This window comes from Coturnix japonica, chromosome 23 (genome assembly GCF_054131305.1).
Source record: "Coturnix japonica strain WE chromosome 23, WE-NBRP24, whole genome shotgun sequence".
Lineage (NCBI taxonomy): Eukaryota > Metazoa > Chordata > Aves > Galliformes > Phasianidae > Coturnix > Coturnix japonica.
The window spans coordinates 4037810-4179607 of NC_140685.1; the positions used below are offsets into that span (position 1 = coordinate 4037810).

Consider the following 141798-nt stretch of genomic DNA (forward strand, 5'->3'; position numbering starts at 1 on the left):
GGATAAAACAAAAGTTCATTTAATTTTCTACACTTAGGATTTCAGCTTCATTAAAATTCTTCTGAAGATTCGTCTTCATGATGGATCTTTAACATGGAGTCTTCCTTCAAAGAAAATAATTCCCGCAGCAGGAAACAAATGAACACACTCCAGAGAGATCTCTGCAGTTCTATCCCCAGGTGAATGTACCCTCATGGGTACATAATGCAGGTAGCTGTATTTCTTTCCAACTTTTACCTTATCCCAAGGGGACTGCATTTTAACCTCACTGTGCAATGGAAGCATGCTGCTTCTGCGTGCTCCCCCAGGATCAGAATATGAGTGCTCTCCTTTGAGTAACAAACAGGATCTTGAGCCAGTTTTAAGCTGTTAGTGCTCAGCACTTGTTTCTACATGCATAACTTTAATTGAGATACTATAGTGCCTGATAATTATTTTTTCAGAGGCTGCAAAGCACCTGAGCTCTTGCTTAGAGCTCAAGGATGCTTGCCTTCCTCTGAAAGGCAGTTGTGTGTGCTCCTAGCTGCCATAGAACTTGAACTCTGATTTGGGTGAGAAAACAGATGGCATCAAATTTACTGAGCAACGTGATGATACTTCTACTCTTAGAATAGAACTGCTTAAGTAGGAAGGGATCTTTAAAGGTGATCAAGTCCAAAATCCTGCAATGAACAGGGGGGTAATGAAGTTACTGTGTTTTCAAAGGTCTCTTGCTTTGAGGATTGCCCTGGGAAATGCAGGCAGGCTCACTTTGCAGACTGCTCTGAGGAGCTCTCAGGTTATTTTGTTAGCGCTTAGCAAAACTGTTCTTGCTCTGTCTGCTTCTGTTGGATTCTGCTGTGACTGTGTCCTCCTGGTTTTGCGTTATTCTCATTTATCAAAAGAAAAAAACATAAACATGAGCTACTTGAGTGCTTTTAACACTCAGTAGATAATGTGGGTTGAGTTTTTTTATGTGAAGAAAGCAGAAGATTATTAGAGCAATGTTTATTTTCAAACCACAGGCAAAAGATAGTGGCTTTGTAGGCTGAACTACACAACTTGCAGACAAGGGCCGGATGCCAGAGCCTGAGTGGCTGCCATTAAATCTCCCATCACAATGTTCCTATTCTACCTGTGTATTTGGAAGATGGTGTCATGAATACCTGCATGTATGCAGTGAGGTTTTGTCCTCGTTCTTTCAGCCAGGCTGCTTTGGGAGTCTTCAGAAGTAGCAGGGTGCATGCTCCCCATCCCTAGGAGCTGGATTTTGCTCATGGAACAGCACAGCACCCCCTGCCTGGGCAGCAGTCCCTTTCCAAAGCATTGTTGGATGAGCTGGAAGCTCCCCAGTAACACTGGCATGTGTGGAAGGAAGTGAAAACAATACAGCAGCTTCCAATGGCTTTATTCCTATTAGCTTGTTCATGAAAGGACTTCATGCTTTATGCTGAGATTGGATGAGACTGTTGTTAATTAAACAATTAGCTGCTTAAAATGTATTTATTAAGGCTTAACAGGCAGGCTGCAGATATGCATCAGTTACAGAGCCACAGTATCTGCAATAAATGTTTTTCACCCCATAATCAACTATGGCTTAATTAGGCAATGCTGGGATAATAAATAGAGTGGGTAAGACTTGCCTTTATAATTGAGATTTAATCAGCCAACTCTTGTATGTTCTTTGAGTAATTGATTATTCTACACATTTATCAAGGATTAAAAACGCAGTGGTAGATATGCAAATCCCCTTGCATTAAACACATCTGAAATGCTAGAATAGCATTTAATGCTTATTAGCATTCAATCTAAATGACATACACATTGGCGATCTCACTTCTGGTAGACTGTTTTATTGCTGTTTATAAATACTTCTTTTTTATCTACCCAAGCTGAACTGCTTGGGTTTGTTGCTTTGTAAGTAGTTGTAGGAGATAGGCAGGGGGTAAACCAGATAGCTCACTCATTCAACCCTGTGTACACTTGGGGGGCCTCTATCTGAGTAAGATTTCTCTTACTCAAGGCATTCCAGTAGACAGGGTTAAATAAGCATGGCATCAGAATGAGAACATGCAATTGTGGGTAGTGATGACAGCTCATTTCTGAAGTGAGAAGTATGCCAGACTAATATTCCAGTTTAAAGTGAAAGCAAAACTTAAAGCAAAAAACACACCCAGGGCTGCACCTTGGTAAATATGCTTTTGCAGCTCATGCAGCTTGCACAGTGTCACAGGCAGTGCTGGAAGAGAAGTGTAGAGGTGGCACAAGCAGGAAACACACTGAGCTAATAGGTTTCTGTAAGAGTTTAGTTGTGTATAGCTGAGCATTGGGAACAACTTGTATCAGTATTTCACTTCTATGCCCTGATAAATGTCAGAAATACATGATGGAAGAAAGCAGGAGCCAAGGCTAAAGGTCTCTCAGTGCACGGCCAATATGCAAGGTTAATTTCTGTGCTATCAGATGTGTCTGTAGAATCAGTGCTGCTCAGTTTTTATGACTCACTGCAGGGCAGGTCCTCTGCATCTGCTCTCTAAGCTCCTCATCCATATCCTGAAAGCCACTTTTCCAAATTACAAGCGCAGCAAGCCAAATGGCTACTGTGCAATTTTACAACATAGGCTGCTTGCTTGATTTCCCACTTTGTGAAGCATTCCTTGCTAATTTCAGCTTGGACACAAGAGGGTGATATTCCTTTAAGAATTTGTTTGCTGTAAGGTGCACACTCTTCTTGGTGAATGCATTCGAGAGAGAAAGCAGCCTAATTCATTTGTATTTGCAAGTGGTGGCTAGCCTTGCACTTGTTTGACATTTGTGATCTGTAGCAGAGCTGTGCTGCAGCACTGGGGGGTGCTCCAGAACTGGGTGGGCACTAGAACTTGCTGGCTGAGTGAATGTGCTTATAATGCTGCAAAAACCACTGAATTTGATTGCAGCTTTTTCCAGGTATTCCTCATGACCTTACTGAGAGGCCCTACTGAGGACTCCTTCCTTTGAGTATTTTCAGAGGTGTGGGCTGTAGTGATATATGTCTGTGGATTGTAGCCATTCTCACCTTGTGCATTGCAAATGAGATACATGCGAGTCTGGGTGCTCACAGCTGACTGCTTCTTGCATTTTGAGGCAGCACAGTGCGAAATAAACTGTTTCTGCCTCAGGCAGGAATTATGGTTTCTGATTGCAAATGGAGCAGTGTTGAGAGAAAGGTTGTCTGTAGGATGAGAGCATCCTGTTCGTGCACATCCAGTCTCACTTGCAGCCTGCTGGTTTAGGGATGTGAGTCTGGGGCTGGGGGTGGTGATGGCTCTGCTGCTCAACTCCAACCTGCTTGTAATCTGAACTTGGAGAGAGTACTTATACATGGTTTCAGAGCTGAACCTAAATCCCATCTGCTGCCATGAAGCATGTAGGAAGCAAATGACAAACACTGTTGCCACCCACCCCACTCTTGCTGGCCTGATCTCAAGGCTTGATACACATCTCTGTGCTGTGTGTCACTGCAGGTAATCCCTCGAGACTGTTTTGCTTCAGTCCAGCAGGTCTACCTCTGTGCTTCTATTGGAGAAGCTGCTTGACCTAGGAGCAAAAAACATAAAAGGAACTCCGAGAGTAACTGTGATACGTTCAATTACAGCTGGGTTCTGGTCCCTATGTATATGAACAGATGGAAGAGATGGGATTCCTCTGGTTGTGCCCTGTTCAGGGGTATAGAGAAGGACTGCCAGGAGTCACCACTGCATCCCTGTATGAACAAGGCTAATGTTAACTCTCACCCAGCTACAACAGCACAGGCAGATATAGATTTAGGATTGTCTCTTGGTTGCTCTTTGCTTCCTCCATCCCGCAGTGGTGTCTGGGACCAGCGGTGCCTCCTCTGACAGCAGCATTGTGATGAGCTGAATCTCTGAAGCTACAAACTGCTGGATGCCTCTCTGGATATGTAATCCCTGCACTTGGAACCCATGTGAGCCTGTGCAAAGCAAATTACTGCAGACTAAATATATGTTCAGGATGTGTTGAAAGTTGGCAGCGTAGCTGCCTGGGGTAGCCAGGGGAGGAGGAGGGAAATGGTCAGCTTTCTCTTTCTGTTGCAGTGGATGATGCTCGGAGTCCTTTAAAAGACTTTAACATGGCTTTGGAAAGGAAGAGCTGGAGGAGATTCAGCCATAAAAAGCTGGATGGAGGCTGAAGGGTGCAACGTGCCTGGGAATTGTGAGACAGGATCAGCAGCCAGCTTTGATCAGAGAAGATGAATTTGAGAGCAGATTCTTTCATAGCAACTCAGAACAGGGATTTGGCACCTCCTGATGAATTGGGGGAGACGGACTTCTGCTATGACCCATTCCACGATCACAGTTCACTTGTGATCCTTTGTATGAGTTACGCTGTGTGTTGGCAGCAGTTCGTGTCCTTAAAAGAACACAACCAAAATAAAGATCAGTTGCCTTGCCTTTTTTTACTGTAACTAATTGCTAATGTTGTTACAGTGGAAAGAATACTTTAAAACTGAGTTGGACCTTTGTATTTGAATTGACTGACTTTTGTGTTTCACCTGGCTTGCTCAGAAATTAGAATTGACTTTGCTTGCTTTTTCTGTTCAGAATCACTTTCTGGCCATTTGCCCAGAGCAGAAGAGCCCCAGGCTCTTCAATACTGAATGCAGACTGGAAGTGGGGCCAAACTATTCTCTAAAATGTTCTGCTTTGAATAAGGAGATGGCTGTAATTGATTGAAGTTTTCTTTTACTCTTCCACAAACTGGAAAATCTAACCCAAATTCACTGGAGAATCGTGGATTTTTGTCTGTAGGCAGTTCTGTTCGTAGTGAGTCATGATTAAAAAGTTAAGAATTCTTGTTAGTATTTTGGAAACAAATGCCCATCTGATTGTTTTGGTTCTGCAGTGTTGTATATGTGCTTGCCATGTTGGTTCTCAAGGTTGAAGTGGCTTTTTCAGCTGAGCATCCTGCCCACGCACAGCATGTTAGAATCAGAATCATTACAGTTGGGAGAGACTTCTATAGATTACCAAGTCCAACCCCACCATGCCCACTAAAATGTCCATCAGAGACACATCTCCGTATTTCTCCATCACCTCCCTGGGCAGCCTGTGCCAATGCCTCAGCACTGTGTCAGAGAAGAAATTTCTCCCAGTGTTCAACCTGAAAAGCATTTCTTTGATGGATCGTGCTGTCTTTATTCTTTTAAATGAAGAGAGAATGCTTTGGCTCAGAGCTCATTCATTAAAGAAAGAAGTCTGATCATGTTTGTCCTCACCCTGTAGGTAGAGAGGATATGTCAACAGACCTTATTCAGAGGTAACGTGCAGCTTCTAGAGTGCTGCACAGGTTACATACTATGTTCCATGTAAAGAAGATATCTTTGCTCAACTCTGAGATGCACTTTTTGTCTGTGCTTGCTGGGTGTCCTGGAAAGAAGGCAAAGAGAATCACTCCCACCCACTCAAAGCCATACTATCCATAGGCATCACATCTCTGCTCTTAAACCCTCTATAGACAGTAGGCAGTAAATCATGCTTTGCTGTGAGCAGTGAGAACATGGAAGTAGCTGTATGTGCTCAACAGACAAACCATGGGGATAGTCTTAAAATACATTGGGTCAGATAGTATAAATCTTGCTGTGTCACTAGAGCTGTTCAGGCTTCATCACCTGAGCCTTGAGTTCTGTGTCCACCTGCAAAGTTCCCCAAGGTGACCCTGCTCTGGCTCTACTGCCAGCTGACTGAGACATGTGTTGCAGGAGACTGTGCTGTCTCAATCTACGCATGTGTGTGCTGGGTTCTGAGGGCACTGTCACATCTGTGCTGCCAGCTCCTCTGCATGCCCTTGCAGAGATGCAGCCCTGGGGCACAGAGGATGCTGTGTGCTGATCCGTGGGGTGGATTTGTGCTGTATTGCAGGCACGTGGCTCAGTGTGCTGGCAGCCTGCAGTAGGTTGGGTCAAGTGTGCTGTGGGTGGTGGTAAGAGCAGAGATTGCAATGCTCCTTATGTTACAGCTTTCATTAGGCTATCAGCCAATTTATCTGTAGCTGAATTTATCTGCCTGCTGGGACGTATTGAGCAACTAGTTATAAATGATAGGCTTTGCTGATGTTGGCATTTCTCGTGTTGAAATCTTATGCTAGTGCTATTTTGCTCATGTTGATGCATGTTCACGTACGTGGTTTGGTCTTCCTCATATACATGTTTAACTTCTGAGGGAGGGACACCTCCTGTGTAAATACACACTGTTTCAAATGAATGGTGTTTTTACAGGTTTATTTCCCTTTCATAAGCGAACAGGACCATGCTTGCAGCCATAAATAATTTTAGGCCTTACTTTATTTGCAGTCTCACTGTGTAGGATAGAAATAGTAAGCTGGTATCATAGAGCATCTCCCCAGATGGCTAAGGGAGCATCAGGAAACTTTCAAAACCTTAAAAAACAAACAAACCACCATAATGGTCTTATAAGAACAGAGCAAAAAATGCTAAACAACAAGAATCTCCTTGCTCTTTGTGATGTACTAACTTAGATGTACCTTAATGCAGTTCCAGCTTCAGCCAGTAGTTTGGGGTCTATAACAGCTTACTAATGTTTTGATTCATCTGATAGTGATGGATCAAATCAGGAAATATAGAGATGGGAGTAAGGGCACTGAGATCCCAGACCGTGTCCCCCTAGGTTTTGTTCCTGAGGGCAAGTGGTGATGAGTGTTCTCTGTTTTGTTTCTTCGCTGATTGAACTCCAAAATCAAACCAAAGAATGCAGGAGAAAAGGGTTAAAGCAATAGGAGATGGTCTTTGAGCTGCCATGTGGCAAGGTAATGAAGTATGAATTATTAAAATGATTTCAATTATAACTGGCAGCTGCACATAGTGCTTTCTTCCTCTATTTAATAAGACAGGTTTGCAAGTGCTCGTGGCTTCTTGGAGTAGGAATACCCTTCCAGAAAAGCTGAGTGTATGTGTGGTGTAATTTGTCACAGGGCAAGCTGCTTTTGTGGTTAGATAAGTAGAAGTGTCAACGAAATGGGCATGGTTCAGCAGCAAGACGAATTTGTTGCTTGAAAACCTAAAGGAATGGATTGCTATCATTCTGCTGAAAGGCCACAGGTATTAGTAACCCCTAAATCAGCATGGTGAGGCTCTGGTCATACATTATTAATCATAAAAAAAGTTTTGGCATTAATAGAAGTATTTTCATTTTATGGTTGGGTTGTTATATTTTATATATATTTTCTGCTTGTGCATAGCTTGCTCAGCTCCGGATGCATTGAATTCAGGTTAGTAGGCAATAATTGGGCTGATTTATGCTCAGCCCCTGTGAGGACAGGCACCACGCTGCTGGCTGCCTTTTTCACCATGGAAGCACCTTTAGAAACGGGTGTAATAACAGCAATAGCTCCATCTGGCGATCTCTAAAAGCTTTGCACTGAAGCCTGTGTCGTAGATCAGAGTGAACAGTCTCAGGTCTGGTGCTTTGGGAAGGATCTTAGTGGCCGCCACAGGTCAGGTTGCAAGGTTTGTGGCAGCTGGATGAAGAGATGATAAAACCAGAGTTTGCTGAACGTTTCAGAATGATTCATCGAACAGATCTGAAATTGTGTTTGGTACTCATGGATTGCAGGTTGGGAGGCAAGGAAGAACTGAATCCATGTGGGGCTCAGATCAGTGAGTAGGTACTGAAATCCTGAAGCTGCACCTCAGTTCCTCCCACTACTTCTCTCCAGTTGCTCTGTTCTGAGAGGGGGATGCTGAAGTTTGTTGCCACATGAATGCCTCTCTTGTTATCTTGTTACTTTCTACACTCTATCTTAATGGAGAAAGAAAAGTGAAAGCAAGAAAGTAACATTTCTAAGTTTGACTTTGATAAGTGAGGATCAGGGAGTTAGAATCATAGGATGATTTGAGTTGGAAGAGACTCTTAAAAGCCATTTGATCCAGTTCCCTGCAATGAACACATACAGCTTAATCAGGTGCTCAGATCCCTGGCCAGCCTGACCTTGTGTGTCTCCAGGGACAGGGCATTATTAGCTCATTACAGAGACCCCAGAGTCCAGTAGTGGCTGTGTTAGTGCATTTCCCTCTGGGGGACCTTCTGATCTGTAGAACTGCCTGGAGAGGGCAAGATTATAATGAAAACCTGAGTGAAACTGAATCCTTTGAGTAGGAAAATGATAGTAAGAGACAGTGCTGTGCCCACTGCCAAGGCTGGGAGCAGTGTGGGGCTGCAGCCAGGCTGAGCTGGCTGGGCACACCATGAATGAGAGCCCTCTGTGGGGCTGGCTGGTACCATTGTTCACAGTCACAGCAGGCAACCTCCAGCCTGCTCCGCTCGGAAGTATGAGTTATTAAAATGTAACAACAGCAGGAAGGCTTTTGCACTAGCACTTATACAGTATTCCTTTTATAGTTCCTGCTCTTTCCCCCTCCTTGGAGCAGAGCTGTTTTCCTTAGCCCCTGGGTGAGATGTGGGTTTGCTGATGCCACGACCCTGCTGGCAGGTGACCATTTATTTCTGCTGCCTGGATGGAAATGGAGGCTCAGAGCCCCATGGGGTTCCTGGATGACAACCGACTTTTTCCAACCCGATTCAGCACAGCCTTGCTCAGAGCTGATGGAGGCGCAGGGGGAGAGGAGAGGAGGGAGCAGCATTCCTTGCTGCTACATTCACGTAGTTCCTGGCAGCAGCCAGCTCCGAGCTCCTCCTGAAACTGCTCCAGACTCTGAAATCATCTCTATTAGGAAACCATTCATGCTGTAGCTGGATGGAGCCCTAGGTGACTCTTTAAAGCCCAAAACCCACTGAAATGCTAGCGGTGTTCAGGAGTCTCTGCTGCTGCCTGGCTGCAGGGTCGGGATTTGGGGTCAGGGCTGCAGTGAGAGCAGAGCCCTCTGTTGAGAACAGGTAGTGGTTTCCCTGCACTTCTTACTGGTTAGTACAGAACTGGAAGCAAACTTCAGCTCTGTTTTCTTTGTTACCTTTAATGTTGTGCATATTCTCTTTGTCACTAATGTTTCCATACAGCTTTGAAAGATAGGAATTACCTGCAAATTATAAGCTTCAATGCTACAAAAATGGAAATAAAATAAAAAGCTGGTTTGTAAAGGATTGGATATTTTCCAAAAATGTAGAAGATGAAAATAGATACTTAGTCTCCAAGGGGATCTCCTGCACCAGGATTGGGACTGCCAGTTGTGGGGCTTGGAGGACCTGGTGCATGATGAGCCTCATAGCCCCAGCATGTGCTCTCTCCTTCTCAAATCTGTTTCTGAGTCCCATTGAGGAGGATACTTTATCCCAGTCATGCTGTTACCTGCTGAGCAGCAGAAGTCTTGTTGCACTGCTAAATTACCTCTCAGCTTGTCTCTCACAGTGATGATTCACTTTGATTGATCAGCGCAGAGCCAGGCATGCAGGCAGCCCTGGCTGCTCCAGCACAGGCACCACTGTGCTTTGGGTGAAGCTGATTTTCACCCTTAAAGACACTGAACATGTCTTTTTATAGCTCCTCTGCCTTTTAGATTTGTTCCTGCCACTGTGAATGGGGAAAATCCCTTAGGCCCTTCTGGAGCTTTCCATGGGTTGTTGTACCCTACTAGTTTAGAAATCTTGAACTGAGCATGAGCTTAAGGCTTGTTCATGTATGACTGGAAATGAGCAAACTGGTTTTGAGAGGTTGGTCTGTCCACTGCCTGAAGTCTTGTGTGGGTATTTGAGTCACTGATTGCAAAACCAAAGTTGTCCTTTGGAGTACTGAACTGAAAGACATAGATGGAAGATAAAGAGCAATGGGAAAGAAAGCAATGTTAATGTAAGGACAGAAAGCAACAGGGAAATAGTCCTTAGCAAACATGGAAGAGAAGATGTAAGTGATAGATAATGTTGGGTGACTGTATCACAGATAATCCTGCACTGGTTTCCAGGAATACTGGCAGTAATATGTGACGTAGTAGTCCAGGACTATAACCATAGGTCTGGGCTAAGCAAACTACCTTCTTTAGCCCTTTTCTGCCTCTGCTTTCCCACCTGTGAAGTTGGATAACAGTAATTTCCTCCCAGAAGAGCCGACAACGCCAGCTAGGAGTTGCAGCCTGTTATGGCATCAAGGAAACGGTGGCTATTATTAATCACTCTTTATATTTTTTCAACATTCTGCATAAATAATATTTGTTTGTTTTGGTTTTTAAAACTTGGAATCGATGCCTGGAGCAAATTAGAGTTGGAAGCTGAGAGGTACGAGGAAAGACATCCAAAATGCTCAGCTTGCTCCGTATGGGACAGAACTGCTGAGGCTGCATCACTTGCAGCTCTTGAGCTCGGTGCCAGCATACAGAATTCCCTCCTTACAGCTTTTCCATGTTGTTTGCCAAGTATCCCACTCTTCAGTCTGTTATAAATCTTCCCTAATTCTGTAATTGCTTTGGTAGCGATTATAGGCAGGCTCTTGTTGATCCTTCTGTGGTTTTCCTTTATCCACATTTTCTGTGGGCTTTTTGTTTTTGTCGATTCTCTTTTCCAGTTCCTTTTCTCCCCTTTTCCAGTTCTAGCAGGCCCCATGGCTCTGGTTAAGTGCTTCCCTCCAAGTGGCAGGCAGGGACCATCTGCCTCCCCAGAGCAGGGGAAGGGGCACCTTTGCAAACATGGAAAACAAATGTGTAAGTTCATGTGTTGAAGAACATGTTGTGAATCATACTGGGGGCTGCATTTGGGGATGGATTTATAAATGATGGCAAGCAGACAATTAAGCACAGCTTTAAGCATGATTGTACTGCTCTCTAAATACCTGTGGGTGTCTCTAAGCAAAAGCAGTTATGATAACAGCAAAATGATTGTGCCTGTTTGCTTAGCACATGCTCAGGTTGTTTGCTGCTTGGAGGACAGGTTACAGTAGGTGCTGTGTGGTCCGCCTCCCCTGCAGCAGATTGGCTCCATGCTTTGTGCCTCCTTGCAGCACAGCAGGAACAGGCAGCCCAACTGTTCAGAGCTCAGCGCTGCCTCCACTCCACTTCTTCTCCCTCCCCAAGGACATATGCTCATTTTGTGAAGTGCACTTGTGCAAACAGAGCTGATAACTCAACCTGACCCAATGCAGGCACTGGGCTGAGCCCCTGCCCTTGGGCAGAGCCCATGCTTTGGCAAAAACCAGTGGTGTTCTCACTCGGTGACAAGTGAGATCCAGATCTCCTGTGGGCACAGCTGATACAAAGCTTAGTGCCTGCTTCATTCCTATAGTTTCACTAGAACACAGACCATAAAAGCCACAAAACTGGGTTGTACGTTTGTGACAAATGGATTAAGCTCTGAGGGGTTTGAAAGTTTGACTTTGACCTGTTTTTGTTTTTCAGACTTCCAGCTTGTTCCAGAAGTGCTAAGCTGGCATTTCTGAAAGCAGCAGAGGGATTGCAAAGATTCTTAGGGGGGATATTCCTGTAGGTCAGCTTGCTGAATGCTTTTAGGAGCTTTATTTTCAGAGGTGGCTGCTGTTCAGAATGCAAAACTCTTATGACCTCTCACTCAGGCTACAAGAAGCTTTTCTTCTACCTTATGGGCTTTGACTTCTGCCCCTTTTTGTCTGTTAATGGGCCCTTCAGCTTTAATGTGAGCTTGGAGTGTTCCCTTCCCTACCCATGGGAGGGGCTGTTCTATGAAATAACCATCTGATGTACCTTGCGGTTGAGCAGATGTTATCTTAGTCAAGGCAGAATTTCATTACTAAGTAATTGGATGTTCTTCCTGGTTCCTCATAATTAAGGCAGGAGAAAAGAACAAAAACCTGCTGATTTGATATGAGTAATTGCATCATTAAGTTATTTGCTTCCTCACCATAACCATCAGCCCAAAGAAGAGAGCAGCGTGCCCACCAAACCATATGTGACTGTTCTGTGACACTGGGGCTTTGTGCTGTGTTGTCAGATGGAGTCACAGGCAGAGGAGTTGGGAAACACCTTGCTAAGATATTTACCTCTCAGCCCTGTGTATTTAAGACTGCAGGGAGAGTCTGGCTGTATCCTAATGGAGTGAATCAGTCCCTAGGAACAGCAGAGAGCTAATGTGAGAGGCTTTAGATAGCACACTTGCCTTGCTTCCTGTGTCTGAGCGCTGTGAATTGATGTTTAGGAGCTGAGCATCTGTGTCCTCTTACTGTGGTGCAGGCAGAAAGGAAGCTGCAATAAATCCAGGTCAAAGTGGCTCAGAACTGGAATATGGCAATATCTGAGCTGTGCTCCCTGGCAATAGCTCATGTCCTTTCTGTTCTTTACATTTATTCTCTCTAGGCTGGGTTTGCACACGTTTGTACACATATGGACTAGTTGGTGAACATTACCTTGTACCATGGGACAGGTAGATGGGCTTTGTTTGCTTCTTCATTTACATGGGTCCAGACAAAATGTTAGATGTAATTTTAAATGAGAGATTCTCCATCCTTGTGGATCTGAGCTCCTCTCAGGCACATCTTGCTGCCCTATCGCCATTAGTCATCACCCCAAATGTACTTCATAACTCTTTTCCTTAATTTCCTCTTTGCAAGCCTGAAAACCAGGCTTCTGAATAGAGCAGGCACAGGATTTGTGTGTGCCAGGACTCAGAGGCTCTGTGGATGTGAACTGTGTTGGATTACCCCCAGGTGTGGGAAGGACAGGCATAGCAGTTCCAGGTCACTGCCCATCACTCTGCGAGACATTCCAAGTGCTGTGCTCTGCAAAACCTGTATTTTCCAGGAACACTATCAGAAACTTTGCTTATGGAGCTGATTTCTATCACCTCCTCAAAGATCAGGGGAGGTTGAAAGAGACCAACTCAAAGTTCGGAACTGACAGGCCTCGTTTTCCTCCAGTTGCAATGCTAAATAATAATAAATCAGCCCTGAGCTGTAACTTCTGCCTAGATAACCTGGATGCTGTGCTGCTGCCTCCCTGTGCTGGGGAGGATGGGATGCTGGCAGAGAGCAGGGTGGAAAACTTTGCATTCTCTCTCCTAGTCATACAGACAGAAAAGAGCAATTGGGCAGGAGAACGTTGCTGGGAGGATCATATATAAAACAAACAGAGCTGGAGGAGATGTGGGTGGTTTATAGCCCCAGCACCTGAGTTTCCACCTCTAAATCACTCAGATACTGTTCCCCAAAGAGAGGCCTCAGCTCTGCTCTGTGCTCACCGCAGGTCTCCGCAGCATAAATTCTGCCTTCTCATTGCTGATCACCTGGGGAGCTCTGCTCAGCTATAGCAGTACCTTTTGCCTACCAGCAATGCCTGGGAGCCCCAGGGCAGCACTGAGCAACACTCAGCCTCCCCATGCCCTGGGAAAACTCAGCTTTCCTCCTCTTTTGCAAGATGGGAAACTCGATTGAATGATGAATCAGTTGAAGAGGCAGTTGCACAGCTCAGCATACCCTTATGTCCAACTTCATTCTAGTCCAAAGGATTCTATTTTCTTTTCCCCCAGGTGCCCACTCTTTCCTCCTTTCTGAGCTCCTGGTTGCACTATGAATTGCTTGGTGCTGCTGTCTCCCCTGGTCTCTCCCTCTCTCTGACCCTTTGCTGAGCTCCTGGCTTGCTGCCCCAGAGCTGGCGGTGCTCGGCTCTCACTCCTCTGCTCACTGCATGGTGTTTAGCTTGGGAGATTGCATATCTCAGTGCAGGACCCCCACATGCTGGGGAACGTGCTTGCCTGGAGGATGCTACTGGGGGAGAGACAGCACATTCTGCTCACAGAAAATGCCTTTCATGCCTGCTGTGAAGCTACAACATGTGTGCTGCAGGCAAAGCCATGAGATGTATCAGCTGGGGAGGGTGTCACAGCTGGGGTAGGCTCAGCAGCTGCAGCTTCAGTGCATTTGGGTAGTGCATGTGCATGAAGCAGGGCATTGCTAGGCAGAAATGAATGAGGCTGCTGCAGCCTCTGACAACAAGAACTGTGACTGTGTGGGAGTGCCACAGTGGGATGTGTGGTGCAGAGGGGGTTCCTACAGAGGCTGGGGAAGGACATAGGTACAAGTTGACATGGACACCAGCTCAGAGTGGGGCTGTCCTGCAGGGCTGGTGCAGGAGGCTCAGTGGTGCCTGTCTGTGCTGTAGCTGGGCTGAGCCAGCAGCCTGAATCTGTTGCTTTCAGGAACAATGAATTCCCTCACTAATCTTACGAAATAGAAGAAAAGCTACAAATGCCTTACCTATTTGAGGCCTGTGGGTTCTGTGTTGCATTAAACATTAACCTGCCTTTTTGAGCTGAAGTACTGATTCTCTCGGTAGTTCTGAGGCCCAGGCAGCCAAAGAAAAGGATCCTTTGTTGGGTGATATTTCAGGAGAAATCCTTCCAGCCATTTTCTGTCTCATCGTGTTTGTTTGGCCCCGCAGCAGAAGGGCTGGCTGCACAATTTGTGGTTTGTGTTTGTGCAGCCGGGCTGATCAGATGGCTGTGCCTGCATTGCAGCTCTGATAGCGCCGCTCAGCAGTAGGCACACGTGTGTGATCATGCACTGAGTTGCATGTGTGTGCACACATAATTGTACACTTAATCAGGCACACATCCAAGAACAGAGCAACAGGATGAGTGCTGGGAGTGGGTTCTGCCCCTGGCTCTGCCTTTGCTTGGTGTGTGAGGCAGGGCAAGCCATTGTGCATTGTTTCTCCTCCATGGATTGTGACTAACAATTTCAAAAGTACTTGTGAAAAGAATCATGTATTGTTACCATGGGTTTGGATATACGTTTACTTAAGCAACAAAGCTTTGGTTCTAAAAGTTTTCTTGATGACAGGGCATTTTCTTAAGATCTCCTTGCTGGAGACCATAGTGTTGCAGTGATAAAACAGAGTTGCTGCTGTGAAGCCAGCACTGATTGCCCCAGTGATCTCAGCTTGTGCTCAGATATTGTTTGAAATAACCAAGAGACCTTCAGATAATAATTATTTATTTATTTATTTGTACTGTCGAAGCAATGATCTACAGCTGAGAATGGCAGCAAATACAGATGGGGTCATACCCTCACAGTCCTGCTCACCTGCTCTGCTCCTGTAGGATGCCAGCATTAGGGCTGAGGCGTTGGGTGGTTTTTCTCCTACTGCAGAGAAGTCCAAAAGCCAAAAAGCAGGCAGAAATCCCTTTGTGCTGAAGTCCTGCCTGAGTCTAGTGATGTTTCTCATGTGGATGGGACCTGTGCTCTGAACCTTTCTGTGGGTGAGTCATCCAGCAGGCAATGGAAATCTCAGTAGCGATTGCTCACCCCATCTTTCTGCACTTCAGTGTGCTTTTAGTCACTGCAGGTCTTTACTTTCTCTTGCTGCCTGAGCTCATAATGCCCTCAGCTTTATTGCATTCATGTAACTAATTGTCTGAGGGGGATTTCACAGGGGAGTGACCTGGCACATTCCTGCTCTGCTGACAGAGCTGCATGCTGAGTCCCCTCCCCAATAACAGCCTGGTGTCAGGGGTATGCCATATCCCTTGGGAACTGCTTATTCCATATGGGGCTCCCACGTATCTCTCCCCAAGGCATGAGCTTGCATGAGAGTTTCTCTCAGCTTGCAGCCTTGAATGGACCCTTTACAGCTAGACAGAAAGAGGAAAGAGATGTTTACACTGCCGGGTGCTGCTGGGCCAATAATGCACTTTGAACTAGAATCAGCCGGGCTGCAGAGCAGCACTGATCAGAGCTGTTTTGGCAGTGAAGGGCCGAGTCAAAGCCGTGGGGTGTGCCGGGCTGGAGGCACGAAATTCCCTTTCCTTCCATTGCCACACTAACTGACAGAAGCGGCTTTTCCAGCGCTAGAGGTTGGCAGCAGTAACCCACAGCTCCCATTTGTTTTCCAAGGTGATCAAGTACGGCCACCAGGGAGGCTGTGCCCTGCTCTACCCCCATACATGCCAGGAGAGTTGGAACAGCCCAGAACTGTGTGCAAGATTAGGAAAGGTGTGTACTAATTAATGGGAGCACCGCGCTGCCCCTCCGCTGCAACTACACGTGTGGATGTGGCACTGTGTGTGTCCTCTCCCTGTCTGTGCCCACATCGACACAAGGACAGAGCTGTGACCACACTACGTTCCTATGAGCAGCCCGGAGGTACAGCATGAGGAAATCGACGTACTCAGGTGAGCTGCAGCCCTCTCCTCTCGGCTCTCTCCTTTTATGTCTGGACTGGGATAAGAAAAAGGTTTCAAAACAGAAGTACAGAGGGAGAGAAGCACTTCTCCCTCTGAGTGGTTCTGTAGTGGAGAATGGAACAAGTTTTCTGTGTGTAAACAGAACCTGCTGACCGATGGAAAGGTCTTTAACAAGTAGAACAAATCTAGGGTGGCAGTTTGTGGCAGCCTTGGTGGCATGCAGCTTGTTTGGAGGACATCTTTGCCTACACAGGGCAGGCTCGGTGCTGATCTGCAGCTTGGAATTAAAACAGGATGGTGGCACTGCTTGTGACTCCAACTGCCTTCAGGGCAAACCCCCACATAGGAGAGTCGGGGCTCCAAATACAGCGCAGTTCTCTCTTCTCCAGCTTTGCAGCCTCCTTTTGCAGGGTGAAGGCTCTGAGCCTTTGGCTTCTGCAGGCTCAGTCAGTCTTCTTCCTCCCTGGCTGCTCGTGAGCAGGTAACCACAGCCAACAGCTTTTCTCTGAGCATCCTCTGAAACTTTGCTGGCAGACTGAGAGATGGGTGCTGTGTGACGATGTGAATCCATGCCCTGTGACAGATCCATTACCCCATGTGCTTTGGTGCCCACCAGTGGCTCCTCCAGGTGCAGGATATGGCTGTGCTGCTCAGCTTCAGCTTCTTGCCCATGGCTTCTCTGTAGGTCTGCTTCTGCCCTGGCTTCACTCTGGTGGCTTTGGGGACACAGTCCATGATGGCCTCTGTCCTGAGCCATCTGTCTGGGCAGCTTCTATGCTGAGAGCCCCTGCGGTCATGCAGCAGCCAGTAGGACTCAGCAGGTTCTGTTGGTTTTCTGTGCTCAGAGAATCCCCCTGTGATGCCACCTGGTTGCTGCTAAATGGATCAGGGACATTTCTCTTGTGTGTGTTTCTCTTACTAGAGTCACTGAATGGTCTGCCAGGGAGATTTTGTTAGGGTGCGTATGCCAGGAACAACAGAAGACTTTACAACATGTTGTTAACATTGTATGTATGTAACAGTATTCATTGATTACAGTTGGTATTAATTAAATACAGTTGGCACCTACATCCTTAAGTGCATATAGTGGCTAAGAGGACCTGGAGGGGGGCAACCGAGGGATGTAAGGACCTGAAATTAGGGTTCCCTGCAGAGGAGGCTGCATGATCCTGAAGCATTCTGTTTGCTTTGGGCTGACTGCTGGGGTGAAACTGTGGCCCTGTGAAGCCTCTGATATGAGTGATGCATCTCTGGGCAGTGTTTGCCTCCATGTCAGTACAGTGTTGTAAAAATTAAGATCAATCAACATCTGACCAGTGCTGTTAATTCAAAAGGGACTGCAGTTATATTTTGGAAACTCTGTTTGTGTGGGGTTTTGATTGGTGGCACGTAGCAGCCGCTTATGGAAAAAAGAAGGGAAGAATTGCATCACTGCACTGTGGTCACCACTAACCTTTGGAAAAAGCACACACAGCCCTTGTGAGTGTTGTGAAGGCTCTGCCTTCAGTAGTGGTGAACTGGGCTCTCACCTCTCTTGACTCACAGGGAAGGAAGGCGCTGGGTGAGTCACTTACCATGCTGGGAAGGCTTTGGAGGGCAGCCAGCAACGTGCTGGCCAGAGCCAGCCCTGAGTGTCCCGTCCACCTGATGGGTTCATACATGGGGGATCAGCAGTGCTGACTTCCTTCAGGAAATTTCATTGGAATCCAAGCTACTTTTTTTTCTAAGAGATGAGCATAAAGTGCTGCTGAGCCTCTGGGCTTTCTACTGAAAGAGAAATCTTGGAGATGACAGACAAGTAACTAGTAGTCAGTTAAAGGCTGCACTGCTGACAGCCCTTGACAGGCTAGAAATACATTGCTTTGCTTTTCACCAAAGCTGGGATAATTAGCTGCTTTTAAATTGTTTTTGAGGTTAGGGAGCACTTCTCTCACGTCTTCCATGTGTTACAGTTTAATATAGAATCATAGAATGGTTTGTATCGGATGGGCCCCTTAAAGGCTATCTGGTCCAACCTCCCTTCAGTGAGCAGGGACACCCACATCTTAAGCAGAGGAGCTCAAAGCCCCATCCAGCCTGACCTTGGGTGTCTGCAGGGATGGGGTATCCACCACCTGTCTGGGCAAAGTAAGATGGACCCGGTCCATCTGGAAGGCTTCAGTTCTCAGGGCTGAAGCTCCAGCTCTGCCCTCTGTTAGCACATCATTCTGTTACCAGGTTGTTCCTCACTCCAGGAGGCAAGTTTTCCCTTTTCTGAAGACCTTCAGAGGAAATCGCTACCAATCTGCTACCACTTTTCAGTACATGCCACATAGGCATGGCTGGGCTGCAGCTTGCCTGCAGATGCTTTGCCTCTTACCAGTAAAGGGAGGTTCAGACCTTTGTGCCATAGCTGCAGGCATTGCAGCTCAGCCCAGCAGTGCTGTTTTCCTGGAACTTCCTGGCAGGAGGAGGGCAAAAAGGAGATTTTACACAGCAAGTTAAAACTGAGAAATAACCACTGTTGAGGCCAGCTCTTAAATGTTTTCTTCTGGAATGTCTGTTAATTCAGATCCTTAAGGAGAGTTTCTTCAGAGATATTTTTGTTGTCTTGAAATACCATTTTAAAAGGGTTGCTGGATTCTCGTTTTCCATTTCTTAAGCTCTATAGCAATGCCAGGGAAGAAACAGTCAGGATTCATGACAAAGGATTTCTTTACAGTTGTTTTCATGGATGGTACAAATTGTTTTGGCCAAGGATTGCTTGCAGTTTCAGGTCTGTAAGTTGTTGGCACACAATGAAATAGGGATTACACTAGTTAGGGCACCTCCAGAACCATCACGTGTGGTTGTGTCTCACCTCAGCTATAGAATCCTCAAATAATGCTAAGGCACATATAGGGAAATGACTCCTCATTATGAGCTAAGGTTATAGGGAGGAAACTCAAAGAGTATCAGAATGGTGACCTGATCATTAGGGTTAGGATCTTTTCCAGGCTGATACCCATTGAGAGAGACCCAGTGTAATTCTGTCACTGGTTTTTAACCCTGCTGTCATAAAAGCTGTGAGGTGTGGCAGTTGATGACACAGTGTTTGCAGAGCCCCATTGTTCTCCCTCGAGCCGGACCCTCTGTCCCCTGAGCTACCTGGTACTCTGTCTGGATGACCCACTGTGGGAGGGTCAGTAAAACAGCGAGAGGAAAAAGATAAAGTTTGGATCCAACAAAAGCATTCGTTTAATTAAAATTGTCATTTTTAACAGAAATATGAAATATTTTGTTTTGAGGTATGGAAAAACAGAGGAAAAAAAAGCCATTTCCTTGAGCTTAACTACAGCTAGTTCCTGATCCTCCAAACCTGCATTGCTGGGCCAAGAAGCTATCACTAAAATAAATGACTGTCTCAAGGATTCCCAGTCAGCCACAGGAACTGGATCCTCAGGCTGCGCCCATTCAAACTTAATGTTCTAAACCTGAATTCAGTGCAAGTATTGCCTCTACCAGTCCAGGCGCTCTCCCTAAGGTTCTGCTTTACTTGGTTTTGTGAGGGCATTGTGATACCTTGTGTTATTGAAGTGACAGGAAGGAAAATAAGGGTTACAGAATGAACTTGTTTATTGATAACCCAAGAATAGCAGGAGACTGGTGCACAAAGGGCTTTGTACCCTATTTCAGGATGCAAGTTGGCTTGCTCAGCTACATAGATTAGACGCCATAAATGTGACCCATATGAAAGCTAGTTGATATCCAATGGCCACAGCCTCCCATCCTTGTATAAATCCCCAAACAAAAGAGAAAACAGGCACGATCCAGTTTCTGTATGGCAAACACTTGCTTATTGTTTCAGGATCTGCATCACCAATTACTCCATGCTCACACTTTCCAACCAGTAAACAACAGCCCTGGTCCCAGTCGTGTTTATACATTCTGCCTGCTGGATTTATCCCCCAGGATCCTTCACTTATATTTTTGCCATTCAATCCATCACACTGTACCAATGGCTGCACTGTCCCTGCTGAATTGTCTTGCTGCTTGGCAGTAGTGTCTCTGATAGCTTATGATGACTGGTGTAATACTGTTAGGAAGAAGGTTCTCCAGTGGCAGTTCCATGCTGTGGGGGGTGGCAGTATGGGCAGGATTTGTTGGGTTGGGTGCTCTGCCACTGCCAGATCTGGCTGGCATGTGTGGGCAGTAATGGAGTGTTGCTTCAGGTAGCAAAACATCCTCGTGCCTGATAGGAAATCTTATGGCCAACTGGAGTAAGCAAGGCCAAGATGTGCAGTGCAGAGTGAGGAAACCTTGTGCTCCCCAACTCCCCATTCACTTCAAGCACAACTTGGACATTATCTCCTGCTGGCCCTGTGGTCTCATCTCTGTCTGTACCACCTCTTTACCTACAAGCAGCTGTGTGCTGAGAGCAGTGCTGCGGTGGGAGGGAGGTAGTGCTGCTCTGTTGAATCAGCGTATTCCCACACTGGCTTTGCAATGAGCTCAAAACACTCTTTAAATATGTTATGTTATGTTATAGAGAGGGAATCAGTGCTGCATGGGGCATCTGGATCCTGCACAAACCCAAAAGGGATTTCAATGCAATGTTCATGATCACATATGTGAGATAACTTCTCCCAGAGCTCAGTGAGGTTCCAGACATGCAGAGATGCTTCTAGAGCAGAGGACAGCACTGGTGTGTGATGGCACCAGGAGGAGGGGAAGGTAAGTTTGTCCAGTGGTGGGAAAGCAGCTGAAGGCCAAGCAGAAGGGGCTCACTGGGAAGTTACTGTTCACCCTTTAACACTGATCATTGAGTTTCCTCTGTTTCCTTCAAGCACTGCACTGCCTTCAGGGTTTGGGCCTGGGTCGAAGTTGAGCTGTGGGGCTGTTGCAAGCTGGAACCAGTAGCAAAAGGTTTTTCTTATTGTGTTTTTTCCTTGTCCATGTCAGATGAGTATTATTTACAGGAAACAGTTCGTGCAGCTTGGAGATTTGTTTAGAGAAGGAGTGTAGAGGGAGGAGTCAAAAGCATAATGGAAATTAAAAAGGTCACAGTAATGCTGCAGAAAGTCCATAATTTCCTGGTGTGGGAGTACTGTTATTCTGGAGACTGGGGACAAAGCAGAACAGATTTGTTCCTCTGGTTCCCAGCAGGAACAAGGCTGATCTCAATGGGTGCTGGAGGCTGCTGTCTCCTCAGTGTGCCCAGAGCCACGTCCCTTTGCAGGCTGCAGCAGTGATGCCAAAGAATGCTGAGTGCAAGTAGGAGCCCTGTCCTCCTGAGCAGCCCCTGGGTGCAAGTTTGTTTTTGATGTTATCAAGGGAAATGGGGATTGCCTATGGCTTTATATAATGCACAGAATAAACAAAGGAAATGAGTACAAGGTGCCCTCAGCCATTACTGTTGAATGACTCAGTGGCTGAGCTGCAATGTCTGGACACGTATAGATAGAGAAGAATAACAGATCTCGGGGGGTTACAAGTTAGGACAAGGGACCTGCGTGTGTTATATAGACCATGGGAGGTTGTGGAGATTTATTCAGGTGGGTTTAAGGCTGTTGAAAACTGTGAGCTAGCACGGCTGCAGGTTTGCATGTAGGGGAGGCGCAGATGTGGGTGTGCAGAGCATGTGTGAGCCTGCAGAGTGAGTGCCCTACACTAGCACAGTGTGCAGCGGTGCTGTCCCTAGGCTGCCATGCTCTGGGGCTTTGCTTTCTGATGCTCCGTTTCAGTTTTCCTTCTGGCATGAGTTGCCTTTTAAATTAAAAGTAATATTTTTTTATTATTTTCAACTCAAGTGAGGATGACTTATTACTCATTGCCCTCATAGAAGTTCACTTGCGGCTTGGAAACATGACAGTCCTGAATGGGCATCATCCTCCCTGCCCTCTGCTTTGCTTTGGGGAATCTCTGTCCTCACTGATCATCAGTGCTCTGACAATAAAAGAGTCACGTGTGGTGCCTCGCTTTTATGTAAGCTCAATTGCTGGGAAATCCTTAAAAATCAGACCTCTCTGTGCTCTTACAGCTCTGACTGCCACATGAAGAGGTTTAATCTTTGGTGTCCTGCCTCCATGTGTTTAAGAGAGCAACTTTTATCAGACTGGGTGTAAAACTGTCATGTAAGGTTGAATTGTGCCCAAGCAGCACCAAGCCTGCTGCATTCTGCCCTTGCATTTCTAACACCTATCTTTTGTGTTTCTTCCAGTTGATAGCTTACAACTCTCAGAACTGCTGACTATTGACTGTATAGTTCAGGCTCACGCAGCCCAGAGGGCTGACATTACTGGAGCTAATTGTCCCAATGAGCTAATTGTCATTCAGCTACGTGTGCATCTGTAAACAATTCCTCAGATTGCTGCATTGACAAGTGAGATGCTTTGGTTGGCAGGTCCCACATCTGAGCAGGGGAAGGTTGCTGGTGTGGTGCGGTTGTAGGGGGATGTCATGGCTTGGGTGGTCTTCCCCTTCCTGCTTGGCAGCTGCAGCACGAGGCTGTGATTTATTTCCTGGAGTGGATTTTTGTCAGATAAAGCCCTGAACGGTGATGTGAAATAAACTGACAGCTGAATTTTTTTTAGCTCGTGTGGTGAGGGATGAGCTCAGCCATTCTGTGTTCAGTGCATCTGCAAAAGCTCCAGCCCTCACCATGGGCTCCAGCACGTGCCAGCTGCTGTCCTGGATAGTGGCATCAACCAGTCAGGCTTTGATATATGCAATGCTTTTGGGGATAAGTAATGCTTTGGGGGCAGTGTGGGTAGGCGAGGAGAGAGGAGGATGGCAGAACTGTGTTTTTTTGTCTGGTTTTGTTACATTTATAAGGATAATCATAGGAAAGCAAAAGCCCTGTGCTTTCTTTGTGGTGGAAAAGCAATGGTAAAAAGTTGTTTCATAATCTGTCTGGAGCCTGGATTAATGCTCAGATCTCACTGGGTCTTTTATGCCCTTTGGGTCGTGATTATAAACACAGGAGTGCCGTGGCCTACGGCAAAGTACAGGTGCTTATTATAACAGGCAAATGTATTAGACTCTTTTACAAAGTGCTCCCATACCCTGGTAGAAAGTTTGTGGGCTGCTCTTGGCATGGTTTGTAGCACAGCTATAGCGGCTCTGTGTGCTGGGAGGAGCTGGAAGGTTGATCTGAGATATAGCCACAGCCTCAAGAGGAAAACCCAACCTTAGTCCTGGCTGAAAGTGAAGTGTCCTCATTCCCTGTCCCGTGTAAGTGCTTGTGTGAAGCCCCTATGTCTGTTGTTTCTGCAGTGGAGATAGAGGAGATGGGGTCAAGAAATGAACCATAGGTTCTGGGGGCTTCTTGGCCAAACCTGGTCAGCTCTGGGGCAGGAAAAGGAGAAAGCATAAAATTCTGTAAGGATGCAGGAAAAACCATCAACAGCAAAGGCAAACAGTGTCTTCAGAGAGGCATGCTGGAATGAATGTGAATAGCCATAAGTTGTACTGTATTGTACTGAGTGGATGCAGGAAGAGCTCTTGGATATACTCTGGATTTACACCTGGACTCAATGACCTTAGTGGTCTTTTCCAAACTAAATGATTCTGTGATTTAAGATAAGAGCTATTCATGTAGTATCTGAATCGTTTTTCTGTTTTGTTACAAGTGTCACAGATCTGCTGGTGAGGTAGTTGGAGTTCTCTGGAGCAGGAAGGTGTTCATTGATTTCTGCTCTTTGAACGCACTTCATTGCGGGGTTAAACAACTGCCCAGGAATTCACCTTTCCCACACGATGCAGAAGAGCAATGAGCAGTTTGTAGGGCTGTCCTCAGAGCTTCCCTTGTGTGCTCAGAGCACACGTAGAGGACGTAGGGCTTTTAATGCTTGTCAGCCAGATCGCAGCCCCTCTGCATGCTAGCCCTGGTCAGTTGGGAATGCTTGCCTATAGTCCCTGTGCTAAGTGATGGTGAAGGCTCTGGAAGCATCATCTGATGGGAGCAATCCAGTGTGTTGGGATTAAGCTGAATTCTAATATTGTCTAACGTAGCGGCATTTCATCCCAGCGTGGGATCTTCTTCATCCTTTATAGCACTGTATTTCACATTTCAGATGGTGAATGAATGTTGTATCCCTCGGTCAAAACACAGCTGGGAGATCAAACTTTAGATTAAAAACTGCCTTGGCAGAGTCCCATGGAGCATCCTGGAAGCATCCAAGCCCGGATGCCTATAGATTATGGGCAAAATAAGACAACCAAACAAAGCCCTATGTTCTGGAAGCTCTGCTTTTCAAATCATGTAATAATAATCTTTGTAAGATTAAACACTGGTTCAGCTGGTTTTCTGTTTGTTTTTAATTCCACTTCTTATGGAATAAGCTGCTGGTGGCAGATGCCCATTGCCCTGGAGGTTACAGATGGAAACTTGGGGTCTGATTGGTGACACTGCCCCCCAGGCAGGGATGGGGCTGCCCTGGCAGAGGCTGCACTCACTGGGGGGCTTGAGCACTGTGGCTGAGCATTGCGTTTTCCCTGCACTCCCCAGGCTGGGGGAGGCACCTCGCAGATTCTGTGTAAGAAATACTATTTTACCTGCTCTGTTGCTAAGAAAAATGAGCTGCAAAGAAATAAGTTGTTTCATTCAGTTTGTGGGGCATAATCAGATCTCCTGCTTCTTCTCTAATGACTGTGCAGAGAACCCAAGCTGAGCTTATCACTGTAAATGTAAGCTTTCAGTCTTTCTTATATCAATTTAAAGCTAGAAAAGAGCTAATATCCCATATTACAGAGGACCAAGGCCAGGAAAATTCAAGGTGCAATTAAGTTTTGCTTTAGTTCAAACAGGTATCTAAAAGCAGGTCTGTGCCAGGGGCTGTCAGATAAACCACCCCATCTTCCACAGCATCTTGGGACGGAGGTGAATCACTCACTGCAGTGCATCATTCTCCCTATGGGGGATGTCTGGGGCTCTTGAATGTGTTATGTCTAAGTGCTCAGCAGGTGCTGCCTGAGGCTGAGATCCTAGCCTTGAAACCTCTGCTCGTCATGCTAATCCTAGCAGACATCCTTTCTGCATAGACAATCCCCAGCCCAAAGCACGTGGCTACAAACCATGTGGGAGATGACAGCTTTGTGTCACCTGGGGCTGGGTGCTGGGGCTGATCCTGCAGACCTGGCTGTGATGGAGCTGTTTAGGGAACAGCTGTGTCACATTAAGGATAAGCACCATTACAGAGCCAGGGCCTCAAAAATGGTCAATATGTTTAGTCTGTACCAATGAACATTATTCTCTGGCTCTGAAACTCTTCACAAAGAGGTGCTTTTGTGGAGAGGGATGCCAGCAGGAAACAGGCTGAGACAACACAGAAATATTTTCCACCCATGATCTCAGCCCCTGGAGATAAGGGTGGAATTCCAACCCCCAAGCGTCCTCCCTTGGCCCCATGTTGGTCCTTCAGCCATGGCTGGTATGGAGGTCCCACCTGGCAGTGAGCTGGGGCAGCTCTGGGTAGGATGGATGGGGCTGTACCACACAGCTCCTGCAGAGAGGGCCTCCTGGAGTCATCTCCACAGATGTCAGGCAAGGGAGAGGAAAATGAAGTATATTTTCCTGTTCCTAAAGGTAGAGGGGGATCAGACTGGATCATTTGGTTCCTTCAGTTTAACCTGTATCTCCTCTCCAACCCTACTCAGTATCTCAAAATGCCTGAAAACCATCCAGCCTGATCCATGGCAGGTTACACAGCATGTGTTGTGACTCATGGTGCAAGTCCGCATGCCTCACCATGCCTGGAAGCCTCCCTTGTGCTGCTGGGGGGCCTGGCAAGTCCCCAAATCATGATGCTATGGGGTGTGCTTGGTCTGGGGTGTTCCATAATTGCAGATGAGCCCAGAGAGAACCCACTGTGACCCAGAGTCCATCTCCATCCTGGATGTACACGTATATCTGTGTTACACGGGTAGCAGCAGTTGCATTTTTGGTGAGGGATTTCATAGTAGAGGCTGAAAATCTGTATCTCTGCGGTGAGCGACTCACGGAAGGAATTTTGGTTTCTGCCCCAACCTCTGCTGCCTGGCTCTGATGAACCGAGCTGGCCCTGCACAATGCTGCCTTTCAGCAAGACCCACAGAATGGGCTTTGTGCCTCTTTGTGTGAGCCCTCTTGTAAGAGAGAAACACTTCCTTGGAGGCTGCAGGCAGTGCTTCATGTCTTGAAATGGCTTCCACCTGTGCCAGGAGTGATTTCACAGCCTCTCACCAGGGCTGAGCCATGTTGAGGTGTCAGGTGCTCTACCTTTCCCTATAGAATCCTTCTCCTTGCTGGCAGCTGCAGGAACCCACACAGCCCTGAGCTGCTTGAGAGCTGACTTAAGGCTGCTCTGTCCTTCCATAAGTTCCTCTGACGTGGAAGAGGGCGCTGTAAATGCAGCATCAGTGTTTTAGGATGCACTCAGGTTAGAGATGGAGTCTCACTACAGTTTGTAAAGGAACTTTTGCAAACTCCAGTGTAAGCTGATCCACGATATTAGGCACTCCAGTACTTCCTAAAAATGGGCTGAGGTTCTCTTCTAGTCCAATTTCCCCACTGTAGGCACTATTAAATATAATTGTAAGATACAAGGGGAAAACATTTGAAGAATGTTACTAGCTTATGAGATAGGATTGCCTTGGCTACTTCTGGATGGATTTTATAGGGGAAAAAAAACCTCAATTATATGGACGTAGGGCTCCATGGTAGTCTCAAATTGTAATTTCCCTCCTTCCCAGACATTTAAGGACAGTGGACATTATTTCTGCAGGCTATAGATAGCTGTACCGTCAAGTATGACTCAAGCACTAAAATGTAAAACCATTATATAATGTATCCTTCCTGCTCCTGTGAGCAGAGGAATGTGTTTGACACCTCGTTATCCAGGCAGAGAGGAGGATATGTGGAGGAGGAAAGTTACGTGCAGCAAGTCATGGTCCAGGGGTCCCTGGCTCCTTGTGGTGCTGGTGCTTCCAGGGGCAACTCCTTGTAAAGGGGAAGGATGTCAGTGTACAGCGGGGTTGCTGGTAAGGATCATATAAATGCTTGATGTTCCAAGCTACAATCTGTGCTTAAACTTCTCACCCAGAGCTGCCTTGTAAGCTGGTTTCTTTTGTCAGGATGTTATAGAGGCTGCCCCTCATCTCCTCCATCTGTGATCCAGCAGATGTTGGTTAAGGTTGGGCAATGCACAGCTCTGCTGTGGGTGTCCCACTGGCCCAGCAGCCCGGTGGGTCACCTCTGCCCTATGTTGGCAGCAGCACTTTGGTGAGCTGCCACCTCTTTGTTCTTGCCTTTTCTCCTTTATGCGCTCCCATCACTCTCTGGGAAAAATCAACATTTGCCTTTCAGAGCCTGGCAAACAGAAGGGGTCTGTATTGCATCCTGATGGCAGCCCTAGGCTTGCAGGGCTGTGATGATGAAGCCAGGGATGCTCTTTGAAGGAGCACCCTGTGAGGCAGAACCTTCTGATTTCTGAATGTCTGAAATAAGAGGAGGAAAGCAGCATGCACACTGAAAAGTAAAATCTACGTTTTGCTGAGATTGTGAAGAAGTGGCAAGAAAGGGATTGAAAAATCTAAGTAAGGATGATTTCCTTTTCCCCTCCCTTTGAAATAACATACCGCTGCTTGGTGTGATAAAGCTGTGCAGAGTGTCAGAGCACAGCAGAGAGCCAGATGCTGGGTTGGGAAGCTTGCACCAGGAGTCCTGCGTGGTCAGAGCCTGTGGGAGCAGGGAGGAGAGCAGCGGGGCGTCTGGGGAGTATTTGTTCCATATGGAAATACCACATTGCAGTTTTAAAATTCCTTTCCCCTCTTTTAAATCTGACAGTGGTTTTCTCCAGCTAATCCATGGCTATTGCCAGATGAACCTGGGAAGATTTGGTGCACGCGTGGGTCTGAATGCTGTAAATGCTTGGGGTTTTTTTTGGAACACAAAGGGAAAGGGCTGAGCAGAGATCATTTTGTTTTATCCTCTGTTTGCACAGTACTTTGCGTGCCATGCCCTATCCCTAGACCATTCAGGCACTTGGGTACTCCTGTGCTATTAATGCTAATCATTAACTAACACATTTCTAACTTGCAGAAGCTGTGGTGGCAGCTGTAGGAGTTTGATTATTTCCTTCTTTGAGCAAAGCCACAGCTTGAATGAGTTGTGGTGCCTTCCCCCTTTCCTGTCTCTGCAGGGATGCTACAGGTTCTACAGAAATGAGTGGGATCAGATCCAAGCAGCTCTTGTGATGGCTTTGCAAGCCCTGAGCCAGCCTTACAAAACCCACTCATTTAGCAAAAAGACCATGAGGACACTGTGGTGCTTCTTAGGTCCTGCTGCTCCGCTCTGTTGGGTTTCAGAAGCTTAATGCTGTTTGCATGTGAGGATAGTGGTGAAGACAGGTTAAATTTAGAGGAACATCTCTTTGGAAATCTGGTTAACCTCAACAGTGAACTGGAAGTGATTTTAGACTTGTCAGTGGATCCAAGGTTCCTTCCCAGTCAGCGTGGCTTCTCAAGAATGCTTTTCTGTTCCTTCCTTCTTCTACAGAAAAGAACTGCATAAACAAGCGAAATGGACAGCACTCATAACAGACCCATTCTTGCCTGTCCCTTCCAATGTGCTGGTTCTTGCATTATAAATATGCATTTGTGCAAATCATCTGATATGTCAGTGTGGTGACGTGGCGTCCTTTCCGCTGCCCTGTTGGATTACTGGAATACTCCAGCCAGAAGGACCACAGATGATGACTAACATGCTTTTTTCATAAGAAAAAAAAAAACTGCTTGTGCTAATTTTTCTGTGCTTTCATGGTTGTCCAGCGTATCTCTCAATGACTATCAGCTGTTTAGGAATTTGTGGGTAACAAAGAACAGGCCATCACACACAGCGGTGAAATGATATTTCTATCAACTGAGTGCTCAGAGATGAGACTGCTCACCTCAGAACAGAGACCCGTAGACCCTGTGCTGTTGGAAGGATTTTAATCACAAAGCAGCTTGGCTTGTTCCAGAGTTTCAGTCTTGACATACAGGCTGAATATCTCTGAAAAGCCAACTCTTGGTTGAAGCAAGGTCAGCTGGGCAGGATTCAAGATGGAAAGATATGCTGTGGGTTTTGTGGGTCAGTCAAGGTGATTTTAAGCTCTTCTTTTCCAGCCTTGATCTTTATGGATGTGTTAATTGAAAGCCTGGGAACTACTATGGTTAGAGCTAAAAACTTGAATCCATGCCTGAGTTTGATCAAAGGCTGATGTGCTACCATCCATTGCGTGCAGGACCTTCCCCCCTGACCCTTGTTGAGCTCTGGGCTTTGGGAAATCATTCTGACTTGGGAAAAACTGTGGCTTAATTGCTGCTGCCTCTTATTGTTAGAGAAAGATTTTGGAGCATTTTTTAGTGTTAGAATGTATTTGGCTTCTGCTGGGGGTATAACATGGTAGGAATAGCCGCATCTTGCTAATGTCAATTTTCCTGTGGTTTCCTTGAGGATTATCTGTAATCCTTGGGCAAGATTCTGTCTGTGAACTCACCACCCTGCTTGTGTTAATGATGCTGTACCAATTAGCACTGCTGGCTAACCTAGCCCAGCTCTGTCCGAATGGGCCATTTAGCAATGCTCAGCCTTGGTGCACCCAGGTACTTATAGCTGTGCTGAGAAGGGTCTGATCCCCTTCCTGTGGGTAACCTTCACCCCTGGGTGCAGCTGCGCTCCAAACCTGAGGAGTTCAAATTGCTGCTGAAAACATTTGATTCAGAACGAGTCCATACACAGGGGATGAAACCTTTGTCTAGCTGTGCTCCACTTCTTTGGAAAGAAACTCCATTACACAGGAACTAGCAAAGTGTCTTTTATTCTTTGCTGTGTGTTTCTGATTAGTTTTGGACATAAGCATGAATTTCTTTCTTTTCTTTTTTTACACACTTCTTTTGAGATTAATGTTGCAAGTGGATTTCAAGTTAATGGAACTGAGGCTGTAATTGTGTGGTTCACTGGAGCTGGGCTTGAAGCAACAGAGACATTTGGTATCTGCTAACAGATGCCCTTCCCTCGTGGTTCCCAGCTCCTCTCTGTCACCTGCTGCTCCAGTAACTCCAGGCTGTGTGCACTGACTGCAATGCAGACGTTGGGCTGTGATGTCCAATGTTGGGCTGTAAGGTCCAGCATTGGACTGTGATGTCCAGCACTAGACCACAGTGTTTTGCATTGAGCTGTGATGTGCAACACAGGGCTGTGATGTCCAACATCAGCACTATTCAACCCAGTGTGCCTACATTGCTGCTGTGCACCAGATGTGCCTGATGGTCCCAGCCTGCAGGTCTGGGGGAGATTAGTCCTTGATGATCAATGTGAAAACCTACTTCTTCAGCCTCTAAGCCAAGGTGAGGCTGAACTCTGAGAAAGTTATGGTGCTGTGCTGCTGTCACACATCTGCTGGGCTGAATGAACAGTTCTTGGATGGATCTGTTTTAACTGTTGGACTCTTTCAGTTTGAAGTCATTCCACTGAAAGCATTCCAAATTTCAACCAAATACAGCACATTTCATTATGTTTCTTAGTCCAGTGCACTACATTAAATGTATAGGATGGCCTGAGGGCACTTGAACTGCGTTAAGAGGCGAGGTTCATAGACACTGTGTCTGGGGTGGAAAGCATTTTCATCTCATAGCCCCATGGCCCCAAAGTGGGGCTCAGCCTGCTGCTCCCACACTATAAATAGAGATAACCCTGGAATGCTGTTGGTGTGCTGATGCTCCAGTCCTGCCCACATCACTGGCTTCCTGGCAGCCTGTTCAGAGCAGCATATTTTTAGCAATTGCTTTCTCGTTTTTTGACAGAACTTCTGTCTTGCTAGCCTGCCAGCATTCCATGTTGCTTATTATTGGCTTTCCAGGGCTGTCTGGATGCTCTCTTGGTGGAGGGGCCATGAGGCATCGTGGTCTGGGGCTGCATGGTGTTGCTTCCTCCTTCCAGATCTGTTGTTGAGGTGTTGGACAGGCTGAATGAATTGCTGCTTTGCTCCCCTTCCATTGGAAGGAGATTATTATGTGTTATTATCTATTATTAATACTGTGTGACGCAAAGGTTGGAGCAACAGCTGTCGGAAAAACTTCCTTCTAATCCCATCTCCAATACAGATCAGTTCATCTTGCTCACCTTTTTGCTTATGTATTTAAAAAGACTGCAGATAGTACTGACAGGGCATTGACAAGCCTACCAGCAGTGTTTGCCCAGAGGTTCTGCTCAGCCATGCATGGGTGCTGCAGTGGTGCCTCACGGACGGTCCAAACCATGTGTGTGTTTTTCCACTGCTGAAGGGAATGAAACCCATTTCCTATGTGCGATCCTGTCCAAGCTTGTAAGCTCCTTGCTCCGCTTCCATCCTGCTTTGCCGCAGACTGGATAAAACCTTTGAACATGAAAGGATGTATTTAACCAGCTCAGCATGGTTGTGTATCTGCCTTCCTCAGTGTGTCACCAGTCAGGGATGGTTTTCTCTGGGTTCTGAGCAGTTTCTAAAGGCAGATTTCAGTGCAGCATCTTGCGTGTGCACGTATGGGGCAGAGATGCTGCCTCTCTGTGCACAGGAATTGTGCCTTTTCATTCTTTGCCAGAGCAGAAATGGGCATTTGAGGGTGGAGTGATTAAGAAAAAATACGACACTGGTTAAAAGCTTTAATGCTGATTATAGATCATGAGCCCTTGTCCTTGTGTCAGTAATGGGCAGTGTGGGCTGAGTGATGTGCAGAGCAGCACAGCACCCAGGGCTGCCCCGTGCCACCGTAGCTCCCCAGGAGCAGTCCTGCGGTTCAGCTGTGTGGCTTCATAGACACAGAGGCTTTTTATGTTAAAAGAGGGAAGGCAGGGAGAAAATACACACACATATGCATACACACAAGCAGAAGTTTCTGAGCGTGAGGCATTTTTTCCATGTTGAGTTGCCAGGCAGTGCTTTTCCCTTCCTTCCCTCCATCCCAGGCCCACTGCTATGGATGTTTTCCTGCCTTTTATACTTTTATACTTTCTTTCCCTCTTTTGTGTATGACGCAAACTCCTGCAGCTGGCAAGGTGTATGTGATTGAGGCGATGTTACATACTGCAACAGGGGGGTATGTCGCAGCTTATTTTGATGCTATTTTAATCCTTCTTGTCCAACATGTTGGTGAGAAGATACTTGTTTTAAAGTCTATCACTTGCAATTAAATGACACCATCACAGGGAGACTTTTAGCCATTTGCAAAGTGGAAATTCCTATTAAAAACATTGGTTTGACTTGGCAGAATTAGGGCTGAGCTAGGAGTCCACATGGCTACTGCATTCTGGAGGCCACCAGCTCACATCGCTGTGCTGAGATGATGGAAGGAGCCTGGAGCTCCTTCTCCTCCTGCAGAACCCCCAGAGGGAAATGTCTGTATGGGTAAATTACAGTTTTTGGGGTCATTCCAGAACACAGCATCCCACATTGAGGGCTCAGTGCATGTATTTCTTTCCTTCCCACTTCTGTTGTGCTTAAGAAAGAGAAACTGATGCACATGTTGTGTTCACATGCGTCCCTTGGCTCATGCAAACCTTCTTCTTGCTTTAGGGATCACCCGGACCTCCAGTGGGAGACTGCGCAGGCTCAGTGACCAGACCAGCCCCAGTGAGTTGCATGGCTCTTTCTTATTGAAACTTCCTCATCCAATAAAAAACAAAACCAACCAACAACAAATGCAATCAACCAACCACTTAACAACAAACCGGTTGGGAGAATGGAAGGAGTAACCCCTGGAAAATGCAGCTCCTGCCTCCTATTCAGTGAAGGCTGCTGATAAATGCTGTGTTCTCCATGCTGTAGAGGCAGAGCAGCATTTATATAAAAGAGTACAGTATATATAAAATAACCATGAAAAAGAGAGAGCAGTGTAAAATAAAAGATTAATTACTTACTGAATAATGGATCCAGAGAGAATAATTAGAAAAGCCCATCTCAGTTCCAGGGGTCTGACAGCAGGTAACAGAAAGCAGGAATGGCCCGAGGTTGAAATATAGCTTTAGTAATTAGCGTCTCATTCTTACTCTCTTTAGCTATTATTTTTTATTGGATGAGGAGATTTATGGATTATATGTGCTTATGACTAAATTTACGCTCCTAATTGCAGCGTAATGTTTCTGAAGCTGTTTCTGATTCAGAAGGAAGCAGGTGGGAGGGGTTCCTTCTGGAAGGTGTTTGCAGCCTCTGGGAATGCAGCAGAGCAGCTGCTGTGATTGGGAGCACCTGAGTCCATCAGCTCTGCAGTTTGTGTGCCTGTTGGGCTGCACAGAGTGCATAGAATCACTAAAGTTGGGAAAGACCTTTCAGCTCACCAACTGCAGCCATCAGCCCACCCCATCATGCCCACTGACCACATCCCTCAGTGCCACTTCTCTGTGGTTCTTGGACACCTCCAGTGATGGTGATTCCACCACACCTCTGGGCAGTGTGTGCTGATGCTTCACCACTCTTTTCAGGAAGAAACTGTTCCCAATATCCAACCTGAGGTATAGCCTCCCCTCTGGCATCACCCCATCATTTTCCCTGGGGTGCTGCTGCTCACCTCTGCTTGAAGAAAACCCTGCTTGCCTGCTCCATGCCCAGCACTGCCCATGTTGAGGTTGGGGCTTCCATCCGCTCCCATTCCCTCAGTCTCTGTCACTAGCAGTTGCTCCCTGTGGGTTCTGTTTGCTATTTCAATTCATCTTCTCAGCCCTCATATCCTGTCTCAGCTCCCAGATGGATTTATCCAAACAGTTGTTGTCAGCTTTTCCCTTTGTGCTGGGGGGAGGAGAAAGCCACCCTCAGAAGCTTTCCTGGAGCACTGACCTCAACATTCTGCTGTATCGGGGCATGAGCACATGTGGGATGGGGATTAGTCACAAGCATCTGGTTTAGGGTGCACTTAAGGGCTTTGGAAGCTATGACACTGTCTGGCTGGCCTTCATCTGAAGTAGGGACAGGCCCAGAGGTATTGCAGGTATGGTACAGACCTGGGGACAGGGAGCATGGCACACTGTGATGTGGTCCTTGCAGCTCTGGAGCCTCACAGTTGCAGAGCACTGAGATTGATGTATCAGTGGATGTAATTGCGGTCTGACTAGTATTATGGCCACAAACTGACATTGGATAGCTGGAAATATGCATTGTGTAATAAATCACGTGGAGTCAGTATTGGTCTGGGTGCTGATGGCAGCAGGAGCAGGGAGCTGAGCTGCAGAGCAGTGACAAAAACTACCTCAAAACATGGCCACTGGTGCAGAGCTGTGAGTTTGAACTGAACTGCATGTTTATCTTCTGCGTGTGCAACAACAAAACTGCATTTGTAGCCCTCGCGTCGCATATTTTCCTATCCATATGTCCAAGGACAGAAAGGGGAATTGGTACAGCTCCAAGGGTAACTCAAGTGTGGAGAATCTAAATTGGAAGACACAGCACAACTTATTCAATCTTGTTTTCTTTAGGCTCTAATTATATACTTTTCCTCTTTTTTTGGTGAGAGATCTTTTAATTTATTTTATTTTAAGTTAAAATCAAATGAGCAACTCTGTGCTCCATTTTACATTGCAGTAAATATTTATGACTCTGTATAACTGCAACTCAATTTCCCCTTGTTTCGGATCCAGATTTTCCCCTCTGCACATCTGGCCCTGTACCCAGAAGCTTTTATTCCTATGCAAGATAAATTGGGACTGGGATGACTGAGCAGTGGCTGTAAATGAAGCATCACAGAAGGGGGTTGTTTTGGGCTCTTTGCCACCCTAAACAAAGAAAGGGATGACATGCATTTCCATAGCCACTGGCTCTTGGGATTCAGATAGCTGCACTGTCATCCACAGACCATGCATATCCCTGGGTCACACAGTGACATTGGGACCCCAAATCTGGCATTGGCTTCTTTTTGGGAACCATATTCCATGACTCTTCTTGGTTTTTCTTGTTATTTTGAAGGCAGTTGTGTGGCTTGGCATCCAGCTCAGGGAGCAGCAAGTCTGAGAGTTTAGAGCTTCAGATTTTGTTTCGTGAAGGACTTCTGTGTAGTCCTGGGTAAGCCACTGTGGTGGGGACACATCTGGGCTTCTTGGTGGTCAGTGGAGAGCTGGTGGCTATCAGAGTGTCTGAGAGAGCCTATTTTAGAATAGGAAACAGGCTTCTTGAAGGAACCAGTGTCCCCATGGGACTACAGGGAACTATAGTTTCCTTGGGGTGGTCTGGCTGTAGGGCTCCAGCTCCCTATGGGGAGCAGTGCTGTCCTGGGGTGCAGCCTTCAGCCAGAACTGGGCTGGGAAAGTGATGGGGTTTGGCACTGTCACCCCGCAATTGAGACATGAGAGTCTGCTGATGAGGCTGAGTTTTGTGAGTGGTTCGGAGGCTCTGTTCAATGTGCAATTGGAAACAGACAGAGAGAGGGAATTGGGAAGCCCTTTATAAAGGGCTCTGTCAGAGTGTAGTGTTGGCCTCTAAAATGTCGCCGTCATCTGATTTTTGGTAGCTTAGGGTAATATTTCTGCAAGGGTAAGAACTGTGTGTTGGGGAAGTTACTCCCACTTCATTTTCCTATAGCTGTACGTGATGGGTTTGAAAGAGAGAAATATTTGCTGACATTTGCCATCCGGAGCAGAGCTGTGTTCCAAAGTAGTAGAGAACAGCCCTGGAGCAGCTGGAGTGGAAGGTATCAGCATCAGGTTCCTCCCAGCTGCCAGCTGAGCTCTGGACTTTGATTCTCTTCCAAGCTGCAATTTGGGTTTTGCTATGAGGAAAGAACTCCCCATTGTAGATGCAATTATAGGAAGGTCAGAAGAAATGTATATTTATTGATTTAACTGAACCACCACATCCCTTCTGTGCAGGTAGATGTAGGAGGGAGTAGGATGCCATCCCATTGCGCTGCTCTTGCACCACTGCTATTTCAGGTCAGGTGCTTTGTTTGTGAAAAACCCCAAAGGGAGAGGAGGGGGACAGGTGCCTCTGCTTTCCTGTTTCAGCCTTTGTCTTGCTGCTGGGCTGTATGGAGCAGGGCAGGGGCAGGCTGCCAGGGCAGCTGCAGCCGTGCTCCCATCCCAGGCAGGCGGTGCAGCCTCATCCTGCAGTGTCAGCAGCTGGCTGGGAATCAACCGCAGCTTGTCTCGGGGCTTTTTGGAAGCATAATTTAGAGAGGCATAAAGCTCAAGGCCAGCTATCTGGGTTGCATTATAAAGGGGGCACTCATTGATGTCATGAAACCCATCATCAAAGCAGTTGGTTTAATGTTGTTTAAATACTTCTGTTGGGACTCCCTCCAGGCCTTATAGTCATATCAGGCTGCTTGGATTTTGGGTCATCTTGAGCCCCTTGTCCACCCTTTAAGTGGTGCCAAGCTCCAGCGCAGCTCTCACTTCAGGGCTGTGTAATTAAACAGGCACTTGCTGAAGGGCTCTGTGGCTGATGACACACTCATCTTCTTATGAAAAATGCTTTGGCAGTGCCAGAAAAGAGCCATGCTTCCTTCATTATCAGCCAGCCAGGGGCAGTGTCTCTGTGTGACTCCTTATCAGAGCTGTTGAACAGATACTTCTTATTTCTTCTCATTTTGCCTTCCCCTGCTTAAGCCTGGTGATTTCCCTTTGACATGAATTGACATTCCCATTTCACAGAGGGAGGCAGAGCAGCAGAGATGCTGTAGGCAGCACTGTTTGCATTGCCCACGACACTGGCAATCCTTCTGGGGCACTGAAATGGGAAGCTGTGTGTCCTGGTGGGGGGCTGTGGGCACAAGATTCAATTGGGCATCCCAAATTTGTGAACCCTGATGAAGTCAGATGTTGCAGTGAGGATCTCAAATGCTTGTAATGAGTTTAAGGTAAATATGGCAATAGGTTGTGCCATTTCCATCTCTTTGTTTAGTCCCTTGGCCTGAGGATGATCTCTCTGTGCTCATTGTTCGAGAGAGCAGCTTTAGAAGGTGAACCAAAATAGTGGCAATAAAAGAATTACCAAAAGCCAGGGGCTCCCTAGCCAGGCGTGCTTGATTACAGTTATGTAAGCTAATTCAGAGTGCTATAAAAACCATTAGGTCTCCTGAGTTGTTTTTCCCCAGGGAAATACTGCCAGAACTGGCATATCCCTCCTGCAGCTCAGGCGTGAGCACAGCACAGCCCTCTGTGTACAGCCATGGTTCCCCATCCCTGGAGGTGCCCAAGACCAGGTTGGATGGGGCCCTGGGCAACCTGATCTGGTGCTTGATCTAGTGGCTGGCAGTCCTGCCCATGGCAGGGGGTTGGAACTACATGGTCTTAGAGGTCTCTTTCAGTCTGAGCTATTCTGTGATACTATGGTGCCTGAGCAGGTTGAACTGAGAGCTTCTGCACTAGGCTTCATCCAGACCTTCAGCTTATCCCAGCCTTGCTGAATCCTGCTGTGGTTTCCTATTGGCATTGTCTGGGTAAGGAGCTATGAGATAGGATTTGGTGGCTTGTGGTAGCAATAGTAATAGGAGGACAGTTGGACTAGATGATCTTTAGGTCCTTTCCAACCTTATGATTCTATGACCAAGCTGTGAGTGCAGTCTGCTGCTGCGAGCTGGGGGAACACACCTCTCTGTGCTGTGATATTTTCAACACAGACTGCGCCTTTCACCTTGGTAGGTCTGCAGAAGGGTTAACCCAGGACTTGTGTCTGCAGCCTGGTTGTGTTGGATGTGTCCCTACATGAGGTCATACACATTTCTTCAGGCGGTCTCTGTTCCTCTTTGTTCCCTGCCCCACACAGGGCACACCAGCTGTGCAGCTCTCCATGCCAGCGAGTGTCCCCATGCGCACACACTGCTCGTTTCCTCAGGCTCCTGGTGACAAGCCTGGTGACACGTGTCCTCTCCATCCTCATCCTGAGCAAGCAGCAAAGGGTGAAGCCAGGTCAACGTGGAGAATCCCTCCTGCAGCAGCGCAGCTCCATGAAGCTGTGTCTGCAGGAAAGCCAAACCCAAGGCATCAAGAAGTTAAAGTGTGAAAGTGCCTCTGGGCTCAGGTGCTTGGTTTGCTGCACAGACACACGTCCTGTGCTTGCATAATGCAGACACATGGAGCTGCCTGGGGTGGTCCTGTGGGGATGCCACGTGCTCCAAGTGGAGATGTGCATTAGTTAGAATGCAGGAGGGAGCGCAGCTGAGAGTTAAGGTATAGTGATGCCTTAATTACTGGAACTGAAGGAGGACTGGTGTGCCTCGGCCTGGTTGGAGTGTGCAAACTCCTGCAGTGCTGGCTACTTACGTTGCTGTGTGTGGTCACGTTTCTCTCCATCGGATATGTGCGTCTCCTCGTGGTGTTTTTCTTCCTCATCTTTTTTGTTGCTGAAACGTCAATTTGCAAATTGCCCTTGGGCGTGTTGGCAGAGCTCATGGCTGCTCCACTTTCCCTCTTCCCCTCCATCGCGGTGTCCCTCATCACGTGGGCAGAGGCGAATTCCCCCAGCCCTGGCTACACCACAGGCGTGTCGTGAGCCTCCTCAGCCGCACATCCGGCGGTGTCTGGCATTTCCCAAAACCTCTAATTGTGCCTTGGGCAGAGAGCACCAATTTGCTCCTTGCTATATTTATCCCATTATGTGCAGGACAGGAGCACAGCTCTTCTCTGGGTCGCAGCAACCTCCTCTATCCATACAAGCTTGGAGATGAAAGTATGGAGCACAGAGACCTGGTCAGCAGGTCAGGAAGGTGATCTGCACCTCTGCTCTGTGCTGAGAGACCTCACCTGGAGCACTGCGTCCACATGTAGAGTCCTCAGCACAGAATAGACTTGGATCTGTTAAAATGCATCCAGAGGAGGGCTCCAAAATGTTCCCAGGGATGGACTGGCTGAGGGCTGGGGCTGTGCAGCCTGGAGAAGGAAGGGCTCTGGGGAGAGATGAGAGTGGCCTTCAGTATCTCAGGGAGGGCTGTAAGAGAGAATGGGACAGAGCCTTTAGCAGGATCTGTGTGACAGGACAAGGGAAAATGACTGCAAACTAAAAGAGAGCAGATTTAGACTGGATGTAAGGATGAGGCTTTTATGCCATGGGCAATGAGGAAGTAGCACAGTTTGCCCAGAGAGGTGGTGGTGCCCCATCCCTGCTGACAGCCAAGGTCAAGGGATGGGCTGTGAGCACTGATGGAGCTGTGGGTGTCCCTGCTCATTGCAGGGGTTGGGACCAGATGGTCTTGAGGGGTCCCTTCCAACTCCAACCATTCTGTGCTTCTATGAAGCATTCGGTGCTCTCTGGGGCTGGGCCAATGGCAGCAAGCAATTCAAGCAGGTCAGCATCTGTTGAGGATCCTGGAAGAGTTAACGTGCATCAGGAGGGAGAGAGCAGCCCTCCTGCCTCGCCTCGCCTTTCACTCTGCACTGCCAGCTGCTATTAATACTTCAGCACATGAGTGTTAAAGCACAAGCAGAGAGCCCAGGGAGGATATGCTCGGGATTTCCGGCAGTTTGAAGCTTTCAGGCAGAGAGATTGAGAGCCAGCACAGAGGAGAGCTGGAGCAAGGCTCTTCTTAAAGATACACTCCTCCCTAGTATGCACAGGATGGGGCAAGATGTGTTATACTGTTTGAGCTCAGACTTGTGTTTCCTCATCTCTAAATGAAATCTGAGTGGTGAGGAACCTATCGCACCTTGTTTCCCTGCCCCTCTAGGCCCTGCAGCTCTCTGGCACCACTGTCAGTGCACTTTGAGACTCTGCTCCCTGCACTGACTTGCAGCACTAGGCCTTCCCAGCTCACTCAGCAGGAGGGCTGGGTTATATGCTGCTGCCAGAGCCTGCAGTTCCTGCCAGTCCCAAGTGCTATGCTGCGGAGTGGCATGGCTGCACCTTTAAAGGGAATCTGCAAAATTCGCTTGAGGATGGGAGCATCCACCCTGAGGTTTTATGAGATGAAAGCTGAGGTTCATTAATCATCATCAGAATTCACTTCACTGGGTGTCTCGTGCCAGTCTCCGCTCCTGATCACATGGTTCTCAATGGGTTAAAATCCCTTGGCTGAAGCATGTGTGCTGCCCATCCCTTCTTCCTTTCCATTCACCTTCTTCCTTTCTTGGTTCTTCCTGAGTTTTTCCCTTCCTCTGCAGCGTCAGCCTGCTTATGGCATAAGGCACACAGCCATGAAGGCTGTGGATGGTGGTGAATGCAGAGGTCTGGGTTTTGTGCTGTACTGGGTCAGCAGCTCCCTTGGGCTCCTGCTTTGTGTTGGGCACCTTCACAGTCTTGGGCAGGAAGTGTGGTTTTGGGCTCTGCATGGGAAAGTTTTGCTCATTGTCCCCTCTTTAGTGCCTTAGGCACTGGTAGGAGGAACATGCAAAGCATTAATAGGGAAAGAGCAGGAATTTGGGAAGGAATCTAAGCCTTCCTGCCTAGCAAATAACTCAAGCTCTGACCGCTGGGGATTAGAACTTTCCTAAGACATGGAGCATCCCAGAGGTTCCTCCACTTCAGCTTTTTCTATCTGTAGGGTTGCTGCTGGCTTGACTGTACTGCTTCCCAGATGCCATTCAGTATGTGCTTTGTTCCTCCCTCTGTTGACAACGATGCTCCATCAGCTGCTCCATAGGAAAACACGCGTGATTGCTGTTTTCTCACATTGCCACTGGAAAGCAGTACAAAATAGGTGCAGACTTTGAGCTCCAATGTCCCAGCAAGGGACTGAGGGCTGCAGCTGGCTTTTCTGCTGGCTCTGGGACAGAGGCTGTGCCCTTGCATCTGGCTGAGTGACTCAGGCTGCAGGATGTCAATAGGCACTTGTGGTGGGTGGCACGGGGGGTGGCTGTGGGCAGTCAGCTCCACTGCTCAGTGCTCCCCATCTGCCACAGCAGCTCTGTGTTGCACTTAGGGGGACATCTGCTGCATCCCTGCATTTGGGGGGCACAGAGGAACAGCGGTGACCCCCAGGGTTAGTTGGGGGGGGCATCCCCACTGTGTGCCCAAAGGTTGGAGACAGGGAGCACAGGCAGCCCTGTGTTGCAGCCATAGACCTGCTGCCTGCCCTGGCCGATATCCAAGTGGAAGTTTCCGCAAGGCCGGCCCATCGCATCCCTCCGTCGAGGCTGAGCAGAGGGAACTGCCAAGGCAGAGCAGGGAATCCTCGCCAGGAGCAGGCGTGAAGCTCTCCGGCGGCTGCAGGGGAGGGTCAACATGTGCAGAGAGCAGCAGCCCGTGGTGCTGTGCCGGGAGTGAAGTCAGCCTTCATCAGCCGAATAGTTTATGCATGAATCGAAACTTCAGACCTGGCAGGGTGGAGGGAACGCGCAGGAGCTTTGCTCTTCGCAAACGCTCTCGCCAAGGAAGGAGGAGGGGATAGAGGAAATAGCAGCAAAATCAGGCTGGGGAAGCGGGGAGAGGTTGGAGACGCTGGATGAGTTGTTGGCGCTGTTATTGCGAGGAGCCAAGTTCCCTAAGCATCTCCTGGTGGATATTAACAGAGCTGCGGTGAGCGGAGTGCTCCCCCCGACACTCACGAGCTGTGGCTTTAAGACTGTTTCACAGAGGACTTGGGATTTCCATTCTTCCTGTGCCTGGTGGAGTATTTCGGGGAGTTCCAGGATTTTGGGGTCATGCACCCCCTTTTTCCTCCTTCCTCCTCCTTTCTCTTCCTCCCTTCCTCTTTCTTTTCATTTCAAAGAGACAAAGCTACTTCAGTTTGGAGCACAAACATATGATCAGCACATGGAAATGTGGTAATTTGGATGCATTCATGATTGCAACAGATTGAAGAAATTAGACCAGACAAAGAGCTTTTTTTGGAGGAGGAGGAGGCAAGGCAAGGAGGGAGGGAGAGTGGGTGAAAGAAGGGGACGCCACCGAAAAAAGGGACGGCCGTGACACGCGGATGCTAAATATATCCTGTAGTAATGGAGAGGGACCGGATTTCAGGTAGGCAATCGATCTTTAATACCTTCTATTCTGCCTCTGCCCTTCCTACCTTTCCAGCAGCTTCTGCACTTTAGGAGGAGCAGCAGCCCCGCTCCGGAGCACGTTCAGCATATTCCATTATTTATTTATTTTTTGCAACATTTCCTTTTTGCCTTTTCCCCCTACCCACCCCCCCCTTTTTTTCCCTTCCCTCCTGAGCCCTCCAGACAGAAGGTGGTTCCAGCAGAAACCAGGGGGGGAGCGAGTGGGGGAAAAAAGAAACTGCTCTCTGAGTCTGGATCTCATTTGAGTTTCTCTCTTCCACCTCCCCCCCACCCCCCTCCTCTGTTCCCATGTGCCGCGCGGCGCGGGGGGATGAATGCTGAGCCTGTTAGCTCCGAGCTGCCAGTCGGGAAGAGGGAGGAAAAGCGCCGAGCTCTTGGCATGGAGACGCATTTCTGCCCTGAAGGTTGGCTCCTGAGTGCGTGTGTGTGGCTGTGTGCTGTGGTTGAGCTCTCTGCCTGCCCTGTGCTGCCGCCTGCCCGGCTGGGATGGATGTGGCCCCAGCTGCTGCCAGGCATCCTGCTGCTGCTGATGCTGCTGCTCACCTGGTGGAGCCTGGGGCGCTGGGGAGGGCATGGATGGAGGGAATTGAAAGAGGAGTGAGTCACTCCTGTGCAAATCCTGGTGCATGTCTGAGCGCTTCCAAAATGCGCTCCTGGGTGCATCGGTGTCTCAGCAAACTGCTTCTGCAGCGTGTCCAGGGTGGCCACGACTGTAACCTTTTGCTCCTTGCACAGGGAGATGGGGCAGGGTGCACTGCGAGGCTCCGTGCATGGAACCATGGAGGGAAGGTGAGGGGCAGGGATTGGAGCTGGGAGCCCCAGCGGGATGTCACTGTGGGTGTCCGTGCTCCTTGCACAGCTGGCGGGCACCAGCCTGCTGCTGGGCGTTCCCAACCAGTTGCCGGGCATCACTGCTAAAGGGAAACCATAGGGATGAGAGGAAACGCTCATCCAGGGCGGAGTGAAACTGTGGCCAGAGAAAGCTGCTGCCACGGCCAACCCCCAGGCAGAGCTGCAGGGCCCAATTCTCGGTATATGTGGAGGGTCTCAGGGAAGGCACTTGCCTGTGGGAGCACCCACTGCTCCTCACCACTTCTGCATAGTGTGGGTGATGCATCCTTGTCCCTCATCTCTCTTGTTCACGCTTTCTCCTCTGGTTTGAGACCACCTCAAAGCATTCCTGAGAGCTGCTCCTGGGGCAGAGGCAGTGCTGCAGGCTGGGAAGCCCTCTGCTGCTGTGTGCAGGGATGTGGGGATTGGGGGGCAGCAGGGTGAGTTTGGTCCCACTGCAGTTTGACCTCACACACCTCCTGCTGTGGTCTCCCTGCAGCCCTGGTTCCCCTATGGGGGCTTTACAGAAAGACTGATTGCTGGGGTGGTGGTGTGATCTGGGGTCCTTTGTTACAGAGGTGCAGTGAAGGTGGGTCTCTCTCACCCTTCAGCTGCTTCACACAGTATGAGCCCTCGTGTCCAGGCTGCCTGTCGCTGCTCCCAGGAGTGCAGCAGCAGAGGGTAGGAAGATCTAAGGTGAGCATGTCTGTGCAGTGATGCTTATGCTCATCCTTGAGGTCACGAGTGATGTTTGCAAATTGCCTACATCCAAGCATATACATATTTCTCTGTCCCTTGCTGGAAACAGGTTTTTTGTAAGTGCTGCAGGTGTGGCACCAGCAGGGCTGTGGGCAGGTATAGGGGCAGGCGTAGCTGAGCGTGACCAGCCCTTACACTAAGGCACTGTGCCCATAGGGCTTGGCACGGGATGGGCACATGGCTGCTGTGCCCTGCAGGATGGGAGAGCTGTGCCAGCTGTCTCAGCACCGTTCCTGATGTGTGGCTCAGCATGAAATACGGGATAGGGGGATGGGGAAAGTAGGGCTGTTCCTGTCTGTCCTGATCTGGAGGGGCTGAGGGAGACGTGTGGAGGAAGATCCTCAGCATGGCAGCAGCAGAGGGGCTGCAGAGAATGTGAATCCCATTCATGGGGGCATAGGAAATAACTTTAATGAGGTTCTTTGTGCAAAATGTGTACTGTCACTGGGGAGAAGAGGAACAGGCTACAGCTTGCCCCATTCAGAAGGTGCTCCTCGCACCCCATGGCCGGGGTGGAACTGCCCCCAGTGCAGCAGCACTCTGACCTCAGTGATTAAACCGAAACATGACTCAGATGAAAGCAGATTTGTGCAGTGCTGGGGGCTGCATTCGTCACTGCTTTGGCTCTGAACATGCTTTTAATTAGTATTCTGCTGTGGGTGGGAAGAGCTGACTCTTGAGCTGACTGTATTGCTGCCGGATGGGGTGAGGGCACCTCGGGGCGGGTGGGAATTGGGCTTTTCTCCTCTTTGAGGGCTGTTTTCCCACAGCTGCTGGAGTTCAGCACGTCCCATGGGGTCTCCTCTGTACAAAGACAGCTCAGGCTTTCCTGGAGAGGAGCAGTGTCCCTGGTCCAGCATCCCATGCTGACAACGAGCTCTCGGGGTGAAGGCACTGAGTGCAGGGGGTGATGTTGGAGCTGCTCCATGGCAGTGAGGTTTCCTTGTCCCTGTAGCAAGGCAGTAGGCTCTGGTGGTACCTTTGAGTTGCACATATAGGAAACATATCTCATATAACCTCATCTTTCCTTTCAAACTCATTAACCCCCCTCACGTACATTTCCACAAGCTAATACTGCTTAAAAAGACAAAAATGAGTTTCCAGCATCCTGCTCCCATGGTTTGGGACTGGACAGCTGTGCTCGGAGGCTGCAGTCCCGCTCACATCTGATCCTGCTCTCTGCCTTTCCAGATGGCTCTGGTGGCAGCGGGGTGCTGCTCGGCTGGGGGCAGCTTTCCCCAGCAGATGGCTGTTTTCATTAGCCCACAACTTTCTACAAAGCCTTAATTGTTAGTGCCATGGGGCTCTTTTCTTCTTCATAAAAGAAAAGGAAGAGTCTGGTTGCTGTGTTGATATAGGGATGGGTGCATAGGAAAGGAAGTGCCACGTCCTAGGTAAATTATTAATGCTGCCCTTACAATAGCCCATGGAAGTGACTAGTAGTGATTGCAACACCTGATTGCAATGATGTGCTAGGCAGGGCCTGAAGCAGGCTGGGAGAGCTGTGCATGCTGTGAGAAATCTGCTCAAATCCTGAACAGGTGGAGTGTTATAAATCCTACTGATGATCATTTTGATTAAGCAAAGTACCACCTGTGGATACATATGTATGCTTGACACGTGTGTGTGTGTGTATACGGTGTAACACTGTGCATATGTTGCTGCACACATAGTTGGTCAGAGCAGCATGGCAGAAAGCAGCTCTCAGACCAAATGCAGGAGAGGACAGAGCACCTCCAGTGGTCCTCAGAGCAGTGTAGGATGTTCCACGTGCCTGGGCAGAAGGAAAGGAGAGGTCCAATACAATGGTCATTAGAAGAGAATGTGCTATTTTAGCTTCTATCAAAGTGAGTCTTTACAAAGCAGGAAGCAGGACAGCAGGGTTGGTGTTGCTTCTGCTCACTTCAGCTACCTTTTCTGCTTCAAGATTTTTGGTGCTGCTCCTATTCCTGCATAGCACCAATGCGTGTAGTTTGCTGCATGTGCTGTGGGATGTTGTCCCCAGCTGCTATGTGTTCCTAAAACCACCTGCAGCATTGTCACTGCTGTGTTTGCAGCATGCTCTGTGCTGCTCCCAGCTTGTTCCTGGCTGCCTGCTCCCTCCTGGCCGGTGCGTGCATTCCCGCTGTTGTCTGAGGCACGTCAAGGTATGAAACATTATCCATTTCCTGATGTCTGCTTTACATTTGCTGGAATCACTGCTCATCCCTATTAAATATAAGCCCGCTGTGGCACACCTCCCTCCTGGCTGTGCAGTAACAAGGTACACACTGCTGAGTGTGCCTGACCCTGTGCAAGAGCTGCCCTACCCCGTGCTCCCCAGGATGGCTCACAGCCTCCAGCAGCACGATTCCCATGCTGCCAGGCTGAGGGAGGATGGTTCTCATGCAAGTCAGGGCTCTTCCAAGGTCCAGCATACCACAATGCTGAGTAGAAGCAAGTACGTAGTTAGGGAAGTATGTCTGGGTCAACACATGTCTTCTGTTGCCTTAATGAGCTCAGAAGCACAATATCTTTGTCCTGTTGGCTTCTCCGCGTGGTGCTTGAGTGGTGTAACTAATGCATATAGTTGCTTGTTAGGGAGCAGTGATGCCTCATGCTGTGAGCACTGCAGCCCCATTATAGGGCTGGTTTGAGACCTGAGAAAACTCAGGTCAAGATTTCATAGGGCTGGATTTTAGAGCTTCATGGAATATCTTGAGTTGGAAGGAACCCACAGGAGTCATGGAGTCCAACTTGCTCTGCCCCAGATTTTCTGTGTATCCATTGGAAAACACACTTGTGCTCCCACTGCCTTGGGATTTTGGGGAAGGATCTTTGGGTGTCTGCCTTGTGGCTGGTGGTGAATGGAAACAGCTTTGCAGGTAAAGAAAATGAATTAGTTTTACAAGCAATAATCATGCAGTAAGCCTGAAAGAGGATTTTATTTTATTTTTTGCTAAGCCTGATCCATGTCCATGTGAAGCTGGTGCTACATGAACAGCTCTGTGTCAATTTTGTGACTCCATCACTGCCAGATACCTCATAAACGAAAGCAGAAGTGCTTGGAGTGAATTCTGGGATCCAGGGAAGCGGATGCTTGGAGAGATAAGAGTGGTTCCTGGGATGTGAGATTGGTGGGATTTCCTTTCTGTAAGTGCAGGGCATGCTTTTTGTTAGTTTCTTTTTCTGCCCAGGGTTACACGTTGTGGGTTCTGAGTTGTGATGCTGGTGCAGTGGCTGGCATGAGCAAGATGTTGGGGCCAGGCAGTGCTGAGCTGGGAGTGCTCTGTGAGAATGGCTCCGTTCCTGGTGTTGCTACAGCACTGCTGAAGAGAGCCTGGATCTGGTTGGAGTACTGACCTGGAGACAAGGTTCTGATGCTCTGTACTGAGATGAAGGAAATTGCTGAGGGTTGCACATATCTCCTGCTTCCCAGTGCAGAGACCTATTTACTTGATTACATTTTCCTTAGAGAAGAGGCCATTTAACCTCCTGTCAGGGAGCTGCAGGAAGGGATGAGGTTTCCCCTGTGCCTCCTCTTCTTCAGACTAAGCCCATCTCATTCCCTCAGCCTCTGCCCATAGGAAATATGCTCCAGACCCTTCACAGTTCCATTGCCACTCTCTGGACGTGCTCCAGGGCTCATCCCAGAGCCTCCAGCCCCAGCTCCCCCCTTGGCACAGCCCCTTCAATCCAAGGGCACTGTCCCGGTCCCCACGGCGCCGGGACACGCTCTTAGGGTGGCAGCCGTCCGCTGTGCCCTGCTCGGGGCCGTTAGGTGGCGGTGTGGGCTGCTCTGCGGTGGCCGTGGACCGGCGGGACCCAGAGTGGGTCAGGATTAAAGCTGAAGCAGAAGGGAGTGATGTTGTGGCGGCATAGAGCTGGGTTTGGGGTCCTGCTCGTCTGCTAAATGTCTTCGTGTCCTTGTGTAAATCTTTTAACGCATGGGCTTCAGCTTCCCGTGTGGAATGTGAGGTAGACCAGCACTTCACCATCCTCTGCTAAACGGCTCTGAGGGCTTCACAGCTCTTAGCTGGGAATTTGAGGTGCTGGCACGCCCCTATGGGGGGCAAGGATGGGGCTCCTCATGGAGTGGGGACAATGGCTGGGGCTGGTCTGAGCTGTGGGGCTCAGCAATAGCGGTGTGTTGGGCTGCAGTCATGAATCCTTCCTACTGGGCTCATCTTTTCATCCATGCTGGGAAGCATGGGCCAAAGAACAAGGATATGGAATTTATTCCTGTTGGACTTGAAGTTCTTCTGGTGGGCAAAGAAGGAGCAGGTAGAGTGCCTGAATTTCTTACCCTTAGTCTCCTTCCCCTGACCCTACAGAATCATGGCTTTGCTTTCTTGCTGCCCTTTTCCTCATGCCTTCTCTTGCCTCCGTGAGGTCAAAGGGAAATTGAGTGAGCAAAGCTTGCAGAAATATTCACCAGGTGGTCTTGTGTTTTGTGGTGTATGGGGTAGGGGCAAAGCAGAGAACCTTAGATTAGATGAACTGCTGGGCACTGATGCAGGAGGGATTCAGTATATAAAATATCTAACATTTCTTTACCATTTTGTGCAATTCAAGGAGAGAACTGCTCACAGCCAAATTTGGCTGCCTAAAAGGGCCTTGTTGCCACCCATATTGGCAGCTGCTTTTCAGGGAATGGCCCTCCTGGAAACTGTCAGGGTTGGGGAGCAGATAGATGGTTGTGTTTGGGGTATTTTGTTTTCCAGAAAACTTTACAAATCCCCCATGGGTGGAGAGAGAAAGTGAACTGTGGAAATTAATTGTGTGTCTCGTGCTCTGAAATGAAACACACCCTGGGGAAGGCAATATCCTTCACGGGAGGAACAGCAGTGTTGGCCACAGACCAGGAAACCCTTCCCTCCACACTGCCCCATACACAGGGGATGAGCACTGCAGCAGTGCCTGGATCCCTGCAGAAGGGCTGTACTGGAGTCCAGCTTATGTCCCTTTGCCCCTGGGGACACCCATGGCCTTTTATCCCATAGTCAGTTCCCAAACTGGGTAAGACTTCTGGGTAACTTCTGGTGTCCTGTGCTCACTTCTGTTGCTGCTTCCTTGCCTAGGAGCTATGTGTAGATCTATGGCAGCTGCTGTGGATGCACCATTGTCAACCACACCAACACTACATAGGGCTATGTCCATACCATTAAGACTGTATTTTGGGAAAAGGGAAACTTCTCTGCCTGCGGGGTCTGGGGGCAGCTCAGAAATGAGGCCCTTTGCCTGCAGTTGGAGAAGAAACCTAATCTTGCCTGGCACACAGATGAGGAGCTGAGCATGCTCAGGTGTGGAGGAAGGAGACAACTAAGAGTGGACAGTGTGGGGAGAGTTTGGTCATGGAGGCTGAAGGGATGGGAGCAGCTTCAGGCTACTCTGAGCTGGGGGATGGAAAGATGGAGTACGTTTATTGGGAAAACCAGATGTGAGAGGCAGGACGAGCATCGGAGTGCTTTGCAGCAGTAGGAGTGGGGCTCTCGATGAACTCTCCCTTTTTTGGCTTGGTGCCCTCCTCCCACTCCTCTCGTTTCCTCCCAGCAGAGCTCAGACCCCGATCCATTGCTGGAAGAGCTCTGCTCTCCAGCTCCACAAGGAGCCCCCTGCAGGGGGGAGTTTTGCTCTGCCTTTAGGGTGATGCAGATACTCAGGGAGTGTGAGCAGTGTGCAGACAGCGGCACTAAGTAACCACCCAAGCACAGCAACTCACCACTTTTCCTCCTGGGGTTCCCTCATGCAAGGCTGCAGCTCTCTGGACAGCCACTGGTGCTCTGTTCCTCGTTGGAACCGCTCTGTGCCCTGATAGAATCAAGCATTGTGCAATGCCAGTAATGGGAAATCCGGTTCTGTGTCAGAAGTCCCATTCAAAGGCACCTTGGCTGTGCTCAGGACATTCTGGCTGATGGATTTTCCCATGAAATAAGAAGTGCTGGCTGTTGACGTACGAATGTATCCAAAGTGAAAGCTTTTACCATCGCATTTTACAGCTTCTGGCTTAAAGCCCTTAGGGCACAGTGGTGTAAAACCAGGGATAGCTTCAGAGGGCAGAAGCTGTCTGAACTGGAGGAATTCACATTGTGTGATGAGTTGAACTTCAAAGCTCTGCTCCTCCAAACTAGTGTATTTTAAACAACTACCAGTTTAGCATCTCCCTGCCGAGATGCAAAGAAATAGAAATAAACGCACTGCTGGCTGAGGCTGTGGTGAATGTGTGGGTAGGAGAGCTTTCATGCAAGCCTGTATATCACTTCAGCCACCTAAAACACCCCCATCACAGCCCTCTTTTTCATTTTGTATGGACCAAAGGCACCATGCTCAGGCTTTTCCTCTCCTTGGAAGTGTAGGAGTGGTGTTTATCTCTATGCTGGCAGGCAGAGAAGGATGCCCCACCTCTGGGAGCTCCCAGGGCTGGGTGGAGCGGGGAAGCAGGACGTGGGCTTCGAGGATCTGCGTTCTGTGGGCTTGCCTCAAAACCAGGGCACTCTGAGACATGGAATGTGTTTCCAGGGGCCCTGGGGAAGGAGGGTGACAATAAATCTGGGTCATAAATAATGGCCCCTTGCCCTTCTAGGGATGTTTGACACACTGTGCTTTTCTGACAACAAATAGAGCAATGGGCTGTAATCCTCAGGGGCTCTTTTTGGCTCTCAAGCTGAGAAAGCTCTGGCTCCAAGCAGGCTTGGCTGCGAGGAACTCCCAGATCTGGGTGTGAAGATCGGAAGGGAAAGGCAACACAGCACAGATAATACATCTAGGGCTGTTTTGATTACCAGGCTTAGAGATTTTGTTGTCCACAACACTAAACTGTGACCCTTGGCTCTGTCAGGCTGCTGGGCGATGCCTGACTGTCCCAGTGACCCGGCAGTGAGAGGCACCCAAGTGGAGTGCAGACCAAGCACACCCTGTGTGCATAACAGGTCTGACTGCTGTGGCAGGAAACTCATCCTCAGGTGCTAGTGTGGGCTGGGGGAGCCCTGGTGATGGGAAGAAGATAGGCAGTCCCATCTGGCTTTCAATGTGGCTGAAAGATAGTTATAGTCTTGTAAACTATGAGACATGCAAAAAGGTCCCCAGCTTTGGGAGCTGTGCAGGAAGCTGAGCCAGCAAGGACACCTTTACTGTGTCTCGTTTGGGACAGTTCTGGCTACAAGAAGCCCTATTCAGCCCATTACTCATCCTTCTTACACACAGAGCAATGAGTCCTTCCCAACAGACCCTGGCCGTGCCTCTCCTTAGGGCTTGTGCCCAGTCCCGCTTGCTGTCTCCTTACAAGATGAGCTTTTTATTTCGCTTTATTCCTTGCCAGCCTTCCTTGAGTTTTGCCAGCTCTTCTCCTTATTAGCTAAAGGCTGCTAGACATAGAAGGAAAGCACTGCCTGTAACGTCCCTTTAAATGCCTAATTCAGGAAAATAGAGAGAATTGTTTGCTAGCACTGCGAGGGGTGTGCTGGGGGAGATGGGATGGGGATGGGATGGGGATGGGGACGGCTTGTCTTCACATTCTTAAGAACACAGATACTCGGCATTTCTGGCGTGCGAGAACGGGGCTGGACTATTGCCTTCTTTAGCTGCTGGAAGCCATCCAGGCTGCCAGTTCCTGCAAGCTCATCCTGTGGTTTAGTGGATAATACTGATCCTTGTTCGACTCCCACGCTTTTGTGCCTTGCAAGCGGGTAGGGGAGGCTTTGCAGGGCTTGTACAGATCCCAGCTGTGGAAAGCAGCATGAACACTCATTATGCTTTGGAGTACTTGCTCCATGGTTTTAATAAAACGTTAATTGTTACTCAGGGATGGCCATGAGAACCATGGCAGGTTGTGGCTGACCGGTGTGTCTGCAGGATGGAGGGTGGTGGTTGCAACTGAGCAGCAGTGGCTGTTTCTATGAACTTAGCAAAGCATCTTCCTAAGAGTGTTTAAAGGAGTTCATCTTCTGCTGACATCTCTGCTAGGATGGTGTTGGTGTCAGGACATGGTGCAGGGAGCAGTTGTGCAGTGGGGTTTCTGTGGGCAAGAGGTGATGGTGGCTTTGGTGCTGGGATGTCCCGTGGGCTCTCTGCCCAAATTGGCTTCAGGGTGCAGCTGCATCCTCCAAATCAAGTGCAGAAATAGGACTTAAAGTCAGATGGGGCTCCTAAAGCTGCAAACACCAAAGCTTTTGGTCACATCTGACCTGGGATGCTGTCACAACCTCAGGCTAAATTAGTATCCTCATCATGTCCAGGTGTGGACAAGTTGGAGGCTTCTGCAAAGCACAGGCAGCGCATAACAGAGCAGGATTTGCAAGCGAGTTGTACGTTTCTGCTTGTGATCCAACTAATCAGGGAATATGTAGCAGATATATGAGGTGAGCGGATTGAGGTGTGAATGTGGCTGGCAGCGGACACCGATCATGGATTAAACATGTGCATGGCAAGAAAGAGGCTTTCTTGGAGCAGACAGAGAGGGCTGTTGTTGCTGTGCAGCCATATTCATCACCAGCCCCAATGCTGACATCGTTATCAACGTGTTTATATGAAGCTTGGCTGCAAAATAGCTCATCGTCCTCAAGATTTTCCAAGTGAGTCTGTAGCTTTACTAAATGTTTCTTTTGCTGCTCTGCCAGAAGCTCTCCTGAGGCGGTGAAGGAGGAATCCTGTGTGGCCAGACCCATCTCTGGCCCAGAGCTCTGATTTCTGTGTGTCTTAACTCTGCCTGCAGACTGGTGGTGACCAGCTGGGCACTTTTTTGTCCCAATAGTCATAGAACCATAGATTGGTTGGAGTTGGAAGGAACCCCTAAGGGTCATCTGGTCACACCCCCTGCACTGAGCAGGGACACCCACAGCTCCATCAGTGCTCACAGCCCATCCCCTGACCTTGGCTGTCTGCAGGGATGGGGCACCACTGCTTCTCTGGGCAACCTGTGCCACTGCCTGTGGTGTAAAAACTTCTTCCTTACATCCAGTGTAAATCTGCCCTTTTTTTAGCTGGAAACCATTTCCCCTTGTCCTGTCACAAGACTCTGCTAAAGAGTGTGTCCCCCTTCTCTCTTCTTGCTGCCCTTGAGGTAATGGGAGGCCACTCATCTCTCCCAGCTCTTCTCCAGACTGAACAGCCCCATCAGTCTCAGCCTGTCCTTGTAGGAGAGCTGTTCCATCCCTTGAAGTGTTTTCAGAAGGTCTGCAGAAGCAAAGTGAAGCTCTGGCCGTTTTTCCCCTTGTTTTAGTATATAAGTTATCTGAATTGGTCTGCCCCATTATTACATGTCTTGGAATAACAGCATCCTTTCAGCTTACAGACAGAGGTGATGTGGTATGCAGGTATCCCAGGATCTCATTGTCTGATTCATTTCTGGGTGTGATAGCAGCAGCCACAATTCACGGGAAGAGGCATTTGGACCCACTCCCTTTTCCCTGCTGGTGTCAGGGGTGTGAGCAGAGTTTGGACAGTGTGCTGGTGGAGATAACACAGCCCTGTAGTGTCACTGCACTGGAGCCTGCCCAGCCCTGGGCAGGACTGGACCTTGCAGCGGATGGACAGAGCCTTTTCCTGTCCAGAGTTCACATTGTGACAACACCTCATGGAGCCAAATGGGAGCTGACACCCGCAGCCATCCCATCCTGCCCAGGTGCGTGTCCAAATGGCAATGTACTGCTGGAGAGCCTCCAGCCTGCCCCAGCCCTGGGCCCCCAGCTCAGAACCTTCCCATCCCTCTGCTGGGGGTTTGGCTGTGAGGAGCTGCTCCCCCTCTCACACTGTTCCCCTCCCTGCTCCAGGCTGGCTGTGTGCCACCTCACTGAGCTGGTGCTCAGCCCCCAGGCCCCTTTCCATCTAGGGCAAACACTGAGAGGCAGAAGGCTGCTTTTGGCCTGCCCTGCAGCAGATCTCTGTGCTGTTTTTGGATCCTTCCTCATGGAGGCTGAAATCCCCCATTTCTCCCACCTGTGTGTGCTAGTTGCCATGGGGAATACAGTGCTGGGGCTGGCATCATTGAGGAAGCACTAAGTGTCCTGCCCTGGCCACAGCTCCATGCTGACTGTCTCTGTGTCCCCCAGCAGAAGGGAGGGCAATTAGATTTAAAGCAAAGACAGACTCTGCCCACACTCATGGTCTTGCTGCAGGCAGCTGGTCCAGCTTTGGGTACTCTGGGATGAGTGAGCCCTCTTTCCCATTTGCACTCCCCTAGCCCAGGAGTTTGCTATGAGCTGATCTTACCTAATTTTGTGTGTGCCCACGGCTGAACTGTCTGCACTGAGCAATTCTTGCAGTGGTGGTGATGGAGGTCCCCCAGCCACCCATTAGCATCAACTGCAGGGTTGACACAGGATGGGCATCAGCAACAATTCTCATCCCAGTGGAGGGGAGGGAGGAGGTTTTACAGTGGTTTTGCAGGGGTCCTTGTGCCCCACCTCCATCACTCCTGGCTGGAAGAACAAGAGTGGTCAGTGCATTGTGATTGTGGATCACTGTATCTCCACTACAGCTCTGGGGCTGCTGGTGCTGTGTGCTCCCAGGGGGATCAGCGGCTGTTCCACATCATTTTCAAAGGAAAGTGATGTTGGTTTTCCCTTCACTCCCCTCTGCCTGCCCTCGTTTCCTTCCCTGTCTCAGTGCCGTGCAGGAGCTCCCGGAGGAAGCAGAGTGGGTGTGGGGCTGCGGCTGCTGTGGGAATTGTTCTTATTGAGCTGCTTTCTGTCCACAAAGAATAATAATGATAAAATCTTTGATGGTAAAAAGGGAGAAGAGGGGCTGCTGCTGCCCTGCAGCCTGATCCGTGGTGCTTCCTGGACCACTGCTGTGAGTTTTTAGGGCTTTTGTGCTGCTGTGGATTTCATTGCGTGCTTGAAATATCTCAGAGCCAGGAGAAGTAAGTGGGGGCTGGTGCAGGGAGTGGGAGCTGCTGGAAACAACCCATTGGGAAGCATGGGAGAAGTATTAAGAAAAGCAAGTTTCCTGCCATTAGCTGGTGTATATGGCTGGAAAGTTTGGGGTTGAAAAGGTTGTAAGCAGGCAGCTGAAAGAAGCAGAGGTACGTGTGCTCACAGAGCATGCCATGGTTACAGAAGAGCCTGGCTGCAATGCACAGGACTGATGTCCTGGGTGCTGAGTTCCTAATTAGGAATTAATGGGAAATTTTCAGGAATGAGGAGCTTGAAGTCCCAGCTGAAGCTCATCTCCCCCTTTTCCCATGTAACCACCATGTGGTGGAAGTGGCTGAGGGCTGCCCAGTGCTGGGAGTGGGCACTACAATTTCCCCTGCAGCCCTGCGCAAGGGCTTTGCAGTTGGAAATGTGCTGTGCCACAAGAGTTAAGCCCATATTTAAGAACTGGGTTATGCAGGTTTTCTGCTTGGAGTCTAAAAGACTGCATTTCCCATTTTCTTAAGAGGGTCTAACTTGAAAATGAATGAAAAGAGCAAAGGTGATGGGTTGGGGCTCTTTTGCTGCCTGAGGTTCAGTCGGACATGATTCATAGAATGGTTTGAGTTAGAAAGGAGTCTTGAAGGCAGTCTGATCTCACTCCCTGCAGTGAACAGAGACACCTGATCAGGTGCTCAGAGCTCTATCCAAACTGACCTTGGGTGTTCTCAGGGATAGAGCATGCTTCCCATGAAGGCATCCTTTGTCCTTTAACCAACATGAGCCATGTTTCCCTTCCCATTCCCTGTCTGCTGCATTGGGGACAGCCCACAACCCCTCATTGCCCCGCTGCATCACACTGCATTCTCCAACGAGCAGCAGTGCCCCACCTTGACACCTGCATGGCTTTTTGTACTTTCATATCATGGAAGTCCCATCATTGCTTCCATCACTGGCTGTTAATATCTTCTCATTTCCAGCCTGCAGCTCTTACTGACCTGCTTACACCATCACCAGGGGTTGGCTTTGGATTCAGTGTTTTTGTTCCCCTGGCAACAGCAATCTCTGCCCACGGTGCATCCACCAGTGATGTTTCCAGCAGTGACACCCCATGTTCTGTCCCCCCTCCCCCTGCTGCTTGTTTCTATTGGGGCTGTGTACCCAGGATGACCTGAGATCAGCAATTTCCCCTTTGCTGCTGAAAGTACCTAATTTGCTGCATCTCAGGAGTGCTCTCACTGCATCTTGTTGGTAGCTTGTGGCCGTGCTGGGACCCACAGTGTGCTGATGGCTTCACTCCTTTCGTGAGCAAAGAGCATTGAAAGCCTTTAGGTACTGTCCTTCAGTCCCTCTTCCAGGTTTCACCCATTCCTGTTTTCCAGCCTCCAATGTCTCTCAGCTCTTTTTGTGCTCCAGGGGATGAGGTCTGGCTGCATTTCCTCCACCCAGCAAACCGGCCAATTGCCCAGCAGCCTCAAATCAGCAAACCTGTTTTAAGCCTTTCCCATGATGCAGGTTTCCTTCCAAAGGAAGAGATGTGTGACCAGCACTGAAATACAGCCGTCCTCTCTCTGCTTCCTACTGCATTGGAAGCAGGAAGGGTCTGAATCTGGGAAAGAGCATTTTTCATGACACTTCCTGCGTCATCAGCAGGGCTGGGATCACGCGTCATCCACATGAAAGCACAGGCAGAGGTGATGGGAACGGTGTCTGTGTTTCCTGTCCATTCTCACAGTCCCATCACTGGTACCTCCCAGGCCTGGCCCCGTCCTCCTGCAGCATTCTCACTTAGGGAGGTGGATGCTGTGAGCCTCAGTTTCCCCACCTTTAAAATGGTGTTCATAGAATCACAGAATATCCCAACTTGGAAGGGACCTATAAGGATCTCTACAGCTTTTTCCTTTCTCCTCTTTTTAGTTTTTCTCTATTTTCTTATCCCCCTCCCCCCAATTTTTCTCTTTTTTTCTCTCTTTTTTAAACATCTTCTTTCTCAGAACAATGTGACTTCTCATTTCCCTCACCTTCAAAACGGGCTTTATATGGGTTGCTGCGCCTTTATTGCTGCACATATGCAGTTATCCTGCACTGGTACTGCATGTGTGTCAGCAGCCGCAAGCTGGGTAAGGGGCACATCCACCATGGGCAGCAAGAAAAGGCATTGGGTTTTCAATAGAAACACTGGGAGCAGCTGAATACTGTTATGAACCAACTACACAGTACTTTTGGTCAGTAATTCTCATAGCGTTTCATTAGAAGCAGCCAGACTCGTGAAGAATTCTGTTTGCTAATTAAAGGAGGAGGTGGAAGAGGAAGATGCTGGGGATGAATGACTTGCTGTTGTGAGCCGGATCATTTGGTTCTTGCAGCCACAGTGACTCATGGCACCTCGTCTCACCGGGTCTGACGCTCATGACTGCAGCAGATTGTGGGTCTGATAAGAGCTGCTTAGAAAAAACCCTGACTTGTAAGAGGGAGAAAATCTGCCAGAAATAATGCTTTTGTAGCAGCCTGCAAGCAGGCTTCACAGTGCTAATTAATATGAGTGGGTAGGAAAGTCCCCTTTCTGCCTCAGCCTGTCTTGGTGAGGGTCCTTCTAATGCTGATGCCTTCTATTTCCATAGGATGTTCTCTCTCTTGAGGCTTTTTCTCCTTGAGGTGACTTTCTAGGTCTTTTCTGCATGGATGGGCATTGTGGTTCCCCAGACCCAGCATCAGGACAGAGGTGGTGACAAGAGCCCAGGTTTCTGCCAGCTCTCATGGCATCGTGCTGCTTTCAGCTGGGTATCTACAAGTCATCGACCTGCAGATCTCATCAGCTGCGTTTTCAGGGACAGGAAACCACTTGGGGGCCAGCAAAGCAACTTTGCAGGAAGCTGACGGCGCATCGGAAGGGCTGAGAGATGATGGAGAGAAGGGCTGGGCAGCTGGTGCCTGCAGTGATGTGGGCTGTGTAGGACACAAGTTGCTGTCACACTGTGAGCAAAGCCATTTTTATCACCCTCCTCCAGCCAATGGTTTGTACAACAGCATCTAGACCAGCTGTCAGCCCATCACCACCATACTGCTAACCACACCACTGTGACATCTACCCTGTTCTGGATACCTCTAGGGACAGTGGCCCCCCTGCCTCCCTGGGCAGCCTGTACCAGTGCATCACCACTCTTCCCAAGAAGAAATTTCTGCTAATATCCAGCCTGATGCTGATGAGGAGCTCCAGACACAAAGTGCAATGAACCAGTGGTGCTCCATCCCTCTGGGCTGGGTGCCTGACTTTATTGGAGCAACACAACATCAAGCTCTTGGGTTCAGGATGTAGCTAGCAAACTCAATGACCTGGGATTTGGTTCTTAGCTGTGGCCTGGATAGGAAAGTGATTTTTTGGATCCATAAAATCCTGACAGTATCTGAGCCAGATAAAAGTGAAGAAAGGAGAGAGAAGGGTATGCTGAGCTCCCAAGGGGCGCTGTGCACTGGGGTGAGCTGTTTACATACCTTCCTGCTTCAAATATTTACTGCAAGAACTCTGGATATTCTTGTTATTCATTGCTGTACTTTTCCGTCTCACTCCCCCCTTTCCGTGCTGTAGGTGCATGTGGGTGCAACCCTTCCCCTTCAGGCAGCTGGTCTTAATGAACATGGACTCCTATGGTCAGGATTTCATGCTTCTTGGGGCTCTTCTCCAGGTCTGTTGGTTCATAAAACCTTCATTAGCAGCACAAGTTGGATCCATGGCGATAGTGTCGTCCATCCTTAGGAAATAAGGAGCAACACAGGCACTAACGCAAAGTGCCCAAACTCTTCTGCAGAAGAGCTCTGAGCTTCCTCACATCTTTCTAAGGCTGACCCTTTTCACTGGGACACACACTGCTCCAAATCAACCACACAGTCATTCTTGTTCTTCCTGTGCTTCACTTCTCATTGCCTCTGGTGGATCCCATCACAGACCCTCACTGTTCCCTACATGATGTAGTGCAGAGAGGCCCACCCATCTCCAGCACTGGGCCTGCTGCTGAACCTCATGGGGTTTGTAGAGGTGGGCAGGCTCTGAACATTACAAATATGCTGCTTGGTTCTTCCTTGCACTGACCTTATTTTGCCTTTTTTTTCCCCCCATTTTACACTCACTCTGAATGACAGTGAACCAGGGATCAATGATCCTTAATAACCCAATCTCAGTAGTGCAGCTCCAGCAAAGGGACCCATCGCCTATTTCTACCACAGCAGCTGTTTGCTTTGCAGAGTAACTAAGGTGAAGTATTGACATCTACATCTCTGCTTGCTTGGAATGGATTGCGGATGCGGCTTTGCGCTTGACAAGAGAGAAAGAAAACCTCTTTCTGTTGAAAATCAATACTAGCAGTGTGGTCAGCCAGCAATGGGCACCGTGGGACCAGCATGGACCTGGCACTATGGGAGCTGCAGGCTCAGCCCAGCCCAGGCTGGATCTTGTGCTCTCCTTTAGGAAGCCCAGAGCTGCTGTCTGTACAGACACTGCATCACACGATGAGGCATTGATATTTCCGTGCTTGCAACTGCACAGAGGTGCAGAGTGTGCTGCTCTGCACACTGTTGTGGTGTGTTGCTTTCTGCCATGGCTAAGTGCGTGCACAGTGAAAGAGCAGAGTGCTCTTTATGAAGAGGAGGAGGAAAACCACTGCCCTTACCTTTAGAACTCAATACTTCTATATTAAAGATGCATTCTCCAGACTAGCTAAGCAGTTTTTATGTTTTAAAGTAATATATTAAAACCTCAAGCTATTAAGTGTATGTAAAATCTAGGTCAGGAGTGCTCTCAGCTCAGCTTTATTATTATTATTATTATTACTCTGCAGTTTTTGGAGCCTGGGAAATCGGTGCTATTGGTTTCGTGTTCTGGGTCACATGTGCTATTGGGAAGGCTGTGGTGTTTGGAAGTGGGAAGGCTGTACAGTTGAAAGTACAGCAGAAGTGATGAAACGTGCTGCAGAAATAGACATAAGCAGCACCGCTGTTTTGCATAACTTTTCTTTATGGTTCACCCGAAATGGTGGTTTGGAGGGGACTTTATAGAACACCCAGTTCCAACTCCTGCCATGGGCTGGCTGCCCACAGCTTGGGCTGCCCAGGCCCCCTCCATGTCCTCGGGCACCTCCAGGGATGGGGCATCACAGCTGTGGCCAGTGCCGGGGCCTCACCGCCTCTGGATAAAAGATTTCCCCCTTAAATACAAGGAGTGGAGAGTTGCAATTATGGAACCGAGTTGAGCTCACTAAGAGCATCAGCTCATCAGTCCGGCTTGGTGAGGCACCCCAGGGAAGACAGACTGAGGGTGTTGCTGAGGTTGGAGGGGATCTCCGCAGCGCACCTGTCCGGGACCCCGCTCTTACCTCGACCCATCGCTGCGCTCCGTACCCTCAGTCCCGGCACGGTTCTGCTCGGGGCGCGGCGCGGTGACGGGCGCGGGGCGGCAGCCAGTGTGCGGAGGGGGCGGGCGGGGCCGGGCCGGGCGGGGCCGGGGCGCTGCTGCGGGCCCGGGGCCGCGGGAGGCGGCGGCTGCCGCTCGCCCTCCGCCATTCATTCGGCCGCATCGGCGGCGGCAGCGCTCAGCGCCCGGCCCCGCTATGGCCGACCCGGCCGTCAACGCGCACCTGGAGGGCATCATCTCGGACTTCGAAGGTGGGTAGGGGGCTGCGGAGCTGCTCGGAGCTGTGTGTGTGTGGGGGGGGGGGGGAGGTGAGGCAGAAATGTTGTGGGGCTGTGGGTGACCGTAAAAGTGAAGTGCGGGTGGGGGATCCCCGACGCCGCCCGCATCCGCCCCCCCCCCCCCCCGCCCCAGCTGTGCGGGATAGAGGTGGGCGAGGCGCTGCCCCAGCTCTTTTGTTTGGAGCGGACTCGCCCCTATCTACTAGCGTAGGATCGTACGGGACGCTTTTCTCTGCTGCTTTTTTTTTCGAGTTGGTTTACGCAGTTTTTCAGCCTTAAAACGAGTCTGTGACGCAGCGAAAAGTTTGTGAATCCTCAGGCACCAGCCATTCTGTGAGTTCCCAGATTTTGGATAAAAGCACAGCCTCAAAGTAGCCGTGAAGTGGATAATGAACCCAAGTTTCAAAGATATCCCTAGCGGGAGCTGCTTTAGAAAGCTTTGCGTTTGTCGGGTGGCAGAGCTCCAACTGCCCGACGGCGCTGCGCGGTTCGGTGCCGGGGGTCCCCTTGCAGCCCGTGCTTGGAGGGATAGATGAATGCCTTCCCCTGGGTGCCCGCTGGCTTTCCAGTGAAGGGAGGAGAACATAAGCAAGTGGGAATTGTGCTGCTGCCCACGGGGCTTGTGGTTCCAGATAGGCTTTGAGGATATCTCTGATGCAGCCATTGAAAGGGGGGAGCTCATCTCCCCGAGCAGGGCTTTGGAAAAGCTGCAGCGTCCCCACACTCAGTGTCCTGGCAGTGCCCCAAACTCAGCTCCGTGCAGCGGTTTTTAGAAGGAAGAAAAAAAAAAAGGAATAGTAGAGATGTGGGGGCTGTGATGAAAGCTTATCCAGCGGCCGTGTGTGCTGCTATAGGCTGAGAGAACTTCACCGCCTCCTGGTGAACTCATTCTTGCATTCTGCGAAGGAGCAAAGTATTGTTTTTCCTGCTGGGAAGCCTAAAACCCCTCGGTTCCTCTTCCAGGTCGGGCAGGAAATGGGTGGCAGGGCTGGGGGCTCGGCGGGCTGTCCTGGGCTTTGTGGTGCTGTCACCCCGAGCTGCAGCCCCATCTGTGCCCCCTCTGTGCAGCCTCTGGGCTCCCTTCTGCAGCCAGAGTGGGGGCGGAGGGTGAGAGGGAAGCTGAGGGAAGCCACATCCTGCAGCAGGGCTGGGGGAAAGGGAATTGGGGCATGGAGCAGCTCTAACACACCGTGGGTTTGTGGCACTGGGCTCGTGGGTGAGTCTGTGAGTGCCCTCCAGGGGCTTGGGAGCTTCCCCAAGTGTTGGTGTGGTCACAGCCTACCTCCATTGCATTTAAATCCCTAAGGAATGAGAAACCCCAGGGAGCCCTGAGGCTGCTTGCTCTGAGCTGTATGCGTCCTTCAGTGGCACTGTTGTGCCCTTCCTCAGTCCCTGGGGCTGTGTGGTCCCTTCACTATGACATGGAGAGGCTGCAGGAGCCTTGCCCTTCAGCAGGGATCCAGGCCATGTTTCTCAATTTAATTAATTCTCTGGGTTGCACAGCAGCTTCCCAAGAGCAGGGCAATTAGGTTTTGGCCTGCAGGGCTGTAGATGCAGTATTCAAGTCTGTCAGGTGAATATCTCAACCTGCAGCCAAGCAGGAAGGATCAGCCAAAATTACCATGCGGCTGCGACACTGGATTGCTGGCAGCCAGAGCCCTCTGTGCTCCTGAATCACTTTGTCCCTGCATGCTTCTCTCCCAGCATCTCTACCCCACAGGTGCCTGAGACTGCTGGGTTACAGCAGGCAGTGGTTTAGGGGCTGGGCTGTGGGCTGGAGCTGACACCCTCAGCTCTATGGAGGGTGCAGGGGCCCTTTTGGAGTAGGGAGGGATAACTAGTCCAGCTTACAAGTCAAATCAATGTATGAGGGGGAACACAGCACAGCAGGCTGTGTCCTGCATGTGATGGGGGTGACCACATCCAGGCACCTCCATATCCACCAGGTTCCTCAGCACAGGCACTGAACCCATTTCTTTGACTGGCAGGAGTTTCCATGCTTTATCTGGAGGAGAGCAGCACGAGGTCTTTGCAGTTTGCCAGTGTTTGCAGAACATTGCAGCTCTGGGTTTATGGATGTTGGCAGATCTTCAGCAGTACTGCCAGTTCAGTTCTGCCTGAGCCCTGTACCTGTCAGCAGTGGGACTGGAGGCCTGCAGCAGTCATGTCTGGGTTGTGGCACACCATGTGTTGTATGTGAATGTTATAAACCGTCCTTATCCCACTTGAACTGAGCAATGGTGAGGTGTGGGTCTGCAGCCCTTCTGGTGGGACAGTACAGAGGGGAGTGCACCCTGCTCATAGGTTTTGGTTGGTGTGATCCTCCTGCATCCCATGGTGTGCATAAGGACCTGCTATGTAGGGAGAAGAGCCCATCATCCCTTGTAGAGCACAGCCAGCAGGGAGTTGAGGCTCTTTGTGCTGGAAATGGCTCACAGCAAGCAATGCCAAGCTCTTTGCCGGCGCTGTCAGTTAACACCAAATCTGTTCCTTTGTAACGATGTTGAAATGCAACATTTCCTAGCGGATACAATCAGCAAACAACAGCCCTGTGGGGCTGCAGCTGCCAAAATCACGGTGGGGTTGGAGGCAACTTCATGGCTGGAACCTGGGTAGAACACAGAGGCTGCAGCTCTGACAGCACCGAGCAGCCTGAGGGGGTGGCCCTGCTGCACAGCTGCTGCCCCAATGCTAATATTAGCAGCAGCAGAGGGATGGTCACAGCACTATGTGGGTGATGTGCCTTGAGTGCAGTCCCATGTGGAGCCCAGGGAGGGGATGGCTCGTGTTTCCCTATGCGTCCCTCCCTCTCTGTGGGCCTTCATGGTGAGATCTCATGGGGCTGTGTGACGAATGGTGTGCGAGGCTCAATGCCTGGAAAAGGAAATGCAAAAACTTTTTCAGATCGTATTTCAGATCATTGCTGCCCTAGGAGTGAAATGAAGCTCCTGGACACCAATTGTTATATTTCCTGGGCTGTCCCTAAAACCTCATGCTGTGGCCAATCCTATCTGACCCTCCTTCATCTCCATCTGCTTATGACTGCGTTGCTCCCAGATGTCCTTGCAGCTCTGGGTTAAGCTTTGCTGAGAGTTTTCTCTCTTTTCTCTTCTTCCCATCCACATATCTGTGCCCCAGTCAGGTGGATGGGAGCTCCCTGCCAACTCAGCACTTCATGCAGAGGTTCAGAGAGTACTGGTGGAAGTCAGGAGCCATGTTGTCTCCAGCACAAGTGCTCTTTCATGTGCCAAATGGAAAAATCACCTCTGCCTGGATGCAGCAGCAAAGATTTGCAGTTGTGTGTTGTTTTTTCCCCATGTATATTTAGTTCCTTGGGAATACAGAGGTTAGGAGGGAGTGGGAAAAGAGAAGCACGGGATGCGGATCTCTCTGTCCACGTGAGCTGGGCTCTGGGGAGAGTCTTTGGCCCATGGTAGAATGTAGCATCGCCCAGAGATCAGTGTTTACAGCCATCAGATGCAGGGAGGGCTGGGCTGTGTGTCCTTAGGGATGGGCAACCACTGCAGCACAGAGCAGAGTGTCCTTGGCTCTGTGTTGTCTTCCAGTGCTGGTGTTACTGGCGAGCTCTCAATGTGCAATTAAGAGCCATCTTAAAGTGTCACACTGTCCCTTCCCTTTGAAAGATTCCCTTATGATCAGACCATGGGTGAGTCTTTGCACCTGGGCCAGGATACAACTTTGGCTGTGCCCACGTTATGCTGGTGCCTGGGTTCCTCCAGGTCTTGGTGCGCATGCAGCATCCTCTTCCAAGTGCTCACTGCATTTGAGGGACTGTGCCTACATCTCTTGGCTAACAAATGCTCACTGCAGTGTGAACGCTGCTGCCTCCCTTGTCCTACAGCCGCACTGTTGGGTGCTGCTTTCATTCCTGCTTTGTGGGTTACTGCTCTGTGCCTTTTCCCTGGAGCCAGAGCCCAGGCAGCTCCACGAATAGCCTGCACTGGGACTTGTCAGAAATCCAAAGGCAATAATGGAAAGTCAATAGTCACTCCAGATATTCATGTTTTTAACTCTGATATTTGATATTTAAGGCAATGTCTCTAGGCAGTACCATTGCAAGGCTTGTTTCCTTTCTTGACCTCCCTCCCTGTTCTGCAGTGCACTTTGCAGTGCACCTTCCTCACCGATACAGGCAGGACAGGAAGACAGCCAATGATGACAAGTTGGGGGTGAGCTTATTTGAAGACTTTACTCATGGAGCACTGGCAGCTCACACCCATTGCTGTAGCAGTGTCCCTGCTCCCTCCCCACACAAAGGGCATGGTTAGGAGCAGCCCTTGGGCAGCCAGGAGGCTTTCTGCTGTCCTCGGCTTATTCCAAAAAGCTTCCCCAGATTGATGAGAGTTCTCATCTCCTGGTGCTGTGACTCAGGCTTTTACCGTGATTGCTTTGCGAGGCTGCTGGCCGGAGCTCAGCCCTTGGGGCTCCTGGGGACATCCAGGCTGTCTCTCGGCTCTTTGTGTGTCCCAAGGTGAGGAACCATGGTTGGCAACACTACCTGGTCCCTGCATCTGAGTTAGGTGGTGTGCTGGGGACATATCCATGAGTGCTGCTGCTCCTTGGGTAGCTGCAGGCATTGGCTAGAACTCAGAGCTGGTCCATGTTGAGATATTCTCTTTCCATAGAATCATTAAGGCTGCAAAAGACCACTAAGATCACCAAGTCCAACCTCAACCCACCCCCACCATGACCATGTCCCCCAGTGCCACATCTCCATGGTTCTGGAGCACCTCTAGGGATGGTGACCCCAGCACCTCCCTGGGCAGCTGTGCTGCTGCATCACCACTTTCTCAGTGGAGTTTTTTCCTAGTATCCACGCTCCCCAGCTGTCCTCCTGCTGCTGGAAGGGCAGTTGTATGACACATCAGGCACTGCCCACACAGACGACCCCCTCCTCTCACCACTTCTACTCGTTTATCTTTCTCAGTGGTGTTGGAGCCAGCATGTTGCAACTCCACCCATCATATTATCAAGCTGGGATTGAATCACTTAATGATTGAATCACTTATCACCCAGCCCCCTGTCACTGAAGCTCTTCGCCCACCAGAGTCTCTCTGACGTCCGTTTGAGTGCCCAGAGCTGGGACCTGTGACTCATCTCCAAAGGTGTCTGGCCCAGCAGCTCAGTGCTATGGTTTCCTCAACCCAGCTGTGCAGGGGCCATGCTTAATCTTAACCCTTCATAGCAAGGGTAGCCTGCAAATCAGTGCTGAGGCTGATATGGGGTCTGCGAGTCCATCTGCGTCATCATTTTGCCTTCTAGGCAGTAATTGTAAAGCATTTTGGAAACATTAGTGAACTAAACCAAATCTGCTCTGTCCCCCGGGAGGCAGAGAAGATTTATTTCCTGCTTCTCTCTCCCTTTATGAAAGGAAACTGGAGCACAGACCGGAGGCAAAAGCTGTACAGAGAGCAGTTCAGAGCCAGTAACGCAGCCTGTGGGGTACGGGGTACACTCTGTGCTGCATGGGGCTGTCTGTATGGACACGCAATGAATATAAGGGATATAAAATATACTGGTGTGATCTGGAAGCATTTTGCTGAGAGTTAGTGGTTATATAAGCCAAAGTGTAACAGAGAATCAAGCTAAAATCTTTCTAGAGCTCCATTATAGGGTCTGGAAATTTGAGATTTTGACTTAATCTGTGTGTGGATATTATTATTTTATTATTTTTTTTCTATTCTTGCTTCCAACTTTGCAGTTATGCTTCCACTGCTGCTGGATGGCTGGGTTTGCTGCATCAGTCTGAGGCTCTCTTTGTAATCTGCTGAATAGGAGCAAAATGCTGCTTGAACAGCTTTGCTCATGTCAGAGCTCTGACTTGCATTTAGCCACAAATTTCCTCCATAATTCAGCTCTTGTTAGGGGCTGCACAGTTCACAAAGCACTGCATGGTGACAGCGTGGTGCCAGCATTATCCTTCATGCAATCTCTGTGTCAGACCATGAAATCTATTAAGGAACTTCTTACTGATGCTGTTGTGAAGTTGAAAGAAGGATCTGTGTGCATAAACCATTCACAACAGCAGATCATCGTTCCATATAGATCGCACATTTCCCTTCCCATCTTGCTACAGAAGCTTTAGAGTTTATACACAGCATCCATATGGCCTATGGGTTCACGAGGAATGTTGTGCTCCTTCCTGTAGCATCTCATGCCTTTCATTTGTTCAGAGAGGTGGTGAACATCCCATCTCTGGATATGCTGAAGGTCAGGCTGGACGGGGCTCCGTGCACCTGATGGAGCTGTAGATGTTGGATAGGCTGGATATTAGGATGTTAAGTTGGATATTAGGAAGAATTTCTTTGCAGAAGGGGTGGTGATGCAGTGGCACAACTGTCTGAGGAGGTGAGGGAGTCACCATCCCTAGAGGTGTTTGGGAGCTATGGAGATGTGGCTCTGAGGGATGTGGTCGGTGGGCACAGTGAGGGTGGGCTGGGGTTGGGCTTTGTGATCTGAGAGACATTTCCCAACCTTAATGATTCTGTGATTGATGACCTTGTTCATTGCAGGGATGTTGTGACTGGATGACCTTTAAGGGTCCCTTCCAACTCAAACCATTTCATGATTCTATAGGGCATCCACCTTTGCTTTGGATGCTTGCATCCATCAGCATCAGAGATGGTGCTTTCAGGTCAGCAGCACTACAGTGCAACTCCAGGTGTTCCCATGGTGACACAGGGAACCATCTGAGCTGGAGCTCAGTCCACACAGGAAACATCCTGCTGCCCAGTACAGGGCTATGGGCAGCTCTGCTGGCCCTGAACAGTTAATGTGTGGGGTTTTTTTTGGGGGGGGGGACTGCTGAAAGCTGACACCTGCGGCCGCTGCCTCCCCCTTTTTCCTCCCCGGGAACAGGAGGTCGCCATCTGGTAGCAGTTTAGAGAAAGTCAGAGCTCTGAAACGATACCATTGTATCGTGTGAAATGCCGGGACGACTGGCTGCCCTATTCCCATAAGGCTCTTATGTGTCTAAAAACGCAAGGAAAGCTTTCAGTGCTTAAGCAAGCAAGCAAATGTAACCCCTGGGTTACAGAAACCATGTGAGGGGCAGAGGATGTTTAATGGGAAGCAGCGAGCCCAGGGCTCACGTTGCAGAGCAGCTAGCACAGGTCCTGGAGGAACCAGCATCCCTCTCTGTTTATTTTGGTCTCCTCCAGAGCTCTGTGCATAGAGGTTTCCTTGTGTGAAGCATCCCCTTGCCTGTTACTTGGGGTGTTCTGTTTAAAAGGAAGAGGGAGGAAAGAAGGAGCAGATGTTGCTCTGCTGACCGCTCCTTCCCACGTGCTGCCTGGAGCTGTGTCATTTCTAGTTCCCAGCGCCCGTAGAGACATGAGGAGCCTTTGGGCAGGAGCTGTGCAGCCCCTTGTGTCCCCTGGGAGCACCATGTCTGGGATCTTTCCTTCTGGAGGAGCATTAAAGTTGTGTCTGTGCCTCCTCGGGAACCTCTTGGCTGCTGCATGCGCTGCTGGGACTTAGATCAGACCTCCATCCCAATCTGCAAGATCCCTGAAGAGCAGCTCTGACCGCTGGTGCCTGACCGCAGCGTGACCGGGAGGGCACAGTGTGAGCATCCCCAGTGCCGCAGCACAGTGCACTGACTGACACACGTGCACTTTGCTGCTTCCCTGACCCTGGTCTTGCTTAAGGAGTGCTCAAGCCCAAGGCGAGGGTGTGAGTTCATGCATTTCTTGCTCTTGAGCATCCCAGTGGCAGATACAGGCGCTGCTCAGGGCTGGGTGTCATAACACTAGGACGTGGCTGTGCTTATTCCAGAACAGAGCTCTGAGTGAGGAGAAAGCACAGGCAGCAAAAGGAAATCCTGATGTTGGAAATACAGATTTGCTTTCTTACATGTGTCAAAACATTTTCTGAGGATACAATTACTTTCCAAAGTGCTGAAGGCCCCTGCACATGCATGTGTTGGCATTCACTTCGGTAGAGGCTTGGCTGCTGAGTTTGGGGCTGGGGATGCAGAGCTTCTGCAGTTGCCAGCAGAGCCCCACAGCAGGTGCTGCCCACACTGCCCCATGTGCAGGGATTAGTGCTGGGGCTGCTCAGAGCTGGTCTGCCAGCTGTCCCTGTAGCACACCGCTTCCTCACAAAGGGGTTGGCAGCAAGTGGTTTGCAGCTCGGGCATGGGGTCATGGATAGGGTTGGGTTTGCATCCAAAAGGAAGAGCTTGAACACCTCCTTTTAGGGGATTTCTGGCTTGTGGAGCTGCTGTTGTCCAATGGATTGAGTCATGAGTTGCCTGAATTGAGTCAGAATTGGTTAAAAGGAAACACGTGGAAATGGCAACAGCACTGTGTGTGTACTCCCCGCAGTGCAGGCACCCCAAGAGGAAGAGGAGGAAGGGCGATGCTCTGTGCTGCTCGCTTCCACCTCCGCTACCTCCAGCACCAGCTGGCAGGAGGATGGTGGGGCTGGGGAGACCATACCAGCACCAGAAGTCCCCGGGAAGGTGCCTTAGCAGGGGCAGAGCCCTGCAGCACGGCTGTCAAGCTCCCTGCTCAGCCTCCAGCTGTGGCAATGTGGCAATGGAGCCCCAGAGAGACCTGGGCACTGCCAACAGGCCCCACCACCACACAGTGCTGGCCTTGGGCTCCTGTTGTTTTCACTAATAGGCCAGTTCCATGCAGGAAGCTGGGAGGACGGTGCTGTGGAACAGAGGTTGTTTGCTTTCCTTTCTTAGCTCTGAGCAGGACGGGCTATTTTTAAGCTTTTCTCTTTTTTTTTCGAGAGATGTTTTGCTTTCTGAGGTCCTTTTTTTCTGTGCAAGGAGCTGGAGTGAGGTGACGCTGAGCAGGGCAAAACCCTGGCCATGCTGGGGACTGTTGTCACTGGAGGTGGCATCCCAGAACCAGCTGTGCAGTGAGGGTCACCTGTGCTCAGAAGTGGGAGCACAGCACCTTGGGTCAGGCAAGACACAGTGCAGTGACTAAATTTGTTGGAGGTCAACCCAGACACCAACATCCCTGTGCAAGCAGGAGCAGGAGATGGATGTCCCATCCCCAGGGAGCAGCAGGTGGGCGAGCTCTCATGCTGTCTCCTCCAGGCAGGTCAGGGTCTTCTCTGCAGCAGGAACACCACAGGGGCCCAGGGCTCATTGTTTTGCTGTCAGAGGTTGTCCAAACCATTTCCAGCCCTACTAGGAGGAGGGGGGTTATTTTCCCAGCACCCAAGTACTCCCTTGTCACTCAGTGTGAGCATAGGAAATGGTATTTGGATGGTTTATCTTAGAATCATCTCTAAGATCACTGAGTCCGACACCAGCCCATCCCCACCATGGCCACTACCCATGTGTCTTAGTGCCACACCTCCATGCTTCTTGAACATCTCCAGGGATGGTGACTCCACTGAGCAGCCTTCTGAGACCCTAATCACAGCTTTGCAGCTCTTCCTTAAACTTTCTGAACCTTTTTTGTGCCTGGGCTTTGACCTTCTTCTCATTTTTGCAGGGGAGGCCAGAAAGACTTGGAGAAAAGCCATTTCTGGGTGTTGTATGCAGCCCAGCCCTCCGATAAAGGCAGGGGATGGCTGCGTTCCAGGAGCTGTGCTGAGGGCTGTGGGCAAGTTTGCCTTGAGCTTGGGGCACTTTTAGGGGCTTGAGGTCAACAGAAAGGACTGTATGTTCCCCACTGATGATCACTGGTGCCATCCTTGCATTTGGTGATGGCAGATGGACAGAAAGGAGCTGAGATGGCAGAGGTGATTCAGAGCATGAGCTCTGGAGAGCAGCAAGGCTGTTTGACTTGGTAACAAGCTTTTGATACAAAAAGAAATCCCCCAAACACGTGGCATAGGGACATTTCCAGAGGGGTGTCTACAAAGAAAAGAAGCTCGCCAATATTTCCTTTGCTCTCAGGTTCATTGAGAGCATTTACTTTAACTGTCTGTTCCTGCAGACACATCTGTCATTAGGTAATTAGGCTCCTTTATTGAAGGAAATAAAAAGGAACTGAATAGGCTGGCAGGAGGAGTGATGAGCAGGCTTTAATTGCCCATCATGGTTAGAACTGTGATCACGACCATCAGGGAGCTGTGGCTGTGCTCCATCCCCTGCTGATGTCCCCTTCCTGCATAACTCAGCCTGGGCTGGACTTACATGTTGTTTGGAAGCTGGGATTGGAGAGAAGAATGGTTGAAGTGTTATTAGGGATGTGAGAGGGAAAAGAAGTGGTGGAAAACTCTGTTCTGGTGAGCCTGAGCTTGGTGCTGGAGAGCTGTGGACCTGCCAGTTTAACTCTCGGCTTGGGGACTGTTTAAAATGGATTCATTGTTCTTGGAGTGTGATAACTGAGAGTTAGATGCAGATCTCTGCTCCTCATGAATGTGTGGAAATGAAGGATGAGGCATTGGGACAGGCTGCCCAGGGAGGTGATGGAGTTGCCTTCCCTGGAGGTGTTCATGAACTATAGGGGTTCTACTTAGGGACATGGCTTAGAGGTTGTGGTGAGCAGTTGGACTGGGACTCCGTGCCCAGGTGTTGATCACCAGGGAGGTATAAATGAGTTGGTTGGGTGCCGTACCCCAATGACAGTGTGGGGTTTTCATGCTCAGGTTGCCTACATGTCATGTCCCTGGCACAGCCTGTCCTAGGCACACTGTTGTTCCCCATCACTTCCCCTGCTGGAGGCTGAACAGTGATTTTGGGTATTCCCCCTAAAAGGCAAAACCCCGGCATGTCCCAGGAGCTCTTGGCTGCAAGACAAGAGGTACCCAGGAGAGCCTGGAGGGAAAGCCCTTCTCGAGTCTCCCTGGCGTTCCTGGTGTCTTGTGTGATCCCACCATTGCATTTAAGGACTGAATCTCAGCCACAGTGTGCTGTTGGTAGAAAGGATGGGTGGGATCATTGTGTTGAGTGGCACAACTGAGCTCAGCCTTCAGTGGGGCAGGGAGCATTGCCTGGAGGATGGAGGCTGACTGTTGTCCATCAGATTTCCTTGCCTATAGAATCCAGGCCTCCCAGCTTTCCCCTTCCTGCTCTGGGCGGGGGGGGGGGTTGTCTCATGTTATTGTTTTTCAAGAACTTTGGCTTGTATGATCTCCAAGGACCATTTTAAGGATATGAGTTTCTGTGACTGCCACCTTTGGGTTGTTTTTTTGCAGCATTATTTGGGTTTGATGCTATTCTGAGATTTTCACATTCTGGACTTGGATTTGGATGGCAGCAGTCAGCGGGAAGCTGGTGTTTATCCTTGGGGTGGGAGAGGGAAAGGGAAGCGTTTGGAGCATTTGGAGCTGCAGCCCATTGGGCTGAGAGCTGCTCTGGCTTTCTGGGGCTGCATTTCCTGCCTCACGTTCCAGCTTTGTTTCTGGGTTTGCTGCTTCTCTGTCCTTCTGTCTCCCATGTATTAAATGGGATTGTGAATCCTCATGGCAGAGCAGAGGAGCGGTACTGGGACCCCATTACCGGAGGTTTCTGGAGGTGTCTCTTGAGATGCTCAGATGAATTGGTAACTAAATTCTGAATTCCTCTTAATTTCTTTCAGCTCTGAAAAGATCTTTTGAGGTCGAGGAGGTAGATCAGTCTTCAAATTCCTCCACCCCACAAAGACGGACCCCGAACCCTCTCCTCAGGTCCACCGTGTCCAGCTCCACACAGAAGTTTCAGGAACTCGGTGCCAGAAACTCGGAGCCATCTGCCAGACATGCAGACCCCACAGCCCAGCGATCCCCCAAGGCCCCTCTGAGGAGAGTGGAGCACTCCGGACCCAAACTACCAGAGCCGGTGTCCAGAAGAACAGAAATCTCCATTGACATCTCATCCAAGCAGGTGGAGAACTCCACTTCGGGGTTGTCGAGGTTTGGCCTCAAAAGAGCAGATGTGCTGGGGCACAAAGCCCCGGAGCCCACCCCACGCAGGACTGAGATCACGCTCGGCAAACCCCAGGAGCCGGGACTGCGGCGGGCGGACGCCCCAGCATCGAAGATCCCTGAGATGCCTCAGCGCAGAGTGGAGCCACCCAGCGCTCCCATGCCTGACGTGGCCACCAAACGTGTGGAAATTCAGGTAGCCAAAGCTGCCGAGGTGCCGGCCCCGCTGGCACGGCAAGTGGAGAGCATGGAGCACGTGCCGACCCCACAGCCTCCCCAGGCAGAGCCAAAGCCACAACCGGTGCTGATGGAGAGCCCACCAAAGAGAGAAGAAGGTGAGTATGGCTGCGCTGTGGGTTGGGAGCTTGGAGCTTCCAGCTCAAGCAGTGATGGCATTGGGGGCTGAGCTTGCATCTTGTCTCGTGTGTCTACATAGATGGCTGTTACACTTGGTTTTATGTTGGCTGAAAGAGCTGTCAGTTGGAATAAGACGTGCTATCAAGCTTATAATAAGCAAAATGAGCAAATGCCAAAAGCTTGGATGCTTGCGGAAGAAGACACTTCTGCCAGCACAGACCCGCCTGCCTGTGCAGCATCTCGGAAAGCCTCTGACATGCTGGAAAATGTGATGGTTTTGGAGGTGTTGTTGTGATGGGTTGTTGTTTAATGTTGTTGTTTATAGTTGTGGGGCAGAAACAGCCTCTTCATTAGCAGGAGTCAGAGTGGTTGTTTTTTTTTTCCTGCTGGTTGCTGGAGCCAAAGTCTAATAACATCATGGATCAGAGCCAGTATTAAACTGGAGCCCTGCCTTCTATTAGCTGCATCTTGTTTTCGATTAATCCCATATTAGACATGAAAGCCAGCTTCCCTCCCCCACTGGCCGTCATTTACCCTCCTTAATGTTGTAGAGATTTTTCTCTTTTAGCCTTTAATTATGTTTCCATTCCTCATCACATGCTTGCTTTCTCCTCTGTGAGGCTGTGGTGGGGAGTAGTGCCAGAGTGAGACCCTGGGAACTCCATGCTTACCCCTGGAGACTGGTTTCTGTGTTCTTGAATGCCATGGGTAGGCTCATACCTAATACTGGCCCAAGCTTTGCCCCGCCATGTACCCCAGCTCTATTGCTGCTGCATGCAGCCAGTCTCAGATTGGTCCTACCCAGGAACTGTTATCTGTTCCTGGGTTTTGGGATTTTGGTATGTATGTGCAGTCTGGAATCAAACAAGGTGTCCAGTGCTGAAGCTGATGTTAGACCTGTAATGCAGGGGTGGTTTTCTCTGACTGTGGGCACGGATGGAGAGAATGGAAGGCTCCAGTAGGCAGCAGGCTGGTGCAGCTCCATCTGGGCATGGCTGGGGTTCAGTGGTGGCCTCAGCCGGGGTCTTTCTACTGGGTTTTATCCACAGCAGCAATGAGGAAGGTGCCAAGACCCCTGTTGTGCCCTGTGCCTGGCCTCACCCTGCTGGGTTTGTGCTGCCGTGAGCTCCCCGAGCTCTGAATGTCAGGCAGCTGGGCACTTTAAGAACAGAAGAATCTGAGCTGCCGAACACCCCAGCTGCACAGGGGGGAAAGGGAGGGCTCTATGCATCAAAAAAGGACTCCAGAAACTCAGGACAGCTGCTGGGGATGGGTTTTAGCAAAGAGCCCGGCTGTCTGGGGTCTGCCTTACAGAGCAGGACAGGCTGGTGCTGGTACAAAAGGGGCTTTCAGTCTGGGTACATCCAAAAAGAGACAGGAAGAGAGGCTGAAGGAGCAGAAAGGGCTCTGGCTCCTTCTCCCTGCTGGTCAGCTCATGCACGCACCCATCCAGACCTTGTGGCCATTGCTCACCAGGCAGGGATGGCATCTCCTCAAGGTGCCCAGCAGGTGAATGCGGGCTCATTGCTGATGTGGCTCTGCACAACCCCCAGCACAACCTCCCAGGTGAAAACATTTGCTCCCTTCTGTGCATAGCAAAGGCTTGGAGCTCCTGCTCATTCTGACCCATGGGGTGCTCCTGTGGTGCAGACACCCCGGCACCACATGCCTTGCAGCTCTGACACAAGCAGCTGCACTGGGGATGTGCCAGCTGCCCCTAACCCCATGCCAGGACACGCAGCCCCCAGCTGCTGGGCTCAGCTGTGCTCTCTTGTGCTGAACCCTGCATCGTAGAGGAGGTGGCTGGAGGAAGGCCATCTCCCCAACCAGGAAAGCAATGATTGCAACACTGAGCTTCATTCGGGTGGAAGCAGTGGTTCTCAGGGTGGGAGGAGTGCAGGAGGAGCTCTGGTGGGGCACAGGAGCAAGAAACATTCATTCCCACCACTTTCTGCCCTCTCTGTCTCTTCCTCCTGTGCTCCCTGAGGTGCATCCCCTGTTCTCTTGCAGGGTTTAACATTGAGTTTGTGGAGCTGATGACAGAAGGGACACAAGCAACCCAATGTGGAGCTGGCTGTGCTCCATGCTCTGTTGGGCACAGAAGCATGTTTTCAGAGGCATGTTGGAAAATTCACAGCTTTGCTGTTGTTGTTTGAGGGCTCATGAATTCAGTGAGTGTTGCTCTCTATGGTGGCTTATTCATCTGGGAAAACATGTTGTTCTGCTGTCGTTCTTTGTGTCTTGCAAGTCTGTGGTGGTTGAGGGGGAAGAGCGAAGAGTTCATGCTTTTCATGCCAACTTTCTGCTCCATCTCTGCTTCCTCAAGATGTGTCCCTGTTTGTATCTGGGGTTCTGAGATCGCAGTGATGGGTTTAAGGGATCCAGAATGAGGAGTGGAAGCCCTTCTGACCTGATGGTCCTTCTGGTTTCTGCCCATGGTCTCACTGCCCAGGCCTCACATTGCTATAGCTAGAAAGGTAGATGGGGGTGGATGATGTGAGTGCTTGGAGCTGCCACCTGAAGCAGAAGCTTGACTTGTGTTACAGCCATGTCTGCATGAAGCACATCTCCGGTCTGATCCTCAGTGATGGGTAAAGTGCTCTGAAATGCGCATGGGAGTGCAGCTGATTTGGAGTTTTCTCCCATCACTGCCCCCATGGGACAGCTGTGTGGGTGCCAGGATCTCTGGGATAGCAGCAAACTCCCCTCTGCTACTGCAGGAAAAGCATAAGAACTTGAGAAGAATGAAACAATGCAATTTATCCACAGTATCTTTTCCTCCAGCCTGGACGCCTAAGGCAAGCTTTCTCCTCAGAACTTTATTTTTCATATAAAAGCTCTATTAGAATTGGCTTTAGGGGGAAAAAAAAAAGAGACAGAGAGAGAAAACTTTTTGATCCACAGAACTCCTTGTGAAGGACACCTCCTAAAACTGGGGACTCACTGCTGTCTGCTGAGGGCACTGCAAGGAGCACGGCTCCAGATGTCCTGCATTGGTCATTAGGGAGCTTTCCTTTTGGTGTAGATCTGCAGGGACAATGCTGAGCACAGAGGTGGGGTTTGGAGGGACCCAGGGACCTCTAGCACAGCAGCCTTGCCACAATAAAGGGGCCAGGCCTGTGCGGATCAACAGTGAGTAATCATTTCCAGCTCCCTGAGCTGCACAGCAATTTAACTGTATGAAGAGATTAAAGCTGCAGGGAAATGTTTCCTTAAAACCAGCTGACACATTTGGGCTAGATTACGAGTAGTCTTTTTTTTTCTTCTTCTTTTGCTGCTGTTGTTATTATTTTTAACAGAAAAAGTGCCTGTAGCCTGAGATACCAAATGGAGAGGCTGAATGAGAAACACAGAGTCCAAATCCACGTGCTCGGGGCAGGTGCCAAAAATGAGATAAGCTGGAAAAATGGAGTCCTGGAGGAGCAGGGACTTGGATGGAGAGCACATTAGGAGCCTGCGTGCAGAAGGGATGCTTGTGTCCCATCGCAGGGATGCGTGGCCACGTGCTGGGTGCCTGCACGGGGATGGCAGCAGTGCATGCCCTGTCTGTGGCTGTGCAGGGAGCAGCTGGGGCAGCTCATCTGGTCTCATTTTGGGCCATATTTGGAGCAGGAAGAAGGCTGGGTGATGTGGTTGTTGATCTGCTGTACATCTTTGACCATCAGGGTGTTGCTCCCAAATGAGTGGGCTGCTGTTGCCTTCAGCTCTGGTCATTGCCATGCGAGACCCATTGAGGATCTAGGATTTTCTCTGGAGACAGATGCAAACAAACTGAGAATTCATTGTCCCTCTGGAAGTCCCTGAGGGCCTGTAGGAAAAGCAGTGATCTCACCAGTGGAGGTTCATCATGTGAAGTAGTGGATTCCCATCGGAAATGGGACGCTTCCCCCTTCCCTGCTCTGCCCTGTTGTCTTTGAAGCCAGATGAGGGTGAAACTGTGGTTGCTGAGCATCAACAACCCTGATCACAGCCCTTTCCCTTCTCAGCTGGCTCTGTGCATGAGGCCGTGTATCCATACATTTGCTCCTAGAAGCTTGCAGGGACTACATAGAGGGTGAGCTTCCTGGCCCAGGAGAAAGCAACCAGCTGTGCCTGGCGGCATCATGCTGCAGTGCTGGTCCCACTACCTGGTGGGGTCTGGGCTGCAAGCCCCATGCAGCTGCAGGGCCCTTCCTGCTGCATCCAACCCCCTGCTGGATGTGCAGCCCTGACTGGGGGCAGTGGGTGTCAGGCACAGAGCAGACCGAAGGGTTGCTGTGTTTATCTTGTGGTATCTGTGCATCTGGAGCCCATAGTGGTTGTGCTCTGGAACACACTCCCCACCCTACAACTTTTTTGGCATCCTCCAGCTTTCTCACATTTGGGTTAATCATCCTACAGGCTGATAAGGCAAATAAAATCCATATCTTGACCAAGATAAAGCAAAGAGTTTGCTTTGATCTCTTACAGTAAGGGCTGGCCTCTCATTGTGCAGCTTCTCCCTGTTGGCTGGGGGAGGTGGTAGCAGCAGCAATGAACCTTCTGCAGGGAATTGCTTTCTTCTACACTATTTCTAGATCTATGTCCCAGCCTGAGATGTTTCTGTTGGCCAGTTGCTTGGAGGACACCGTAAGCTGGGTACGGTGCCAGCGCTATAAACTGTGTGAGAGGGATTGAGGAACTGAATTGAGATTATATGGAGATTACTTTGTTTTGAGAAGATCAAACATTGTCGTGACCATAAGAGATAACTTGACAGCAAGCCAGCTGTGTTCTCTACTCCTCCAGCAAACAAACAGAGCCACAGACACTTTTGCATTGTCCAAGATGTTGCAATGAAGTTGGAGTGAATGTGGCTATAAATGGAAGAAGCAGCTCTTCTTGGATTGCAGCCTGTGCTCAGGCTCCACTGGACCCAGTTTTTCTTCCATCTGTTACAGCTTTTAGAGGAGGGACCTGGGGAGAGGGCTGCTTTCCTTCAGGTTTATTGGCTTTTATTTCATTAATCTTCTGAGCAGGCCTGGGAGTAGAAGTTACCTGGATTTCTGTAGGGTCACGCACAGATATCTCACTTGGTTGACTTGTTTCACTATATCACGGCATGAAGACAGTGGGAGACATACTGAGAGATGAGGCTGGACCAAAGGGACGGCTCCAGAGCATCTCACAAACAGAAGTTTGCAGATGTTTATGCATTTGTGAAAAGCAAACAATGTTAACAAGCTGTATGAGGCTGCTGTGCCAACTCAGCAGTGACAGCATGGGGTTTTTCGCTTGCTGTCTCCTCCTTGACTTCTTTTGCCTGCAGTTTCTTCTGTCGAAGCAGTGGGTTGTTCTTTGCATAGCAAAGGCAATTTGTACAGCGGGGCTCAAAAACTACTATAACAAAGCATCTTTCAACACCTTGAAGTTCAAAGACTGTTGATGCTTTAGCAAATACAAGCAGAACCTTGGATTTATGCTCTGGCTGTGCAGCTCAAGAGGCTGCATCCAGGTTGTGCACAAGCTGGGTGGTCCCTGCAGCCCCTGGATGTTCTCAAAGGTCTGGATCTGCTGAGGCTTCCCATGGTGCAGCTCCAGCACAGCCCCTGGCTTCAGTTCACAAGGGGTGCAGAAATATTTAGTGGGAGCTGAGATCCGAACTCCTTTGTGGGTGAGAGAGAGCTATGCAGGGAGCGCTCGCGGTGGTTCATGTGGTTCTGTCCATATGTGCTGAGCATCCATGTCGGCAAGATGAATTTTCCCCTTATATATTGTTTCCAGAGAGAGAGTGATAGAGGAGAAAAAGGACTATGCCCCAATCCCTTGTTTCCAGCTGAGCTTTGCAGCCCCAGCAGACCTGCTCCCCTTGGGTCTGGGTGTTCTGTGCACAGTCATTTACTTAAGGGTGTAGGTCAGGCTGTCTGTGATGCTTATCGATGGTGCTTTAACTTTGTGTGAAGGCTCTGTTTTCTCCCCTTTGCACCTCTCTTGCTGTGCACAGAATGGGACACACATTCCTTCCTCAAAGAGAAGTTTAATTTAGGGAGACCTCAGCCAATGAGGATTAGATGGGAATCCCAGAGGGTATGGTGCCTAGGAGGGGAGGGCTGTGATAAAAGTTAACAGTGCGTAAGCTCTTTAAAGCAGCTTTCTCAGTTACAGCTGTACTGTAGCTCATAGCGCTTAAATAGCTTCTTACTGTTGTACCAAAGTGGTAGTGTCCTCTGAACCCTTCTCTGAAGCTCTGGTGCATGGAAACGAATTCAGGGTGGATCCCTATAAACCCACTCCTTTGAAGCTAGGAGCTTTGGCAACTCACTCCTTTCCGTAGTTTAAATAAGTTTGGGAACTGGGAGCCTGGAAAATGTTGAGAAGATGGCTTGAGGCTGCATGGTCAGGATCCTACCCTTGTAGTTTGCTTGCTCATCACCTTGGGTGAATCTCTCTACCTGTTCCAGTTTCATCTGTGTAATAACAAGCAGGTGAATGTGGCAAGAGGGCTTGGGTTCAGTCCTTGCAAGGAGTCCTTTCTTCCAATGCAAGAAATGACACTGGGCTGAGCCCTTCTTGTGAAGGCAGAGGGAGAGCAGCTGCTCTGCACAGATTATAGGGTGGTTTTGCAGAAAGCTCCTGCAGCTGTCCAGGAGGAGAGTGAGGATATCAGGTGGTTTCTTTATCAAAACCCCCCCCCCCCCCTTAAGTCCACTATACTCTTTGGTCAGCTTTCCCCTCAATTTAAATATCAGCTGGTGCTCTCCAGAAGCCCGTGTGTATAGTCATTTATTTTCCTTTTCCCTGGATAACCTTGGGCATTAGAAAGCTGCTCAGGGCTGATGAGAAGTCCTTTGTGATCACACCATGTCCCTATGTAGGACACCGTGCTGTACCCCAGAGCCCCAGGCTTTTTCCTCCAGCACTCTGGAGTTACGTGACTCATTGAGGCCTGCAGCAGAGGGAAAGTCAGTTCTCAACTTATAATGAAAAGCCTGGGAAAGGAACCCAGGTGCACTCAATAAGGCTGAAAGATCAGAGCAGGAAAAAAAAAACCAAAAAACCAAAACCAAAACCCTCATGTAATTTGGAGGTGAAAAAGGGAGATTTGGAAGGCAACCTTTGGAAGTGTGCAAATAGGAGGGATGGATGCTGGCTCCTGGTTTGTGAGCAATGGGTGCTGCTGGTGCCGGCATTGATGAGCAATTTGGGATGCTCTGCTCCATGTCCTCCCCTTTCCATCTTGTGCAGATAGGAAGGAGAATAGAGATTACCTTGCAGTTATCCAGATCTGTCCTGAGAAAAAAATGGAGTCTATCTGAGCAGCATTTCTGATAAAATATAATTGTTTAGACAAACTCTGGCTGAACTCACTTCCTCCTGCAGCCCAATGCGCTGATAAAATGGGGGTGGAAGTGGAAGACCAAGTTCAGCTGCTGCTGAGCCTTTCCTTGGGATCATCACCCCCCACCCTGAGGTCCCTGTGTGCCCCTTCTCATGGCCTTGGAAGAGCGAAGATGATGGCTGGGGCAGCTGTGGGCACGGGCTGGGATGTGGCCATGGGAGAGGCAATATAGGTGCTTGTGTTGGGTCTCCATGTTGTGGAGTGGGATGAAATGTGAGCTCTTGCCCTGCTGCTGGTGTTCTACTGGAAGCCATCCTCCCTGCCCTATTTTGGGTAGCAAATGGAAGTTAATTAGCAGCGTAGGAGCTCGCGCCCTGGGGTTGGGAGGTGAAGGGTTCCCGCACAGCCCTGAGGGAGTGCTGGGATTTCCTCTGCTTCATTGCTTTGTTTCCTGGGCTGAAATGTCTTGCAGAGGCCAAGCTGGGTGGATCAGGAGCTGGGGCTTTGCCTTGCCTCCACCTCGGGGAGCAGGAGGAGCAGCTTTGGGGTTATCTCAGCTTCCTGGCTGGGTGGGGACAGCAAGTCTATGGGATGCTCTGCTACCACAGTGAACAAAACCAAAGCCATTGTTTGGGATTCTGCTGGAAGAGCAGAGCTGGGGAAGCCTCCAGTTGTGGCTGCAGAGACAAGGGGGGAACGGTGCTGTGACTGTGCTGGAGAACATTGCTCTGTCCCTTGGGGCACAGACAGGCAGAGAACATTCAGTTTGTTTTTCTTCTGATCTTTAGACACGCAAAAGTGATTTTTCTCTTTTATTATCGCTGTTGCTGCTCCGTGGCAGAGGGCACTGGGTAGGTTTCACAGGCTGAATTCTCCCTAGAAAAACCCCTCCTCTGCTTTCACAGCTCCAGCTACCAGATCTGGTTTTCAAACAATTTGCAGAGGCCCAAATATTTGCAGGGCTAAGCCGTGTCTGCAGGAAATGGCTGCAGTTTCCGGCTCCAAAGTGGTGGTGGGACAGCATGGGGTGATGCAGGACGTCCCACATCTGGATAGTGGACCTGAGGGCCATGCAGGGAAAAGTGGGCAAACTATGCCCTGATCTGCTCAGTTTGGCTTCTGTGGGGAGAAAAGCATTGGCAGAATGTTGCTCCATTAGAAAGGTGCTGATTTTTGATGAAATGTTTGCTGATCCTGAAGTGAAAGGGGAAGGATGGTGAGGATCTGAGTCATTCTGTGGCTGTACTGGGACCTCCTGCATCTGTCAGCAGAACCAAGGCTGAGTTACTGCATTAGTCAGAGGTGGTGACTGTTTCCAGCACAGCAATTCCCTACTTGGTGTGGCTGAGCACCATCTATCTGGCCAGGCAGGGAACAGCAGCTGCCCGGTTGTGCGTGCAGGGTAGGGATGCAAAGAGATGGAGAAGAAATGGGAGAGTTTGTGAGCAACGAGAGCAGCAGTCCATGTTGGGTGTGCAGCTCTGGGTGATCTGGACAGGTGTATGAGATTGGGATGAGCACAATTGTATGAGCTTGAATGAGACCAAGTGTCACAACAGCCCCGTGCATCACCACAGACTAAGGGCAGAGTGGCTGGGAAGCTGCAGGGAGGAAAAGAATCTGGGGGTTTAAGCTGATGAACTGCTGAACATGAGCCAGCTCCATGTTGAAGTGGCCAAGAAGGCCAATGGCATCCTAGCTTGCATCAGAAACAGAACAGCCAGCAGAGCAGGAGGTGATCGTCCCTCTGTATGGGCACTAATGAGGCTGCATTTTGAGTGCTGTGTTCAGTATTGGGCCCCTCACCACAGAAAAGACACTGAGACCCTGGAGTGTGTCCAGAGATGGGCAGTGGAGCTGTGAGGGGTCTGGAGCAGAAGTCCGATGGGGAGCACTTTGGCTGTCTGGAGGAGGGGAAGTTGAGGCTGTGTTTAAACCTGAAAGCAGTCAGATGGCTGAAAGTCGTGTGCCCAGGGCAGGAGTGAAAGCAGCAGTGTCCACTACTCTTGCATAATGCAAAGCAAAACCTCGAGGAAGAAGTTGAAGTGGTTCCTTGTGCCACAGCCCCAGGTTGATTCCCATGGGGAACTGAGAGGGAGAGGAAATGTCCTTCTACAGGAGACTCTTGGAGCTATTGAGGCACTTTGGTGTTGCTGCATTCTGCTGAGCAGCTGCAGTGAGAATGCGGGGCTGCCGGAAGGAGGGAATATTGCTGTGTAAATTGCTGTGCCATTGATTTATTTTTCTTCTTTCTGGCTGACCTCTGGGGTTCCCCCAGGGCCCTCCCCTCCATGCCCCCCTTCCCATGGCTCTGCAGGGCTACAGTGCTGCAAGGGGCTCGGGACATCTGGGAAAGGTTTGGACACAGCGCATGGAGATGCTCTGCAGAGTAAGCACAGGGGCCAGAGGGCAGCACTTATCCCTCCCCGCTGCAGGGAGGCAGAGCTACTCATCAGGCATGCCTGAATGCTCCCGAATTCCACATCTGGGTCTGTTCTTGGGCCCCTCCACAATGCTTTGCCTTTGGGCCACAAATGGTCCAGATTTGCCCTGTGCCTGAGTGGAGGCTGAGTAGTGCTGGTGCTGCAGGGATGTGGAAGGTCAGCAAGGTCTGGGCCTCAGGAAGGAATTTGAGGTTGCAGAGGGGCTCAGCAGGATGGTGGAGTTTGTGGGCTTAGGGTTGGCCTTGGGGAGGTGAGGTTTGAGGAGCTGATAGGAGAGGGAGCACAGGACCGTGGGGCACTGGGCACTACTCTTTCTTATTAGGTACTCGTAAGGTACCCTGGGGGCTGCCAATGCAGAGCATCCCCAACCCCATGCCTGCAGCAAGTGTCAACCACCAGTCTGTGTGTGAAAGGGACATGGAGCTAGAGGGGACCTTTGGTATCTGATGGGTTTGTGTGTGGGAGAGCTGTTCTGAGCAAACCCTGTGAAAGGATCTCTTTTTACTGGATCGGAAAGAAGGGGCTGCTCTTAGGTTTGTGGGTGCTGTAAAGCTGGGGGTTATCTGTAGCAGAGCCAAGCACCTGCAAAGGTACCCCAAAATCAAAACATGAGCCAGGCATGATCTCCATCTCATGCTCTTCCCTGCTGCTCATAATGCCCCTAGATAAAATAAAAGGGACTGGAAAATGTCCCAGTGGTGCTCACATTGTGATTGAGCCCATCACATATCCCACGGGCAACCAACTGTGGTTGGCAGAGTACAGCATGTCTTGGTCCTGCCTCTCAGTCCTGTGGGCACTGGTGAGGGGCTTTCTTGGAGAGAGGCTGTACAGACCCCAGAGGGCTTCCATGCAGAAGGAAGAGTGCTTTGCCAAACCGTAGGAGGAATTCCCACGTTCCTGTTCCTTGCACTGCCTGCCAAACCCTCCTCCTTTCCACAAAAGCTGATGTATTTAGCTGGATTTAACCTTTGCTCGATGAAGTGAGTAACAAAGGTCTTTTACTTTTGGTTTCTGGGTGTAAATTTACGATTCAGCGATGGTTTTGTACACACAGCACAATGCCATTGTGAGAAAAGCCGGAGGAGAGACAGAGCGAGTCTCACTCAGTGGCTCCTTTATAACAGGGGCTTTCCGGCAGGCTGCCCACATCACTCTTCCTTCCTGCTCTGACAGCCTCCGCCAGAGCAGCGTGAGGTGTCAGACAGCTCTCACGGCTTCAGCACAAGCAGAAGGGTGACGGTTTGGGGTCTGGCATCCCCAGCGCCTGCGGTGACTGTGCTGCACTCCGCTCTGCTCTGCCCGGCTGCAGCGAGCACCCGACTCTGCGTTGGAGGTGGTGAGTGAGGTTGGAGGGAGGAGAAATGCTCTTTGTCGTTGCTGTTTTGTGTAGTTGAATGCTGCAAGGTTCTGCCTCCTCGGGATTCCCGCATTTGGGATTTCCAGGGCACAAAGGACCTTTGGGGAATGGCAGAAGGCACAGCTGCTCTTGTAGTTTTCTGCCCTGGACTCTGTCTTATCCTCTGGTTTGACTTGTATGCCATGAGCCCTGGTGGTGATAGCAGCTGTCCATAGTTGTATAATCAGTTTGGTATTATGTCTGGGGGATGCTGGGTGGGATGGGCACGATCCTCTGCTCCTGAACATGGACAGACACATCCCACCACTTTGTACTCAGCATCTGGCCAGGAGAAACCTCCATGATTGAAGTCAGCTGCATGTACGGCAGTGTGTGGCCTGCAAGGAGCTGGGATGGCCACTTCCAACAGTCAAGCTTAGCTTCTGCTTAATTTCCAAGCCCAAACCCCTCTGGAACTAATTAGGACACCCACACTGGTGACCCCAGTGCTCCTGGCCACAGCCAGGCATGGGGAAGCTGCTTGTGGAGCTGAAATGGGGGCTTTGGGGACTGCTCCCCCTGACCACCCCTGTCTCCCTGGAATCCTTTTGGCCACAGAGAGCCCACAGTGGCTCCATGTGAGCAGTTCCCCCCTTGTGCTGAGCAGTGGGGAGTGGCAGGAGGCAGGACTGAAGCCAGCCCGGTGCTCACAGCCCACGCACTGGGATTTGAGATCTTCCCAGTTGGAACTGGAGTAATTCACCAACAAAGTAATGAGGCTTTGATTGTAGCAAGTGTAGCTCATAGTATCACAACCAACTCGGGATGCTGGCCTGTGTGATAACCACAGCTTCAAATGCATCTGTGAAAATCTGCACTCCATTAGCTCCTACCCTCAGCACTCCCTGAAAGTTGCCCGAAAATTCCATCTTGGTGTAACGTAGGATACGCTCCAGCCTGCCCCGAGAACATCTGGTATCTGTGCATGGGGTGATATTAATCACAGTATAAACACAGCCAAGAGCTGAGCAGCAGAGCCCTCCCACCTCCCCCCCATTAACCAAAGGTTGCAGCTATTTCCTGGTGCTGTGTGCCACGCAGGCTGCATGGTGCTGCATGGATCCTACTGGCTGCTTATATGAGGAAGCACGCAGCCATCCTTTGCACTTTTTGCTGCTATCACAGTGCTGCACAAAGGGGAGATGCTGTTGTTGCTGTTTGGCAGCCAGAGATGCAGAGCTCTGTTTGTGCTGACACAATTGTGTGTCTGATCACTACTGGGGTGCTCAGGTTTGCTCCCCATTGTCCAGGACATGCCATGGTTTCCTTTCAAGTTAGGGCACAGACAGCAGTTGGAGAAGTTTGGGAGCTGCAGGGGCAGGGGGTCCACGTGCTCCAGAGGCGGAGGGCGGCTGGGAGCCACACTGCAGCATCCCATGCAGTGCGTGTCCTCCCCCCTTCCCAGTCCTTCTGGGTAAGGCTATGCTTGAGCTGCCCTGGCCTCAGGGAGCAGAAATCTGCACCCAAGGGCTGTGCTAAGGGATGCACAGCACGTGGGGATTGTGCATCCTCTTGGGATGAGTGGAGGGCAAAGTGAAAGGGCACGGAGAGAGCAGCACTGAGCTGAGTGGGGGCGGGATGTGAGGGAAAATACCATGGGTATAACGCAGGCAGCAGCACGGGGAAGAGCTTTGTCAGGGCCTGCATTGAGGCTTTTTGAGGGGGAAGGCTGTGCGTGCTTCATGAGGGCATCAGGCTGCTCCTGCCCATGTTTTGGGGCTGTGCTACCTGCTCAGGTTTTACCTTGGAGAAGGAAGGCGGCAGAAAGGAATCACAGCAGGGCAATAGGGGCAAAGTGGGGCTGCAGCAGTCTGGGCATGGTGCAAGGGATGCCAGTCCAATGGGGGCTCATTTTGCAGCACCAACACCTCTAGGTCCCAGCTCCAGGCTGACCAGAACCCCACGCTGTGCCCACAATTTCACAGCCCTGCAGTACAGAGGGACCTGAGGTGCTGGTGGTGCCAAGCTGGGGCTCCCAACAGAAGGGTCTGTACTGAGGTTGAGAGCCCTGCCCCAGCCCGGGGGGATCAGGTCTGTGTCCATGTGGGCAGTGAGAAGGGGCTGATGCAGTATTGCCTGCTGGGGTTGGGATTGCTTCTGGCTCCATGGAGCTCACCACTGCCTCGTGCTCTGCCTTTTGGGAGTGTTGTGGTAATGGGAACTGACAGAGCCAGAGAGTAGGGGATGCTTTTCCTTCTTTCTGTTTTTGTTTGTTAGTATTTTAACAACAGCTCCTTATTCCTCTCCTGCCGCTCAGGACAGCTGCTTGCACAATGGTCCTGGGAGAGCAGCAGCTTGCTCCGCTTGTTGGAGCTGCACAAGGGGAGTGCTCAGGCTCAGGTTTCTGGGCAGGGGTCTGGATACAGCGAGCTTCTAAATGAAGTTGTGTGCTGGGTGCCCACAGGAATTGCTCCTTTTCTGCTGTACCCCAAGTACATGTTGTCACCCAGCACCTTCACACCCAGCAGTTTGGGGTTTTACTCCTGCCTGTGCCCTCAGATGGGAAATGCTTTGTGCTGCACAGCTCCAGACTTTCCTTTGTAAGCCCATCCCTTGTCTGAATCCATACAGCACCAGGGAGGAAGCATCCGCACTGGACACACTGGGGCTAATTCCATCCCTGGCTCTGCGAAGGCGCTGCCTGCCCCGGCTGCCTCCAACAAAGCCATTGTCACTGTGTGGTGCCACAGCCTTTGCAGCACACTGAGCCCTGTGTGCAGCTGGTCAGGGCCAGAGGGCACTGACAGAGCCTGTGGCTGCCTTTCCCCACATCGAGGTCATCATAGCTCGCCCCTCTTTGGAGCCTGCAGATATCCAGCCCCCAGCAAACTGAGCACTGTGTGCTGGATTTGCTCTCACTGCCTCAAGGGAAGGCTTGCATTGAGCAGAGGAGCACAGGAGCATCCTCCAACAAGCTCCATGGCAAGTTTTGGGTCACGTATTCTGATTGTAAGTGAGCTGCCCTGTGTGGTTATGTGAAGCAACAAGTGCTGTTACCCCATGCAGATATGATTCCAGGCTGTGGGATGCAGCATCCAGGAGTGCAGCCATGCAGGATGTTGTGCCTTGCTCACAGCCCCATGGCAGGAACAGAAAAATACACCTAGAGTACATGGCACACCATGCAGCCAACAGCTCCAAGAGCTGTGTAAGCTTTTGTAGATAGGTTGCTTGATTTTTTTGTATTGAGAGCAAAATACCTGTGTGGCTGCAGGGCTTGTGAGTGGTGCGTGGAACCTCACAGCTATTAAACTCAGCAATGCAGCTGAAAGAGTTAATGCTGAAAACAAAGCCTGAGGGCTGCCTGCCCAAAGCATGTGGCATGCAGCATCTCCCAGCAGCAGTGCAGCGTGAAGCAGTGAGCCCTGGCAGTGGGGTTGGGCTGCAGATGCTACTCTTTGCAGAGATGTGGCTGGCCCTGCTGTGCTGGGGGATGCATGCAGGGATGGCTGATTTGCATCCCTGGGGTGGAAGCACCATCTGCTTCCAGCAGTGTCTCGGTGTGAAGGTTGGGTGGTGCTGGAAATGCTTGTCTGTTGGTCACTGCTGTGGTCTGGCAGCCCATGTGCCTGCATCATCTAAAGTGATGCTCCATGATAAATAATGTGAAAATGATGTTGAGCTCTGGGGGTGCTTGGGGCCATGGCCAGGCCAAGACGGCTGTGACTCTGTGTCCCCAGAGCAGGGGCCTTCTCCTCAAACCCATGCAGAAGTGATTCCCCTTCCCACCCCCGCCCCGCTTCCACTAGCCACGGATTCAAAAAAAGCAGGTCTGTAAAAGCCACATTTTCTTTGGGAATTGGATTAAGGCCCCTTGTTCTGCACTGGGGACGCTGTGGCATGAAGCCTCTCTTTGTCCTGGGTATTGCTGGCCCAGCTGCAGTGCATTAACCCTTTCTGATCCTGGGGCAACACAAAGCTAGGGATAAATGGTGCTTTGCTAAGCAACAGGGACTTCTCCTGTGTGATGGCAGGAGGTAGTTGGGGAAGTTGGATGCTGGCTGTGTGTCTCCAGATTGTGCTACAGTGGAGGTGGCCTGACACTCCAGGTGGGGTGTCCATCAGCATCTCCTGCTGCACACCCAGGGCTTGTGTTTGTTGGATTGGTATTTTTATTAAGGCAGTGCTTGGAAGACAATCCAACTGCATTGCTCCTCTCAGGTCTGCTTCCATACATCTCTGTAAAAGACAAATAGCAGCAGAGCCCATCCCATTCTGGTGCATGCAAAGATGGCTGTGGCAGCTCCGTGCTGTGGGGGACCCGAAACTGGTTATCAGGCAGCTCTGATAAGAGCACAGCAGGGATTTCCCCATCAGGGCTCTGGACTGAGTCAAACCGGCACCAGAGCAACTCGCAGGCTCCTGACAGCCAGGCTGTGACAGACGCCTGCTGCATTTTCCCATTGCTCTGTTAAATGTGAAGATGCAATTGGCCCACAGCAAAGAGATGCAGCCCCCCCTTGGTCCCAGGCAGCTGCACCCAATTATCCTTCTGACCCCAGCCCTCTGGAGCCAGAGCAGAGTTTTCCTTCTTTCCACAGTTACAGTACCCTAAATTCTTTCTTCTTTACCTCTGAAGGGAAATAAAAGGGGAAGTGCACAGCCAGGCAAGGGAACTTATCCCTGGTCACACAGCACATGGCTGGGATGACTGTCCTTGAAGATGCCGAGTGCACTCTGTCCCGGTTGGCACATTGCTGGCACATTGCTCCTCTGCAAGCAGGAGGATGTTGGGAGAAATCTCTTTTTCCTGCTTTTTCCAAACATTCCTGACCCTGGAGTGACCTTCTAGCAAACTCCATTCCCCACTGGGAAATGATGGATTGCCCAAGTGCAGCCTGTGAGTGAGCTGCAGGAGGGAAGGGCACTGCTGGGGGTGATACAGGCAGCATGGGGTGACTCAAGGCAAGGACGTGGTGCCAGCTGCACGCCTGCAAAATTATCCTTCCTTCCTTCCTTCCTTGGGGCTGGAGAGCTGCACTGCCCCACAAAGGACACTGGGCACTGCGGGCTGCAGGGCTCTTTCAGCATTAGAAATTTAAGTTTTCTGATCAGGGTGGTCACGTCCCTTCTCTCAGTCACACAGCTTCAACTGAGTTTGCTGGTGTTCCCCAAGGCCTCTGGCTGTGCTTTCCCCACCGCTATTGATCTGCGATTAAATACAGCTGGCAGCACTTCCAGGTGGCTGAGAGCCCACAGCATCCATCCAAGTCACGGGAGCCATGCAGGTGGATGGCACTGCTGCGCTATTAAGGCCATAAAAATGATTCCCTAAGCCCTAATGCTGCTGTGTTTCAAACTGGGGATCGGTGCAGTGCAGCGAAACTGGAAATGTTTTGTCATTGTTTCTGCAGGGAAGGACATTGCTGCGCCCTGTGCTCTGCTGGTTTGATGTGAGCTGCCTGGTGGGGCTGTAGGATGGAGCCATGCGGTCGTGGTGGTTGTGTGCTGCAGGATGAAGGACAATGGTTGGGATTTGCCCCAAAACTTGCTGCAGTTTGTTCAGATCCCTTGGTAGCACTTGCAACACCAAGAGGGCCTCACCAGCACTGCTCCTAACCCAGCATTTTCTTTTTATTTATGAGAGAAACAATGACTTTGTGGTTAGAAGCTGAGCCAGAGGTTTGGCTGCAGTTCTTGGCTCTGCTGTATGTGACCCTGGGCAGTCCTCCTCGTCTTCATCTGCAGCACAGGGATAAGGCTGCTTCCTTCCTTATGAGCCTGTCCTGCACACCCAGCTCATGATGCAGGAGTGGAGAGGTGCCCCTAGAATAACAAATCCTGGGGGTGGCCACTGTGCAAAACCCATGTGTGTCTGAGCGCATCCCTCCTTCCCACTGGAAGCTGTGTGCTTTGCAGCCATGCATCCCATTCCTGTCCTTGCAAGGCTGCAGGGACCTGCATAGAGCCCCAGCTGCTCCTCGGGCAAACCCTCCTCTGGCATCCCACATTGGATTTTCCTGGAGATTAGGGAGATTAAAACCTTAATGCCCACTGATAGGGGTTAAGGCTTTTTTAAGTCATAAAAAAAAAAAGTGGTGTAATCCAGCAGAAAGCTGCACACAGCTGCAGTGTAAGCAGATTGAGGCTGGATTTCCTGCCTTGGTGTTAGGGTGGAGGTTTCTTCAAAGCTGTTATTTGTGGCACTTTGGTGGAGCAGGGCAGCACCAGCCTGGCCCAGTGGCTGCAGGACCTGTGGGTATGGGGCAGCATGGGGGGAAGAGGGGCCAGCACTGGTGGTTGTAAGGAAGAGTGATGGGGTGACACAGAGGGTGATGTGGATGCTGATGGCCTGATGCTGGCAGCAGGTCTCTACTTCTGGGCATGGAGGGCTGGGGGCGCGTCTGGTGATGTTACTGCTGCTTACTTTTAGGGATGGAAAAGAAAGGACAAGGGTATATCAGATGTTAATGGGTAATAGATGGCCCAGGGATGTTGTGCTGTGAAATGGGGCACTTTTATGTACTAGGGCTGCAAGCGTGACCCTGCTTAACACATCTTCAGGTTCTCCTCTGGACACAGGCATCCTAAAACCAGAGGGTATCAGAATCCCAGTTTATAGGGGGATCTGTGCCCCTCACTCCCTCCAGCAACACAGCTCCAGCTCTGCTGTGAGAGCGGTGCTGGAACACTGCTGTAAGATGGGAGATGTGTAAGATATGGGGCAGGAAGAGCTCACAGAGACAGATAACATCTTTGTTGTGCTCCACTGACATGATCTTAAAAAAGCAACTGAGCCTGAGGGTGCAGATGCCTGCGCTGGGGCTGCCCTGAGCAGGGCATCAAAGCCGTCTTGTCACCACAAGACACCACATTGGCCCCACACTGTCTTTGTGGTGGTGGCTGAGGGCTGCAGAGCGAGCAGCGTTACCCTCACTGCATGATGGAGTTTGAGATCTGCTGAGAGTTTCAGGATGCCCGAGAGTAAAAGATAAAGTTTTGGTGAACGGCGAAGCGTCTGGGAGGAGTGGGGCTCTGCTGGATGGGTGAGGACCTCGAGCCCACACAGGATGGGGCTGCGTGGGGACCGTGATTTGGAATAACGTGGGATTGGGAGATGGAGAGCAGCCGGCAGAACTCAGTGGGAAGAGGGAGGTGGGAGCCTTTAAGGGATGGTTGGGGCCGGGGCGAGGGGAGGTTGTGGAGGGAGAGGGAGGAGGAGGAAGGGTGATGGGGGAGGAAGGGTGATATGGGGGAAGGGGGAATGGGGGAGGAAGGGTGATATGGGGGGAGGGGGAATGGGGGAGGAAGGGTGATGGGGGAGGAGGAAGCAGCAGGAGGGCAGGGTAAGAAGGAGGAGGAGGAGGAGGGCAGGGGGAGGAGGAAGAGGAGGAGGCGGGGAACCGCGCGCTGCCGGAGCCTCAGCCGCCGCGGGTGAGTCGCCGGTGTCCGGGCGGGGGGAGCGGGTCGGGGCTGAGCTGGGTTGGGCTGGGGTGGAGTGGGGTTGTCTTTTGGGGTGCGACCCCAGGAAGACTCCGCTGCCAACGGGGCGGCCCCGGGGACCGCTAGTGGAGGGGAGCAGGCAGCCCAGGTTGGCCAGAGGGCTCTGCCCGCCCCCGGTTCGCTCCATACGGGAGCAGAGCGGCTGTTCAACACCTCCCCATCCTCCTCGGCCCCCGTGCCGGTACTGTTGGCGTTGTTCGGGATGCAGAGCGGCGGGATCCGGGCTAAGGGTGGGAGGGGAAAGCCTGCAGCCCCCGTGCTGAGCCTGGTCCCGAAACGCGGTGTTCCGGGGCGCCTGCACACAATTGGTCTTTGTGAAAAGGAAAGAAAGAAAAAAAGAAGAAAAAATGCCGACCAGGGAGTAAATTTCCCTATGAGAACTCGTTTCTGTGAGGCTGCAACTGGGAGCATCCCGCAGCGCTCCTGGGTCGGGCAGCTCCGCGCCTCTGCTCCATTGCAGAGCACAGAGCTCAGCGAGGGGGATGTGGGGACCCAGAAATCCCACCTTTCACTCTGGGGTCTATAGGGCCCCGTGTCCCTGAGCAGCATCACCCGGTAGGAGCTTGTGGGGTGTCCCCTCCCCTGTGCTATGGGGCAGCAACTTTACGTACAGCCAAAACTAATACTCCCTCCACTGGTGCTGACACACACTGTGCTTCCATGGGGCTGATGGTGGTTTGGGCATCCTGCAGAGTTTGCCTGCCTCGGGCTGCCCCCTGCACATGGGATGTGCCCCATCGGTACCCCGATGGAGCATGGGGTTCCCAATCCATAGCCCTACATTCAATTGGTGAGACCACTGGAGTGAGCCCTGGGGGTCTTTCTGACCTTTTCTTTCCTTTTTAAGTTTGTCCTGTTAACGGAAAAAGGACACCAGGCTGCAACTCCTCCCTGCAGGTCTCTGTGAGCGGTTTCCTGTCTGTCAGCCCAGCGTGGGCCTCACGTGGTGGGAGAAACAAGGCTGTGCTGCACTGTGCTGCCAGGGTGAGCGCATGGCTGAGCTGCAGCAACACCCAGCTCCTGCACAGGGCTAGAGCCAGCACCCCCAGCACTGATGGCCCCATGAGCCCAATGCTGTCACCTGGTGCCCAGGGTACAGAGCAGGTGACCACAGCTCAAGGCATGGCTGTGCCAGCATGGCTTGGGTGGCTGCGATCAAATGGCATCAGTGACCCCTGGGAACTGCCTGCTGATGCTGCTGTGTAGGATGCGGCTGCCAGGGCTGTGCATGTGGGGGCTGTGGGGGATGCTGTGCTGTGCCTTGTGTGCCCAAGCCAGCACAGGTGGGTTGTGGACAATCCCTGTGCCATGAGGGCTCTGCTCCTGCCTCCTGTTCCCTCAGAAACCAAAGTGGATTTGCATTGTGCTGCATAGGATGCATCTGCTTCTGTGTCTAGTGTCAGGGATGCAGAGGGACTGCGTGGTGCCAAGGGAAGGTCAGTGGGAATGTTGCCCTGCTCCATGGCTCCTGTGGAACTGCTGTTCCCCAGTGCTCCAAAGATGCCAAAGCACTGGGAGCTTGCAAGTTTGGTGTATGAGGTAGAAAATCCCCCTGAGCAGCATGTGCTGCAGTCCTGCCCATCTGCTGGGGCTGGCTGGGAGCTATAAATTCACTCCTTGCTTCTAAAAATGTCTCTGTTACACCCAGCAGCCATAATTCTGGAGGATTGTTGCTCCACATCACTGGAAGGTTGGATGGGCTGCACAACTCTCTTGAAACATCTGTGGATGCTCAGCTGCCTGGAAGCTGTGATGTTTTCACGCCCTCAGCTGACTGATATACAACCATTGGCTGTCCAACTGACTGTGCTAACCCATCCAACTGACCTGGCAGCCTGTGATGTTTCCAGCCTAGAACAGAGGAAAGAGAGCTATCCCTAATCTAGAAACCCCTGTGCGGCATCTTTGTCTGCTGGGTGCTGCTGTTTGGGATGCCTGGGACAACATCTGCAGCCCAGAGCAGTTGGATGCCTTCTCTCATACTCACTGGCACTTCCCAGCATTGCTTCCCCGAAGGCGTTTTGCAGAGGGTCCCTCTCACTGCATCCCTTTGCCCTGGGGGTGCTTCTCAGCGGCTGCTGCACAGATGTTGAGCTTGGCTCACATCTGATGCATGTTAATTATGGTACAACAGCCCAGAGCCTTTGGCAAAATAAACTTGGGAGCAGCTGTCCGAAGTCACCCTGGAGCTGAGGGCTGGTTTGTGCTGGTGTTCTGCTCTCTCTGCATCTCCAGTACCCACGTGGAGGGAATTTCCCAGCAGAGAGGACATTTGTGCACAAGTTTCCATGCACCTCATGTTTGTTTACCCATGGGCATCAGCAGAGCAGGCCCAGTGCTTCCCCAGGAAGCAGCTGTGCTACAGAGCAGCAGTGGTGGTTGAGGTCTGGCTGCTGTTGGGGGCTCAGTGGTGCTCCTGACAGCACTGTGTGTGTTTCTGAACTCCTCCCATCTGGTGGGGCTGGCACGGCCCCTTTGGAGCTGACCGGATGCTCAGGTTCTTGTTAGGAGCAGATCTGTTCCTCCCAGGAGTGCTGCCTTGGTGGGAAGCTGAAAAAGAAAGAGAGCACGAGCGTGGGTTGCAACATTTCCCTCGGGAGTTCTCTGGGCAGTTCGTGTCTGTGCATCCCTGTTGTCCTGCGGAGCCTCCGAGTTGCAACATGTTTATTTATCTTCTCCCGAAACGGGAACCAGATGCTGGGACAGTTTGGCCTTTCACTTACTTTTTCCTTTGGGCCAGCTGCAGCAGCGTGGGCTGCGTGCACCTTGGTGATGGCAGCGTGGCAAACAGCCACACGTGATGTGCATCCTTTTGTGGCTTTTATCTCACTGTGAGCTGGTGAGTCACGACCCCTCTGCAGTGCATTGGAGCAGAGCACGTAGCACCTGCGTGGGGCTGGAGCAGGTTTGTGTGCATATCCCAGCTGTGCACTTGGGGAGGGTGCAGCACCTTCTGCATGGTAGCAAGGCTCTGTGCACACCCATGGCTGTAGGGTGCAGTAATGCAGTGGCACAGCTGCCCAGGGAGTGGGGGGTCACCACCCTGGAGCTGTTCAGAGGTCTTTTCCAACCTTAATGATTTTATGGGTCACTTAATTCCTCTGCCAGTCCCCAGGCTGCATCCTGTCCTGCAGAACCAGGGCTCTCCGTGCTCTCTGTATGTTACCCTACTGTTCTGCTGCCCAAGCGCAGTGCTGAGCAGTTGCAAAACCCTGTGCTTCTGGTGGCAACATACTTTCCATGTGATTTATTTTTTAGTGGTATGTGGGGTTTTTTTCCACTTTTGGCCTTGCTACTTTGAAACAGCGCCAACTCAGGACCTATGGAAGGACCTCTGGCATGCTGGACTTACAATCTGTTCCGGGAGCAGCTTGCATTGTGATGCCAGCTGTGCTGAATGCAAGGCTGGATGGAGGAGCAGATTGTTGCCGCATGTGTCAGCTGCTTTGTTGCTCTTCAGCAGGGCTGGGGGTGGAAAAAAAGGCTCAGAGCCACCCCAGCAGCGTTGGTGATTGGTGCTGGGTTTGTTTTTACTTTTTATTCATGTTTAGTGTTCAAGGAGTGCAGTGCTTGCAGGACATGAGTGCTGCTGCCCCATAGAGCCGGGGCTTGGTTTGGAGGAAGCCCCTCAGCCCCAGCTGCAGAGGAAAGCATGCAGCTCCTCATCAGAGCCAGAAATAACAGTGGGGTGAGGCCAATGTGAGGATAGAAGCTGTTTTAATGAGTCAGGATGAGGACCTTTGCAGAAAGCTTAAAGAAAGTAAAGCAATATGTCTGGGATGCAGGGATGTGGTGCTCATCGTGCTTGTGCACACTTTGTACTGGGGATGCATCTCCTCGTAGTGTCTTCCTGGTGGCTCTGCTTCCCATCTGCAGATTCCAGAGGAGATGGGGCCCTGACTTATTGTATGAACATGTTAAATGAGACTACGGATGTATATTTGTTCCTCTCTCAGCCTCCAGAGACATATGCCTTCTTTGCAGTGCTGAAGTACTTTGGTAATGTGCATGCTCTGCACTGAGCTAGGTGCCCTGCTTCTGGAGCAAGTCAAAGGCTTTGCTTTTCCCCTGACAGATAACAACAGAACTAGAGCAGTAATGTGACACGTCTGCTACTGTGTGGGTGCTCCTTGGTGCGACCCATTTAGATGTGGATGTGTTGTTCTCCAGCTCTCAGTGGGCTGCAGTGGGGCTCTGCACTTGTGCTGAAGGCTTCCTCAGTGCTGGGTCTGGCTCAAAGCATTGCACTGGGATCTGGTGGGACCTGGTAGGGCTCTGCCCATGGTGCGGGATTCCCAGTGCTGGGCAGCATCGGCAGCATCCTTGTGCTCCATAGGCTTGGTAACATGGGCAGAGATTGAGGTGCATGCAGTAGGTTAAGAAATACAAGCTTAAATTCGAGGTGATTCCAGGCAAAGATGCTGCGTGCCCCACACTGCTCAGCCTTCAAATGCTCCACACTGCTCAGCCCTTCTGACCATTCTCCCTTTGCCCCCCAGGTCCAGAGGCCATTCCCAGCCCTGTGCCCGGCATGACGGACGCTGTACGTGATGCTGGCCCCAAGCAGGCGGCACCGGCACGGCCGGACAAACCAGCTGCAGACTTTGGCTACGTGGGGATCGATGCCATCCTGGAGCAGATGAGACGGAAAGCCATGAAGCAAGGCTTCGAGTTCAACATCATGGTTGTGGGTGAGTGCTCCCGTCAGGCCAGCTGCCTGCAGCGTGCTCCACAGGCTGTTTGTTTTATTCTGTGACAGTGTTTGTCCTCTCCATCCACCCCTTGGGAACAGCAGTTCAGCTCCATGTCGCTGTCTCTGATATGGGAGAGCGCTGCTTGCAGAGTGCTGGGCAAATTCAGTGGTCATTATGGCTAGGATGAAACACAGCCTGGCACTTCCCAAGATCCCAGTGCTGTGTTGGGGTGCATCACTCCCTTTAGGAGTACCTCAGAGGTCTTAGAGGTGCCAGGTGTTTCTGTAGCCTTGTAGAGAGTAACAGCAGCTCCCTGGGCCCTGCAGTGGTTTGCCAGAGAAAGATGTAGAATCATAGAATGAATTATAGAATGGCTTGGGTTGGAAAGGACCAACTGTTATTGGAAGGGACATACTGTTGGGTTGATTGCAACCTACTTTAGGGAGCTTGCTTTAACAGAGGGTTGGATTAGATGGTCCACAGAGGTCCCTTTCAATTCTTACTGTTCTGTGATCGTGTGACCTCAAAGATCATCCAGTCTCAACCCCCCTTACCATGAGCAGGGTTGCTGACCCAACGTGGCTTTGAGCACCTCCAGGGATGAGCCACCCACAGCTTCTCAGGGCAGCCTGGGATGTGGGCTGGGAGGTCACTGCAAACCCTATCACTGCAGAACCAGTTGGGGCAGGTTCTTGAGACATTTTTCTGTGTGAACCTGGCCAAACAGTTCCAGGTTTCCCCCTGCACTCCCAGCAGATGCCGGGGGCTGATCAGAAGGGCTCTGCTTTGGCAGTGCTCAGTGTGTGGTAGAGAAGCCTTTGGCTGGAAAGCATTGTTCCTCCCTTGGCAAGCTCCAGAGGGCTGTTTACAAGCTGGGGAATTCGTAGCAGCATCAACAAGCTGAGCTGCATCTCTCCCAACAGACGTGGGGAGGGGTGCAGGGGGAGCTGTGCCCATGGCGGGCCCAGGGGTGCTTGGGTGAAGCTGGGAGGTAGCAGCTGGTGCAGGAACACCTGGACCAGACTGTTCCATGTGTCCCCTCTGCAACCTGGTGGTGATGGCTGCTGGTGAGCAGTGTGTGCTGTGCTGTGCTGCACTGCAGTGAATGCAGAGGGTTGGGGTGTTGGAATTGCTGCTGCTGGGATTCCTGTCCTGCTAAAGGCTCACAGAGCTGCTGGGGGAGGACGTGGGAGTATGTGGTGGTTCAAGAGGCCACGTGCAGAGGAAGGAGCTCCTTGGTATGTGACCACATTGCTGTCCTCCCCCTGCTTTCCCCTACATGCAGCAGTGCAAGGAGGGGCTTTGCCTCAATAACACTGCCCTGACACCAGCTCTGGTGCAGGCTGAGTCCTGGCAGCTTCTCCATCTGCTGTCCCCTGCAAAAATAGCCCGGAAATGTCACAGTGTTGACGATGGTTTGTCCTGCTGCTTTCCAGGTCAGAGCGGCTTGGGGAAATCCACATTAATCAACACCCTCTTCAAATCCAAAATCAGCCGGAAATCTGTACAGCCAACTTCTGAAGAGCGGATCCCCAAGACCATTGAGATCAAATCCATCACTCACGGTGAGGCTCCACATATCCCAGCTGGTGCTTTGGCTTTTGGTCCTGCTGTGTTTTGTGTCCTGCTGAACCTCTGCTCTCATCTGCCCAAATGGGCGTGGTGCATCCAGGGATGCTCAGTGGGCTGGGAAAGCACATCTTTTCCTTTTATTCTCCAGCACTGGCTTCATTATGAGAGAAGGGAACAAGTGAGGTAGTAGTTGGGGGGACTGCATACAGGGCAAACGCAGTGCTGTGACCCCTCAGAGGGCTGGTTTGTGCCTGCTGGAAGCTGTAAGGGGAAACATAGCTGGAGCATGCTTGGCTTACACTGTCTGCTTTCCTCTCCATTTCAGAGATTGAAGAGAAAGGGGTTCGCATGAAACTGACAGTCATTGACACCCCTGGCTTTGGGGACCACATCAACAACGAGAACTGGTGAGCTGCCTGGGCATGAGGCTGCTGCACAGAGAAGGCAGCCAATGCTGGGGCATCCTGCTTTGATGCTGGGGGCTGGGCTGTCATCCTGTGCTCCCCCTGCCCTATGCAGAGCAGAGCAGAGGGATCACTGTGGGTGCTCCCTGGCACCGAAGCAGACCCATAAACATCCTGCTGTTTATGGCATGAAACAGGCTTTGTTTGGTGCCAGGAGCAGCTGTGTGCCAGCACAGCCGGTCCCCAGACCCTGCTCATGTGGCCCAGAGCCCTGCCACATGTCTTTGGGACAGTTGGAGTCTGTGTGGGATGTGATGCTGGCTGGGCAGTGCTGTGTGCATGCAGAGTGCCTGAGCCCCTTTGTGGTCCCACTGGGACAGGGAGGATGGGGGCTTTTTGGACATCCCCCCTGCTGTCCTTTGCTCCCTTTCCCTGTAGATGGTGCTTTCAGGAAGCAGGAGGGCTCAGGGTCCTTCTCACTTGCACACTGCAACCTCACATGTCTGTGCCTCTGCAGCTGGCAGCCCATCATGAAGTTCATCAACGACCAGTATGAAAAGTACCTGCAGGAGGAGATCAACATCAACCGCAAGAAGCGGATCCCCGACACCAGGGTGCACTGCTGTATATACTTCATCCCCGCCACCGGCCACTCGTACGTACACACCATGGGCTCCAGCCCCTCTATGCTCCCCTCTGTGCCTCTGATCCCACATCTCAACTGCCTGGGGCAGCCCATCCCCAAAGATGGAGCTCTGTTAAAGTGTTTGGAGGAGCTCAGAGTCTTTCATGAGCACCTGGAGTTGCTTTAGCCAAAGAGAATGCAGTGTTTGCTCTTCTCGTGAGGCCATGAAAGCTTTCATTCAGGTTTCCTTTGATCACCTTTGCTCAGCTGAGGGTGGGCATCAGGCAGCGAGCTCTTGGATTCGATGGGATGATTGCCTCTGCAAACAGGAGAACTTGCTTTTCTGCTCCCCCACTTTTCTAAGTGCTGCCATAGCAAGGGAGCCAACATCGTAACCCTTTTTAGGGCATTCTGTGGGTTGTTTGATTAGTCTGCACGTGGGATGCAGTTTACTCTGTGCAGAGCTCTCCTGTCTCTGGCACTTCTCAAATAACAGCATCAAAGGGCTCCATCTCCATCTCCTGCTTTTCTGTTTTAAAGGCACAGAGCCTTTACTGAGAATCTGGGGCACTTGTGGTGTTTTGAAAGCCACAGCTCAAAGTATCGCAGCACGAAGCGAGACCCGAGCTTCCTTTTGATTTGAGTCGATTCCTTCCACTTCTGGCTTTGTCTGCATGGGGAAATTTTTGTGTCTGATTTCAGAAGTAAACTCAAACCACCAGCACTGTATTCATGTCGGCCTTTTCCTCTTCCTTACGGAGAGATGGATTCCAACAGAAAAAAAAAAGAAGAAAAGGGGGGAAAAAAAGGTTTTGTTTTGCTTCTGTTGGTGGGCAGACAAAAAAATGCACTTTTCAGTGGAATACAATGACTGCATGGGGCAGCTATGCTCTTCTTGTATAATAGGCACAGCTTGTGCAGGGACCTCACAGCCTCTGAGAGGGAGCAGGAGCCTCCCCCTGGGCTTGGGCTCTTTCTTTACACCCTGATGAAGTGGAAATGTAGGAGGGGATGATGTGTTGGGCCCTTCTGGCTGTTGGCGCTGCTCATCTTGAGACCTATCCGCAAACCGGGTCGGGGTATTGCAGCATGAGCTGTGCTTTGTCTTTTTCTCATCACTTTGGGCATTTAACCCTTGCACATCTGTGGACATGGGAGCACAGCGTGCAGCAGATGTGAATGGGAGGTTTGGGGCTGCTTCCCATGCAGCACCCCATGGAGCTTGCTTCACCCCGTCCCCCACCAGAGCCCCTCGGTGCGTTCTGGTTTCTCTCACTGCTGGCTAGCAGTAATTGCCGGAGGTTCAGCTGCTTTTCTTCTTTCTCTCCAGCAAACATGTGTTTCCAATATCAGCTAGCCCAGCCGTTGGAGGATGGTGTTGCTGAGCTGTGCACAGCCCTTGCTGTAGTTAGTGCTAACAGCCCTGCCCTGTGCCACCCCCAGCATCGGCTCATGTCCCCTCCTGCCCAGGGACAGAGAGGCTGAGAGCAATTGAAGCTGTTGGCTGCAAAAAGGGGCCAAACCCCATAGGGTGCAAGGAGTTTGTGGGAAATATCACTTTCTCCAAAAGCTTGAGCAAGCATTGGGTTTCCCTTCTGCTCCCATTTGAAGCCCAAGTCGTGCCTGGTACCCCAATGTGCCCGTGGTGCAGCTCTGGCATCAGGGCTCTGTGCTCAGTTTGCAGCACAGGGGCTCACACTATGCTTAGCACAGGCTCATACCTCCTACCGTTTTCCTCAAGGGTTAATCCAGGGAGAATTTTCCCCTCCTATGGAGGTCAGGGCAGGATTTGCAACCCATCTAGCTCGCACACACCCTGTCCTTCTTGTAACACTCCCGTAAAACCATGTTAGCACAGGCTAAGTAACCTGCTGGCACGGCTTTTGGCTGCAGCCGTACAAGCAGCACTCTTTGCCACCCAATAAATTTCTCGGCTGTGACCCCTGCGAAGCACCACCCGGCTTGGAAACGTAGCCCTGCTCTGTGTGTGTGTGCCAGAGCCGTGTGCTGAGAGACAGACAACCTGCAGCCACAAATGGGCCCCTTGTCAGGGTGCTGGGGTGGCTGCATGCACAGCTCAGCTTCCTGCTGCTGGTTTGATCTGGGGCACAACAGAAAGGAAATGGCTGCGGCTCTCACTGGGTTGTTATTACCATAAAGGCATTTAGAGGCACTCTGCTGTCCCCAGCCTCATAGCAAGAGGGGATAGGAGGCAGCCAGCATTGCTGGGTGGTTTTGTGCAGTAGGGGTTTGGCATGAATTAGACCTGGGCTTGCCCCATTGTGACCTTGACTGTGTCTGTCTGGGTCTGTGCAGTGTTAATTAGTGGATGTTCAGATTGGGCTCTCTTCTTTCATCATCTCCTTAAGCTCTTCATTCTCATTGGTGTCTTCAGATGAGTAACAATGACTTCCAGCATCACTTGCTTTTAAATGCCTGAGGCTTTGGGGTTCCCCAGAAATTGTGGCTGGGGGGTTTGCAGCAGCTCTACATGGATGTGATGTGCAGGGAGGAAACACTGGGGAACTTTGCTCTGCAGCATGGTGGGAGCTGCCCTGTGGTGCTGCAGCTGTCCCCTCTGCTTCCATTTAGCATCACTGCTGTCCGCGTGTGAGCCGAGCCTTGGGAACAGCCTCAGCTCCTCAGCTGGTACTGGGGAGGGCTGAGGGGTCTGCTGGGCTGAATCTCACATGTCTGGTGGGCTGTGAATCCATGGGCTGCATGCGCATCCCAGGCTGTGCTCTGATGAAAGAGGCAGGAACACAGCCTCAGTGGGGAAGAGGCTTTTAAAGAGGAAAAACTGTTTGAAAAACAGCAAAGAGAAAGGAGGGGAAAGCATTCTGCTGGGAAAGGAACGTAAGTGCATTGCTTCCTTGGAGGTCTGGGAAATACATTATGCAGAGCTCCAAACAATGTTTGCCAGCAGCAGTCTGCTTAGATGTGTCCATGGGGGTTTCCTTGTGTTTCTTTCTTTCTTTTTAAATAGCCAAAGTCTTTTCTTTTCTGGGGCCCATAGTGATCTGTGGCTCTTGAGCTTATGCTGGGAACTGGTTTGTACTCACACTGCTGGTACTGAGCTGTGCAGGGTGTGACCAGTCCTTCCTGGGAGAAGGAGTTTGGGCAGGGAGCAGCTGGGATCTATGCATGAGGGTTTTAGGATCACAGGAATGGCATGGTGCAGCTGAGCAGCTCCCTATGGACTGTGCCTTGCTGCTGGATGGCCTTGAGGGACGAAGATGGGGCAGCATCAGTTTCTTGCACAGCCTCATGTGAGTCCTACATCCCTCTACTGTGTTTTCCAGGCTCCGACCGCTGGACATTGAGTTCATGAAACGCCTGAGCAAAGTGGTCAATATCGTCCCTGTGATCGCCAAAGCTGACACGCTGACCCTGGAGGAGAGGGACTACTTCAAACAGCGGGTGAGGGGCCAGGGGGCTGTGCAGGTTGGGAGCTGAGTGCTGGCTGTCAGCCCGGCATTCCTCGGCTGCAGCGCTGAGCGATCCCATGCGGCAGGGAACGGCCTTCACTCTTCTTTGTGTTTCTCTTGGAATCTTGTCAGTGCGGGGATAAGTTCTGAGCTCGTGGCCTCAGGGCCTGTTTCTCCTGCCTCCTTTGTTGCTGTTGTTGTTATTTTCAGGCTGGTTTGTTATATTTTGGGAGGCTGACGGTGGTGCACGTAGAGGCTGTAAAAGCCTTCCTGGGCAGCACCACGTGCTCAGCTGCAACCAGGCACAAATGTGTCTCTGCTCAGGTCAGCTGTGTTGCATTTGTGGGGAAGCAAGGCATGAAATTCCCTTGATTCTGTTGGTGGGGAGCTGAGGAGGGGCTGACTGAGTGCATGGGAGCAGTGTGTGTTCTTTCCTCTGCATGCACACTGAACTGCACGTGCCCAAATATCCTGGTGCAGTGCAGGGGATGGCTGAGGGCTGTAGGGCATGGAGGGGATTGCTGGGTCTGGAAGACCAGCCAAGATATCAGTGTTTGGCTGCTGGGCATTGCTGTGCCATGGGATGGGATGGGATGGGATGGGATGGGATGGGATGGGATGGGATGGGATGGGATGGGATGGGAGAAGCTCTTTTGTCCAACCTTTCATGTGTTCCTCTACTCTTCCCCTCCCAGATCATGGCTGATCTCCTTGCCAATGGGATTGATGTGTACCCCCAGAAGGAGTTTGATGAAGATTCTGAAGATCGGCTCGTGAATGAGAAATTCAGGGTGAGTGCACAACGTTGCAGCTGGATATCAATGGCTGGGGGTCTGCAGCTCCATATGCTGGTGATGCATGAGGGTCCTCTCACAACAAAAGGAGAACAGCACGGCTCAGGACTTTGCTGAGCAGCAGCCTGATTTCCTGACTGCTTTTTCAGAAGGAAAAAGTAACCTTGCTTTTCTCTGTCTTCAGGAAATGATCCCATTTGCAGTGGTGGGCAGTGACCAGGAATACCAGGTTAATGGAAGGAGAATCCTGGGAAGGAAGACCAAGTGGGGCACCATTGAAGGTAGCTTGTCCTTGCTTCCCTCCCTCCTGAACCCACCTCCTGCCTTGACAGAAGGAGATAAGGTCCATCCTTATGGTTGGACTTGGATGATCTTAGTCTTTTCCAACCTCAATAATTCTACAATGATTCTGTGAATCCTCCATGCATTTAGTGGTGGGATCTCATTCTTCCATCTTCTTTTCCCCTCTCCCATTTTAAATTGTAATTTGAAGGCTCCTGGCTCCAATCCATCACCACGTTTCCCTACTCCTGCCTTCTGGCAGCCAACTGACACATCTCCAGTGACACCCCTCTGCCTTCCTCCCCTTCGTTTCAGGGATTGCTCTCATTTATGATTCCTTTTTGTATAGGATTCCCCTGTTGAGGGATTGCTTAACAAAGCTGCCAGGAAAATCGGTGTATTTTAAATCTCTGCTGCCCTCTTGTGCTCTATCCTTGGAAGCTTTAAGTTTGATGGGGCTTGAAGTGGTTGAGCGTGGGCCTCCCTGTGCAGACGGCAGATGCCACACAAGGACCTGGTGTGCCCATGGGCACCTTGCAGAGCAGTGGTACTTGTTGTCCTGCCATTTCTGCCTTCTCTTCAAAGTTTGCATGGAAAAACAATGAAAAAAGGCCCCTGTCCCAGCTCCGTATGCACCGGTGAAGCCCAATGCACCCTCCTGCCCCAGGCAGTTGTCACACTCATGCCATGGATGTACACTGATGGGTTTCTCTCTCTCCCTCCCAGTGGAGAACACGACACACTGTGAGTTTGCCTACCTGCGGGACCTCCTCATCAGGTTGGTAGGACTGCGCCATGTCCCTGTGGCTTCACTCACAAGTTGGCAGAGCTCACCCCATCAGATGCAACCCTGCTTTGCTTTGCTCCTCCATCCCTACGTGCTTCCCTTCCAGCCCTCAGTGGGGTGGCCCCATGCCATGGGTTATGGCCACAGGGGGCTACTGGACCCAGCTGCCCATAACTTCCTTTACTTTCCTCCTGCATCCTAAAGATGTACCATTAGCCAGGGGTGCAAGTGGGGACTTACAGGCTGGAGAGAGGGTTGGAAAGCAGGGGGTGTGGTGGCAGCCGAGGTTGGCACCGTGTGGGTGTTGTGCCCTATATGAGATGTGACCACCCCATGTTTCTGTTTCCCGTAGGACACACATGCAAAACATAAAGGATATTACCAGCAATATCCACTTTGAAGCCTACAGGGTGAAGAGGCTGAACGAGGGCCAGAGCTCGCTCTCCAATGGCGTGACCGACAAAGAGCTGGTGGCCAACGAAATGTAACCGTCTCGCTCTGTAGCCAGGACCTTTGCTCTCTCACGCTCGCTATTTCTACCCCCTTCTCCCTTTATTTTTATATAAATCCTCTACCACTTTCCCTCTTCCTCCACCCCCCCCCCCCCCGCCAGTGTTAACTGACCAAATAACCGTATGTTGTACAGAGTGGGGTGAGTGCCCGTGCCCTGCTCCCCCCCAGCCCTGGGAGGGGATGGAGGAGCCTCCACCCATAGGGCTGTATGGGTTTGGGCCATAGGGCAGCAGCTGCTGCAGGGTCCTGGGGTGCGGTGGGGGGGTCTCCTGCCCCCCTCTGTGGCCATGCAGCCAGGGCAGTTTGCCAAAGGCTGAGGACCTCTGTCCTATGTCTGTGCCATTTTTCCTCTCCGTCCATTGGAGGCAAGGGTTGCTCCATGTCATTGTACCCTCCAGAAGCAAAGTAAGGTACGGTGGTGTGAAGACAGCAAGGCAGTGCTATCCTCATCTCCTGCCCTCCTCCTTGGCAGCCCTGCAGCACCAGCCCTGACCCAGCCCTCTTCCCTGCCTACATGCAATAAGCTGGGAGCATTCAGGTGTTACCTTGCCTCGCAGCAGCCCGGCTCTGGGAGAAGTGCCTTTAGGACTGTTACCTTGCAATAGTGCAGAGTGGGGGCAGGGGGTTGTGTCTGGAAAATGCTTTCCCACCCTGCAGTGCTTTGCAGAGACTCCTCGTCTCTCTCACTCGTGGCTTGGCCTGTAGGTATGGCTGGGTTCCTGTGGACCCGTGTGTATTTATTTTTAATCTGTAGGGTGTTTTATTCCACGGAAGGCTCAGAGTGTGTTTGAAGAGGCTGAGAGTGGAACACCTCTGCAAAGCACTGCTGGGAAGTGGAGGTTTGTCTTACCTGACTCTTATCATAGTGGGCTTTTCCCTAAGTCAGAGGAGGCCGTTAGGTGTTATTTTTCTAAACGTATTCCTTTGCACCCTGTGTGTGATGTCTCCATAACTCACTCCTCCATGTGAATAGCCCTGTGCAAGGGGCTGTGCCCGCATTACCTGAGCCCTGCATGCCCATGTGCGTGAGAGCAGCCCGGCCCTGCAGCTCTGCCCCATGCACTCTGTATTTCCATGGACCTGTAGGAAGGAGGACCCCATTGGGGTCTGCTGGGCAGTGCTGCATGCCCTACATCCCCCTTCCCAGTGTCAGCTCCATCCATCTCTGCTCTCCTGTGTTGGGTGAAACCTCATGCAAAAGGCCCTGTTATTTTGGCGTGTAATAATGGCAGCATGGCCCACCCCACACTCCCTATGGGGCAGGGGAGCAAAGGCAGCTCAGGATGCTCACGTGCTCAGTGAAGGGTTAGGAGCTGCTCCTGCACACCCTGGGGTTACAAAGACTTAAAGGTGGAGGGGAATCTCCCATGTGAGGCAAACACCAGCTTAAATTCTGTTCCTTCCAGTTGTGGAAGCTGGGCCAGGCGAGCTGTGCTGCTTCCTGCCTCATAACCTGGGGTCTTTATATGGGGGGGAGGGGGTGGGGGGAAGGAAGGAAAACAAGAAAAGAACATACGATAATGAAAGGAGCAGACTTCATCCAGCTGTATCGCAATGGTTACGATGGCCTTTCGGGGGTTATAAGCATTATGAGAAAATTTAGTCCCTTTTTTTTTTTTTTTTTTTTTTTTTCTCATTTGTATAAATAAATAATAGTGTTTAATTATGTATTTCCCAAAATAAATGGTTTGAATGCGGATGTTTGCAGTTGGGACGTTCCTTGGAGGTGGGGGGCAGGGGTTTGATACGTGGATCCAACTGAGCTGAGAGTGATGGGAGAGCAGGTCCTGGATGCCCCTTCTGGGGGGTGGCTGAATGCATTGCTGACCCCAGAGCACCACAGGGCTGCAGCAGGGTCCCATGCCCAGCGCTTCCTATGTAGGTATCCTACTTGTGTGCTGTATTTTTTCTCCCCAAGGAGCCTGAGCTGCATGCAAACCAATAGGGCAGAAAGCACCTTGCTTTGAGTTGGGTTTGGGTTCCCTACAGTGAGGTACAGCACATCTTTAGGGACCTGGGTTTCTGCTGGCACCTGGGTTGCAGAGGGAGGCGTCCCTGCCTATAGCAGGGGCTTGGAACTAGACGATCTTAAAGGTCCCTTCCAACCAAAGCACTCAGTGATTCTATGATTCAGTGCATGGCATCCAGCAGCACGCTGTCACTTGGCTCCCAGCCCTGTTGCTAAGCCCAGCCTGATGCCTTTCGGGGGATTTCCAAGCAATGTGCTGTGATTTTGTGGTTGCTTTGGCTCAGGCACTGCTCACCCCCAGCTCCTCACAGCTGGAACCACAGCCAGACCCCAAGAACAACCTCTTTGGGGCAGGGGGACGAAGGGGGGAGAGGGGTGGGGGGTGGTAATTGACATACAGTTGTAGTTACAAACACAGGCTGTGGGCTTTACTTCTGGCAAAGCATCTGCAGCAGCTTTTCTCTTAAAGCATTTTTTTTTTCTATGCTGCTGCTGCTTTTTTGCAGCTTTCCTTGGGTTGGGGCAGGAGCTTCACTGGGGCAAATGCTGAGCTGGTGTTAGACTGGAATGAGCTCTTGCTGCAGGAAAGGGCAGGTGGGGATGGTTCCTGCAAGGCCTCAGTTCAGGGAGGGTCTTTGCAGTGAAATCTCCCTGAGCATCCCACAAGAGGCTGTTGGGGGGGGGAGTGGGAGGCACTACATGGCCATGTTTCAGTCTCCAGTTGTCTCTGGGGTACGTGTGCTTAATGATGCTCCAGTGATAGAAAGGGCCTTGTGCTAATGGCTTATTGAGTGGCCTCGCTTCAGCAACTGAGGGAAATGAAGATGAGTGAGAGTTTAATTACCGCTGTGATGGGCACCCACTTCTGTTTGCTTTGATGCTAAGGGTAGAGGGGAGTCCCTGAGCTTTGGGGTTTTTGAGGTGATACCAGAGGGGATGGAAGCCCAGGAAGGGGCTGGGGCTGCTCCTGGCCTCACGAGCATCACGCCTAACCCAGCTGCTATAAATGATATGAATAAAAGGGAGCATCAATAATTAAAGCAGCTCATAGCGAGTGGTTCCTGAAACGTCTGCCTGATTGAAAAACTAATTACTTGGAGGGTAATCACCACCACCTCGTGGATAAGGGCCCAGGAGCCAGCAGCGGTGCTCAGGGGATGGGCATTTAGGATGAACCTTTAGGATGAGCTGCCCGATGCACCGTCCCATGGGGTGCCCCACCTGCACAGTGTGAGTAGTGCTGATGAAGATCTGTATCTCCTACACCAACCCATAGTGCTCATCAAAACCCGCACATGGCCGTGTGGGACCCATCCTCGTGGGAGCTCCTTTTGATGTTCACTGCGCCGTGCAGCAGCAGACACAGCATTGGCTTTCCGAGCTCTAATTGCTGCAGGGCTGCAGTCGGCAGCCTGGGGCTTTGATCAGCTCCGTGGCTGCAGCAGAAGGGAGAATTTGTCCATCCATCCCTACCTGCATTGCCCCGACCCACGCAGCTCTGAGAACCACAGCATCAGGGTTTGCTCCCAGCACATGGTGTGTCTGAGGCTGCAGCTCAGTTGCACGTTTGGCTGCCAGCTCCTGATTCTCACCATTGCGCTGCGTTGCTTCATTTAGGAAAACAGAATAATTCATTTCTAACGTCTGGGATTCAGGAGCCCGCAGTATTTTCTCATTAACATTACCCAGCTAAGCTAAAAACCGCCATTTCAAAAGTCATGCTTCCATCAAAGGCGCATTACCAGCTGCCCAGGGACTCCAAAAGTTTACTGAAGCTTAAAGACACACCTCACAGCATGCAGTAATGGACCAAATTCCCTCTTCTTATACCTACTGAAACCATCTTTTGTGCATGTATCTGTTCCCCAAGCCCTCAACAGCAAAAGGTGTGGGACTGCTGTAGAGAGATGAAAAACCCACTTGGTTCCTGGCCAGGTTTCTCCCAAGCAGAGCGCTGTGCCTGCAGCACTGCAGTTGGGGCTGCAGAGGTGCCCATTTCCCCAGGCTGAACTCTGGAATGCCCTATGCTATGGCTTTAAGTACTGTGGCTGTGTTTGGAGGGCTCTCGTAGCTGTGCTTGTTGCAGTGCACACCTGGAAGACCAATGGGTGGTCACAGTTATCAGATCCAGGTGGCCACTGCTACCAGGCACTGGGTGTACACCCACACTACTCTGGATCCTCTTAAAAGAGAATAATAGAAGAGATCAAAGAGCCCTGCAGCTGTGATGCTGAGCCCTGCAGTAATGATACTGAGCTCCACTGCCGTGATGCTGAGCCTGCAAGGTGTTCCAAGCACGGTGACAAGGGCAGGGCAGGCTGTCCCCAGGCACATCCCCATCCCCTGCAATATGTGTGTGATGTGTGATCAGACAGCAGCCATCACTCCCATAACCCCAGTGAGCACTCAAAGAAGAGCCGTTCCCAACCACCATGGGGATGGTGTGCTGAGCCTGGCCTGCTCTGATTCAGCATGTTCAGATCAGTGTAACAGCTCTGGGTGAGAGAAACCCGCTGTATCCTCAAGGCAAGTGTGTTTGGGCAAAGCAATAAGAGAGACTTTAAGAGGTTTGGAGGTTACAGTGGGAAATAGCAGTTATTCCCAATAAGCAGTGTTAAATGAAGTGCTGCTGACAGTAGCCTGAGGCAGGTTCAAGAGTTTCAAGATTTGCAACTAAGAGATTAACCAAAATAGATGTCTTATTACAGGCAAGTTTGTATCTAAATCATTTAAAGTGCCTTTAGATGCTGTAATGTTTTTCCTCCTAAGAGCTCGTAGTATATCTGCAGCCTCCTCCTGGCTCTGTGCACAGTAATGAGGGACTTCCATCCCAGTGAGTCCCTGTGCTGGGAGCTGGGCAGGTTGGGTTTGACATGAAGGGCATCCTCTGCAGGGCCAATGGCTTTGTGAGTGATGCTAATGCATGTTGCAAAAGTGCCCCGTGAATGACAGCACCTCTGTGAGCTGCAGCAGTTTTGTGCTGTGCTCTCTGTGTCCCCACCCCTTCTCTGTCATAGGTGGATTTTAGCTGGCCCTGAGATCTCACCTGGCCCTGAGCAAGCTCTGCATTGCTATTGTATTTATTGGGAGCTCTGTGACAGTGTTCTTATTGCTCTTGGGGTCTTTGTAGCCTCCTATTAAAATACTTGCTTTCTGCAGACGCATCTCAAGCTTACAGCATCAAAATACCATGAAATTAGCTGTAAAATTAGGCATTTGGAAACCGTGTTTTATTGTTTTGGAGTGCTGGCTGAGCCCCTGCGGTGCTGCTGGCAGAGGCTGGTGATGCATACATGGGGAGCAACAGAGCTGCAAGCAAGGGCAGAGCACTGGGGCTCTGCAAGGCGTGCAGGCAGCAGTGGGGTCTGGGATCATGCAGGGTGTTGCAGTGACCCCACACACATGCAGTCCATGGGGTGCTGGGCTGCTGAGCAGAGCTGCTGTTGGCTTTGTCCAAAGGGAGCCTCAAACGTTTGGGTCAGGATCCTCCTGGGGAGGAGGGGCACTCTGACATGGTTTGCAGAGCTGACTTCTTGCTGGAGTTTTGGCAAGAGGGACGTTGATGTAACACGAGGTTTGAAACTGGGAAATGTGAAACAGCTGCTCTGGCTGTAAGCGGGCCAGGAGCTGAGTGGAGGGCAGAGCCCACGGGTGGTTCGGTTACAGGCATTGGCAAACAGGAGACTTGGCTTTTATACCAATGGCATCAGAAGGAGCTTCCGGAGCTTGGGATCCCAAACACAGCCAGGGGAGATGGGTGGATCTGAGCAGTGTCTGTACCATGAGACCCCAATGGTGGTATGAAATGAAGGGGGAAGCACAGGAAATGCATGGTTTATACAGGGGTCTATGGGTGTTTGAAACCCGTGGGCATCTTTGCAAGGGTTTTCAACCCTGGAGGGAGATGTAAGTAACCTGCAATCCACCCTGGTTGGGATGCAGCAGGCTTCATGCTTTTCATTAGGTGAGTACTGAAATAATTTCGCAGTGAACGTTCTCATTCTTCATAGAGCGATGGAGTTGTTTTTGTGGCTCTAATGCTCTCACAACCTCAATAATATCTTCTGCAAGTGCTTTTCTCAGGTTAATTATGCATAAAGTTTACATAAGGCTTTTTCCTTTTTTTTTTTTTTTTTCTTTAATCAGATTAAACCTGCAGCCTTCAGCAGTGCTGACTCTTGGATGCTGCCAGGACTGAACCAGCCTTCCCACCCTGCCTGCTCCTTTGTCCTTTATTTGTGACCTTGCTAAACAAGCAGTCCTTAGACTTTTGGCTGCTTCTCTTCCATTGTGATACCTCCCTTCTCTTGGAGATGCCTTCTTTCTCTTTACTTTCTTCCTGATTTCCACTTTGGTTTCCCAGCCATCTCCCTGGGGGTGGCCAAGTTGTAGCTTTCCTTCTCTGAAGACACCTTGAAACCAGAGATTATTGTAAGATTGCACACTACTGCATTACCCAACTCACAGCCTTCTTCAAGGCAAGCATTGTTTGCAAAGTGACTTGGCAGCCTTGTGTATTTTGGGTTTAGGCATTCTGGGGTATAAGCCAAAGCTAATAGACATTAATTAGCTGGAGGACTGGGACTGTAATGAGGGCAGTCGCTCACATAGGTTGGCATTTTTATTTTAAATGCAAGTAATTAAAGAAAAAAAAAAAAAAAGAAAAGTGTTGAAAAAGTCAGTGTTGAAAGATGAGTAAATAATGTACCCTGGGTGAGAGCTGGGAGAAGAAGATCCATGAACTGCCCTTGTACTCAGCCATGGGGGATTATCGCTGCAGCAGGAGGAAAGAAGAGTGGGTTTAACACAATGGCAGAGGGAAGGATGGTGCAGGTTGAAAGAGCTTTGCCATTGAATTTGGAACTGCTGTATCCTGCAACAGGAGGAGGCGATGGGCTCCCAGACCTGAGCACGTGGTGGAGGTGGGCGCAGGATGCAAATGAAAGCAACATGCCGCATTTTGCCATCTTCATCTTTTTATTTAAGCTGAACGTTGTAGCTCATCACACATGTAAACAGCCTCCATCCACAAACCCAGGCAGCAGAGTCCCTGCGGTGCCATCTGCTCTGAGCTCTTCTGCTGACCCCTCCTGCGCGGCCATTTCGGGGTGTGCAAAATTGATTTCGTATTCGGTCTCTGTGCCGAGAGAAGATGGCGGCACGGAGCCGTTCCCTCCGGATCCCAATGCTGCCACTCGTCCCAGTGCCTCCCACTGAGCAAAGCCAACAAGCAATGAGGGTAGGGTGGCCCCTCCTTGGGCACCAGGACCCCCGCCTCCTTCGTGCGCGTTTTCTTTTAATTAATTAATACCGCATTCATCATCGCTTAATTCCCGTTTCCGTAGCACCCGGGGAGGGGGGCTGCTGGTGAAATGGGCACTGAGGTGCCCACTTTTCCTTCCCACAGAGCTCAATGAGCCTCCCACACAGTCTGGGACTGTTCCCTGCAGCCCCATAACAACTGATTCCAAGCTGGTTTCCCACGTGCCGGTGCAGAGCCTGTGCTGAGAAAACCTCCTCACAACCCCACTGTGATCTGGGGGTTTTGGTGCAGGAGGTGGAGTGCAGCCCTCTGTGCTCACAGCTTCCTCTACGTGCATTGCAGGGATCACCTTTCCTTTCTTTTTGCCCCTTAGCCACAATCTGTGGGCACCTTTGCTGCCTTGCACTGTGACCCTGATGGGGATGGTGGCCAAGGACATGTCCAGGGTGGCTGAGCCACAAGGTTGGGGCAGAGCAGCCAGGAAACCAGTATGTGTGAGCTGTGCTATGCACTGGGCTATGGAGACATCTCCCTATTTTTTAGGGACTTTCCCCCCACTGTTGGAAGGGAAGGCACCCAAATCCCATCCATGCGCACCACCATTGAGCTAAGGGAGACCCACTCATACTCATGCCTGGGGAGGGAGGAAGAGAGGGAGAAAGGATGGGAACAAAAGCTGCAGACCTTCAGTTATGGACCCCCATGGCGTGGTGTCCCCGCGGTGCCGCCGTGCCCTTCCCACTGCCAGCCAGCATCACCGACATGCGCCCGGCCCGCGTGACTCGCATACGCAATGCAGCCATGCTTAACAAGCGTGAGTAATTATGCCAGGCGGAGGGCTGAGGTGTGGGGGGCGGTCAGGGTTGTGTGTGTTTTATGTGTTGATTTCTTCTTTTTGGTGTTTTGTTGTGTTGCTATTTTTTTTTTGCATTTTCTCTGTTGTTTTATTTCTTCCCTTCCCCCCACCCTTCTCTCCCAACCTTTAGCCCATAATGTTGAACCTTGGCCAGCTCCTCAGTGGTGGCTTTGGGAGGGCTGGGGACGTGGGGGTCAGTTGGCACAGCAACTGCTACTCGGTGACAAAAGGAGGCTTTCGTGGCTGCGGTAGCAGCTGCCAGCACGAATAGCAAATCCACACAGCTTGGCACCACTCCAGCTTCTTTGAGGGTTGCAGAGGGATGGTATGTTGGAGGGTAAGACTAGCTAATTAATCTTCCGGCAGGGAACAATGTAATATCAGACAATTACAAAGACTGAATGAAATTACTATAGTGGGAAGGCTGGCATAAGAATTTCTCAAAGGATCCATCCCTCACCCGCTGCCGTGTTACTTTATATGCGGGAAAACATTGGCTGTGTGTGTGCTTTTCTGTTGTGTTTTTGTATGAATTGAATGATGCACTCAAGGAGGGGCGGAGGGATCCAGGCTTGATCACAGGAGCAAAAGGCAGAAAGAGTCGTTCCAGGCAGAAAGCTTCCCACCAACCTGTCGGTGTGTCGCTGATGCTGCAGTCTCATGGGGTTGAGTATTTTTCCCATGTTATCTCTGATCGTACCATGATGCCCAATGGGGAGAGATTTGGGAGGAGAATCTGGCTGCAGTGCAGAGGGGGAGTCACTGCCGTCCTCCTTCCTGCGTGGAGAAGCTGTCAAAGAGATTTGGGAGCTGCTGAAAGTTACTGGGGAAACACACCTGCCAGCTCAGTGGAGGTAATTGCCAATAATTAGCTGTAATCACTGCTACCTACAGTCGGGATGCTGTGATGAATAGGGCACTACAAGCCGCATGGTGTAGGCTCCCCGTCTGTTTATTTGCAGTGGGGAAAGAATTAGGGAAGACTCATTTATCCTGGAGCACAGAAGGGTATTGGTGGGAGCTCAGCCTGTGCAGTATTATCACAGGAAACCACTCCTCCTCCTCTTCGCAGGGCACCCGGGCTGAGCTAATGACTCTCCTCCCTCTGCATCCCTCTCCCAGGATGAGGTTTAATGTGATGGGATCTCTGTGGCTGTCATTAGGAGCCAACATGTGAGCAGGATTGTTCCAGTTCTCTGCAGCACTGTGCATAGGGAGATCCCTGAGCCAGGTTTGGAGCAGCTCCAGCTCTGTCTGTGCCTCCCAAGGAACTTGGGTAGGTTTTGTTTGGTGCCTCCATCCATCTGCTGGTGCAGGGCTGATGTGTAAGCACTGCTGTGCGCCCCTCTCACCCTTCTCAGCTGCTGCACTGCCACTTGTCACTGAAGCTATTGCAAAGCTTGGGCTGAACAAGCTTTTATTTCTTTAAAGGCATCATAATGCCACATGTTGAGCTGGTAAGCTGAGACCCCTTTCCCAAGCTGTAGATGAGAAGCTGGGAACTGCCTAGTCCTTGTCCTGCACCCTGAAAGGCATCCTGGTGTGTGCCCATCATGGGTACTGATCATAACAAAACCACATTTCAGCTTATTGGATATTGGGTGGTAGAATCACAGAATCATTCCTGTTGGTAAAGATCACTGAGATCATCCAGTCCAACCATTGATCCATCATCACCGTAACTGGAAATGGAATTGGTAATTGGAAATGGTGATGCCAAGTTCCTATTGGGATTGCATGAGGGCCCTTCCCTGCCCTGTCCAGCTCCCTCATCCATGGCCATCTCTGCTTTTGGTTCCATGAACATCTCTCCAAATCCTGAGTGGTCTGAAATGTGCCATAGTCAGTGACTGACACCAGAAATTATTCTGTAAAATAATGGCTGCATCTTCTTGTCTTTACATCAAAGTTTCCACTTTATGATTTCTTTATGAAGTTTCTTTCACACAGAAAGCCTGTAGCACTGAAATTTTAACTTTTAAAGCTATAAAACAAGTATTAAAAACCAATAATAATAACTTTCATAGGCAGTTATCTGAATGGCAGTCACCCAGTGCGGTCATGCTATCTTGCCTGCTCATGTTCATACTGTAGGGCACATCCAAACTCTTGTGCTAACAGTGGTCTATGGCCCACAGGCATGAAGCTCCTTCATACAACAGGGTGGGTGTCCCCTCAGGTCCTGCTGAGCCTCTCCAACTTTGAGTTAGGAAATTTAATTTGTAATAAATCTGCATTACAGTACAAGTAAATCTGCTTCAGCGGCTATAAAAATTAATTCCTTTACCCTAAACATTATTATATAGCTTTCAAAATGAATTGACTGTGGTTTGTACCCTAGTATGTGCCATTATTGGCAATTAGTGTAACAAAATAACATAGCTGTAATATTTCCTGTCTACCCCTCCCCCAGTTGGGAGCCATTTCCTATTAGAGCATCAGAATTGCAAATTCAAGGCTTGTATGCAAAGCGCTTGCTTTGATTTCTTTCTGTTTGTGTTGGAGGGCGATCCGTCCCTTTCTGTGTCGTGGATTCTGGTTTTCCTGGCAGCTTTTCTTTCTGAAACAGCTTTGGCACAGAGCACTGCTGGAGCTCAGTGCTGGAGGTCACTGCCCTCATGTCCCTGGGGCTGTTCCAAGTTATGGACTTCACCAATGGATCTCTTCCAAACCATCCCAACTGATTTTTTCTTCCTAAAGTTCAAAGCCTTACCTTTCTCTGCAGCACAAAGGTTAGAATTTTGGTTCTAGGTGAATGAGAGCTGAGATGCCCCTGTGATCCTGGGATCCAGGACCCAGTCCAAAAGTTAATATCTCTGGATCAAAAGCCCAAGAACAAAGAAATGGGGAGCCAAGGGGAACAGTTCTCATGCTATCCACAGCATACATGTTATTATTTCCTATGTTTCAATGACATGGCAGCTTCAGAAATCTGGATATATGCCCTTGATTTGGTCACCCCATTTATTAGATCTGAAAAATGCAGGAACTAAGCAATAAAATTGAGTGGGAGATATCTTTGCCACCCTGGAAAACATTCAAGATCAAGCTACAATAATAATAGTAATATCGGTACTGTTCTTGGCCCAGATGTGGATATTAAATCATGATTTGAAATTCCAGCGAGTCACAAAGGGAAGGTGCTGTGCCAGCTGAAGCCTTTGGTTTGGTCCAAGCTGGCTTTTGTGGCTGAGCCTGGGGTTTTGTGTTTCAGTTTGCAGTTAGCTTAAGCCTGAGGACATGAATTCCCTGCAAGCTGTGTGCGTATATGGGAGAGCTCCGTGCTGGAAGATGAAATGGTGATGACTTCAGAGCTTTCTCCAGCGGTTTCTTTGTCAAGCGATACTAAAGTGATTCAAAACAGGGCTTTGCTGGGAATTAACTTAAGAGGCATGGCATGTTTCTATGTAAAAGCCCCGTGGCCATGTTAGGTAGGGCCCAACAGTGCTGTGAAGTCATTGTCCCCATCTCTCCCATAGGATGAGAGCTGCTCCCTGTGTTTCCTTATGGCATTCTCAGCGATGGCTCCTAGTGCTGGATAGGAAAAATGGGACATTTTCTGCTTTTCAGTTTCCCGATTGAAAGCTGGATATCTCAAGAATCTGTTCAGAATTAAACACTTTGAAGCCCTTTGACTGGTTTTTCCCATCCTCTTTCTATTGAGAAAGAAGTGACTTTTCTGTGATGCCGAACGTGTCTTTCCAGCTGGAAGTTTATTTTTCCTTAGCTGCCCCTTCTCATGTCACTGGCAGCAAACTTTGCTGTAGACTTTGTGCATAGACTTCAAAATGCTTGGATTTTTTTCATCAAAGCAGAAAGTTTCTGTTTTCCTTCACACGCATATTTCTGGATTCCTTCTGGGCTCCTCCCAACCCAAACCTCTGCATCGCTGCCACTTTGCTCATCACTCAGCTCTTTCAAAGGGCCCATCAAAGTTATTCAGCTTCCTCCTTGGGGTGAGCCTGGTTTGTCTGTCTTTTAATGAATGATATCACTTTGCAGGAGAAAAATGATGACAACAAAAGCCATTGTAAGTCAAGATGGTGAATAAGTTGGTACTGAAGCTGGGCAGGACTTAGATTTGCTTTTTGCATGAAAAGCTCTGCAATGTTTGATTTCTCAAATGAAACCAGTCTCGGAGATCCAATAAAACTGAAAAAGCATTTTGGGTCAAATTATATATTTTATTTCAATAAAATCAAAGTATTTCCAACACATTTCTTTGTTCATTTAATATTTCATGAGATAAGCCTAAATTAACCACAGAGTTGTTTCTCAGTGGGAAAAACGTTGTGGTTTGTTGTTTTTTTTTAATAAAAACATCTGATAAAAGTACTTTTTCCCAGTATCATTTTTCCCCACACTGAGAATTCCAATTCAAGACCTGTAAGATCCCCAACCCATCCCACCATGCCTGCTGACCATCCCTCAGGGCCACATCTCCATGGTTCCTGAACACCTCCAGGGATGGTGACTCCACCACTCTCTGGGCAGCTGTGCCACTGCATCACCACTCTTTTGGAGAAGAAATTGTCCCACAAATCCGATATGAACCACCTCCCCCCTAGAGAAATAGGTCTATGTCATGTTTTCTTTTTCCCATGATCTTACTGCAGTAGTGCTGGATAAATAAGTAAGACCAAGGCATGGCAATCACTGCAGCACCTCCTATTGCCCTGAGAACCGGTAGTTGCCCATGGCTCTTTGGGTCTTTCCCTTTTCATACTACTTGCTTATGGGACACTGGCCCATGCAACAAGGAGTCTACCAACTGCTCCAGTCTTCTGCTGTGCAAATGTATGATTTCTTTATTCTTTGTGTTGTCATTGAGAGATGTTCTATGAACTCCAGGAGACAGAAAGGTGAGGTTTGGAGGATCACACTGGAATTCGTGAATTCCTCTAACCATGACCTGGGTTAATGTGTGCATCATTTGTTCAGTTCCAGTTTTAAAATGAGGAGATTGTGCTTTGTTATGATCATTATTGCATAGGCTGCTTCTAAAGCCGTGTTTGTTTGAGGCACAACCTCCAATCTCTTGTCCAGACCTTTACTGTGGTAAATAAAAGGCTTGGCTGTTTGCAGAGCAGGACTGATACAACACAGATCAATTCTCCTTAATGTGGGTCATTTATGCATGTGTTTATCTGGCTGTATTTCTCCCCTGATGTTAGGCAGATATGCTATTTATCTGTTTTCTTTGACCCTAAATCACTCTTTGCAGCAAGTTTCCACTTCATCAGGAGGTATGCAGAGGGAAACCAGCTTTGCTTAACCTCTCTGATTCCACACTGTATGTCTGACAATATCAGTAGTTCACTGTCAATGGTCAGACAGGTCAGGCATTGGCACAGGCTGCCCAGGAAGGTGGTGGGGTCACCATCCCTGGAGGTGCTCAAGAAAAGGGTGGATATCAGAATGAGGGATGTGGTTAGTGGGCATGATTTCCAACCTTAATGATTTTATGATGGTTGCAGAAATCATCCTGACTGTGATGGTTATGTGCCCTTGAGGTTTGGGGTTTTTTTGCAGTTTTCCCTTGCTAATTGCTAGAATGGATGCAGACCTCCTAGGGAAGCAACAGGAGCCAGTGCAGCTGCACCCATTGCACATCCAAGCACAATAGCAATGGGATGCTCTCCATGTTTCAGCTGATGCAGAGCTAGCACCACTACCTCAGGCTGCAACCAGCACTGCCTGAACGAGGGCAGGAGCAATGCAAACAATTTACTGCCCTGCTGCAAGGATGCCACAACGAGGCCCATAAACGACCACATAAAGGGAATCTGGGTGGGAGCTGGGAATACACTGACAAACACAATTCTGCCTTAATTTAATCGAACGGTCCATTCAGCAGAGAATATATTGTAAAGCGCTCTCAGGTTGGATGGCCTCCTATTGTGCCTGGCCTTTGAAGTGCTGATTAGCTGGGCTGGGAACACGCTGATAAAAAGTTAATTTCTATTTGCTGTTGCTTTGTAATTGGGTGAACACGAAAGCAATTAAATATTAAAACATACAAACAAATAACGAAGTCACTGTAATTAGCCAAAGTTTGATCACTGTCATATTTATTTAGAAGAAGATGATACGTCTCAGCAGGTGACATTTTAAATACCCTTGGCTGCTTTGGTGTTGTCTTCAGAGAATGCTGAATAATGTACAGAGGATTTAATTAAACCCCATTGTAAATCAGCTGTGATGACAGGGAAGTGACAGCCACATGTTGAAAAGAGAATTAGGCCACGGCAAGAGAGATTAATTAACTATTTTCTACAGAGTTCAACCTAGGTGGCGTGCCCTGACCTTGTCTGAGAAGGGGAACTTCCCCTTTGATTTGCTCTACTCGAGGTTGGAGGCTGTGCTGCACCCAGAGGTGTCACTGCCCCTCCAAAGTGTGTTTGTGCTGCCTTGTGAGAGGGAAACTGTGGCACACAGACCCAGCCCCCAGCACCTCTGTTGGCCACCAGGAAGATGGTGCAAGGACATGGAGCCAAAACCAACTAGGAACCTGCAGAATGTCATGTAGAGATCTACAGGAGAAACAGAGTCCAAATAGCTGGGATGTGTTTGTAAGGATGGGAAGTGGAAGCCGAGATTGGGAAGCCAAACCCCTTGGATTGGGGATCCAGTCCCCATGGGACACAGCTGGAAGATGGGGGTTGTGATGTGATGTAAGAAGCATGGCATGGAGTGGAAAAAGGCAACAGCAGAGAGGGAATGGCCAACATGTGAGGTTAACAAGCAGCATTCACAGCTGAAAGTCATCCAGCCCATAATGATGTGTACTAATTTGTTCACTACAAAAGTAGGTAGAGGAGAGCTTCTCAGTGTTTGTGTTGGGTGAGGACTGATTGCTCCTGCAAGGAAGAACTGGGGTATGTTGGTTTTGTTTTATCTCTTGTTGAGAGAAGCAGGGGAAGATGAGACCTTACTGCTCTCTATTCCTTCCTGAAGGAGGTTGTGGTGAGGTGGGGGTCAGTCTCTACTCCTGGTTAATGGTGATAGGATGAGAGGTGAGGGCCTGAAGTTGTGCTGGGAGAGGTTCAGACTGGGTGCTGGGAGAGATTTCTCTTCAGAAGGAGTAGTGAGACATCAGCACAGCTGCCCAGGGAGGTGATGGAGTCACCATCATATGGGGTGTTTAGGAGATGTGGCACTGAGGGATGTGGTCAGAAGGAACTTCAGTCAATGAAAGTACTCCCATGCAGGCTGCTGGGGGATGGGGCTTAATGGAGGATGAAACACAACCCTGACTGTTGCAGCAGCACAGGGAGAAGTTGGGCTGGAGGTCCTGAGCTCAGCAAAATGCTTCCCACACCTGCAGGCAGCCCATGCCCTGAGTTTCATTTTGCAGTGGGGTGTTGTGAAGCATCTTGCAGCCTTCAGCCTTGAGATAGAAGCTTGAAACATGGAAAGGTGCTGGGTGGTGGGGCTGGCCTGATGCTCAGACATGGGGTGATTTGATCTCATTGAGAGTCCCATGCATCTTCCACAGGGCTGTTGCTGAACACTGTGGGCCTGCAGGGAGGATAAGCAGAACAAGTCAGTGTTGTGGTCCGTTGTGCCCAGGTAAGGTGTGTCCGTCTGGGATGGCAGCACGCAACTCTTGCTGTAGGATATGATGATTTACACACATGACTTTGCATTTCAAAGCCTGGTTCTCCCCCTTTCTTACCAATGGAAACTGGGGGGGGAGGATTGTACATATTGCAGGGGGGAAAATTGTCTTATTCCCAGAGGTGCAAATTAATTGATTCAGCCCAGGAAAAAGACCTGGGCACTGTTACAGCTGTATCCCTGCAGGCATCTCCTCAGTGTTCGGGTCTGATCAAAAATGCAAATAAGGTCTGAAAAGGTGGAAGGGATGGAAAGTAATGAGGAAATGTAATGTTGTCATGATGCGAACGAGCAGAGCTGCTGTCTGTGAATACAGAAAATAATAATAATAATGATTTTTACCCCTTGAAAAGGTCTTGTAGCTCTGCTGGGTGTGTGAAACAGAATGGAAATAGTGATTGTGAGCTGGGAAATCCTCTGTTAGGGCAGAATGAATGGATGTACTGGCTGCAGAATGGGGGTTCAAACCCTATCCCTATTGAATAACTGCACCCCACCACACCGATCCCTTCTGGTTTCACTGAGGCTGTCCCTTGGTCTCCCATCTGCACGAGAATAATTCCACCCTTCCTAGTGGGGCTGTTGTAAGGCGAATTAATGTTTGCAAACCACTCGGTTACTACAATAATAAATGCTGGGAAAGCCCAGGAGAAAATTAATAGCTCATTATTTAGAGCAGGACTTCAATAGCATGCCATGCACAGGACATGGAGCTATGTGTTGAGTGATGAGGATAAAGCAAAATATTGAATAGCTGCTCATTAGGAGAGCTCTATCCATCTGGTGTGCGGATGGGGCTTTTTAATGCAGAAAGTGGTGTGCGGCCATGGTTAGGCAGCTTGTTCTGATGGATCTCTGCAAGGGGATGGGGTCAGGATTAGATGCACAGCTCAGATTTTGGCATTTTTCTACTTCCAAGTGCTTGACTGCAACCTGACTGCTCTTTCAACACTGGGGTTGGGTTTAATATATAGCAAAGAGATAAAAATGCCAGTAGATGGCACTCAAGAATATGAAGCATCATTCTTGGGTGCGTGAGAGCAATAAAACGTGTTGTTGTGTACCACAAATGGCTTCCTCTGCGCTGCTCCCTTCTGCCTTTTACCAGCCTGTGAGCTCAGTGAACAGAGCAGAGAAGCAGCAAGGATTGAAGCACTCATGAGGTGCTCTGTGTTCTTCCCTGATCTCAATTTTCTTCTTACCCTTTGGGTTTAAATTAAGTCTAGAAATCCTGGGCCGTGGTCTCCTCAGCTGACCCTCCCCCCTACCCCCCCCCCCGCACCCCCCCCCCTTTCTTTTTCTCATGCTTTGCTTACAGCTTGTCTGTAAAATGAGACGAGAACTTAATTTGAAAGCTGAAATTAATTGACCTAAATAAACTAAGAGCCTTCTGTTGGCTTGATGGAAGGAGAAACCCGCGTAACCCTAACTTCCCTCAGCCAGAATGGTTTTCACAGTGTGATTTCAAGCTGCTGCTGTTTACTAACAGCTTTTATAGCATGGCATTGTTTCTGTCATTCAGAAATGAGTGGGGCTGTGTCCATATAGTGCCATTGTGCTGACTTGAAGTTGCTCTTTGACTGTATTGATACCGTTTTTCTAGACCATCCTCCCTGGGCTAGGCTGGAGGATGCTCGACTCACAGTGATGCAGTAAGACGGGATCACAGGCTTAAATCCAACACACAGGAGTGTTTGAATGTGACAGATAAGTGTGCTTTTCTCAGCCAGACCTCTCTTTGGGCAGTTTGTAGGAACTAGGGGTGAGAGGAGGTGTGGGAGCCCTCTGGTGGTGAGGATTTCTTGGTGTGCATTAAGGAAGATAAAACTGAATTAAAGGCATCCAACCAGTTCCTTATCCAGCAAATGCTCCAGCCTTCACATCCATGTTTTTCCACTTTGGAGATAAGGATGTGGTGCGAGACTGTGTTAAAGGCCTTGTAAATTTACAGACAGACAATATTAGTAGGTAACACTGGTTGTACTTCCTTTGTCATACTGATGTTGGAGCAAGGGGTTATTGGGAACCATCAGAATGATTTTGGCTTTGGTTTGGGTGGGAAACCCTTCTGCAATAACTATTTCTACAAGCAAAGTAGGAAGTGAGGAGCTGGGCTGCAAGATGCTCAGTCAGAAAGCTGGGGATGGCTTTCCATGGTCACTGCTGTTCCTTCTTAGTACTCCTGAAGGTACTGGGAGAGAGGGCGCTGATGGCAGAGTTGGCCTGGGATGCTCAGGTCACCACATGACTTTGTTCAGGTGGAGCTCTGGGCTGTGCTTCAGTTGTAGCCTTATGGCAGGGCTTAATGTGACCTCAGATTTGACTAATTACTGGTTACATGAGTACGAAGGCGAATAAATGGGGCTAAGGAAGATGCCTTGAAGGAGGTAGGAGATCTATTGTGCAGTGTGACCTGGAGACCTGCTGGTACCCTCAAAGTCCATGCATCCTGCTGGGCCTCCTGAGAAACACATGAACTGCCTCAAGTCTCCTCCTATGTCAATGAATGTGGAAACCCTTTGGCTGTGGGGTATGAAGTCCCAGGTGTGGGTGCTGCTGGGCAATGTACTTCTTGGGCTGATGATGGCACCCCTAGGCAAAGCAGAGGCAGCATCTACTTCAGGACTTTCACTCACTGCAGTAACACACGGAATAAATGAAATAGAAAAAGAGCAGAGCTAGGCGATGTCATCTGCTTGAAAAGCTGGGCCAGGCCTTGTACCTGTTGCTGCAGGGACATTGCTCTGTGACAGTAATTGCAATAATTAAAGCCCACTGTAATGGAGGTAAAATCACTGGCCAGGGACAGTCACATCAGATAGCAGTGGAAAACAGATGTTCCCCACTACATTTGCTCTCTAAGTGGAAGCACAACAGATGCAAAACAGCATTAAAATGGTATCATGGCTGTAAATACAGCTTCTAATTATTGCACCAGGTAATGTCAATTGCAACATCTAGATTTCTCCCAAGGATGCTCTGCAAGCAGGTGGGATGTACAGAGTCCTTAAAAAGATGGATTTGTTGAGGTTTTTTTCCCCTCCCCCTTTTAATGCAATGTATGTAAGCTTGCCCACTTAGTAGGGTGTCAGCCTTTCTCTCTGGGGTTTCTTTGGTACATGGTGCTGAGAATTACAGCCCAGAACTTTGGAGATGGGGAAAGGTGGGTAGAGAAGGAATGGGAATAGTGTGAGTTGGAAGGGAAAAAGAGTGAAGAAAGACTACAAGAGACACATAGCCAGCCCTATAACTCCTAAGCGCTGGAATGCCCTCAGCTGATCCTTATTTTATCCCTCCATCCCTGTGATGTCTTTAGCTGATCCCTTGCAAGTTATAGGGCTGGCTATGGAGCTGAGGGACTTGGGATCCTTCTGTCTGTAGCATGATTCAAATTTCTGCTGGTTCTACTGCTGGAATGCAACAGGGTGTGCAGCCTGGTGGAGATAGGTGAGGAGCAGGGATGGGTTTGCTGTGTGCACACACCATAAGAGCTGCAGCATGCAAACGGAGCCCTCCCGCTCCCCTCCTGATCAAATTAGGAGAGACTGACTACAAGTGCATTAACTAATCAAACCCTGGTTTCAAATTGATTATTGCAAATTGCAACCATAATTCTACTGATGGCAGCCATCTAAATAGGGAATTTAAGAAAGAATAGAGCTGCCTTTAGGAAAAATAATAATCCAAATAAATAGGTGCTGTTCCACCCCATTGTCCCCTGTGTGCAAGAGAGTGAGGGGTGAGCACTGAACCTGGGAGGGGTGGAGCAGCTGCTTGTCTCAGCACTGCTTGCACTGCATCCTTGCCTGGGGCAGTTTCTGTGGATGCTCCTGGTGCCAGCAGGCACTTCCCTGCCTTGCTGTGGGCAGCAGCCCCGTGCACCTTTGCAGCAGTTTCCCTGGCAACAGAGTCCTCCTGCCAGCAGGCTGCAATGTCAAAAAATAAAGCAAGATGACACCACAGTTCCTTCTGAAAAGGATAAAAAATAAAAGCTCCTATGGTGTTCTTATGGGATGTCTGGGCATCTTTTTATGCAGGGAGGAGCAGCAAGTGCTGTGCTATAGAGACTCTCCACTGCCACACACAGGCTGAAAGCATCCATCTCACTGAGGGTTTTCTGGTGTCCTGGCCATCCCTATGGAGCTTCTGCTGCCTCCTGTAGGGGCTGTGGACCCATAATCTCACCCCAACACTTCTGCTGAAGGCTTGCACTGTTGTGGGGATGTGGAGCTGTGTGTTTTTTGGAGTTGCATGGTCTTGTTTGGTGATGGCTTAATGAGGAGCACCTCTCTAGAAGGTCTGTTGTGAAGTTAACCTTGCTTGCTGCCCATACTAACAGAGCTTAACTTGTTTTTGTCTTGTCTCTTTGTTGTCTTTTGGAGGCCATAAGTAACACCATAAGTTGGAGACTGGATGTAGCTGCTAACAAAGAACTGAATCATTTGCTCCTTTCAAAGAAAATGCGGCTCTTTTCTTTGACTAATGCTCTATACTTCTACTTTGAGCAGCTCATAGACAAGGCAGAAGTGGTTTTTGGGTCTGTCTGGTGGCCATCAGGAGGACTTCTCATCTGATTCAAAAACTCACCAACCAACCAAAACAGATCTGGAATGTGTAGGGACTAGAGAGCTTAGAAAGCTCTCAAGTATCTGCTGCTGCTTGAAAGCTAGACAGGGGCACAGACACTTGCAGAGATTATTTATACAGGTTAATCCCAGTGGTGTTGGGGTCTCTTGTTTCTCATGCCATGCTGTCTTTTTCTGTAAGTCTATGAAGTCTGTTAATGCTCAAGCCCTTTATTCTGATGACTTTGACCAGTCCCAAACTCCTTTTTGGAGCTGCTTTGGGTAAATCCTGCAGATTTTATAAGGTATCTTGGACCTGTGCTTTGTACTCCAGTGAAGCAGGGCAAGGCTTTCCTTTTGTTAAAAGCAGTTCATTTAACTTTGCTTTCCAGTGTACAAAACCTTGTTTCTCATTGCTGTGAAGGTTTCCTCTCAGGGAGCTGGCCTCTGAAATTCAGCGCTGTGCAAGAGCAAAAGTCATGACTTCCCCTTCTCCACACATGGGGTGAAAGTGGGATGTGTTGAGTAAGCCATGTGTTTGCCAAACACGTTTCTCCTCTGAAGCAGTTCTGCTTCTTCCAGCTCTCAGGTTAAGTTCACTCAATGGGTAGAGTTGTGTATAGGAGCAGAGCTCCTAGTTTCATTTGCCACAGATGCCTCTATTTATATCTAATCTGTTTTATTAAGCCAGGAACCCATAATAATGAGTACTTGGGCCCATGTTGTTTGATATTCATGCTAACCCATCAGGGTTGAATGTATTCACCTGCTCTTTTGATCACCATAAATATTTGATAACCTGGTTGTTGCCAGCTGTAGGAGAGGTCTTATCTCTACTCTTGGGGGAATTTGTTCCTCTGGCTCAGGACTACCTCCCTAGTGTGAAGAAGATAATTTCTATGGAGAGGCTTATCCTGTGTACAGGGTAAGTCTTGGGACTATGGAGTTACCAGGTAGGCACTGCTGTTTGTTTCTGTGCAAGGCAAATATTTCTTAGATAGCTAATCCACTGCTGCCTTCATCTGCTTACATGGAGGGCTCTGCTCCTCCTTTCCCTGGGGTCTGTTACTGTTCACACAGGCTTCAAGACCTTGTTGCCCTTCTCAGTCAGGAAGGAAAAATGGCAAATGAGCCAAATAGAAGGAGAAACAGTAAGGGGAAAGAGAAAAGATGTGATAGAAAATTGGAACTTCTCTCAATAAGAGAAGTGTAGAAAAAGTGGTGGTTTATTGTGTGTACAGAAAACCAAGCCCAGCTTCTCTACATCATGTACTACTCTCTCTGTTTTTCTACCAGATCCATTTAAACCTCAGAAATATACAGAAGTCTATTAAAGGTTTCCAGGAGAAAGCCAAGTTGGGTCATTATCACTAAATGGCTCTTTTGTGGGCTGTATAAGAAGAGTAACACTCTCACTGTGGTTCTTAGTGGAAACATTCCCAAAGTGCAAAACCAAGCCTTACATCAGGGCTAATATGCTGCTGAGGGGGAATTTTTTACTCCTGCTCTGTGCTAACACCCCATTTCCAAGACTAGTTGTACCCCAGACACTGAGGAGGTGGCGTATCTGGAACCCTATTTGGCTTTCCAACTGATTTGGGAGACCTTAAAAGAATGTAGAGCACTGATTCTCTCTGACTGAGAGGTTTTATAGTGTTGTACAAGACCAGCTCCTCTGTCACGTTGCCTTTCAAGAGGATGAGGGAAGCAGATCTAGACCAAAAAGTGAACCTTGTCCTGTGGGGTAGCAGCACAACCAGCTCTGTCTCTTGGAGATGAACAGCAGGGGCAGTCAAGGAAGAGATTTGCTGAGATCTGGTAGTTTATACTGTCATTTTTCTTGGTCTGTTGCCAAGCAGATACAGTCTGTGCTTGGGGAAAATAATGGGATGAGTCAGTCTTCTCTGCTCAGGTTGTTATAGGCACCTCTTGCAGGCTCTGACACGGTCTCGTCTTAGGGGGATTTGAGTGCTTGGTTCCAAGTTGCCCTGCTGCTCATGGTAGGACAGCTCTATAGCCACAGGGTTTGGTCATCTTTACCCAACCAAGTCCAGTCTTAGATGCTTAGCAGACATAAGAAATAAAAATCTCCTCAGCCAGCCTTTAAGAGAACTGCCCACCTCTGAGACAGAGGCAGGCTAATTCTCCATGTTGGAGGCTTTTGCTCAAAAAACTGATTCAATATTGGAGCAGTAGCAGAGGAGCATCATGCCTATGTGGTTTGTACAACACTTGGCTTCTGCAAGGGGGAGGGAGGGCCAGTGTTCAGTTCTGTGGAGGGGGATGATGCCCAGGCATGCACTGACAGCTGTTGAAGCATCTTTGGTGTTGTAGCTGATTCTTCCTGAGGATGAAGTACAATGCTTCTCTAATGCTGTATTATATTTTAATGGCAACCAGCTGGTGAGTGGTATAACCTGGACCCACAAGGGTTCTGGCTGCTTGTCTAACCCACACCTGTCTGCTCAAATGAATGAAAAGCTCAGTGAATAAATATCCTGGAAATGTGAGGAGCATGTGTAGGTCTGGGTACAGCAGCAGTGTGTGCCCAGGCTGCCTGGCTCTCCTGTTTGCAGAAGGGATGCTCTATGGCAGAGAAATAAGGCAAGCCTGAGGCTTGGTCGGTGTGGAAATTTCCCAGTCTTTTTAATCTATTGCTCATAAAGATTTGATGAATGCATTGTGATCCAGAGAGCTGCTATTCTCTGGATCATGCAGTCAGCCTGTGTAATGAGAACAAAGTTCCTGAGTGGCCACCCTGCCTAGAAAATGCATCCATTGCTTTTAAGAGGGCAGCACACCAACCAAAAATAGAAGCTCTGGGCTTCTGTTTTTCATATGTACCATCATGGTTGCTTGAGGCTGAAGATGGGGAACACTCAGAACTGGAAACTGTATCTTGCATATGGAGTTGCAAATTGCAAATCCAATGGAGTTATTAAAAATAATAATACTAATAATTTTCTAAGCTAAATTTCTGCTAAAAAGCAAGCATGCTTGAATACAAATTGTTACCTGGTTCTTAATTACCTGGTGGTTTGTAATCAATTCTACCCTAGTGGGCATGAAAACAGCAGGTTCAGTGTCATAACTGAGAAAAAATACAAGCAGGGAAATGTCTCTGTACTTGGACAAAAGGATTCTCAAGCACTCACATCCATAGCTAATTTCAGTGCTAAATGTGAAAGTTATTAAGATTTTTCTGGATGTTTTACTCCTGTTTGGAAAGCCTGTGCTGTTTAACTCTGTAACTACCTGTTTGTTATTTGGATGAATTAAACACCGCTGCACTCGTTAGCATTTACAAGAGCTTAGTAACACAATCAGGCACTAATGCATTCATTTTCTACTTGACTGCTCATTCATTGAGATGTTAGTACATAGGAAGAATATGATCAGGGTGACTGTGGGATGAACTAATCAGTTCATAATGAATAACCCGAAAATACAGATGTCTGAAGGAGACTTCCTTTGCACTGAGTGAACTCAGCAGAACCGGAGCAGGGAAGCTGGAAAAGACCCTAACAAAGAGCTCCATCTGGAACAGGGGTCCCTGTTTCTGTTCCCTATGGTGCTCTGGGGTCCTGGTTGCTCTGCTCCTAGAATCATAGAATGGCTTGGGTTGGAAGGGGCCTCCTAGGAAGGAGTCCTGTGATGTCCAGGAGCACTTCAGTGTTCCCATCACATGTGATGATTCCTGTGTCTTTTGCTGTGACTGATGGCAGGGTGATTAATGCCATAGAATTGTTAAGGTTGGAGAAGACCACTGAGATTACCCAGTCCAGAGAGAGGGCAGAGAGATTTAGTATGGGCAGAGGATGTTCAGCCCGAGCAGTGCATGGCTGTGTGCTTCTCTCTGCGTGGGATTTTGCTTCCCCCTTCCTTCACCCCCTGGTGTTCTTTATTGTCTCTTGCAGGTAGATCACTCGGTGCTATAAATTTTCTTATCTCCAGTGCTTTTCCAATTATGGATAACAACAGGAAAGCAGTCATTGGTTTCTAAAAGGTCATCAAGATATAGGGCCCGATTGGGAAGGGGATGACTTATGGAGTTAGCTTGTGTAAATCTGGGGAAGTTTTATGCACAAGTCAGGCACGAAATGTAAGTGAAATTCATAAAAGACAGAGATTTACGCTGGCTTCAGTTAGTAGGAATCAAAATGGTTATGAAAATTTCCTCTCTCTATGCCTGTGCATGCGAAGAATGAGATTCAGTTGTATTTTTCAAGTGCCTGTGGTGCTGGGGAAGGATGGTGTACAAATGTCTGTCTTGAAGATGCAATGATTTGGTTGGTACTGAGGTATCCGGCAGCAAAGAAAAGTGTTGGGAGGTGCCATGAGCTCCTTAACCTTCTGACTAATGCACCAAGTCACTTCTGTCACAGCTGTCTGAACAATACATTTGCCAATTAAGTTAATTCAATCAAATCCCATGTAGGCAGCAGAAAGGGCAGAACAAACCCAGGTGAGGGAGAGAGAGCAGAGTCCAGCTTCTCTTTGTCACACACAGGCAGAACAAAGGGTGCACGTGTGTGTACAAACATTTATAAACACTTGTGATGTGCAGCCACAGTGTAACTAATGACTCCAAAGCCTGTGTCCTCTCTACCTGCATGAGTGCTGACTCCCAAGATTTTCCCCATATCTTGAAAAAATAGCAATTCTTGGTTGGAAGGCAGCATGTGAGGAGCCAGGTTCCTCTCCCTTGATCAGTTTCACCCCACCAGATGATCCAAGTTCTGCCAAGAGGATGGCATGATTCTGCCTAATAATAAGATGGGGCAATGGGGGCCACCCTGTGGCTGGTGTGTTGAGAACTCCATGGTGCTTTGTCAGGTTTTGCTGTGTTGTGATCTGGCTTGCTGCCCATCTCTCTTGCCTCTGTAAATATATCCGTAGCCTCCTGGAGGTCACAGTCAAATCCAGGAGATTGCAGATCACGTAAATTATCTTCCTTATAGTAAACCTTTGGACACGGTTTAGTGGGCAATATTGGTGGTAGGCTGATGGTTGGAATGGATGATCTCAGAGGTCTCTTCCAGCTGTAATGATTCCATGATTACCCCACAGTATTTCAAGCAACATCCCTTCTCCAATATGGGGCTTGGTTAAAGCCTGGTCCTGGTAATAGCTCTCTCCTCCAGACAGGAGAAGGTAGGAGCAAAATTCCTGTTATTAGATACTCTTTTTTTTTTTTTTTCATCCTTTTTTTTCTTGCCCTATTGGCAGGGCAAAGAATAGCAACAGCATCGCAGTGCTGGCTTCCAGATTGACACCAAGTGAATGTGGCCACTCGTAATCACTGCCCGCGAGCATTTATCACTTCTGCAGATTACAACGTGGGGAGCAGGTGTCTGACCTGCGATGACAGCAACATGAAGTGGTGGTAGGGAGGAAGGAAATAGATAAGATGTCATTTTTCAGCACAGTTTTTCTCCCTTTTAATGCTCCCCTAGATTATGGGAAACAATCATGGGATGCGGAGCGCTGGTGTTTTATGGTGTCAGTAGGGTTTAAGGTTTTAGGTGCAAAAAAAGCAAAGTGGTGTTGGATCCTCTATATTATGGAGTATTTATAGGACATGCGAAGTTTTTTTATAATTTATTTACTTGAGGCAAGAAAGATAAATGGGATTCTGTATCCCAGTGCTTTTATCCAGAGGAAATTAAAAGGAGTAGAGTCCTCTTGAACTTGGCCTCCACTTAGGGCAGAGAAATGACATAGTAATGGCCCTCCTTAGATTAAAGACCTGCTTGTGCCTTGAAGGAGGTGGTAGAAATCAGCGTGTGAAAATGTTTCCTCCTTTTGTATTTTCCGCTTTTCCTTAACTCTATATTTTTCTCACTAAATGTACCACATGGAAAAGAAAGAGAAATAAGAACTTTTCTTTGGTATCTTCTGCTCCTAAGCATTCATCTCGTGACCTGTGGGTGCTGCTTCAAAGCTGACTTTGGTTTTTCATCACTGAGCATATTCTAAGATGGATGCTGAAAGCAGCTTTAACTTTCCTGATCTGCAGTTTGGAGTTTAAAACCTCATCTCTCATCTTAATAACGGTAATTCTGCTCTGAACTGCTTTGCTTGGCAAACATCCTGTGCATTTAAACATCACAACATCATGGGGTCAATGAGTACAGACTCCTTTAACTCAGATCCAGCGCTTAAATATTGCATGGATCTGAGCTTTGAAACCTCATTGGAGATCCAGTGTGGCAATTTGGTGTGAAAAGATGAGCTGAGGGGCAAGGAGGGTTCAGTTCAGTTTCACTGTATATGAAGGAGATGGTTGTCCTCACACCTTCAGCTTCTCTGCCTGCAGGTCAGGGCTTTGTTGGTTAAAGCATCAGACAAACAAAGTTTCCTATTCCAAATGGACTCAGTGTTGGAAAAACATTATGGTGGGTGGGAAGGGTTTCCCTACCACCCAGCACTTGAGAACAGCTTCTGCAAGGAGTGATTTCACCCCTCTCTGTTTGATTTGGTTGACTGGTGCTATGTAACCCTAGGTAAGATTTAGAACCAGAGGCCACTTACAATGGGTCTCTATCTTCTTGTTAAGAGGAACCAAACTAGATTTTTCTTTTCGGCAAATTTCCAAGCAATGCACCTGTAGCACATCTTGACTCTTGGCAGTCATAGAATCACTAAGGCTGAAAAGACCACTGTCATCAAGTCCAACCATCCATCCTTCCCTACCATACCATTAGACTGTGTCACTTGATGCAACATCCATCCTTTTCTTGAGTGTCTCCAGGGATGGTGGCTCTGCCATCTCCCTGGGCAGCCTGTGCCAGTGCATCACTGCTCTTTCTGAGTAGAAATCTTACGTAATATCTAACTTGAATTTCCCCTTGTGTAATTTTAGGCCATTTCCTCTCCTCCTATTGCTGTTACTTGGGAGCAGAGGCCAACCTTTACCTCATTACAACCTCTTTTCAGAGAGTTGTAGAGAACAGTAAAGTCTCCCTGATGCCCCGTCCTTGGAGGTGTTCAAGACCAGGTTGGACGGGGCCCAGGGTAACCTGATCTAGTAAAAGTGTATGTTTGGTGGCCCTGCCAGGCAGGGGGGTTGGAACTACATGATTCTTGAGGTCCCTTTCAACCCGGGTCATTTTGTGATTCTGTGATTCTTCAGATTGAGCCATCCCAGTTCCCTCAGTCACTGCCCATAAGACTTGTGCTCCAGAACCCTCCAACTGTCAGGGTGTCTAAGGCCAGTGCCAGCATCCCCAGTACAAAATCATCCTTGCCAGCCTTCCAGGCATCCCTTACGTGTGAAGGAACAGCCCATGGGGAAAGTAATTTGCAGCTGAAAGAGCAGCATCTCAGGGATGCAAGACTTCCCTGAACAGAAGAAAAACCCAGTGAGCCTCTACAGCAGTGGAGGGAGTGGGGAGAAGAAAAAGTTCTGCACTACACCAATGTGCAGAGTTTGCCTCTGTGTGCACCCATTTCTCTCTTGTGCAAGCAGAAGCACAGTGTGTGCAAAAGCTCAGCCCTGCTGGTCCTCGATGTGTTGTGTTGCACCTCAGTGCCACCAGGTGATCTCAGCAGGGTCAGACCAGCCCCCAAAAAGCAGCTCCTCGTCACTGAAGGCTGAGCTGTCAGAAGTGACAAGGGAGAAGAAGGATTTAGAAGCACACCTCTTGTCCTTGCGGAGGTGATCTCTGATAGGAACGCTATGGGAGGTTTTTCATATCTGAATGCAAATAAGGATAAAATTTTGGAGATGGAAGCAATGAAATGAAGGATTTTGTTTGTCTCTGCCTATATGAACATTCTGGCTAGCAATCGGGACAGAAATAATAACTCAAAAGGGAAGATAATTGAATTAAACAGGCAACAAAACTGGAGGAATAAGACTTCTGATGAAGGAGGGTGGCTTGGGAAAAAGTAGAGGAGGTGGCGGAGAAAAGCAGCGCGTCTCTTTAAATTGTCAATCTCTCAGGGCAAGGTTGTTGCAGACATAATGAGTGTCCTGGTGAATTATCTCCCACTTTTATTGTCTGTTGCTACCATGGAAAGATGGGGAGGTGGGGAAACTAACTTTTTTTTTCTTTCTTTTTTTTTTGAATTTGGACAGACTTAAAGAAGTGGCATCAAATTTGAAGGGCACCCAATCAATCTGTTGTCCTAGCTGCATGAAATTGTATTTCCCTGCCACTTCATATCTTATTTGCAGCAGCTGGGCTGTAAGTCATTGGTGATAACATTCTTTATTATGCAGCCGTGTTTATGAACTGTGCCTGGAAAGAGATGATAGAAATATGCAGCAATATGCAAAGGGAGGGGGAGCTGTTGGGGGAGGGGGGAATAAATGCTAGTTGCCAGGGTAACCGTGGGGCTATTTTGGGCATCAAATTTTACAGATGATGAAAAGCATTTTCATGTGATGGTTGGTCTCTCCGGGAAGAGAAGGGGAGAGAGGGCACACAATAAACCAGGAAGATAATAGTCAACAAGGCAGTCATTTAATATTTTATTATTATTTTTATTTATTTCTTTTTTGTATATAAATACATGTATAATTTCAGCTATCCTAAAAGCCCATAAAAACCAAAGGAGTTGGCACCTCCCAGCAAAGGAGAAGGGTTTGGAATAACCATGTAGGAAATGGCATGTTGGTACATCGAGGCTCTCCCAAAGGAGTGGCTGTTGGGCTGTTGTCCTCAGGCAAAGGTCTCCAACATGGAGAGTGTTGGAGAGGTGTTCCCACCATCTGTATGGGATGGCTGCTTGTTCTTTGACTCCACTGTGGCGACGTTTCTCTTAATTAGGTTTTACTAAAGTTGTGTTGGCTCTGAAGAACAGCCAACATAGGAGCGCTGTTTGTTGTTTGAGTCGCCCTTAAAATCCTTGAGACTCTGAGTGCGTTGAACATTGAGCTGGGTAAAATGAACAGCAACTGCTTTCAGCCCGAAACCTCTTTCAGCTCCAACATAATGTGACTCTCTTATAGCTCTGAAGTTGTGTTTTTAATTAAGCAGTTATCAGTAGCGGTGAGATTCTCCTCGAATAATTAAATCAAGGTAGTTTAGTGACTAATTGTGAAGCGCATTGCTGAGACCATAAGGCGGCTGTTGAGACAGCCTGTTTTCTCTCAAAAAATTAATCCAAGTGATGTGTATGGCTCCGAAAGTAGAGAACTCTGCTGGATAATGGGCATGCTTTGTTTCTTAGAGCTGCATCTTTCTAATTCCACCTCCCTGCCCTTCAGTTTGCTTCTCTACAAACACACTAGTCATGTTCTCTTTTACCTGTTGCCTTACATAACTCAGTGTGGTAGGGTGCAAAGGGAGCCTGCAGCAACCTGGTTATCAAACCATTGCCACGGACCTGATGTGATGAGATCCCATGTCTGCATGTAAAAGGCCTTTCTAGTTGGAATTTCCCATCTTCCAACCCAGGCAGCTCTGAGCCAGCTCTGTTGCTTGCATCCCAGCATTGAATGCAGTGATTTTGTTGTTTGTAAGCCAATCTGGGACGTAGATTGCTTGCTTGATGTGCAGTGATATAAGTAGTCAGTTGATATCTGCTGTGCTATTAATTTGTGTTTGTCAGGAAAGCAAGGGGAAATCCCATGTACAAACCCTGAGTGTGTGCAGGCATGCGGCCTCATCTGTCTCATCAGTGTCCATCCATGTGCATGTGCCTTATTACTTAGCCTTATTGAAACACATCTCGGTAGTGCTGGATGTCCCATTCATGACTCTTTGTTATGCCTCACAAGCCTGCAGCCCGCCATAGGGGTATTATCTCATATTCTAGCTAATGGTGTGAAACTCTGGCTTTAGCACCATCCTGGCTCTGCTGGGTGATCAATGACAGACAGGTCAGTCTCTTGTATTAATTGTTTTTTAAATGAATAACTAAATTGTGCAGTTGGCACTGATTGTGTCCATGCCTTCTGCATGTCCTGTTTTGCAAATATGAATCCTTATCATTGCTGAGATGTATTATGGAAAAGGCACCAGAATGGGCTGATGTTTTTTGACTTGGAACTCAGTTTCAGGATGGGTATGAGTTCTCCATGAAGCTCTTTGATGTAAGATACGGAAGCAGATCAAGGCAGATTGGTTTGTGTGAGTCCTGCAGGAGATCCTGCACTCATCCAGATCTCCATCCCTGCTGCCTTTTTGTGGGGAACAAAGGGGAGGTGTTCTATCTGTGGTCTGCAGATTCCTTCTGGTGTAGGACAAGTGTTCAAATACAAACAAACCCCCCTAGCAAATATTTGTTTAAATGTTCCGCTTTTACAGTTTATATTCCATTTGCATGCAGGATGGGGAAACGATGCATTTTAATCCAAACAGTGGAAAGGAGAATGAGAGAAGAAACTGCCAGATAAAAATGTGTGTTCTCTCAGCCTGCTTCCAGATTTAGTTCTGTCTACATGCATATGCACTGTTATTACATCTTATATGTGTATACAAAGACATACGTGTACATTTTGATTAGAACTTTATGTTGTCATAACCTAAGTGGCAGCCCCACACCTACCAGCTCTTTGGCCCATGTACCTGGTCACCCCTTGGCAGATGCTTTCAGTGGTTGGTGCCCAAACCATAAGGAGTCCATGGAAGTCTGGCTTTGTTTAACAGCCTTGGAAAGAGAAGCTCTTGCATTGTATCCTGTGCATGTCAAACTCAGGCAGGTAGGATTCCTTATGAAATCCTGGGATATGATGAGGAAAAATACCACCTCCTCCTGCAGAACGCTCGCTGCTGCTGCTGCTTTTGGGATGTGACCCTCTTCTTGTCGGCCCACCCCATTCCCTGGAGCCACAGCCCCCAATGACCGTGGGATGTGGGATCAATGCCTCACTGAGCAGCTTTGCCCACTGCTGGGCTCTGTCCCGCCTGCCTGAGCAGCCCCTCCCCCTGCAGGCAATTCAGAGTTTCCTCTCGGAGCGCACCTCCCCTCTTCAGATGTGCTGTACAATGTCTCTCCACTGGATACCCACTGAATGCCTAATTTTTAACCACTCTGGCTGTCAGATCCACAAAAGCTGTTACTGGAGGTGTTTGCATAAAAGAGCTCCACTATAGGTATCTGAGAGCAGCTGGCGATGCTCTAGACAGTATCCAGCAGTGCTGAGCCAAGCAGGATGCTTTAGTCTCCCTGGCTTAATGGTTATGTGCATTTTCTTAATGTACCCTCCCCCTCAATTGCCTCTTAAATTAGCATTCAGGATGTGTCCAGCCTTGAAAGAAACGAAGTTTGGAGGCTCTTCATTTCAGGCGTGGTTTGTGATATTACTGAAAGTAAAATCATGGCTGGGCTGGGCTCTGCAATGAGGATGTCACAGTGGTTTTGTCTGATCTGATGGCATTCCCAGGCTATAGTTTAAGGAGTTTTTTATGAGCAGAAGTCACTTGGGAGAAGCACTGGGCAATGGAGACCAAGCACCACAATGCATTATGCTGGTGGGAAACTCTGGTTTACTGCAGGCTTTGGGATGGGATTTGATAATGACAACAGCAGTGAAAAACACTGAAGGATGAGTTGCTTTGATGAGCATGGAAGTACAGAGAGGCAGGTCATGTTTTGTTGCTTCCCTGTAAGCCACAGCCACGTATCTTAGTGTCACTGCTGGGCTCATGGGGTGCTCAAAGGACAAATAGCCTCTGCCAAAGTTAGTATCATCAAAGAATAAATGTTAGAAATTAAGTTGTTATAAATTAAGGCAGCTCTGTTGAGCTCCTTGCAGTTATCCCAGGTGTTTGCAAATGCAACAGGGAGGGCTTGGCTCTGTTTTTCCTGCTGGTTATTGGCTGGAAAATGGCATTTTCTGGTACGTAAGTGAAAGCAAGTGGGGTAACTTTGTCATCAAAACACAGAATATTTTGTGTCAGAGGCTCTATGTGCACTGTAAACCAGACGGACCTGTTGTCCTCTTATCAGCTTTAAATTACACAGGCAAATGTAATTACCCATTCTCTTTGTTATTAGTGTGCAGCTCCGAAGCTCCGAGCTATTGGCCCTTTCTTGATATTTCAAAGCTTGCTCACAAGATGCATCCTTGATATTGAACACAATGAGATGTCCCTTGTTTTTTTTGTTTTTTTTTTTTTTTAAATTCAATTAAACATTTGCCTACTGTGACTCTTTATTCACTGCAAATTGTCTCTGTAAATAATCTTCATCAAAAGTCAGAACCAATCCCCATTAGTTGTTTAGATTAATTAATGAGTCCCCCTGGAGCCACCCAAATGAATTCAATTTAAACGTCAACAACTTGGCTATGGAGTTTCCCAGGTTGGCATTAAGACAATATTAAACCTGCAATAAGTCACATTTAAAATGTTAATTCAAAGAAGCTCTCCATTTAGAGCATTTAATTAAATCCTTAAATAAACTGCATGGGCTCAAAACCAGATGGTTCTGCATTTTCATTGCAGCAGAGAGCCTTGAAGTCATTGAGGGAAGTAATATTGGAGGCATGGTGAAGATAACCAGGATATATAGTGTAATAAAATCTAATCTTGTTTCCAGCAGGGAGATTCAGTGTATGTACACAACCTAGGCTAAAATTGTAAGTTAATTACATTAACCCCAGTGTACTCTGGTATCTGAGCAGCCAGAGATGAAATTAGTCTTTTTCCTATCATAAGATTCTTTTCAACTTCACTATATTAATTTTTAGCCAAATACTTACTCATAAGGAAAATTGAAGTTAATGTAACCAAAGACAAAGTAATGCAGTCTTAATATTCTGAAGGGATTACGGAGGGCCGTGAAAATACACTTTGCAAATGTCACTCACTTTGAATGGATTTGTGGTGGGAAGGTGGGGGGGGGGGAAGAAGAATTATGGCTGTGATCTGCACCGCGCTGGGGTTTAATAAAAGTCTTGATTTCAGAAATTTGGGCCTGAGGAAGGGAAATAAATAATATGTCAGGACCTCTGCCTGGGTGAGATGTGGTGAGTCATCTCCTCTGCTCTGCAGAGCCCTGAGATCTGTGCTGAGGCAGTGGCACAGGTTGCACAGAGAGATGGTGGTGCCCCATCCCTGCAGCCAGCCAAGGTCAGGGGATGGGCTGTGAGCACTGATGGAGCTGTGGGTGACCCTGCTCAGTGCAGGGGGTGGGACCAGCTGGCCTTTAGGGTCCCTTCCAACTCCAACCATCCCGTTATTCTATGCTACTGATACTCTCTAAGTTGATTTGTGTTAGGATGCTTCATCCTTCAGTACTACTTTATTTACTGTCAGTGTTTTGGTGGCAGTGTGCTTTGCTGTTCTTCCACCCTCTGAGCACTTGACTCCCTCCATGTGCTGCAGGGTCCTCCTGCCTGGGGTTTCCCTCTATGGTGAGAAGGTCTTAACTCAAGAAATGAAAGTCACCACAAGAACGTTCATCTTGCTCTCTCCTGGCGAGCTGTAAAACAACAGCTGTTGTTCATGCAGCTGAGGGAGAGGAATGCCTTTTTTTTTTTCTTCTCCTGTTAATATTCCAGTGCAATTTGATTCCCCCAAAGTACGGAGCTCTTCCGGTTGGGGGATAAAGCAGATGAGGGAGGGAAGCTGCTTTGTGCTACGGAGGGAATGATCTGCGCTGTTTGGTGTTTCTGGGGGGGCAGGAGCCCATCCAGAGGGGGACGTGAGCAAAGTCAATGGCACGAACATCGCATATTTGGTAATGAATTGGCATAGAGCTGGTGATGCTGCTTTGCATCTGCTTGAGCTGTGGCTGGGAGGACCTCCCAGAGCTGCATTTCCTTAGAGGGGCTCCGAGCTGCTTCTTATCCTCTTACCCCTCCCTGTCCCGTCCTGCAGTGCTGAGGGTTTCACCCCGCACCCCCAGTCCCTTCCTGTTGTTGTAGTGTCTGCATAGTGCTGCCAGGATGTGGTCACCTCCTTCCCAGGGCCTCGTGATGAGCCACTTGCGGTGTGCTGGGTGTTTGTGTTTGGGGGGGGGGAGGAGGTTACTGCTCTCTACTTCTGTGTCTGGGACGGCTGAAGGAGCCTGGAGAGCTTCCTTTCCCATGCCTTGAGGGGCCCCAGCTGAAACACTTTAGAAATCCCCTTGAATGTGGCCTCCTGTTCAAAAGTGTTCCAATTTAACCAACACCCCAGAATAGCAAATTCTAAATCATTAAAACTGGAAGATTTTCTCCAGCAAGGAAGGCATCAGAAAACATGGGTGAATTTTCCCCATTCTATCCTTTTACCCTCTCAGATGGTATTTAGCAAAGGGCCACCTAGGTGCAAGCTGGTTGCTGTGCTGCAGGGTGCCTGGGTGCTCACATGAGCATCTCCATGAAGAGCCCCTTCATGCTTACAGTATGGGAAGCTTTGTAGGGATCAGACTGGGATGTGACTGAGAAATGAGACTTAGCCCTTTCTTAGGCACTTCTAGTGGAGTAAGCTGCCCGAGGCTCCCCTTGCTCAGATGGAGATGTTGCTGTCTCCTCGTGCTGGTGCGGCTCCCAGCCCTGGTAACTCCCCATGGAGGACTTGCACTTTGTTGAGGCTTAGGCTGAGCATTGTGATTAAACATGAGAAATACATTCAGAGAAGTGTGAATGTGCTGGCATCTCTATTAGTGTGAAGCAAAGAGGATGGAGAGGTTCTGGGAGAACGGTGCCAAAGATCTTTCTTTTCTTTGGGGTAAGAGAGCAGGGTGTGGGATGTGTTTGGTTGTATGGAGCTGGACCTGAAGGCTGGTGTGGTCATTAAGAATACTGCCTGATTTCATATTATTGATTAATGAGGACTCATTTGATAGCATTAGGCAGCTCTTTACTTATTAAAGATGAAAGCTTGCTGCCTCTAGCTCTGATGTGCACCCTTCCCTTCCCTGCTCGCTCTGTGCCAGACTTTGCAGTGTGTTACCCCACATCCCATGGCTGATGCCATGGCTGGTGATGGGCTGTTAGCTGATGCTGTGAGGGTGCAAAACCAACAAGGAGAAAAACAACAAGCCCAGAATGCTCCTTCCATCACCCAGTAAGCTGTTTCCCTGGCAACACCAAGTTCTCACAGTGCGACTGCTCCAGGATCACCCTTCCCAGATATACCCCTGTGAGCTGCTCTGCTTGTAGGGCTGCCTGGTGGCAGTGGGGATGTCTGGCATCACACAGAGCTGGGCTGGGAGGCAGAGAGAGGAGGAACATCAGTGTGGTTGTTTAAGGATATTTTTTAATTCATTTTTTTCCCCCCATCTTCTGAGTCCATCTCTACCTGGTTTCTTCCTCATCAGATCTGGCATTTTGAACCCCCGTCTCTTCCAGGTTTCTGCCTCCCCATCCCTGCTATGGGATGGTGGTGTGAATACACAGCAGGCTGTTGTGCCAGCATGCTGGAAGAGGCACTACAAATGCCACTCATTGTGCTGGCTGAGCTCCTACAGAGCTGGAACGCTCCTCATTTCCTAACACCATTTTAAGTGCCAAAGCTGTACAAAAGCTCACCCAGCCACGCGGTCCCAGCAGCAAGGCTCTGATATTGAGTTACCGTGCATTTAGCTGTGCCTTTTCCAGCTCTGTTTGACCCATGCATGCATCAACCCCTTCCCTGGGCGTTACCCACAGAGCCATCACAGCCTTCGGGAGGTTTTTGAGCTGCACCTAGCTGGTATTTACCTGCAGTTTTCTCTGTTTGACTCCAGCAATCATGTCTGTCCTTTTCCCCACTGTTCTGCTGCTCTCTGTGCTGTACAAAGTGCAAGGGCAGGTTATATTCAAAGCCTCTTTTATTTCTCCAGGGCAGGGTTTTAAGAGTGTCTTAAAAGAGCCCGGGGCTGGGGAGGGCTCGCTCACCTCTTGTTGGCCACAATAGCACTCCCATCATTTGGGAGTCTTCTTAAAATCTTCCCAGCTATTGGTATTTTGGACATTGTATTCGGTTTTTAAGCTGTAATGGTGAAACAAGAACAATGATGTGCACGCAACATAGTACCCAAGCTAACAACTACAGAGGGCCTGTGTAAAAGGTGGATTTGCTCTGTCTCGCTCTATACTGAGCGCTGTACTTTAGTGTGAAAAGGTTTTTAAGTGCATCCATGAAGAGCAGAGGTCTTGCCAGGTGGGTTCAGTCACAGCGTTCTTCCCATCCCAGCTGCATCCGTCTATAGAGATGTAGGAATGAAATGGAGTGATATATATGTCGATTCTTCCCCAAGTAGTTCCTGGAGGGTTTGCATGGTGCAGGTCTGTTCATCCCGCTCCAGAAGGTTCTGCAGCACGTGGAGCTGCAGGGTGTCCAAAAGCAAAGTGGAAAGACCGTTTTTGGGGCAATTTGTTTGTATTTGTGGGGTTTTGAGGTTTGTTTTCTTGCGGCTTTTTGGATCGCTTTATATTCTCCAAGCTTAGTTTCAAACGAGCGATAAAGCCAAGACTCTCCTCACCTGTGGTCATTAAATATCTTGCAGTGTTGTTTGTAAGACTGGGGGATCTTGGTGAAATCCCACCTCGATTAATTATACGCTGCTTCCCCAAAGTTCTGCTGGCTGTTGCAGCACTTTCCCCTCCTTTCTGTGTTGTCAATTAGAGTGCCGGCTTGTTAGCTGTTTTATTATCTGTTTCCTTTTTATAGAGGCTCAGAGGTGAGTCTGTCAGTGCTGGTAGAAATACACAGTAAATAGTTTGCATACTGCAACGTTGTGCTTAAGAAAGGCTTGAGGAGATCTATGGATAAGAATTTGTTTGCTTTCCTCTAAATGAGGGCAAATACAGCAAGTGCATCAAAGTTATCTCCCATGAAGCACTTGGCTCCACCTGTGGCATTTTCTTCCTAATATCCAGCCTACAACTGGTGCAGTGTGCATTGGGTATCCCTGTTCCTGACCCACGCTCACTGTGCTCCTGGCGTTGACCCACTCGTCCAAGAGCCACTGGGAATGGGACACTTGGTGACACGGTTGTGGCATGTCAAACACAGCTCAGCTCTGGTAGCTTCTCCCACCTTTGACTAATTGCTGACCTGACATCTTTCTGATAGTGACCTTGTTTCAGCGAGTAATTCAAGTATCTTTCAGTGTCAGAAATAATAAGTGCCACAGTGAGATGAACAAGCAGAGCTTAAGTTGAGCACAGATTAATGGGGTTTTAATATTCCTAATTTAATCACTCCTTTCTGTCTGAATGTGTGCAACATGATGTAGCAGCTAATTATTTTTTTAACCATGATGAGGATCTTTCCTAATCATTTTTATATTTAACATGAATGAAGGGAGGGCAGTGATTAATGAGGGAATAAATCTCACGAAACAGAAGCAAGCACATGATCAGTTAAAAATACAGCTGTCTGAGGTTTTATTTCCCCCTCCTCCTTTCCCTGCACAGCACACAGTTCACCAGCTGCACCTTCTAAGCTCAATAGCTGTCCTCAGCCCTTTGCCCATCCCTGGGTGGCTCTGCTGGCATCCCTGCGCCTGAACATCTCTAGTGAATGCAGCGTTATTTCTCTTTTGTAAAGGAAAATAAAGAGAAAGCGCCCCACTAGATCCGTTAATGGTTGGATAAGATGTCTTTTCAAATATTTGTTCCTGACAGGGTGTTTGGAATTGCAGATGAGAAGCAAACCGGCTCTCAGCATCTGTCTGTTGCTACTGTACGTTTCTATTGTGCAGAGCAGAGACAAA

General features: G+C 49.6%; 1 protein-coding gene and 1 long non-coding RNA gene across 9 annotated transcripts; one reads left to right on the forward strand and one right to left on the reverse strand.

Moving 5' to 3' along the window:
* The first annotated feature begins 15641 nt into the window (after positions 1-15641).
* SEPTIN9 (septin 9) lies at positions 15642-105636 on the forward strand. Of its 8 annotated transcripts, XM_085522758.1 has the most exons (12): positions 15642-16070; positions 32612-32668; positions 71576-72235; positions 95340-95531; positions 96971-97099; positions 97432-97513; positions 98028-98165; positions 101438-101555; positions 102259-102354; positions 102542-102638; positions 103366-103417; positions 103779-105636. In XM_085522758.1, exons 1-12 carry the CDS (start codon positions 16049-16051, stop codon positions 103912-103914), a joined length of 1779 nt encoding a protein of 592 aa, XP_085378884.1. In that variant the 5' UTR covers positions 15642-16048; the 3' UTR covers positions 103915-105636. The 8 variants fall into 8 exon arrangements, with proteins under 8 accessions (XP_085378884.1, XP_085378886.1, XP_085378885.1 ...); XM_085522760.1 differs by lacking the exon at positions 32612-32668 and having other exon boundaries at positions 15937-16070; XM_085522759.1 differs by lacking the exons at positions 15642-16070; positions 32612-32668 and adding an exon at positions 40824-41914.
* A 5230-nt stretch (positions 105637-110866) lies between these two features.
* Positions 110867-111947, reverse strand: LOC146757324 (uncharacterized). Its single transcript, XR_014936761.1, has 2 exons — positions 111856-111947; positions 110867-111121 (listed from the first exon to the last, which is right to left on the reverse strand). It is a non-coding gene; the product is annotated as an uncharacterized LOC146757324 (long non-coding RNA).
* Between the last annotated feature and the right edge of the window lie 29851 nt (positions 111948-141798).

Coding starts and splice junctions, on each gene's coding strand:
- SEPTIN9 (XM_015880018.3), top strand. CDS start 42,269: ATGAATGCTGAGCCTGTTAGCTCCGAGCTGCCAGTCGGGAAGAGGGAG. Junction 42,363..71,575: donor GACGCATTTCTGCCCTGAAG/GTTGGCTCCTGA, acceptor AATTTCTTTCAG/CTCTGAAAAGATCTTTTGAG. Junction 97,514..98,027: donor CACATCAACAACGAGAACTG/GTGAGCTGCCTG, acceptor GTGCCTCTGCAG/CTGGCAGCCCATCATGAAGT.